The 144179-nt window shown below is 44.9% G+C and overlaps 1 protein-coding gene, 1 non-coding gene and 1 pseudogene across 5 annotated transcripts; 2 read left to right on the top strand and 1 right to left on the bottom strand.

Moving 5' to 3' along the window:
* Positions 1-20294: 20294 nt before the first annotated feature.
* On the top strand, positions 20295-20403 carry LOC121827803 (5S ribosomal RNA; annotated as a pseudogene).
* A 35684-nt stretch (positions 20404-56087) lies between these two features.
* LOC121827701 (U6 spliceosomal RNA) lies at positions 56088-56190 on the top strand. Its single transcript, XR_006070016.1, has one exon. It is a non-coding gene; the product is annotated as a U6 spliceosomal RNA (small nuclear RNA).
* A 16596-nt stretch (positions 56191-72786) lies between these two features.
* On the bottom strand, positions 72787-142517 carry Melk (maternal embryonic leucine zipper kinase). 4 transcript variants are annotated; one of them, XM_076564111.1, is made up of 19 exons: positions 142350-142517; positions 140728-140806; positions 138595-138690; positions 136463-136548; positions 134093-134209; positions 132000-132143; positions 130495-130563; positions 128142-128234; positions 123208-123306; positions 106310-106378; positions 104829-104927; positions 97244-97330; positions 91314-91433; positions 85890-86000; positions 84119-84350; positions 80457-80553; positions 79145-79313; positions 76505-76608; positions 72787-73373 (listed from the first exon to the last, which is right to left on the bottom strand). In XM_076564111.1, the coding sequence occupies exons 3-19, from the start codon at positions 138650-138652 to the stop codon at positions 73196-73198; spliced, it is 1932 nt and encodes a 643-aa protein (XP_076420226.1). In that variant the 5' UTR covers positions 138653-138690; positions 140728-140806; positions 142350-142517; the 3' UTR covers positions 72787-73195. The 4 variants fall into 4 exon arrangements, with proteins under 4 accessions (XP_076420226.1, XP_076420227.1, XP_076420228.1 ...); XM_076564112.1 differs by lacking the exon at positions 142350-142517 and adding an exon at positions 141655-141787; XM_076564113.1 differs by lacking the exon at positions 142350-142517 and adding an exon at positions 139438-139527 and having other exon boundaries at positions 140728-140793.
* Between the last annotated feature and the right edge of the window lie 1662 nt (positions 142518-144179).

The raw sequence follows: 144179 nt of genomic DNA, 5'->3' as shown, positions 1-144179 counted from the left end.
CCACCATCTTGATTTTCACCTGGCCAGGTAGCAGGAAGGTTCCACGGACTCAGAACTTTCGGTCCTAAAGCTGTGCAAGTCAAGCTGGAATGAACTGTCACTCTACTGTCCAAGGAAGATCACCTTGCACAGGACAGCTGCACTCTGGGGTCGAACACTGAATACTGCAGGTGTCAGTCCTGAGTACCTCCGTTTTCTGGCAGTGCCTGGAAGGAGGAAGGGGCAGTTTATGTTGTGTCTAGATTCAAGACAATGAGCTCAGCTCTCCACAGCAAGGAGGTGTGTATGTGTGTGTGTGTGTGTGTGTGTGTGTGTGTGTGTGTGTGTGTGTGTGTGTGTGTGTATGTGTGCAGTGTGCATAGCTGTGTGTATCTCCATCTCTGGGAATGTGCACAGGACAGATGTTGGAGTAGTGCAGGATACCCTCAAGCGTTCACGTGAAAACAGATACCCTTACTTACGAGCAGATGGAGTTTGGCCCAGGGAAACTCAACGCAGCGATTTTTCTAAGAATAATTTTAAGAAGACGGTGAGAGCATCTGAGTGCTCAACAATTTGCCAAGTTATAAAGCTTGTATACAATTAAATGTGGTGTAGCCATTAAAACCAACGATTGCGGTAAATACTCATGATGTACAGAAGTTAGCAGCAGAGTCGGGTGCCATTCTGTCTTCTCTTCCTCAGCCGATCAGGTTCACAGCAAGTTGAGAGGAAGGCAGAGCGGTTTCCTGAGTGTTTCGAGGAAAGATAAGCAGACATGGCCCGAAGAACCAGTTATTCCCCAAACCCTCTCCGCCTGGAGGCCAATAGGGGAATTGCAGGGGAGGCTGTGTTCTGTTATTAGGAGACTCCTAATTTCTTCCATCACCATCTTTGAGCCAAATCTCATAAGAAGGGAGAAGGTACTAAAGGCTTGTAGATAAGTCTGTGCTTCCTACCTATACCCATTGATTTCCTTGAGGGAGTGGCTCTGGGGCAGATGTAGGGCATGATATGAGAGGGCAGATCTGTTTCACCGTGAGAAATTCCCCTCAGTCCCAGAACCACTAGGGAAGACACTCAGAGAACTCTGGCTTCCAAACGGGACACTGGATCTTGGCTACAAGAGAAAGCCATGGTCCAGTGAGAAGATCGTGAACAGGCCAGCCTCCTGAGGGGTCAGAGACAGGCGTGGCTATGCTTGGTACATTTTCTCTTCCAGAACTGGGCTTTGAGGATGAGCCCAGTGTGTCTGAAGTATCCTTAAACTAGAGCCATATGGCCATGACCACATGGTCTCATGAAGTCACTGGCCAAGACCAAGACACACATCTCTGATGTGGGGGTAAAGATCACATGAACAGGGTCCCAGAGCCACAAAAGGAAAGGTACAGTCACTGTGCCTTCCCATCTCTTAGTCAGTCTAGAGAGTGGGACAGGGAAAAACTGTGACAGAGAAGTAATCCTGAGTGTGACAGAGCTTGGAATGGCTCTTCCCATCAGTGAAGAGTCCCTGAGTTGGGGCGGGGAAGAGAGTCCCCTGAATAATCATGAATTCATCAGGAAATTCTGGGCTGATTTCCTTCATTAGGCACAACAGGGCATGTTAGGAGGGAAGCCTGGTTCCTAGAGAAAGCAGACTCCAATGGGTGCACCTTGCCTGACTTCAGAGCACCTGCAGCCTCCCAGGAAGACCTACACAAGCATGGCTACAGAGAGCAGTGCCCAAGGAAGGCACTGTGGGATTTCCTGGAGTCTCTAGTGTCCGACGTCAGAGCAGAGGCCAGTCTACCACTCGGCTTTGGCCCTCAGAACTATCTCTCCAAGAGCAAACATCTCAGAAGGCCCAGATAACCATGCCACTCTGCCTAGTCCCATTTTGCCATCACTCACCATTACCTAACAGCCCACATCCCATAATAAGCAGTGCAAACTCTTTGCAAGAGTAGGAAGGAAGCCATTGCTAAGGGCCCTGTAGCTAAGGGCCCAAGAATGCATGTGAGACCCACTTCCAGACCCTCCACTGGAAAATGGCCCTGCTGATCCAAGGCAGTACCCACACCAGTGCCCTCACCTCCCTTCAAAGGCATCCCTGTCTCCAGAGCACCCGGTCTCTCCTCCTCCCCAGCAGAAGTAGGCCTGGAAACTTCCTGCTGGGCCCTTAACTCTAAAATGATGGTGGGACAGAGTAGGATCAAGGCCACTGCTGGAGAGGGTTCCAGAGAGTTCTGTGCTGGGGAGCCATCCGTTTGTGTCTGGAAGCAGCAGCTGAGGCAGGCAACGGACAGAGCACCGAGTCAGGAACCCAAAGGGCCAACTCTGGAACAGAAACTGTGAGACCCTGAGCCTCAGTTTCCCCCCCACATGAAATGGAGTATGAAAGCACACTCTGACTGCAACTGAGAACAGTGAAGACTCTACCATTAACAGACAGGGAAACTGGTGCCCACGGGAAAGGGCTGAGTGACGGGCCCGCTCACCAGCCTCGTGCTCTCTTCATCCCGCTCTTTTCACGCTCTCAGAGGAGAGTCTCTGTTGTTTGGCACCCAGGACACCGCCCCTGTCACACTGAGCATTTGATTAAAATTAATTCAGATGGGAAGGATTCGAGGCCACTTTGCCTTGTTTTTAGCTCTGCTATCCTCCCTACCCACAAGTCCTCACGGCTGCTCAGGCTCCAGTCCACCCCGCAGCACCCTCCTCACCCGGGCACCAGCTGACGTCAGACTCCCAAAGGCTCCAGGGTATTGGCTCCAAAGCAGCACCACGCTTTCTCCCTCTAAGTTGCCAAGAAAACAAGGGGACGCCTCCAAGGCCATGCCACTTACAGACGATCCTTAACAGTGACAACGGCAGAGCAATGACCTTCCTAGGAATCTCTCGTAGTAACATTTCAGCCCTGGCCTGCGACAGGCTCCACTGACTCCTGGACATAAATTACTTGTTCATTATCAGGGCCTCGACACGGGGGGAAGACGGCTGCAGCTTGATTGTGTCTGTGTCCTGTGGCAGGTATTTGCATGCCGGTGTGCTGCTGTCCGTGGTCCTGTTTCACATGGCCTGGCGCTGCAGCCTTCTTCATCATCACGCAGGCTCAAGTCTCAAGTCCCCCACCAACTTCAAACTTCACCCCAGATGCCCGGGAGCCTTGGGAGCTGGACGGCAGGGAAGACACACACATCCACACACAAGTGCTCACAACAAGAAGCCAGGGGCAAGGGGATATGGAAGGTCAGCTCCATCACCCATGGGCACAGAGTCTGGCTTGACTTAAGAGCCCTTGATATAAGCCAAGTGCTGTGCTAAGCAGACATGTTAGTTAGTAGTGCGGTCATGTCTGGAACCCCAGTGCTGGGGGTTGGAGGGGCAGATAGATCTCCAAGTTCGTTGACCAGTCTAGCCAACCGGTGAGCTCTGGGTTCCATGAGCGACCCTGTCCCAAGAAGCGAAGCAGATACTCAGTGTCAGCCTCTGGTCTCTTACACGTGCACAACTTATGTGCACAAACACACATACACACACACACACACACACACACACACAGAGGGAGAGAGAGAGAGAGAGAGAGAGAGAGAGAGAGAGAGAGAGATGTATTAGTTAGTTGGAATCTTTTGGTTGCACATAATAGAAACCTAACCCCAGTCAGTTTGACAGGAAAGGGAAATGTCACACGCATTCATTCAGACAGGACAAACAAGGTCCATTCTAGACTAAGATGATGGACCCTGCCCTGCATGACACACAACCAGTGTCACTCTCCCCACGTCTCCAATTTCTCCTACTGATTCAGCTGTCCCCACAGCCCAAGACCGGAACTCTGTGACAATGTAAACCTGTCCCCACAGCCCAAGACCGGAACTCTGTGACAATGTAAGGCCTGCAACAGAGAAGAGAGAACGCTTATTTCCCCAGCTGCAGTAGAAAGTCTCCAAGGACACGCTGATTGGCTCCATGTGGTCACATGATTTGGCCAGAGCAATTCAACCCTGTGGCTTCCAACCATGAGAGCAATAAGGAGTCCTTCTCTAGAGAGAGGGGGCCATTCAACAGGGCAGAAAAGCCACAGAGGTCACCCAGATGTTACGCCTCCCCATCCATGTGGCACCAGAGTTGATGTCCTTTGCAGGTGAGGAAACCAAGGCTTGGGAGCATGGAGTGATTGGTAGTGATTGCACAGCTACAAAGAGGCAGAGCAAGGGTCAAGTGCAGGCCAAGTGTGTTCCAAAGCCACGCACTTTATCCCCACTGGTGAGACACTAACTTGACAAGCACATCAGTCTGGGGCAGTCTGGCCTAGAGAGGAGAGTGGCATGGGCAGAATCTTCTCGACTCACAGGCCAGGTCTACGGCTTCTGATTGAGGCTTTGCTGTTTGCCCCCAGGGACTCTTTGGGTGGAGGATAGGGCAGAGGAGGTCAAGGCATCAGCACTGGCCTGAGTGACCTCAATCGAGAGGCTTCCCCCAAGGTCCACGGGTTCTAGTTTAGGTTAGGTCGAGCACGCTTCTCCTTTGTTAAACGTCTCTCATTGGCTGGTGGTCCACTGCATGCAAAGGAGGAGGCCTGCAGGGAGAGGACAGAAAGACAAACAACCAAAAACAACAAAAATGCTCGGACAACATCTAGCCATAAGTGCCAGGAAGGGAATCATCTTGCAACCTATGCACACTCCACAATGTCCCAAATCGTCACACCTGCCTCGGGTCAGCAGGTGGCTGAAAAGCAGGGTGTTCTTTCTGTATTTTTGCCAGTGGTTTCTGGGTAACTACCTCCCCACCCAGTTCTTCTCCATCAGTTCTCCGTGGAGTCAGCATGTCATACAATCCGAGGGTGGGGACCAGAGAGAATGAATACCCTGTTCTGTAGAGGAGAAAATTAATGCCCAGGAAGGGATTGGCTTTCCCAAAGACACACAGCTAGTGGGTGATTTTAATATTTTTGGTATCGGTATCCAAATCTCTTCCCCAGCCAAAATGCCAATGGGGATTAGTCAGCTTTCTGCTGCTATGACAAAATCCCTGACATAATCAACTCAGAAGGAGGAGAGGTTTGTTTGGTGCCTTCTGACCCTCTCCTCCAGTGACCTAACTTCCTTTTACTAGGTCCTACCTCTTAAAGGGTCTATCACTTCCCAAGAAAGACATGGGTTATTCAACAAATGGATCTGTGGGGGACATTCAAAATCCAAACTACAACAAAAGCTTACTAAAATACATCTGTATGCATCCAGCATCTGCACAGGAAACACTAGGTGAGCAAAGACAAAGCCAGGCGGTGGTGGCGCACACCTTTAATCCCAGCACTTGGGAGCTGAGACAGTTGGATCTCTGTGAGTTCAAGGCCAACCTGGTCTACAGAGTGAGTTCCAGGACAGCCAGGGCTACACAGAGAAACCCTGTTTCGAAACAAAACAAAATAACAACGACAAGAGCTGTGTCCTACCCTGCTGTGAGTACACAGCAGCCTTCCTGGAGATTAGCTTTCATTAGCTTTCTAATACAAAGAGAAATTTTGGTTGAGAACCAGTTACTGGGGAGACTTACAGGTTAGCTCCCCTGGACACTGACTCGGGGTACAGAGGGACACTGAACTGCCAATGTCTGGTCCAGAAGAGCATGGTGTATGAGGATCCTGAGATGGGAGCAGTTTGCCCAGGCTCTTCCATGGGGATGTGAATACAATGCTTCCTCAGCTCTTGTCAACATCCCTGAGTCTCCAAAGCCTTCTCTTGTCCCCTGCTGGAAGGGACAGCACCCTCCCAAGACCTCACCTACCAGCACCCCTGTGAATCAGTGCTTGCCAACTCATCCTCCCTCAGCTAGTCCCAGAATCCTTAGAGACAGGGCCTGCTGAGTCTCCCTGCCTCTCCCGGCCCATCCTAACCCCAGTGTGGACAGCAGCTGATTAATACGAATCTGAAGAATGGGTGCTGAAGAGATGGTTGGGTCAGAAAAGCGCTTGTTTTTATAAGCACGAGGACCTTAGTTTGAACCCCAGAACCTACATAAAAAGCAGGGCAGGGAGGTGTGCATGCTTGTGATTTGAGTACTGGACAGAGGGGGTAAACAGACCCCTGGAGAGCTAGCAGGGTCTATTTGGTGAAGTTCAAAAACCAATGCAACTGACTTTCTCAAACGAGGAGCGGAAAGCATATGAGAACCAACACTGGGGGTGTCCTCTGACCTCCACACACACATGCACACGTGCACACAGAAAGCACATGAGAACCAAGACTGGAGGGTGTCCTCTGACCTCCACACATACTCACATACTCCCCCCCCTTCTCTCTCTCTCTCTCTCTCTCTCTCTCACACACACACACACACACACACACACACACACACACACAGAGAGAGAGAGAGAGAGAAGGCCCTAGGTCACCAGGGTCTCCGTTTCTAATCCAGGAGGACTGTAGTAAAGGCTGTTCCTGGCATCCTGCAAGACAGACATCTCTGCCTAGAAACCACCAAGGGGCAGCGAGGGCCAGCGCTCTGTCGGATCCACCAAATCCTCAATCCCCAAGCAGAGGAGGCTGTCAGCATCTCATCTGCCATCACACAGTTCCCAAGAGCCACGCCCAGGGCGTAGCACACAGGAAGTGCTTGACCAAGCCTGCCGAGTGAATGAAGAAATTCACCGATGGAAACTGACCAAGTGAGGGAGAAATAGCAGTGTTTGCTGAATGACACTCTGTGATGAGCCGTGTGTGTGTGTGGTGTGTGTGTGTGTGTGTGTGTGTGCACCTGTGCACGCACGTGCTCTGGCGGAGGTTACCTCAGTTTCATACCCAGACACCATCCCCAGGAAGTGGCAGATGATCCAACCTAAGCTCAGAGAGGGGAGGTGACAAGTCCGTCGTCATATCCACCCCCCAGATAGCTGTCTGGTCTCCTCAGAGTCTGCACAGAGTGTGTCATGAGGGCAGACCTGACACTCCTGCTTAGCGCTGCCCTGCCAGGGTCCAACACTGTGCCTGGCTTAAAGGAGATGCCCCTGGGTGAGGACTTGAGACTGTTCCCAGTGGCAGTGAAGGAAGACAGAGCAGGAAAGTCCCAGACTTGGTGGCCAGGGCCAGGAGGCACACAAGCTCCCCAGCGATGACCCTGGCCTCCCCCACACTGGTCCTACTGGACAGGCTGCCCACAGTGGCCATGCCACCCTGCGTGGCTGGCGAAGGGTTTCAGCAGCCAGAGTCCCCGGGCCAAGCAAACCCCAAGGTCCCCAAACTTTCTACTTCCATAAAGTGCTCTGATCTTGTCAAATTGCTACCAGAGGAGTCATAGCTGAGTGAGCACTTGCCAGGTTCCCGCGGCTCTCCCGAGAGCTGTCAGCATCTTCATCCATCATCATTGAAGCCGTCCACCTGCTCCGAGCCCATCCTTCAAGCGCAGTGAGGGCTGAGATGCAAAAGATGGGTCTTGTCACCACCTTGACTTTTTTTCCCCGGAGAACGCAAAGGTCAGAAGGGATCTTGCGCAGGTAAAGGTGACACAATGCCAGCCCCGACCTCCCCACCGTGGCCATCTGCCAGCTTCTAGCTGCTCTTCTCCACCAGGACCAGAGCGAGCTGGAGGCTCCCTTCACGCCCAAACAGGCGCCCACACCTGCCTGCCATCTTCAGTTCCGCAGAAAGGTGGACCCAGTGGGGGTCGTGGATTTGGAGTTGATTTCCACTGATACCTGGACTCGGAACCACCCTGTGGCACGCTTGTACTGTCCCTCCTCCCAGTCCATACCGTGGTCCCGATTATCTGAAAGAGAATTGCTGATCACTGGTTTCCTGGCCTTGGGTTCCTAGACTAAGGCAGAGGAAGATGGACCGGCCTCAGGCTGCCCTTCTTCCAGGACTCTGGCCCCGCCCAGGCAGCAGCAGCATCTTCCCGAACCTGGCGCTGCCTGGTCACAGGGCTCCGGCTCTGAAACTGCCAACAGCCCCATCCATGTGCCGAACAAACACCCAGAAGCTTGTGCCGGCGCTGGAAGCAGCAGCAGTCCAAGGAGCAGCAGGGACGCCTAGGAGAGTCGAGTTTAAGAAAAAATGTGTTTCTTAGCCATCTGAGATGCCCCAGAACACTAAAGGATGTCAAAGGGAGAAGAAGCTGCCAGCCTGTGCTTCTGCCCCTCCCTCTGCAGGCTCCTCCCCGTTCAGCCATCTCTAGGCCTTAGCTGGCACTGTTTCTTCTCCTCCTGTTCCCTGCAGGACTCTCACTCGGCTGTCCTCTGGTTTGACAACCATTTCCTGAGCACCTACTCTGTGCCTGGGTTAGGGATATCTCAAAACCCTAGCTCCCAAACCATCACCCAGCCTCTCCCTCCTTCCCATTGGGCGCAGCCAGCCAGTGTCACATGACTGCACAGCCTTGTCCACCCCTCCCCCGAGGAATCACCTGCCCCTCTTCTGACATCTCTTAGAGACTCACGCGGGGCCACTTCTGCAGCGCAGGAGAGTCAGGCGCTGGCCCCTGATCACTGTGCCTCAGTCACAACTCGGTCATAGCAGGAAAATCCTAGTGTCCTCCCGTCGGGTCTGGGTCCCAGTTCCTTGCTTTATCTCCACAGCTCAAACCCTAGCCTGCAGCTTAAAGTCGTGGAACTGGAAACCAGAGGAGCCTCCTCTGTAGTGGAATTCTCATCTGAGAAAACTCATTATTCTCACTGGGGCCACGTCCTGGTCCACCTCTGCCCACCCAAAGGGGTGCCCATAGGCTGGAAGATTAGAGTCCTCTTCCCTCTTCCCGTCCCCAGTGAGAGTCACTTCTAACCCAGCCCAGGAAGGAGCCCCTGCCTCTAGGAGACCCAGAGACTGGAGGGTGTATCTTGGGGAGGGATGGAGAGTCAGGGCTGCAGTGGCATGGGGGCAGCATGGCCCGAAAGCCCTTCCATCCGGTCCTGGGAGGGGCATGGCGAGCCTAACATCAACGCCTAGAGCAAGACTGGAAACAAAGGAGACAGTGGAGGTGAGGGGTGGCGAGGGACACCTGTTACCCAGCACTCGGGAAGCTGCCGCAGGAGAGCCACAAGGTCAAGGCCAGTCTGAGACACACAGTGAGGCCCCGGCTCACACCCCAAATGAGAGGGGTAAGTGGGTGGGAGGGTGGGATGGGTTCTGTGTGGAGACTTCCAAGTGCCGGCTCCATACCTTCCTTGCGGTTGGTATGACTGACAGACAGGGCTCAGCACGTCTGCCAGACAGAAAATTCAGGGCAATCTGCAGTTTTTCTGAAATCCACTTACCCTACTCTTGCTAAGAACCCCGCTGGGAAGGAAAACCTGGGTGCTTGCTCCCAGCTCATCTACCAAAACCGGACAGCTGCTGTGACTTCCAGCCTTGACCCCTCCACTAGGGCATCCCATGCGGTGGTCGAGAGAGTGGGGGGTCAGCAGTCAAGGGGGCCAAGGTCCAGCTCGGCCCTTCCTGACTGGCTGCCCTGTGAGTCTGCTCAGCTTGTTTAGAAAACCACACTACTAGCAGGGCGGTGGTGGCGCACGCCTTTAATCCCAGCACCCGAGAGGCAGAGGCAGGTGGATGTCTGTGAATTCAAGGCCAGCCTGGTCTACAGAGCAAGATCCAAGACAGGTACCAAAACTACACAGAGAAATTCTGCCTCAGTTTCCCCTATGCTGAAGAACAGGGTAGTGTCTATCTCCTCTCCTTATTCAGTTGAATCGTGAGGATGAAGTGAGATTACCGAGGGCAGTGCTTGGCCATGCAAATCTTACCACCATGACCACGGTCTCCATTTGACATTGCATCATCCCTCATCTGGGTTGTGCGGCTGGTAAGGAGAGGAGCCGCATTCCAAGCCAGTTCTCACTCAAGGACAGCATCTGACTCCATGGCAGCTCTCAAGGCAAAGTCCACCCAAGCAGTCAGTCCCTCCACTGGCACCGAGATGGAAGAGACTGAGACGCTGGGGTTTGGAAAAGTCCTCTTTGCGGGTTCACAGGCACTTGTGACCCCTCATCTTAGAACCTGCTACCTTCCCACCATTTCCAGAATGTATCTCAGACTCGGACCCTGCTCTGCTGAGAGCCCCAGTGGGTCTGCAGTTCAGAACTGTACTTAGGGGGTTTACAAGGATCTACCCACTGGGCTCCCAAGGACCCTCCCCCATCCTTCCCACCAGCACCACAGCATCCACCTTCCCATTGCCAGGCATCCTGCTCACGGTCCTGTGCCTGTGACTCTTCAACTATTCTAACCCAAGTCTCTTCAAGATGCCACGCTCTGCTCCCCCCTCCACGAAGACTGCTCTTCCAGCACTTTACCGATGCCTGCTCAGGTCCCAGTTTCCTTCTGCCTGGGGTCCTGGCAGCCAATGTGCTCACTGAAGACAGGTAAGTCACCTCAGCTTCCCAGGACCCAAGAGAGTAATCCCTATTTTTGGCATAATTTCATGATAACAATTTTGTGTGGTTCTGTATCGTTCTACGCTTTGAAAGGCACATTTCTATCAATTACCTTAGCTTTAATCTTAAATTGCTCCTCCCATGATGGTAGGCTAAATATCATCCCCATTTGGTGGATGAAGAAACCAAGGTTGAATTTCCACCTCCTTGCTATGCTCACACACACACACACACACACACACACACACACACACACACACACACACACACTACCCAGGCATCACAAAAAAACGTCTGGGGAACAAGGCAGGGGAAAGCAGTGGCCTGACTAATATTATTCTGTTAGTGTTTGTTTTTGTTTTTGTTTTTTGTTTTTTGTTTTTTAAGAGAAATAAAGATGGCCTGAACTAGTAGAGACCAGTGACCTTGACATTCACCCAGGCAAGGCTGATGAGTGTGGGCAGGAAAATGTGGAATCAGTGGGAGAGAGCAGGGCCCAGGGTGAGAGAGCTCAGAACCCACATTTCGCAAGTCAACCACAAAAGCCTGTGGCCAGGAAGTCAAGGCAAATTTAACATGTGTTCTGTTGTGTTTGGTTTCTGCAAGTCCTCTGGATTCTTCCCCTCTTAGTCACCTAGGTGTTCTGTGCTAGCTCGCTCGCTCTCTCTCTCTCTCTCTCTCTCTCTCTCTCTCTCTCTCTCTCTCTCTCTTTCTCTCCCTCTGCATATGTGTGTGTATGTTTATCTCTTTCTCTGTCTCTGTGTCTGTCATCTGTCTCTCTCCCTCCCTCTCTCTCCGTGTGTGTGTGTGTGTGTGTGTGTGTGTGTGTGTGTGTGTGTGTGTACACGTATAAAATCCTCTATTACCTAGTGCCAGCCACCCCATCCTGGGGCTCAGGTCTTGTTTCTTAATGATGATTGATGGCTTTGAAGATGCAGCGAATCAATAGGGTCTGAATTCCTAAACTCTTGACAAGAGCTGAGAACACACCTCTCAATGTCTGCCACTGGAAAGCAGATGAGGGCCTGCCCCTCACTCTCAGGCTTCCTCAGTGCTCACATCAGCCGGAGACAGGGCCTTGCAAGTCACTCAAAGAGATGATTTGCCAGTTGGTGCACAGCATGGCCCATTCATTTAACCGACTCTCAGCCATGTTATCTGCACAGGTACTTGTCCTTGGTACTAGGGTAGGTGCGTGGAAAGAAAAGATGAAAAATTGGCTCCTGTTCTGGTGAACTTAGTCTCCTGAAAAGAACACCACCATGCTAAGTGGCCCTGCAGAGAGAAGGCCCAGAGTCTGTACAGGCATCCTGTAGCTCTCCAGCCCTTCTCTGTCCTCTGGACAGTCCTTTAAGGAACATGTCGTCACGGAGGCTGGAGTCCCAGATGAGGTCACCGGGCCAAGGGTACAGAGCATGGCAGGAATAGAGGGAGGATGGGGCACCTTCCTTATCTGAACTCAAGACCGTGGAGGGAGGGAAGATGCTGCCAAGGAGCCTGGGGCTTGTGAGCCAGCTCTCCAACCAGAAACATGACTTTAAAAAAAGAGCTTGTGTGCAGGTCTTGGGCTCAACACAAACCAGATTCCGCAGTCTTTTTTGTTGTGGAAGGTAGACACACACTCCTTTTGCTTGTTTTATTTAGTTTTTGTTTTTTAAGAACGAGAAAGAACAGGAAGTTGGATGGAGGGGGGATCGGGAAAAGAATGTGATCAAAAATATTGTAAAATTAAAAATGTTTTAAAGAAAGAGGAGCAGCCATTCTAGATTGAGCCTGCAACAGAAGTTCAGGAGAAAGGAAGGCATTGGTTTGCACGGAGCAGATGCCTTAAGCAGTGGTTCTCCACCTTCCTAGTGCTGCGACCCTTTAATACAGTCCCCCATACTGTGGTGACCCCCAACCATAACATTATTTTTGTTGCTGCTTCATAGCTGTAATTTGGCTACTGCTATGAATCGTAGTGTAAATAATATACGACTATAAAGGGGTCACAGGTTGAGAACAGCTGCCTTAAAGCCAGGCACCAACGCAGGACAGAGCTGGGTCAAATGAAACCAGACCACAAGGGGCGTCTGGCTGAGTGGGAAACAGGGAGCCACCAAGGGTGAGTTTCTGCTCACCAAGGGGAGGGTCCTAGGACAGAATAACGTGGAGGCTGCAGGCACAGCAAGAGAGCCCAGCACGGGACCTTGGGGGACTTGGCCTGGGTCCCCCGGTCCCAGGCAGCAGCCGGGCGGCTGCAGGCGGGTGCCCCGATCCCGCTGCGCGCTGCGGAGGGCAGGAGGAGGCTGCGGGGCGGGCGGCCACGCGCCCCGACAGGTAAGTGATTGGATTAAGAGACCCGGCTGACAGGATGTCCGTTCAGCCGCTGAGGCTAATCAACTTCCCCATCCTGTCTGCTAATAAATCCTGCTCCGGGGACCACTCGCCTGATGATGGCTCCTCGGGGACCGCCGCCGACTTCTCCCGGAGCACTCGCTCGCAGTCTATTAAGGAGGCAGCGCGCGCCTGTCAGGTCCTCAGTCCCGCGGCGGCTCCGAGGTGCCCATCACCCAGGTGCGGCGGCCGCCAGCCATTGTTCCCGCCGCGGGGGTGACAGCCCGGCTGGGGGTCCCTCGCCTCGGGGGGTCCCGGGCCCCTCCGGGGCGGCGGCCTAGCGGACCCCGCGCTCCGCCCTCGGAGCTGCCACCCGCTCAAGCCCGGGCTCCGCACATCAATTAGCAAGTGGCAGTTGCTGGATCTATAATATCTGCAGAGAAGATGTATAAATAAATTAAAGCTTTAATTATTTTCTTGCATTCGCAGCAGCTCTGGAGAGGTAACCGGCGCTGAGCTGTTGAGGAAGCTGCACTTGGCTTGACTTCCACCTTCCCCACCCCCCAAAAGGCGCTGGGCAGGGGGGTAGGGAGGAGAAACAATTTCCTTTGTTGCTCAATATAAAAAGTACAAGCCTTTTGACCTGAAGTCCCAGCTGCTTCTAAAATAATATGCTCCCACTTCAGTAACACACACACACACACACACACACACACACACACACACACACACACATTCCTGTGAGTAGTGTCTATAAGCAGAGTTCAATCCCATATTTTCATCATGTCTGAAAGAACCTCCAAGGGCATTATTAAATATGTGAAATACGCCAGAAATATCCAAGCAATCCCCATCTGGCCCTGGGAAGGAGGAGGAAAGGACTGGGAAGTAATAAAGAGTGTTTATTTTTTAATTTTGATGACATGTTTTACATCATTAAAAAGGACAATTATTTTTAAAATTCAGCCAGCACGCTTCAGTGATTCAAAAGGTCTGCTGCCTCAGAATCCATCAGAACCTCCTTCCAAAAGCCCAGCTTGGTCCACCTTCAAGGCCAAGTTACATTTTTAAATATCCTAAACATAGTCATGACTGTGAGTCCAAAAAAGAAAGGAGGGAGGGAGGGAGGGAGGGAGGGAGGGAGGGAGGGAGGGAGGGAGGGAGGAAGGAAGGAAGGAAGGAAGGAAGGAAGGAAGGAAGGAAGGAAGGAAGGAAGGAAGGAAGGAAGGGAGAGAGAGCCCTCATCTCAGGAAGCAGAAAGGGCAATAATGTTACAGATTTGCCTGTCCTTAAAAGGGCGGTGGTGGCGCACGCCTTTAATCCCAGCACTCAGGAGGCAGAACCAAGCAGATCTCTGTGAGTTCGAGGCCAGCCTGGTCTACAGAGCAAGATCCAGGACAGGCTCCAAACCTACACAGAGAAACCCTGTCTTGAAAACAACAACAACAAAAACAAACAAACAAACAAAAAGGTTTGGATCTCCAAGCCCAGGGGTTCTTAAACTCCATCAGAAATTCAAAAGCCTGGTGGAAATTGAAGTTAGTTCAAAATGGCCCATCCTTTGCCAATTGACCAATATGTCCAAAGCAAAATACCATTGTTCCTCTATGAAATACCTGCTGACTGTGCTCCAGAATATGGGTGACTCCTCGCCTGTACCACTCACTCTTAGTGAGAAAAGCATCCAGAATGTCACCAAACCCAGCACATAACAGCCAGCCCTAAAGACAGGTTTATCCTTCTCTCTGGATCCATTTTCAATACACATCAAAAGGTCAGTGCATGGCAGTGTGGGTCTCCTTAAGAGCAGGTGCCTCCTGTTCCCTTCCTGGTCTGTTCATGGGACTACAATCCTAGAAACACACAAACATTATGTGAAGAGTAGTCTCAAGAACAATCTCCGATGTGTTGTTAGCCATCTCTCAGGTCAAGAGTTGAAAGTCAGAACTTGCATATTGTTCAGCAGAACAAAATTAACATGTCAGGAATACCTGAATGTCCAACAAGGGGAGGTGATTAGCTACATTTCTGCACCTCCTGGACAACCATGTGGCTGTCACAAATGATACTGCAGACCTATACTTAATAGAACAGAAAGGTTTTAGGATTAGAAAGATTTTAGAATTATAATAACTTAAAAAGAATTCCTACAGCCCTGTAAAAATGAAAAATACATGTACAGGAAGTGATAGACTTCACGACATAAGAAGGCCTTTCCCTGACATTGGGACGGGGCAGGGGTTTTATTATCTCCTTTTGCTTATCTGTAAGCACACACTGCTCTCACTTCTGCTAATGACACAGAAGGCAAGTCATAAAGACAAGAAGGTAAGTTATAAAGACAAGAGGGCTGCTTTGCCTCACAGTTCTGATCCGAAGCTGGGGGACAGAATCTGGTGATCACCTTTTTGTCCTCAGAGTCCTGGGGAGCTTGAACATACATGTGTGAGTGTGTCCCGTGGTCTCTTCTCATGAAGCCAACCTCTGGCTGGCCTGTGTATTATTACTTTCTCATCGCTGTAACCAAACATCTGGCGGAATAACCCAGATGGAATATTTATCCTTATTCCTGGTTTCACTGCAGGGAGGCATGGCAGAACACAGCAGGCCTCTTCCCAACAAACTCAAAGCAGAGAGCCGGAAGAATCCAAGAATAATCTGCCTCCAAGCACCCCTCCACAGCAACCCACTTCTTCCGGTTAGGCCCCACCTCCCAAAGTTCCCAGAACCTCCCAAATTAAGGCCACCAGCAAAGACCCAAGCACTCAAATCATGGGTGGGGAGGGGGGCTTTTAGATTCAAACCACAATACCCTGTCCACAACTAACCACACCCCAGTGGCATCACCTGTAACCACTGTGGCTCGGGTTTTTCCATACCTTTCCTACCTCACAATGAGGACTAAACTGTACTGAGTTTCTGGGTGGGTGGTGGTGGGGTAACATGGTCAAACCGTAGCACAGTATTTCTAGCCTTAAAAACAAAAATAAAATCTTAGCATCCAGGAGGCAGAGGCAGGTGGATCTCTGGGAGTTCCAGGCTAGCACGGATTTCACAGTGAGATCCTGTCTCAAATAAAGAAGTAGATAGATAGATAAATAGATAGATAGATAGATAGATAGATAGATAGATAGATAGATAAATGTGCTTTTAGTACACGAATAAGCAGAAGCAGCAAAGGAATGTCTGAAAACCATTAAGTGTGGGTCCAGGGTGGACTCTGGCGCTGGCACGGGCTGACGAGCCACACTTCCTTACTCCCCGTCTTCAGTGGGGGTGTTTATCGGCATAACTGGAGTAAGGGCAGGGTCATGCCCATGGTATGACCTTAGGGAAAGCAAAAGGACCGGGAAGCATAGGCAGGAAGATGGCGTCTCCTGAAGACAAGCTGGCATCAGGGTGTGGCTCCAGAGAAAAGCCAAAAGCTAGTTGGAGTCAGTCCAGAGCTGCCCTGTGCCACCCAGCCTCCCGGTCCTCTGGCTCGATGTGGTGGGCCAGTGTTCTGGGATGAGGTGATGGTCTTACTCTCATGTTTCCTTACAGCTTTTGCTGTCTTTAAAAATGTATTTGTCCTTATTATTTTTAGTTATGTGTATATGCATCTCTATGTAGGTATGTGCACAGGAATGTAGTTTCCCCAGCGTCCAGAAGAGGGTGTCAGATCCCCTGAAGCTGGAGTTACAGGCAGTTGTGGCCTACCTGCTGAGGATGCTGCAACCTGAACTCTGGTCCTCTGGAAGAGCAGTGCATGCTCCTAACCACTGAGCCATCTTTCCAGCCCACAGCCTCTGCTCTTGCTTCGAAATAGATATTTCAATATAGGTTGCTATGATATAGATAATGAGGTAATTTCAGCAGAATCAGAATAAGGGGCCAGAGAGAGGAAGGAAAAAATAGAGAAAGGGACAGAGGGATTGAAAGCAGTCTTTGGTTTTGGTTTTGGTTTTTGTTTTTTAGGGGTTTTTTGTTGTTGTTGTTGTTGTTGTTGTTGTTTTGTGCCAACTTCATGTCCACCCCAAAGGACATTAAAAAAACAAAACAAAACAAAAAACCCTAGGCTGAAGCAGAGAAAATGGATGAAGGTGGGATACTGAGGGGTCCCCAAAAAGGGCCCTGGACTCTGCTCTTGTCAGGCTGAACGGAGCTTACAGGGATAGCAAAAGCCTTTGTTGGATTTGGAGAGCTCTGAAAATGGGAGAGACCTGAGGCTTCCCCAGGGAGTCTGAGGAGACAAGAGCCTGGGAGAGCACCTGTGGACAAAGCTGTTGTGGGGGAACGGGGGCCCTGCGGGGCTTCAGGAGAGGAGAGTACTAGATTCCTTTAATCCCTTAAAAACCAGGGCAGCTGAGTTTTTCCTCACTGCTACAGTGAGTTCTGCTAGGAAGCAGGGGAGCCACAGCCTATAAGTACTGGTCCTGTAGGTACTGAGGTCCTGTAGGTACTGAGGTCCTGTAGGTACTGGTCCTGTAGGTACTGAGGTCCTGTAGGTACTGAGGTCCTGTAGGTACTGAGGTCCTGTAGGTACTGAGGTCCTGTAGGTACTGAGGTCCTGTAGGTACTGGTCCTGTAGGTACTGAGGTTCTGTAGGTACTGGTCCTGTAGGTACTGAGGTCCTGTAGGTACTGAGGTCCTGTAGGTACTGGTCCTGTAGGTACTGAGATCCTGTAGGTACTGAGGCCCTGTAGGTACTGAGGTTCTGTAGGTACTGGTCCAGTAGGTACTGAGGTCCTGTAGGTACTGAGGTCTTGTAGGTACTGAGGTCCTGTAGGTACTGGTCCTGTAGGTACTGAGGTCCTGTAGGTACTGAGGTCCTGTAGGTACTGAGGTCCTGTAGGTACTGGTCCTGTAGGTACTGAGGTCCTGTAGGTACTTAGGTTCTGTAGGTACTGAGGTCCTGTAGGTACTGAGGTTCTGTAGGTACTGGCCCTATAGGTACTGAGGTCCTGTAGGTACTGAGGTCTTGTAGGTACTGAGGTCTTGTAGGTACTGAGGTTCTGTAGGTACTGGTCCTATAGGTACTGAGGTTCTGTAGGTACTGAGGTCTTGTAGGTACTGAGGTCTTGTAGGTACTGAGGTTCTGTAGGTACTGGTCCTATAGGTACTGAGGTTCTGTAGGTACTGGTCCTATAGGTACTGAGGTTCTGTAGGTACTGGTCCTGTAGGTACTGAGGTCCTGTAGGTACTTACTGGTCCTGTAGGTACTGAGGATCTGTAAGTACTGGTCCTGTAAGTACTGAGGATCTGTAAGTACTGGTCCTGTAGGTACTGAGGATCTGTAAGTACTGGTCCTGAGAGCCTACAGGACAGTGGCTGAAGAGCAGCCATGGGACGGGTATCTCCTAAGATAGGGCTTCTCACAGTTTTTCCATCCATGACCCCTTTCAACCAAGAAATGTGTGCAAACTCAAGAACCTAGGTATATAAATAGGTATACAAATCAAGCATTTACTGACAACAAATCGTAAAGAAATGTAGTTTAAAGCAATTCTTTGGCACATACAACTTTACAATTTGTTAAAGACAAAAGCAAATTTACATACTAATGAGATGAATATGCTTATTTTTACAGAAAGAATTAAATCCTGGCTGAATATTTGATATTGTAGGACATAACGCATCGTTAACATTTTTCAGAGTTGATTAGTATTTTGATTTCATAATTGTAAGTATTGAGAGTGCTGCTTTGCATAAATACATAGTACAAAACGGTAGAAATATGTTTAGGGCAATTTCAGAAATGGTTGGAAATTCTGCCCTAATCCCAAGCCAAACTTTATGTCATGATCTTTATGAGACTCAAGTCAGGAAGTCGAAAGGCAACTTTTTAGAATCAAGCATCCTAAGACAACACAATGAAAATATATACTAATTTGATATTTAAATGCTGAGAAATGGCAGAAGGGGAATACCGAGTCTTTGTTTTCCATAATTAAACCATTATACTTCTCTAAGAATGTAAAACACTGCAATTACTAACATACAGTCTCTGATCTGGTGGGGGGCATTACACAGTACGAAGTCATGTGCAGAACGAGGTGTACACGTTATGTTCAGGACCAAGGCCGCAGCGACATCCCACAGAGCAACATGGTAAGCACCACCGGAAACTCCCTGGATTCAGTCACCTTCAGTCTTTGAGTAAAATTTTGGTCATTGAGTACTCAGAAACCTTTTTCTGCTGCCCCCTCCCCCCCACACACACACACATACACTCATTTGATCACAGTTTAAGAAGCTGGATCTTAGGCAACCCTAGAACGCAGACAACCCAGCTCTCTACTTGTGACACTGAGAGTCTCCCCCCTACCCAAAATTGAGGTACAATCTGTCAGATGAAGAGAGAGAAGAGAACCCCCCAAGTAGCTGAGGTCACCTGCAGTTCCCTGAGATGACCTTCCTACTTCGTCTTTGGCCGGACATGCGGGACAGGACAGAAGCTGGGGGTTGATTAGGGTCGCACAGGAAGCCACACAAAACCAGACTCTAGTCCCTGTTCTTCGGATACCCTGTCCCCTTCTCCCATCCCCGCACTGTGAGTGGCCACAAGGGCAACAGGACAGAATCAGATGGAGGGCTGGGACATCCCTGGGGTATGTGGCTGTGCAGGGAGGTGACGCCCCAGCCACTGTTGGGGGTCCAGGTGCTCCTGTGCCCCCTGAGCCAGCTTGTCCGCAGCCATGGCAGTCCTGTGCGCGCTCCCTGCCCGCACAGCCTTCCAGCCCCTGATTTATCAGGATGGAGGGCGTGCTCTTAAAGGGTCACAGCCCACGGTGGATCTCTGGCTCCTTTAGCAGTAAGTGGCAGAACATATTTTCTCTGCTAACTCCACTGTATGTTCCAGGATAGATTATTTTAAGAATCAAGACTAAATTGAAACAAGGCAGGCTTGAATTCTCCTCCCACAGAATCACAGGAGAGGGTCATCTATCAGCATGACACAGCAAGAGGAGTTCCAGAGGACGGACTCCAAAGCCCAAGACTGTGGACTCAGCTCCAGCATTTACTCACCTGTGTGACCTTGGGCAAGTCACTTGCCCTCATGGCCTCTCAGGCTCCTCACCGACTAAGTCCCATCCCGGCACACAGGATGGTTTTTGTCAAGTCTGTCAAGGAAGTCCAAACCTGCCAATGGACATGACAGAATTTCCCCGGGGAAGGTGCAGAGTCACGTGGCCTGCTGCTGACAGAGAAGAAAGTCTCAAATCCCTCATGATGTTAGAGATCAAATCAGTTGAGGAGAATCAAAGTGTCGAAGGTTCCAAGGTGGTCAAAGCCAGTGTTGGTGAAGGTGGGAGTCACAAGGGCTCCCTAACACTGTTGGGGGGGGCAGCCTGACAACCCCCCCACAGAGGGTGGATTTCTGTCAAACATGAGCTTGCCCTTGGCCACAGCAGCGCCACAGCCTGGAGCTGTCTGGAGAAAGTAAGTCACTGTCTGAACAAAGATGTAAAATGTTAGGATTTTTTGATTCTGCTGGTAGCATTTTTTAAAAAGAGAAGAAAAGGGGTTTGGGGGGATGTCTGGCCCATAGGGGTTGGCTAAAGTGTGGAGTTTGGTAGAACATTGTACATCTGGTTTAACAGTTAGTTTCAAAAAACCATTAGTGATGCACAAATATCCATTATTTGGTGTCCTTAAGAGGCAGAATACAGTCTACGGCCATACCACCCTGAACGCGCCTGATCTCGGAAGCTAAGCAGGGTCGGGCCTGGTTAGTACTTGGATGGGAGACCGCCTGGGAATACCGGGTGCTGTAGGCTTTAAAAAAAAAAAAAAAAAAAGAGGCAGAATACAACAAAACAGTACGAAGAAAGAAATAAACTAAAATAAGGACAGCAGGCAATGAGATGCACAGCTGAGTGACTTTAGTTTTGTGTATATGTACCACCCACGTGTCCTATGATGGCCAATACATCCTTCCTTCTAAAACAGTGAAGGGGCCGGGCGGTGGCGGTGGTGGTGCCGGGCGGTGGTGGCACACGCCTTTGATCCCAGCACTCAGGAGGCAGAGGCAAACGGATCTCTATGAGTTCGAGGCCAGCCTGGTCTACAGAGTGAGTCCCAGGAAAGGCTCCAAAACAACACAGAGAAACCCTGTCTCTAAACAAACCAACAAAACAATGAAGGGTGCTTATAGTAATAATAATTATTCTTTCTCTGTTTCCCCAGGATGTGTATGAGGATCTCAGCAAGAAACATACGCCACACAGAAGACTACAATTACACTGTCCTCCCCAAGGACCTAACTCATCTCTGCGACCTCACTAATAGTTTGTGTCTCTCTGCCAGCCCTAACCGGGTGCTGCCTTGTCTTTGAGTTATTTGTATCTCTACCTCTCCCCATGCTCCAAGAAGTCATTGAGCAGGGTGGGGTGTCCTATGTCTTGCCCTCAAGATTGTAAAGGGGGATAACCAGATCCGATCTCTGCCAAGACTCAGTGTACACACACACTCTCTTCACTGTGGGCTGAAAAAGCCCTTAAAATATCAGGCTCTCATCTCTGTAAGTCTTGCCTTAGCAAAATAGCCTTTGTGGGAACTGTCAGAATAGATTAAGGATTCCGAACTGGAGAGCCCTCCTTTCTCTGGAGTGGATGGGCCTAATGACAGTCACAGTGTTCCCACAAGAGAGGTGGGGGACGTTTATCACAGAAAAATCATAGTAATACGACCAAGGAGCAGAGGTTAAAGGGAAGGGAACACAAGCGTAGGTGTTCCGGCAGTCACCAACGCTGGAAGTGGCAGGGAGAGACTCTCCGGAGCCTTCGGGGTGCTGGGGGAGTAGTCCCAGGTGTACTTTTATTTCTAACCAATAGAACCAATTCTGTGTTTCTGGCCTCGAGGACCGTGAGAGAATCCACTGCTGCTGTCTGAAGCCAGCAGGTTTCTGATGGTTTGTTACAGCAGCCCTGGGAGATGGGCACACATGCCCTGCTGAAGACCATGTGAAAGTTCCATAAACAAACACTACTGGCCAAGCCTCCAGTTAAATGATGCTGAAGATGTCTCATTCCCTGATCATTGACCTGCTTCAGGGCCTAAGGGCCAGCACAGGGGTCAGCACAAGTTCAGTGTCCTTGGAACAAGGCTCCACCACTCCCCAGACCCTCTGCCTGGCACAGCTTAGCTGTAGTCCTTATATATTGGACCCTGTGTTTAGTTTTGGAAAAAAAAAAAAACATGATTCTTTTAAAAAATGGTTTGGCACAACCCAATTTTAAGAAGTTAGCAGAGCCGGGTGGTGGTGGTGCACACCTTTGATCCCAGCACTCGGAAGGCAGAGACAGGCAGATCTCTGTGAGTTCGAGGCCAGCCTGGGCTACAGAGCAAGTTGCAGGACAGGCTCCAAAGCTATGATGAACCCTGTCTTGGGAGCGGGGTGGGGGTGGGGGAGAGAAGAAAAGGAAAAAGAAGTTATCAGAATGAATTGCGAAAACCACTGGGCTAGTCCAACGCCTTCCTATCCAGACAAGAAACCAGTGCCCAGGGAGGGCAAGGGACTCATCCACGGTCATACTGCCAGCTGGCAGCTGGGAGCAGGCAACAGTACAGACCTTTCAGCTCCGCTCACTCAGCTGCACTGCTGTGCTGTAAGATTCCTGGCATCTTCACGCTTGCAGAGTGGCCGTTCTGTGGTTTGCTATGGCTACTGTAACAAATTGCCACACTCTGCACGGCTCCAAACAACCAAAACTTACTGCCCCACAGATCCGGACTACCAAAACCGGGACATCTGCTAGCCATGTTACTTTAACCCCAGGGGAAGGGTCCGCTTGCCTCTGCAGCCTCCCCAGCCTCCCCAGCCTCCCCAGCCTCTGCAGCCTCCAGCGGCTCCTGCCGGATCTGTCACTCCACTCCAGTCTCCGCCTCCGTCTTCCCAAGGCTTGCCCCTAGGCCTCCTGGGCCTCTTTCTCAGGACAGCCCCCTCTAGTATGGCATCACCTTAACTTCTTATATCTGCCAACACCCCCATGTCACAGTCACATATTCTAGGTGTATAATTTAGACATGGGGGTGACACTATTCAACCAAGCACACGTGGATTTGGGGTCTTTCTTCAAACCTGTGGGTTGAAAGGCCACTTAAGAGTCAAATAACTAAACATCCAGGTCTCTCTGAGTCTCTCTGCACTCTATGGTTGAACAGGTGGCCTGTTCTTCTGCCCCTTATAACCCGTTATCCTGGTCAGTTTATTGCCAACTGGACACAAATTTGCTACTTGAGAAGAGGAACCTCACTTGAGAAACCACCAGATTGACCTGGAGACAGGAGAGGGCGGCACATTTTCTGACTAGTTACTGGTGTGGGGGCACCGGCCCACTGTAGGTGGTGATACCCCTAGGCAGATGGTCCTGAGTCACGTAATACATGGATCCAAGCCCGTAAGCACCATATTTCTGGGGCTTCTGCTTCAGTTCCTGCCTCCAGGTTCCTGCCTTGAGTTTCTACACTGGTTTCCCTCAGCAATGGACAGTGATCCCGCCGTGGAGAACAAACCTTCTCATGTCCAAGGTGCTTTGGGTCATGGTGTCTTTCGTTATCATAGCAACAGAAAGCAAGCAAAGACACCTGTGCATTCCTTAGGGACAAAACCGCCAGCCCCCAACAGCAGTGGCACAAGAAGGGACTTGGGAACATAGCCTGAACAGATGGACTCGATGCGGCATTTGGGAGCATAGCCCCCCGCAAAATGAAACAGAAACCCAGGGGATTGTCCCCACAGAGTCTTGGACGGTTCTGCGGACTCAGGTCTGGCATGCGGCCGCCGGCCAGCAGGGGGCAGAGCGGTCTCAAGGACAGAGCGAAAAGTGAGGGAAGCTGGCTTTTCCCCTCGCCTGGAATCTGAGAAAACTGCTAATCAAACTCCTATTTGTATGGATGGAGAAACTGAGGCCCAGACAGAGGGAATAGCTGTTCAAGCCCACGCCAAGAAGTGGGACCCAGCCCTCCAGCCACGGCCCCGGGGCAATTCGAGCTCTGCCAGCAAGTGTCGCTCTCCCGGGCTCATCAGGAAGGTTCAAATAGCTTGACTCTGAAAAGTGGCTTCCTTAAGACTCCTGCTAACCACTCTGTCCAGCTTCGACCTAGTGACGTCAGTTCCAGAAAGTGCCCCAGGGGTACGTGAGGATGTCCATGCTGGTGTTGTTTATAGGAAAGAATTCGAAACATGAAACTTGGAAACCCATACAGGGCTGGATTAATAAGTGATTAGGCACCCGTTTATGGACTATTTGTACAATTGCTAAAATCTTAGTATTTATAAGGAAAATGTTCGTGCTAGAAAACGATAAATAATACATCGAATACATTCCCAATATTTTCAAATTCCACATACATATTTCTTATGGTTCCAAAGATACATACTAATTAGCATTAATTAAAAATTAGACCTTGAGCCACGCGGTGGTGGCGCACGCCTTTAAACCCAGCACTCGGGAGGCAGAGCCAGGCGGATCTCTGTGAGTTCGAGGCCAGCCTGGGCTAAAGAATGAGTTCCAGGAAAGGCACAAAGCTACACAGAGAAACCCTGTCTTAAAAACCAAAAAAAAAAATTAGAGCTTAAGACTGAGGAGCTTGCTCAGTGGGTAAGAGCACCCCCAGAACCAAGTTAGAAACATGAAGTGGAAGTGCTAGCATACTGTAACCCCAGCACTTAGGGGACAGAGACAAGAGGATGGCTGGCGCTAATGAATGTGTAGCTTAAATTGTACATGTATGTATACACCATTAGACCTAAGGTCGGAGTGCAGCCCCTGCCTTGACTGCCCCAGTTGAGGACGCAGCTCATAAACACAGTCCTTCAGAAGGTTGGGTCTTCTGCTCCTGGGGTTGGGGTGCTCATGCTGCATCATAGAACCCCCAAAGTCAGCCCCGGGGAACAGCTCCCGCCCTCTGTCTTTGAGAGAAAGGAGAACCGAATCCCATTGTCACTGTCCTGTGTGGCTTTCGCTACCACAGACATGAAAGGTGGAGGGGGCCTTGTGTCCGCTGGGGGTTTGAGCAGTGGACAGACTTACCACATGGGAGAAAAGACAGCTTAACTTGTCAAGTAGCCCCCATCAGACAGCATGAGAGCTTGTGCTTCCTACACCCCAAAGTTGGGGTGTCCATTTCCTTACTTTGCTTCAGGTTATAATTCAGATGCCAAAGTGACTTGCTAACGAGCAGACACTTGCAACAGCCTCACGGGAGGGCTACGAGTTGTTCTATAACAGCCAACAATTCATTTCACTCTTGTCTACACATAGTCTAGACGTGCACAAGACACAATACTGAACACTACATGGGCCTCGGCAATCAAACTGCATGGCTTGATCGTTTTTAATATTTAATTGGATTTGTTCACATCTTTTTAACAATCTTCAATTCTAGTTTTATTGAAATAATTTAATAAAAAAATTTAATAGATACTAATTATAACTTGAATTTTCATCTTTTCGTCTTCATAGGTAAGTTTAGTGTGTGTGTGTGTGTGTGTGTGTGTGTGTGTGTGTGTGTGTGTGCATACTGGGGAGAGGTTCACTCTTCCACGCAGGTGCATGTGTAGGTCAGAAGTTGATACTGGAAAGTCTTCCCTTCATGGAGTCTCTGCCTTTTTTTTTTTTTTTTTTTTTTTTGAGGTCTCTAACTGAAGCTCATTATTTTGGCTTGATGGGCTGGTCAGCAAGCACCCTGGATCCGCCTTGTCCCCCAAAGCCGGTGCTCAGGGCATAAGCCCACATTCCCGACTTTACAAAGGTTCTAAGACTCAAACTCGGTTCTCATAATTGCACAGAAATCACTTACTTACTAAGCCACATCCCCAGTGTGCTCTCTCTCTCTCTCTCTCTCTCTCTCTCTCACACACACACACACACACACACACACACACACACACACACTCACTCTTGCTCTCTCCCCTCCTCTCCCCCCACCCTGGGCAGGGTCCTGCTCTATAGCCCAGGCTGGCCTCTGCCTCCCAGATTCTGGGATTACAGGTGTGCACCACCATGCCCAGTTACCATTAATAATTTAGAAGGAAAATAACCCCAATAAAAATGATTTTACTATTAAACAGTGAGACATAGGGTATGTGAGACCCCAACTTTACTCTTGCCCTGTGCTGTGATTAGGGGGCAAGGTGGGATTGTGGGTTGTCATTGTATTTCGTTCTTTCATTTTTCTTTGTATTTTTCTAGGTTTTTTGTTCAGTGAAAAATAGTATGTTAGAAAAGGGGAGAATTCACTCATAATGTATCTTTTTAAGCGTCATGTTAGCTCTCCCGCCTACCCTACACCAACCTGAAGGGACTTCCTGCCTTTCTTCCAGGGACAGGTTTCTAACTCTGTCCCCAGTCCTCATATCCACGCAGACTTCCAGCTGGAGGGACCCTGAGGTACAGCCCACACTGAGCTGATACCCCCAGGCACTGGGGTGAATGAACGGCCTGGTACGCCGCCCCTAAATGCCCTGGTGTCTGGTCTCCCGATGAATGGTGCTCTTGTACTTAGCTCCATGCTATTTCAGCACCCTGGGGAGTGACTACCACCGTGCCTGAAGCTGATGTCAGCCATGGCCCACACAAGTGGAAGCTGCCCACAGCCTCACATTCTAGAGTCTTCTCTGGAGCATGAAGGTATCGCCTCCCCTGAACTGGAGTTACAGGTTTGGGTTCTGGGAAGCAGAGCAGGGTCCTCTGAGAGAGCAGCGGGTGCTCTTAACAGCCGAGCCATGGCTCCAGCCCCTTCGGTTTGCACAGAGGACTGATAAAGTCCCCTTAAGGACTGGCCTGCGATCACACAGCAATCATGAAGTAAATTTTCTTCTCAGGTCCACCACACAGCCCAACTGCTCCCTCACACTGTGGCATTTAAAACTGAACACAGAGGCAGGTCTCATGGTACATGGTTGTAACCCCAGCGGCTCCAAGAACCTGAAGCAGGAGAATTGAATTAAATGTTCAAGACCTGCTTGGGCTATAAAGCAAGACTGGGCTTCAAAATAAATAACAGTAACAGGAAGATCGCAGATGTTGTTCAGTAGTGGAGGACTTGCTGTTGTGTGACGCTTTCCTTGTGGAGATGCAACACACATGTCTACATGCCCCCCAGATAGGGATCTCATGACAGACCAAAACACAGTTCCACCAAAGTCCAACTTGGGGAACCCTGAGTTTTACTGGGGTTACTTACAGGAATATGAGTGATGGGTTACTTACAGTAGCAGAAATGACTTAAAGACCGATGCTTCACCACCACCACCACCACCCCAGCCTGGGTGACAGCTCACACAGCTGGGAACCTGGAGCACACTGCACAGCCTGCAGGCAGCTCAGCAGGTTAGAGTGTCCTTTCCAAGTGACTCTGGTCTAAACCTCTGCCAGGCAGCTTGCCTGGTCTCAGGAGTCTTCTTTGCAGCTTGGCTTGTCTGAGAGGGACTGGAAGCAGTTATATTGCTTACTCTGGGAGAGAGGGACCTAGTGAATCCTGTCAGTTTCAGGGACTTCCTGGGGCTATTTTTATTTGTTTACCTTCCTGGTTAAGGAGTTTCCCTGGAAGATGTAAGGCTTCAATCTCAGAGGAACCTGTTACACAACACTTACCTAGTTGGACTTCGGGAGTTTTTAGAAGACTCTACCTGGAGGTTTGTCTGGATCTGCTAAGAGTCAAGTTAGAGGCTACAGTGTCCCAGAGATTCCTAGCATGAACCTGGTTTATTGATTCTAAGGTAATGTTTTTGTTACATGCTAACATCTCTGAAATTGGTGTATAACTGAGCGTAATTGACAGCATGGTTTTCCTAAGTAAATCAATACTTGTGCAGTGTACAATTCATTGATGGCATCATCAATTCAGTGAGGTCGGCTGACCTGTGGATATAGTGGCCAAATCGTATTTGTCAATGAAATAGATATGCCAACGCCATGCTAAGTTTCTACATGTACCATCCTGTGGCCTTGCCCCAAATGCCTCCTCAGCCCCAAAGCCCAAACCAAGAGCAGTGGAGACACGTGCTGAGGCCACCCAGCAATGGTGCAGCCGGAATCAACAACCAGCTCTGTGGATGAAGTTTCGGCTGCACCACAGAGAAACCCACCTTCCCAAGAGACTAAGGATAACCTTCTTAGTTACTAAGGAGCTCGACCAACCATCTGGTTTGTCCTGGTCTCAGGGGACTATCTGTGCTAAAACCAAGGCAGTCCCTGACAAAACAAGATGCCCAGTCACGCAAGAGTTCTCAGCTTCTCCTGACTGGTCTGTCTGCTCTTCAAGCCCAGCCCGGCCTCGCCCTGTGCCAAAGGAACCTGGAGCTCAGCTGGGATTCCCCAGGGAAGAAGCTGCCAACACCCGCTTCTTCCCTGAATGTCTGCCCCTGATGCAGGTTAGATCTGGTCACTCATTCAACCTGCTGTCCCCACTGTGGCCCTCACTGAGCCTGCTGCTCCCTCTGTGGGACCCTGGACCACCACCTCTGCCTTCTGGACATGCAGGGCAAGCACAGCTACTGTAGGGAGCCTTGCTTTCACTTCCCAGGAGACACCTCAGACATCCCTCCCCATCCTGTCAGCTTCCCTGTCAGCGAGGCTCCCCACCCGCTTTGTTCCAGCCCCCTGCCCCTTCCTGACTCACTCGCCCCGACTCGTCAACTGAGAGCCTCACACAGATGCCAGAGTTCAGGGCACAGCTGCCTCCCTGCAGTCCTTGTCCGTTTACATGGCTAATAAATGGACATAAGTCACCCTAACCTGACAGAGGTGGGGTATGGGCTTTGCCCTCTGCTCAGTCTCCAGCACGTGGCACAGGGCTCTGCAAACCTTAGAAACAATGGACCAAATGAACACAGAAGTCAATCTCCACGCGATCCCGCAGCACAGAAGCTACAATTACCCCGTTTTCCCTGCCAAGAAACTGAGGCCCAGAAGATTAAGAAATGTGTTCCTAGACCCAGTTACTAACTGGTGGGACAGAACAGGAGCCTGCCCAGAGCTGCAGTCCCTGAAAACCCCAGGGTTCCTGCCACTTCCAGGAGTCCAGAATCCTGCAGGGTCAGGTCCGCCCGGCCTCTGGTTCACATTATGTCCTGAAACTACACACTGTAAATTCTCTCCCTGCATTTTCCCACTAGAGTTCTGTTTCTGCCTTGCCTTTTTTTTTTTTTTCTACTCTCCCAATTCTGCCTTCTCATGTCTGCCCATGCTCTCCACAGCCTGAGAGACATCGGAGACCTGGCAAGACTTTAATGAAGAATGAGGGGGTGTGGAGGTATGTGGGGCACACACACAATCATACCCAGGGGAAGCCAGAGGCAAAGAGGAAATAAGAAGTATGCTTTTCTCTTTTTACGTCTGTCTCTAACAGAGAAGACAACAAAAACTGATGAAAAACGAAATCAACTGTTGATGAGGAAGAAAACAAACATCTGGAAGACTTAGGGAAATAGATATAATAAGCGTCATTTGCAAGTGGCTTCCCCCTTCACAGCAAATCCCGTCGGGCAGCTCGAAGTGTAAACAGATTTGAACAATAAACTTACCGGACCATACACAATTATTTCTGGGGAGAAATGGATGAGCGCTTGGTTAGACAAATGGAAGAGGTGTGAATGAGTCTTAACACTCTGATCTAGCAAAATGGTCCTTTGAAATTAATGGAACAAAAAATTATACTGGGGAAGAGCAGCAGCCGGGGGGAGCAGGCACTAAAATAGGAACCATGAAATGAAAACGCATTCTTATGAGTACGAGCGTAATGAAATGAATTTAAGAAAAGGTCAAGTTCGGGAGATGATCAGATGGGCTGTGGCTCCACAAAACCCCTAATTTACTGTGACATTTGAAGCCCAGGACTTTGGCATATACGGAATCCATAAGAAATCACCCATTCTGTGAGCCTTTTCTATGGCTGAAGGCTCTCAGGTCCAGAGAGGGTGAGTGACTCACCCAAGACCACACAGCTTGGTAGGTATCCGACCTTACACTGTATTTAGAGCACATGTGGATGAAGGAAGTCATGGGGCTTCCCCGTTCTGGTCTGGTTGACTGACAGACGCTAGGGTTCATGGCTCAGAGAGGCAGGAAACTTGAAGCTTTTTCTCATTGTGTAGACAGAACACACTTTCTGGAGTCCGGAAGAGCTGGGTTCAAATTTAGATCTTACCAAGGACTGTCTGAGACCTGTTGATGACTCCCGGATTTCTAAGCCTCAGTCTCCTCCTGAGTAAAACGCAACACACACGGAGCAGAATGTGATGAGACCCCCAGGACACGCACCTAGTGCATAAGCTCAAAATAAGTTCCAAGATTTAACTAATTCCTCAAAATTCTGAGTTTGCCCCAGAATAAAGAAAAATAATGACAATAAATGAACTTTAGAGGCTTAGGGTGGTGGTTCAAGACCAGCCTGAGCTGCAGGCAGTTTCCAGGAGAGGCCCGACAGAAAGGGACCAGGAGCAAAGGGTGGCCTCTGAGCTCCTTGTCTCCCCTCCGCGAAGACGTGTGGGAATGCAGACTTAGACGGCGGCTCCAGCGTGGGACGTGCTGGGAGCCGCTTCCCCGTGTGGTCCCAGCCTCCTCTTGAGGGTGAAGAATGCCCTTCCCCAGGTCACATCTCTCGAGGGCTTGAACTAAAACCCTCCTCACAGAATATTCCCCTCTTAAAAACTGGGGTGTGCAGGGGCCGGAGTGTGGTTCCCTGGGTCATCTGACACCTTGCCTGTGCTTCCCCAAAGGGGCAGAAGGGCCCTGGAAGGTGACTCCATTTCCCACCACAGAGGGCACCAGAGAGGCACTGAGCTCCCAGCCGTCTCCACAGCCGTCCTCTGGAGCAGGGAATTTCGAATTTTATTTTATTTCAGTGTGTCTGGTAATAGTCACAACTATTCAGACCTGAAAGGTCCTGAGGGGACCCCAGTCATCAGTCCTGCCTCCCCGCAGAACTTCCAGTTACAAGGGAATTAAAGAGAGTGACATGGTTGAATACTAATAACTTTCTCTGATCCCATGAGAAGCCAAAGCATATTTGGCTGGAATTGTCTTCACAAAATAAGCTAATATCATGAACAGCACGCTAGTTTATGGCCAGGTAAGTGAGTATTAGTTTCAGAGATCTGCACAGACAGAACCTGGGTGTCCCTCAGTCAACAGCCCAATCCATGCCCTGTGCTGAGACCCTTTGGTGACCATTTTCTAGAAGCCGAACATTTTGGCTGAATTAACTGGACAGCAACAACATGAGGGTTCAGATTCTGCCATCTTCATGATGTCTTCCAGATTGCCCCATCCAAACCACCTCAAACTCCCACGGCTCTGTACCGACCATTGTCTGTTTGAATTTAGGGTGTGGCTGTAAGCCACATGGCATGGGCTGGGAGTCGGGGGCCACCATCTCTCTGTTGTCTAGCTTTAGCAGTACTGTGCTGGGGATCTGACACATGGCCAGGGCTCAAAAGCATTTTTTGGAATTAAATTAAAACCATAGGAAATGTGTCAAAATTTCCCCCTATTCTTCCTAGGGAAATCCCAGGTGTTTATGTCAAGAGACCCGGAGAGTTTTGGACTCTGTGTTCAATCATGGGCTTGGTTGTGGTGGAGGGATGTCAGGGGAAGGGAAGTGGGCTTTTCTCTGTCAATGGGTAGATCCAAGGCCAAACTCTACCTTACTGCTAACTCCCTTGGGCTTTTGGTTGACTTATCTGCAACAAGATAATTTAATTCACATGGAAGGCTATAGTTGGGATTTAAATGGACAATGTGAAAAGTGCCTGCATCAGAGTAGACCCTAACCATGGGCCTTCCGTTCTCCCTTCATGTTGGGAAAGGACACGGTGAATAGAAAGAGGCTCAGGCTCTCACGCCAGGCTGAGCTGGGCTGGTTCTGAAGGCTCCCTTCTTCACACACCTGTGTGGGACCTTGAGAAAATAGCTGAATTTCTGCTTCCTGTTTTCTCATCTGTGGAATGGGAACAACAGAATCAACTGTTTGGGGGCAAGTTACTTGAGATTAGTCCAACAGTGAGGCTATTGCTCAGCTTGTTGAGTTCTGAACACACGGGTGCTGTTATGTGCTTCCTTAATCTGGGATGATGCATCAGCCAGACTCACAGTCCAGGTTTTGGCTTTGTAGTGGGCTCTGTGTTTGGGGTCCTGGCTCAGAGGACCCAGACCAATGGTAAAAAGGACCCCACTCCATCCGCCGGTCTGCTCAGCACCACGGACAGCTCAGCCGGCACCAATACTCCAGCGTACTGCTAAGGCAGAGGTTCACCACTGCTGAAACACTAAGGGATCGTCAGCACAGGTAACTTGACAGGTATCGGCTTCATGGGTCTCAGTTTTCACAAATCTGCTCTGGAGAAGCATCATGCCAGCTTCCCATTCCCACCTTTCCTTGTGGAACCCTCTCCTGTGCAGCGAGACCCACGTATTTTGTCACCTGGATCTTATCATTGTGTGTCACTGAGTCAGAGCCTCTAGTATCATATAAAAAGGCAACTTGACGAATGGTGTTCTCAATGTCATCTTCAGTCAAGGAACTATAACCACTACCCCGCCCACTCACATGAAGGGCCACCACATACGGTTATGTAGAGTGTCCACTCCACAACTCCAGAGTTGCCCTGTACATAACAGTCTGTACAAACAGCTCTCCCTAGAGTTGTGTGGCCACAGCCTGCAAGGCTGCATGAGACAATTCTGCCTCCATCCATCGTACCAGGAGAAACATTTCTGATGACATTTAGCTGTTTAACCCAAGGGCAGTGGTGTGCAAGCCTGTTACCCCAGCACTTGGAAGAGAGAGACAGGAGGATCACCACGAGTTCCAGGTCAGCCAAGGCTAGATAGTGAGACCATGTCTCCCAGAAAAACAGAGGGGCACTGGAGAGACGGCATAATGGGTTAGAACACTTGCTGTGCTCCCATAAGGATCCGAATTCAGATCCCTGGCGCCCACATCCAAACAAAGCTGGACATGGCCACATACGTCATAACCAAGTCCTGGGAGGTGGGGTGGAACCAGGAGGTTTGCTGGGGTTTGCTCGCTGCCAGCCTACCCGAGTTTCAGGGTCAGTGAGGTACCCCATCTCAAGGGAATAAGGCGGGAGCAATAGAAGGGGGCGCCCTTTTGGCATCCTCATGTGTGCCCATGTGCACACCACACGCACGCACAACTCAGAACAAAACACCAAAAGGCTTTACACTGTTTAGCAATTACCTGGACAATGTTCGGTACATTTATGTTGCTTTTAAAAATCAAGTTTGTATCATTTGTATTTAATAAGATCATTCAATCCAGAAGAATTCTCTTAAATGTAGAGGCTCATGGTTGGGGAAAAGTGTTTTTTTTTAATCCAATTTATATACATCTCTTTGTTGTAGAGGAGTATGATGGGAAAATCAATAAAAAGATTTTCAAGCATAAAAATACATTACATTGGGATAAAAATCTGTGGGGGAAGTGGATCGGAAATGCAATTTCCCACTGTTAAATAAAAGCTCATTTGCATGTTTTTTTTTAAAGGATAGGGGCATCCAATTGCTCTGATGTTTGTATTTTATGGGGTACATTTAAAACAGCGATGTTGGAGTTTTATAAATTCTATTTTCATAACGTACTAGACATTACAGCCTTTGCAATTATCTTAATTGTTACAAAACACCCTAAATACTAGTGTTAAGATGTTCAAGAAGGGGCAGATATTTTTCAAAATTATTTTCGGCACCACTGAGCAAAATGGTTCACCTCACTGATGCAGCTCACCCCACTGGACACACCAGCCTGCCCCAACAAGTAGATGCCAGGTCTTCAGAGAAGACATGTCCCCCATGGGAAATGCTTGTTCTTTGCTTCTCTTTGGACCAAGTTCAGGCTCAGGAGTAGGGACTTCAGTGCATGGGAAGGTGGTCTCTGGCTACCATATCAGGTTGTCCTGGGTATCTGTTGACCTCCCTGCCCTGCCAGAAGTTTCTTTCTGTGTGGCCTGGGGTGTTGTGAAATATCATTTTAACTGTGTAAAGGTGTGTTATATTTGTTTCTGCTGCTTTTGCTAATGATGCAAAGACATGTTACATTTGTTTGATTACATAAAATTAATCTGGGGTCAGTAGACTGAGTCAGCAACTAGTTGACAGGAAGTGATAGGGAAGAACTAAGTGTAGCAAGCGTTCTTTAGTGGGGGCTGAGCAGAAGGATGGCCCCCTTTTTTCGGGAGATGAGCAAGGAGAGGAGGTTAGCTATTTGTTATTAGTCCCTCTGAGCAAGCAGGATTTCACCTCAACCTTGGAATCCTGACTTCTATAGAAGGATAGAGATTTAGGCAAAGTTCCCTTTCATGGCCGAGATAGAGCCGGTGCCTGAGGGAACAGAATTCCCGCCAGGCTGTGGCCAAACCACTGCTGGTAGCTGCAGAGTTACAATTGCCCATCGCCAGCAGTTACTTAAGATGCAGCCACTGTATTGAATGTAAGATAGCTCGGGGATGCATGCCAAGCTCCTCTGCCAGGCAAATGAAGGCGTTTTATCAGGCTTTCTCTACACCCACCCCCGATGGTGTGGGGCGGTTCATTCTTCTTCACCTAGGATCCTTCACTGTGTATTTGATAACATACCTGACACATAGTAGGTCCACAGAAAACAGACCTAACCATGTGACATCCCCAAGTGTAGACAGCTCTGCCTTTTCCCAACAGAAAGATGCCCCCAATTAAAAAAAAAACTTAAAAACTTCTGCATTACAATTATTTATAATAATAATTATAAATTATTATAAATTATAAATATATTATATATTATACATATAAATTATAAATACATTACAATTATAATATAATTATACAGTGTATAATGATGCAGAGGTTAGAGGACAAATTTCATGAGTTTATTCTCTCCTTACACCATATAGGTCCTGGAGTTCTAACCCAGGTCATCAGGACTGGCTGCAAACACCTTTACCCAATGAGTCATCTTGCCAGCACCTCCCTACCCCCCACAAAAAAAGATTTTGTCTTTTAACTTACAGTGTAAGTTTTTCCAGATTATTGATGAGATCATCAAAAGCCTACTTAACAATCTTTAACTAATTTAACATTTTTAGTTTTACCCACATTCAAGGTCTTTTACAAAAAATATGTTAATGGTGGCTATAAATTAATATACTTGAATTATAAAATCTCATTAATGTTAGCATAAAGTCCTATACAAAGGAGAAGCACATTCTGAAGAATTCCCTTTTTCCTATTCCACGCTCATGCCTGCAGCAATTGTATTTGCTCTTCACAGACATCTTTGGCATTGGTATCTTTGTCACCGGCAAAGCCACTGTGCTCTCATCTGACACAGCTTTCCAGAGCTCATCCTCTAGGCTTCCATCTAAGTCGTCTAAGATACAGGGCACTTTGTATCCACCGATGATCCTGTCACTGGAAATTATACTCCCAGCCCCAAGTACCCATTCTCTATTCATGAGCTCTGCAAAGCGACCATTTAGCGGATTGTTTTTTAAGGGATCTTTAAAAGCCTTGTTTACAGCATCCAACAATTGCAATTATAAGGAAAAATCACTAAATCTGAGCTTAGAGATTTTTTTTTTCTCTTCACATTTGCTCCAGCGAGTGACCTTTATAAGCATTTGAAACACGGCACTAACTGAGATTATTTGGACGAAGATGTTGTTTCCAAAGAGTGCTTTGTGGGTCAAAATTAAGTGATTTCAGGAAAGTCCTGACACACAGTGGTTCTAGCAAAGGCTCAAGCAGAAGAAGCATGCCTCTTCCCCCCATCCCCACCCCCTGGTTTTTTGAGACAGGGTCTCTCTGTGTAACAGTCCTGGCTGTCCTGGAACTCACTTTGCAGACCAGGATGGCCTTGAACTCACTGAGATCCACCTACCTCTGCCTCCCAAATGCTGGGATTAAAGGTGTGCGCCACCACCACCTGGCCAGCATGCCTCTTTTTTGAGAGATACTAGTTGGGGTCACGGGTGCCCCAGGATGGGGCTGCCCTTCACTGAGCTCAGTTTGCGCAGAAGCCACCCAGAAGACTGTAACCTACCCAGGCCCAAGCCAGGGAAAAAGCCATGCTCACCAGGATGTCACACCTGGGTGTGACCACTGCAGGGGCCTGTGTGCCTGCCACCCTGCTGAGCCTCCCCACCAGGGTAGGGCTGTTCCTCCGGATCCTGCTGGAGCACAGTGAAACCAGGCAGCTGAATTTCAAGGACATTCTTAGAGACAGGGAAGGGTGAGGGCCAGAGAGATGGCTCACAGGTAAAAATCACCTCACTTGACACCAAGCCTGATGGTGTGAGTTCAGTCTTGGGGACCCACATGATGACGGGAGAGAGCTGACTCCCACAATTGGCCTCAGACTTCCACATGGATAGTGTAGCACATATGTGCCCACAGGCAAATGAGCTCGAGAACACACTCACACACCACACAGACACACAAACGTAAAAAGCGTTTAATTTATAATTTATAAATTGGGCTGATAGAACTGGGGACATACATGGTGGCTCATGCCTGCTCCACTCAAGAAGGGAGCAGAAGGATTGGGAGTTCAAAGCCAGCCTCAACTGTACAACAAGTTGAGACCCTGTCTCAAAAAAAAAAAATAATAATGATAAAAAAAATACAAACAAACTTGGCCAATAAATAATCACCCATTGGTAACTCTTTTCTGCTTGGAAACTCAGAGCTAGCTTGAGTGTGACAATCCACATTTAAAGCCTTGTTCTTCCAGTTCAGACATAGTAGCCTGAGACAGGAGAACCAAGTTCCAGTCCAGCCTGGGCTATGTAGCAGGACCTGTCTCAAAAAGAGGTAGGAGACAGTCAAAGAGAGGGAATACATGGCCAGTAACAGGAAACAATGCCTACCCACAGGGTGGTCAGGAGAGTTCATGGAAGCTGACCTCCCCCATGAGGGTCAGTGGAAAAGCGAGTGCTTAGCATGCATGAGGGCCTGGGCTTGAGTCCCAGCAAGCACCACACACGAAATGGTTATGGAAATCACGGCCCTAACCTACAACTTACATCATCAGTGCTGCCTGTAAGAGCCTGGGCTTCTCCGAGGCCAGAGAACACTACATAAGAAGAGAACTCACTGTTCCCTGGAAGAACACGGCTTTCCTGGGCAGTGAGTGACCACAGTGTTCACCTCTGTGCAAGCGAAATTGCAAGAAAGGAGAAGGACCGCCCACTCAGGGCTCTCAGCAAGGAAACGTCTTAAATATCATGTCTGCGGTTTGTTTTTCTTACTACAAAATGATACAATCGATTATACAGGGGAGCAGAAAGAAAATTACCGTCAACTCTAATTCCCGGGAATCCCTTTGGTTATGATTCTGGGATAGGTCTTTCCTCATCTTTTGGTTGGTGTGTTGATGTTTGCTTCCTTGCTCTCTCCTTTTAATAACAAACAGAAGGCCATCCTCTCTGGACCTGTGTGTGCGTGTGCACGTTCGTGTGTGGGTGCATGTGTGCACGTGAAAGTCTGGGGATACCTCGTTCCTCAGGAGCTACCCACCTCGTTGAGTTTGTTGTTGTTGTATTCTGTCTTGAGACCGCCTCATTGTGTAGCCTTGACTGACTTTGAACTTGCTATGTAGACCAGGCTGACCTTGAACTCACAAAGATCTACCTGTCTCTGTCTCCTAAGTGCCAGGATTAAAGGCATGCACCACTTTGTGGTTTTTGAGACAAGGTCTCTCAGTGGCTTGGAGCTTCTCCAAGTGGGCCAGGCCGGTGAGCCAGTGAGTGAGTTCCAGGGTCCTCTCCAGCATCGCAGCAACGCATGGTAAGTCTGCTTTTCCTCTTCCCTCGTCCCCCTCTTCTCCCTCCTTTTCCTTTGAAATGTGGGGACCAAACCCAAGACCTCATTTCAAGTGTACTGCCACTGAGCTCCATCCCCTGAAAACCAAGGCAATCTTACTTTGATCATTATAATTATTGTTATTTATTTTCTTCTCTTCGTTGTTGTTGCTTTGAGAGAGCATCTTACTACGTAGCTCAGGCTGGCTTTGAACTTGCAGTCCTCCTCCTGCCTCTGTGCCACCACACCCTCATTAACTTGTCCTTCATGTAGTTCAGTAGCCGTCAGAGGGACAGATGTGTTCCCAAGAGGTACACTTTGCTAGAGTTAATTCAGTATTAGTGCGTATGTGCTGTGTGTGTGTGTTCACACGCACAAGCACCTGGATGCCACTGCATAAGTTACTATTCAGAAGCCTGTTTTCCCTTCCACCGAGGGTTCTGACTATCCTCCTGCCTCTGCCTCTTCGTCATATCCTATCCATGTGCACCCCCACAACCTGCTCTCTGTGAGTTCTGGGATTTACCTTGGGTCGGCAGACTTGAGGAGCAGGTACCTTCACCCAGTGAGTCATCTTGACAGCCTCCAGGAAGGGATTTTGATCACCAGTGATTGGGGGGTGGAGAAAGGTGGAATGCCAGACGCTCCCCTCCTCACAGCCCCATGACATTTGACTTTTGACATCGGGCCGTCGAAGCCTAAACCCCTCCTAGTTATCTGAACACAGACCTCCACTTTGCCGGCCATGAGCACACGGGGTGTGGGTGGTTAAGTTCACAGTGACTTTTCCAGAAATGAAACCAACATGGAAGCTGGGGAGTTTTTTGAGAGAGGTGTTTTTTAGATTATTGTACTCATTATTTTATTTTCTTCACATCATTGCCAGTGACACTGTTCGTGGCATCCGCGTCCCTGATGCCACGGTCTGCTTTTGTGCTTTTGTGGCTGGTACCCTCAAAGTCATTCTGTCTTCCATGTACTTTTTTAAAGTCCCTATTCCAAAATGTCAAAGATAAAGGGAAAATATCATCAACATTCACATGGGTATGACTTCCTTTTTTTAAATTCAAATATTCAAGTAAGGAAGGTTAAATTCCTTAATGCTTCACTGTGCTTTCTTGAATACCGATAATGAAACATTTAAATATTGAAGTACATATTATTTTTTATGAAAGTTACTTTCTTTTTACTTTTACACTGTATGGCAGTTAAGATGCTATATTGATTTTTAAATTGTGTAAGTAAACGGAGTATTTATGAATTTAATTTCAAGATACTAAAGGGGAGATTCTTTTTAAAATTACATTTTCAGTGGTCTGGTTGTGCTGAGAACCACAGGCTTGGTCTCTGTTTCAGTTAAATCTAAAATATCCCCAACAAGGTGCCTGATTTGAATGCTTTTTCTCCAGATGATGATGCTATATTGAGAAGCCTATGGACTTTAGTAGATGTGAGGGGTGGGAGGAAGCAGGTGTTCTTGACTTCCTGGTCCACCATGATGTGAACAGCTTCTGCTTCCTGTGCCCGCTGCCACAGATGCAGCTGCTATGCCAAGCTGTCCCTGATGTGATGGGCTGAGACCCTCTGAAACTGAGAGTCCAATCCACCAGATAACAACTACACAATCGTCTCTATCTCTGCGTCTCTGCTGGAGGGTCAGTGCACGAAGGCAGGTCTCGGGCCATGGGGCCCTATGTTTGGAATTCTCGATTAAGTGCAATTGACTAGGAATGGTGGCTCATCCTGGACACTGTACGGTCCAAGGTTTTGTAGGTGAAGAGCCATTTGTTTCTTTCTTTCCTTTGTTTGTTTTTGAGAGCGTCTTTCTATGTAGTCCTGGAGTTTGATATGTAGACCAAGCTGACTGTGAACTCAAAGAGATCCTCCTGCCTCTGCCTCCTGAGTACTGGGATTAATGGCCTGCACCACTATGCCCAGCAAGAGACACCATTTCTAAAATTCCTTTTCTTTTTTTTTTGGGGGGGGGCGGTTCGAGACAGGGTTTCTCTGTGCAGCTTTGCGCCTTTCCTGGAACTCACTTTGTAGACCAGGCTGGCCTCGAACTCACAGAGATCCGCCTGGCTCTGCCTCCCGAGTACTGGGATTAAAGGCGTGCGCCACCACCCACGCCACCACTGCCCGGCCTAAAATTCCTTTTCAAAGGACAGATCCAGGTAGAACTTGCCGGGTCTGGTGACTGAGAGGACGAAAAATCTCAGATATGGAGGCTGCTGGCCCAGCTCCTGGCCGAGGAGAGGGCTGAGGAAATAAATGTGGGTGTTAGCCATAGATTCCTCAGACTGGAAACCCCAAGTCTCCACCACCATCTCTCTCTACCCAAAATCCAGGAGCTGTTGTTACTCAGACATCTTCAGAAACCCACTGTGTCCAGTTTATTTCCTCCCCTCCCGTCTCCCATGTCCCCAGCCCGGGCCACCTTCAATAATCTCACTCTAACTGGAAATTGGGGGTGTCAGCACGACTTTCCTTTTCCATCCCCGAGTCTCACCGTGGTCCCCAGCTCTGACAGATGCCAGTGTCCCCACAGCTCCAAGCAGCGATGGCAGCCGTGGAGGGGACTGTGAGGGGCTGACTCCTGCGGGTGCCGTGGACAGGACTGTGCCCCAGACTTCAGCTGCCACGCCGGGGAGTGGACCTGGCATGGCCAGTGATGAGCCGCGCCTCCGGCCCCGGGGGAGCTGTCTCCAGCCCTCCACAGTGGCGCGGCTGCAGGTTTATCTCGCTCGCTGAGAGAAGACATAATCAATTCCCCAGCTGGCACTTTGCGCTGAATACCTACTTTTTCAGCTTGATAGCAAGACTAAATTAGTTATTTAGCAACTAGGCCCTAATTTAGAGCGAGCGAGGGCCTTGACAAGGATCATTGTTCAAGGCCGTCCCCCCTTTCCCTTCAGATAGGAGGCCCGCAAATCCCCAGAAGGTGATAAATAGACAATTAGAAAATAGATATATTTGGTTAGATCTACAAGGCTCCCCAGTGCTGTCAGGCCCACAATGAAGGGGGCCAGGGTAAATTGGTGGCCAATGAACACCAGCTGCCCGGCCATCCGTCCTGCAGACACCCAGCCATATGTGGCCATTTATAGACCATCCTGAAGAATAGATCGGACCAATAAGACCAGAGGGAACTAAAAATACTTGACAAAGTTGGCTGCTCTTCATTTAACAAGAATAAAATATCTAATGGGGTGTAATGGAGGCCATCAATCACATACTGCCAGGCCCAAGCGCAACACCACACTGTTAACTATTAATGCAACTTTGTTTCTCTAATAAGTAGGACAGGCACAGCAGCCCGGTGCAGTGCGGTGCTGTGCGCAGGGTAGGTGTCTGGGCGGGGAGATGAGTGGGGGACGCTGGAGAGCTGTGGCAGAAGACGGATTCCAGCCTCAAAACAGAAGGGACAGAGGGATAGAAAATGGTGAAGCCACCATGCAAACCAGTATGGCGGCCCTTGAAAAGGTTACAGGTACAACGGCCAGAGGCCCCAGATGGTCCGCTCCCGGGTAGAATCTCGAAAAGCTGGAAGGCAAGGCCTCAAGCTGACTCTTGTATAGCCAGGTTCACAGAAGCTATATTTAAAAAGTAGAAGCGCCCCAAGCACCCCTTGACACATGAAAACATACAACATGGATTATTTTCCAGCCTCTGAAAAGAAGGATACACTGATAGATGCTACAGCATAGATGAACCTGATGGGCACCATGCTAAGTGAAATAAGCTAGCTGCAAAAACGCAATCATCACCAGAATGGAGACGGCTGTGACCTAGTGACACACGCGTCAGCTCAGCACTTTGGAGGCAAAGGCAAGAGGATTGCCTTAAGTTCCAGGCCAACCTGATCTACCTACTATGTACCATGCTAGCCTGGGCTATATAAGTGAAGCCCTGTCTCAAAACAAAAGACCAAGAGACAAGAACAAAGGAGAAACATGGTACCGCCGTATTTACATGAGCCACCCACGTTTACAGTCACACTTACAGACATGAAGAGCAGGGAGCGGTAGCTGGCTGCAGCATCTGGAGGCAGGTACAGGGAGTCACTGTGGGGAGATGTGGAAGTTCTGGAAACAGATGACGGTTGCAAACATTATGGGTGTATATAGTGCCTCTGAGTTACACTCAGAACAGTTCAAATGGCGAATCCTAAGTTACCACAGTAGAGAATAATCCTAACAGGAGAGAGGAGGCAAGGCGCTAGAACCGCCTGCTCCTGTTGTAATGGCTTCGTCCAGCCACTAGGCTGCTTGGATGCATCCCACAAGTGGGTTTTCCAGTCCTTCTGCACATGGTTGGGAAAGGGCAAGGTATCCTCAGCGTGCCCCTCCCCGGTGAGGGAGACAAGCTGACTGGGAGGTGCTGGTCTTGAGCTGGGAGGACCTGGCCTGAGAGAGCAGGAGAAGAATGCAGACAAACGCGGAGCTCCTGAACTGCACACCCCCATTGGGCCGTGGAGGGGCAGCCCAGGACAGAGAACAGGGGATGTCCTAAACCGTCGAGACGGCCTTCCTCTTTGCTCACTCACTCTGAGAATAACTATGGTTTAAAGGTTTGCAGGAAGAGGACTGGAGAGATGGCTCAGTGGTTAAGAGCACCTATTGCTCTTGCAGAGGACCCAGGTTCAATTCTCAGCACCCATATGGCATCTGCAACTCCAGTTCCAGGGGATCTGCCCTCTTCTGGCCTCCACAGGCATTAGGCACACATGTAGTGTTCAGACAGACATGCAGACAAGACACTCATACACATAAAACAAACGAATCTAAATTTTTAAAAAAGATTTCAAGAAGATAAAAAGATAGTTGTGAGATTTTTAATTGCACATGTAAGAGCTTGGTTTTACTACTGAGCTACATCTCTATACTTGGAAAACAAGGGGGTTTTTTTTGGTTGATGATTTCCGCCTTCTTGGCTTTGTAATATCAGATTTAAGATCATCTTACAGGATGTCACGTTGTCTCACTCTATTGAGAAAGAAAGTGCCGACTTCTACTTTCATGCCGAGTGAATGGCAGGCACCCTCTAGTCCTGCAGTGTGGTCACACGAGCCAGCATGGAAGGGGGACACTGGCCCAGGCATGGAGTGGGAAGTGTTCAGTGGTAAAGAACAGGGTGCTGATTCCAGCTGACCACACAGGGAAAAGGCTGGCTCACTACTGGTAGCCAGCATCAGACTGGTGGTGGATTCTGAGGGTCACCTTCAGCAACATACTATGACCACGGCAACTCTTACAAGGAAAGCATTTAACTGGAGCTGGCTTGCAGTTCAGAGGCTCAGTCCACTGTCATCATGGCGGGGAGCATGGAGACACACAGGCAGACATGGTGCTGGGAGGTAGCTGAGAGTTCTGCCTCCAGGTCCACTGGGTTGGCTTGAGCATTTGAAACCTCAAAGCCCACCCCCAGCAAGACTTCCTCCAACAAGGCCACACCTCTTAATAGTGCCACTCCCTAGCGATCAAGCATTCAAATCTATGAGCCTATTAAGGTCATTTCTATTCAAACTACCACAGTAACCAAGAATGACCTTGAATGCGTGCATGCGTGTATGCGTGCGTGCGTGCGTGCGTGCGTGCGTGCGTGCGTGTGTGTGTGTGTGTGTGTGTGTGTGTGTGTGTGTGGTGTGTGTACATATATAGGTACATGTGTGTAGAAATCAGAGGTCAATGTCAGATAGCTTCCTCAATCACTTTCACTCTATTTCTTGGAACAGTGTCTTTCACTGAACCTGAAGTTCACTGATGGGCTGGACTAGGCTGGCCATTAGGCTCCTGGGATCGACTCATCCCCTTTCAGTTACAGATGAAGGCTGCCGTTCCAGCTTTAACATGGGTGCTGGGAATCTGTTGAGGGCCGCAGGAATATATCATAAGAACTCAGCTGGTTATGGCAAAGTCACTACCTGGAGGGATCATGGAATTCCTCCAGAGGAAGCCAAATCCCAAGGAGTTTTTGGTGTTACTTGGCTTGTTATATATCAGCTGTATTCTGTTATGAAAATCATGTGTGCCTTCATAGCTTTCCCAATTGACTTTTCCCCAAGAAGGACTAACAGTGTAGACTGAGCACTCTCTGGACATACACATTCCAGGTAATTTGGAGAACAGCCCCAGGGAAAGGCTTTCTCTGGAATCAGATTATCTCCCTTAGCCACTTTCAAGGACTACAGGAAACACCACCCAGGTGGGCGCCCATTGTTAGTCCCAGGTAGACTAACAAGGATAACAGCCCACATGCAAGTCTCCTGACTTACGGTAAATTCCACAAGGAGACACCGCCTAGGAGAGGTGGACGTTAAGTAATAGCCTTACACAATTTAGCTCGGACCCTCCCTTTTATATACCGGGACTTCCAGGGCACTGGAGAAGAAGAGAAAAGAGAATGGAAGAACTAGATGGGTAAGAACTTGAGAGGAACAAACTGAGATGGGGAAGAACTAGATCGAAGGGCTAAAAGAGAGGACTAGAGGAACGAGATGGAAGATGAGGAAGAGCAAGATGGGGAAGAACAAGATGAGGAAGAGCCAGATGAGAGAGAAGGGGACGAGAGAGGAGCTGATAGGGGAAAGAACTGGATAGATGAGAACCTAAAAGGGACAGAACTAGATGAAGGAATTAAGATAGAACCTAGAGGGGACAGTAGATAAATATAGAGAGAAATCAGGCAAGAAAGGAGCTAGACATGAGAACAGAACTGAAGCTGTGTATAAAGGATGTTATGCCAGAGGAATTAAAGCAAGTGGACTATAGAACTCGGTGTGCTGAGATTATATTTCCTGATAATAGTCCTCGCCGTTAGTAGTTCTCTCTCCTGAGCCCCTGGGATGTATAATATTGAGGCTGGTTCCTCCAATATTATACAAGAGGAATCCAAACTCGAAGCCTCATGCTTGCTCAGGAAACATTTTATACCTCTAGCCATCTCCCCAGCTCTACCCCTGGCCTTCTGACCCTCTTGCCTCCATCTCCTAAGAGCTACAGACATGTGCCACAGTGCTACATATTGAGCCTAGGACTTCATGCATGCTAGGCAAGCACTCTTCCAACTCAGCTGCATCTCCAGCCTCAGTTTCCTCTTTTGCCAGAGCAGGTCACTAGAGCTTATTTCCCAGCCTCCCTTGCGTTTGAACATGCACATGTAATTAGAAGTGGATAGCTGATGGTGTGAACCACCCCCAATCTACTACAGAGAAACTTGCCTATGCATCTACCTTGTGCCTTCTCTTGTCTATGGGTAGATCACAGGGCTCTACCATCCAATGGCATAGCAGAGTGCCTGGAGGAGGGGGCTTGATGCCTCAAGAGCTAGTTTCCAGGGCCACAGAACAGGACCTGATGGCTCAGATAAGATAAATGTATTTCCCCATGTTCTGGAAACCAAAAGTTCAAGGTCAAAGGGGCATTAGGACTTAGAGGTGGCTGCCTGCCCAAGGTTTCCACATGGTGTTTTCCTCTGTAAATGTATACCCCAGCTATATTTTCCAATGCCACATCTTCCTCTTCTCATAAGGACACCAGTCACACAGGGTAGGTCCCACCCTAACTGAATCACCTCTTTGGAGATCTTATCATCCATCCTCACATTCTGATGTATGATTTCAACATACAAATTTAGGGAGCACATATACAATTCAGTCTATGACACCATCAAAGTTTTTTCCAGTGGATGTCCATATGACCAAGGAGGAAATGGTTCTTGTGTTAAAGGACTGTGATCTGGGAACTGGTTAAACAATTAAAGGCCATCACCTCGATCAGTGAATGTGCCACTTTCCAGCTCTGTAGTCAGTAGTGAGCTTTGTCCAAAAGCTTCTTCGTGAGATGTGAGCTCCCTGCTTCCACCCGAGTAGAATCACATCCAGGTGTGGTAGCTCATACCTATCACCCCAGAATGCAAGAAGCTGAAGCAGGAGGATTACTATGAGTTCCAGACCAGCCTAGTCTATAGATTGAGACCCTATCTCAAAAAAAAAAAAAAAAAAAAAAAAAAAAAAAAAAAAGACAAAAAGTCACTTCTGGAAGCTTTGTACCAACATGGAATACCATCCTTCCCCAGAAACCCCCAGTAAACCCTCCTCCTGCTACATCGGCCCCACATGGGTCACATGTTCACGACCAATCACATCCCTGCAGGGTGCAGTCAGGGTTCTCCAAGGTAGATGGCTACCTGTGTGGGAAAGGAAGGAACGGCCTAATAGAACGTTTGTTAGACACAGAGAAGGACAGAAAAGGGACAAGGCAGCTGCTGCTCTGACAGTTTTACTAGAATTCTCCTTATTCTGGGGCCGTAAGGGACCAGAGGTTTGTTGAGCTCGGTCCTGGGGGAGAGGGGAGGAGATTTAAAAGACATTGAGAAAGTGGGGCCCACGCTGAGTGTTGAGGTCACCTAGAATGTGAGGTCCAAAGGCAGCAATCAGCATGAAGCCCAGACTTCAGTTCAGGGGCCTGACTCACGCTCCGCCCTCCCTCATCCCTTCAGCACACCCCCCACCCACCCACACACACACACTGCACCGCTCACAAGGAATTCCTGGGGAAATGCCTAGCTATCCTGTCTAGCTATCCAGACTCCCGTACCTGGGGCCAAGCTGAATCAGCAACCCCAGGAGTGGAATTCAAGATTGTCTTTGAAATGTCTCTCTAGGGTATTCTGGTTAATAACAGATTTGGGAAACAGAATGCCGCATTGTTTTCCAGAGAAATCATCTTTATATCCTAAGGTATCTTGGGAGAAAAATTTGTGAATTCAGTCAACCTCGGAGCATTTAAAAAGAACATCCACCTGGAAGACTGGCTACCTCTTGAGCAACTTGTGCTTTCTTTAGACCCTTTTCCTTGTCAATAGATGCCAGGTCCCTGGTCGCTCTGCCACCCTGAGGGACCCTGTGGCCCATAAGAGACTTAAGAATCTCTGTGTGCTCTTAAGTGACATTGTCTCATCTGCCAGCCCATCCCCCTTCCAGTCAGGTAAGAACTATTCAAGGAAACTTGATAAAGATCCTTCACCCATGTGAACTGAACCATTAGTCTGAAAGACGTCACGATGGGATGGCCGAGTCTCCACAGATGGAGACGAGACCCCATTCTCAACCCACCACCCACTCAGAGAGGCTCCCACTTAGCCACCGCTGTTCTCATGCATTATTCAGTCACAAGCGTCACCCTACACTGGCCTGAGTGTGTCCTTCACAGTCTGAGAGTGTCTCCAAGTAGGGCAGACCAGGGACTAGGAGCCCGGTGACTTTGAACACACCTCCAGGATGCAGATGGACCAGGTGCTTTGGCAGCATGGGATAAAGCACTCTTCTGGGGAAGGCGCAGGAGGGCCGAGCATTTGGGGGCATGATGACAGCTACAGAAAACAGGCCATCAGGATTGGGATAATGTCTGTGCTTTGGGCTTCCTGTAGTTTTCCCCACACCCCAGAATAAATATTAGGCTTGTTATAAAATCCTCTTTGATTTCACACCTAAGCCCAATCACACCTCTTGGCTCATTTGACCCTCAAAACCGCATGTACGTAAATAGAGTGGGTTTTTCTTTGTCTTGAATCTGGCATGCTGTGCTTGTGTCCTGGCTCACTTTGTTTGATTCCAACTCAGTTCCTCTGCTCACTGTTCTTTGTTTTTTGTTTTTATTATTATGTCCATGAACCCAAATGCCTCAGGCCTCCATTCTTTGTCTTCCTGAATCATAATCGATAATTAACATATTTATTAGTTAAGACTCACAAGTGGTATAAACCAAACTCAAATAAGCTTAAGCAAAAACAAAAAGGAATGACGTCATCATGAAGATAAAAAGACTCGAAGGCTCAAGCTTTGCCCCGCCCTCCTTCCTCCCCCTTCTCTGATGGGGTAGCTGGGTAACAGCCGCAGTCTCCCTCTCCGTCTCTCCTCCCTGGGACCAGTCTTCTCCAGTTCTCTGACTCAAAGAGAAAGAACTACGACAGCCGAGAGTTCCTGAGCCTCACCTCTTAGTTTTCTACCTGCAGGGAGGAAAGAAATCTGGCCACCCTCCTCTCCGACTTTAAGAGTCCCCCAGGAGTGGGGCTCACTGACGTAGGTACCCACTCCTGCACTATAATGGTGTGAACCCCCATATGGACACATAGGAGACTGGAGGGCCGCCCTAAAAGCTGATGTATCTCCATCAGGGGAAACAAAACGAAATGTGTCTCTTAACACAAATACTTGAGTCTACCATGTGCAAGACAGATTCATTCACAAATGTGTAATGTGCACCTACTGGGTGCTAGCCACTGTCTTGGTCACCGGCGATGACCGTGACACCACCCTTGCTGTCACATGATACTCAGTCATCCCTGGTTGTTTTTGCGGTTGTGATACTATAAACACAAACAGGATGACCTGAAGTAGTCACTTTCCCCAGGGCTAAGACAGGAGAGCTGAGGGAAGAGGGAATTATTCGGACTCAGTGTTTCTGAGGGGCCAGTCCATCGTGGGCAGGGAGGCATGGTGGGTGGTTACTTCCTGGTGACTCATGAAGCAGAGACCAGGACTGGAAGTAGCCAGGCTAGGCTGACTCGGAGAGGTCTGCCCTCCAGTGACCCACCTCCACCAACCAGGCTCGGCCGCCTAAAGGTTCATAACTTCTTCAGGCAGTGTAGCCCACTGGGGCCAGGTGCCCCAAACACAGGGGCCGGTGGGGGGCAGACATTTCACAACAAACCACAAGAACAGGACACACACCAAACAAGGTGAGGAGAGGAAGAGAGAGATATGAACTGAAGTGGGGCGGGGGACCACGTCTGGATAGTAAGTAACATGTTCTTTGACATGAAGTCAGACTGAAGAGTGAATGGCAGATGGCAGATGATACTCCCAGTGGCTGAAGCATCGAAGTTAAAGATTCAGGAAATTTCAGTCTAACCAAGTGGTGTTAGCTGAAGCACCACAGTGAGCCTGGCTCCACAGCACAGTAACAAGTTTCTGACTGGTCTTTAAAAAAAAATAAATAAATAAAGAGGTTCTGTGGGGCAGAGGATGTCTCAGGTAATAAGGCACCTGTTTTACAAGTGGGAAGACCTGAATTCAAAACCCAGAACCCATGTAAAAAGCAGGCAATGGTGCCCCTCTCTTATAATCCCCGTCCTGGGGAGAGGCAATGGTCTCCCAGGGCTCCCAGGTCAACCTCCCAGGCTAATAGGTGAGTTCCCGGACAATCGGAGACAGCATCGCAAATTAAAGTAGACAGAATTCCCGAGGATGACATCCAAGGCTGTCTTCCAGCCTACAAGTAAGTACACATGCACACACATACAAGCACGTGAGTGTGCACACACACACAGAGAGAGAGAGAGAGAGAGAGAGAGAGAGAGAGAGAGAGAGAGAGAGAGAGAGAGAGAGAGTAATAAAAAAGATTCTGTAGCCAGACACATCTTGGGAGCGCTGGGCTGGCTTCAAAGCAAGCTTATTCTCTTTGCTGCAGAATTTGTCAGACTCCGGCAGCATGCCACTGTGCCCTGAGAATCACCAGGGAGACTCTCGCAGTCAAGCCTGCACGAGTATTTCACCTTGGCTCGCAAGTGAACGAGCTGTCAGAAGTCCTCATCAGCTTCTGGAGGGTATTCATTTCTCTTGGGCATTTGTTTTGCTTTGGTTTTAGACAGGATCTCACTACACAGCACACGCCTCAGCCTCCTGCGTGCTGGGATTTCGGACCTGTACCACCACAGCTGGCAATTTATAGGGACTGAGAGACCTTGATCCCAAGGACGTGATGGGCTTTGGACTCCACTGGCCTCCCAGAGGCCGTTCCTCTCTCCCATCTTTGCATTGCCGAAGCAAAAGAAGCAAGGGTCATCATCTCCCGATCCCCTTCACGGGTCTGAATGGCGTGCGAGCAGTTCCGCTAGTGAGATCACAGAATTCTGTTGCAGGTCTTGTGAGAAAGATTTCACTCCAAGAGAGAGAGACCGACAGTTCTCTCCTTCTTTTTCTGCTCCTGACCGCAGAGGTGGTGCTCTGAGCTGCTGCAGCCACCTTGTGACGATGAGGAGACCTACCACCAACACCATCAGAGAGGTAAAGCAGAAAGCAAGTGAGACTGAGGATAGCCTGTGCTAAACCAACTCTGAGTGTCCTCGCTGGACTGCCTCTAATGAGGACACCCTATTGCTTACAGCCAACAAGTTCTTACCAATTCAGTTCTCACCCTGACACCTCTCTTGGGCGCTCTCTCTGTCTCTCTCTCTCTCTCTCTCATGCTTCTTTAGAAGCATTCAGAATGTCAACCAAACAGCTGCAATTTTTTTTCTTTTTGCAATTACAGAGTGGTATTCAGTTAACAGAACAATTATCTTCGAATAAGCTGCATCAGAGACAACTGAAGATAAAAAAAAATAAAAATCAAAAAAAAGCTACTGTCCCCATATATAACTTATTTGTGTTGTGCACCAACAAGAACCTGCTTTAGATTTCCATGTCAATTTACAACCCCAGACTGTACCAGGCACAGTTAGTGGCTACCGAAAACACCACCAGGACAGGGCTATCTAGAGACACATTCAGCAGTGTGTTAACTATACAAAACAAAACAAACAAAAAACAAAACACCCACTGTGATACAGCTTCAAAACAAATCTTACAGTCTTACACTTCAATGTTTTGTTTTTTTCATTAAGAGGGGTGAATTGTGTACATGGGGTGTTAAGCACGTTACGGATGAGAAAAAAAAACAACTTAGCTAGAACCAACTTATTCAGCATCATTCATCTTCTTCTTCCTCCTCAGCTTCCCCTTCCTTCTTTTTCTTGACCACCTGCTTTCTGCCGCATCGGGGTTTCCTTTAGCTTCTGTAGGCAGCAATATCCTTTTCCTGTTTTCCCTTCAGCTCAGCAGCCTTCTTTCCTCCAGGCTGTTTGTCACCCGCAGGAGGGCTGTCCACATCGCTCCCAGTTTCTTTAAGACGGGTTCACCACAATGTTCTCCTTTGGTTTGGGAAGATACTCAACAGAACAAGGAGGCTGAAGAAGGTCTCTTGGGCGCACTGGGGTCTTTGAACTTCTTTTTGGTCTCCCTTTGGGGGATGTAGGTTTTCATTTCTCACTCTCTGTTTTTTTGTTTGTTTGTTTTGTTTTGTTTTGTTTTGTTTTGTTTTGTTTTTAGACAGAGTTTCTCTGTGTAGCTTTGTGCCTTTCCTGGAACTCACTCTGTAGACCAGGCTGGCCTCGAACTCACAGAGATCTGCCTGCCTCTCCTCCCAAGTGGTGGGATTAAAGGTGTGCGCCGCCGCCGCCGCCGCCGCCGCCACCACCACCACCACCCAGCTCATTTCTCTTAAGAGAGTCTTGTCGGCCTTTGCCATGTCTTCCTTTCCTCTTTCCTTCAGGAGACACATCCCATCCGGGTCTCCGGGCACTTCCAGAGAACACTGAGGAGCTGGCAGAGCGTCCCATGGGGCTTCTGTGCTCCTTCTGGCAAGCTTGCACGAAGAATGCATCCGAGGACTTTGCCTCTTGGCTTCCTAGCCTCTTCTCGGCCCACGTTTAGTGGATTTTCCTGCGAGGCCAAGAGTTGCCCAGTGTCCGGCCACTCTCGCTGTCTCTCCATCTTGGACTCATAATGCCTTCCTGTTTAACATCTTCCTGGTGGGATGCCTTAGTTTGAAGATTCAGATTTCAAAGAAAATGTTCATCTTCTAATATATCATTTCAGCCAATATCATGAAGGAAATTTTGTACATACATCAATTCAAAAACTCACTGTGACATTATGAACAAAGCATATGAAAAAAGTCTTCATTAAATCCCAACTCCAGCTGCTTGAATGTCTAAATCATATGCAAATTCTGAAGAGTACATGGGAACCCAGCGTGCTACTCCGATGGGGCCGGCACCAGAAGGATCCCAGGACTGTCCACGAGGACTGAAGGGATGGGGTCATTTCACATCTCCTTAATTGTTCATTTTTTTAAATATTTGATTTTTTATCATTTTTAATCGTCTCTGTGTGTGGTGTACACGTGCAGGAGAGTGCAGATGCCATCAGAGGCCAGAGGTGTTGGATTCCCTGAAACTGGAGTTACAGATGATTGTAAGCCACCCAACACGAGTGCTCGGAGCCAAACTCGGTCCTCTGGAAGAGCACTAAATAGCTGAGCCATCTCTCCAGCTCATGTTTTCTATTATTTTTTAAAAGATTTATGTTGTAGAATATTATTTTAAGATGTGTTACAGTTGTTTATCATTGTTGCATCATTTATTTAATGATGCAAAGATGTGTTGCATTCTTTGATGTTGTGTTTGTTTAACTCTGTGAAGCTGTGTTACTTTGCCTGTCTAAAACACCTGATGGTTTAATAAAGAGCTGAATGGCCAATAGCGAGGCAGGAGAAAGGACAGGCAGGGCTGGCAGGCAGAGAGAATAAATAGGAGGAGAAATCTGGGGAGAGACTGAGGAACAGGATAAGGAGGAGGACTGCAGGGGCCAGCCACCCAGCTGCACAGCAAGACACAGAGAAAGAAGTAAAGAAAGAAATACAGAAATAGAGAAAGATAAAAGCCCAGAGGCAAAAAGATAGGCTGGCTAATTTAAGTTAAGAAAAGCTTGCCAGGCGGTGGTGGCGCACGCCTTTAATCCCAGCACTCAGGAGGCAGAGGCAGGCGAATCTCTGTGAGTTCGAGGCCAGCCTGGGCTACCAAGTGAGCTCCAGGAAAGGCGCAAAGCTATGCAGAGAAACCCTGTCTCGAAAAACCAAAAAAAAAAAAAAAAAAAAAAAAAAGAAAAGCTAGCTAGAAATAAGCCAAGATAAGGCCAGGCATTCATAAGAAAGAATAGGACTCCTTGTGATTTATTTGGGAGCTGGGTGGTGGGCCCCCCCAAAGAGCAAAAGAGTGAAAAACAACCAACAGATTTATTTTATTTTTTATTGTCTGTGTACATGTTGGCATCTGCAGAGGCCTGAGGCCTCAGATCCCCCAGAGCTGGAGTTACAGGTAGTGTGAGCTGCCTGTGGTGGGTTATGGGAATTGAACTTGGGTCCTCTGCAAGCGCAGCAAGCACTCGACCTGCTGAGCCGTGTCTACAGATCTATTTTCTATTTACTTATTTATTTATATACGTTTGAGACAAGTTCTCAGTATGCAACCCTTGCTGGACTAAAAGTCACTATGTAGATCAGCCTGCCTCTTCTTCCTGAGTTCTGGGATTAAAGGTGTGCACCACCTTGTCTGGCCTATTTTCTATATTTCTAGATGGAATAAATATACAACTTATCATATGTCAACCCAAAACCTTACAACAAATTTCCCTAAAATATTAGCTGAAGGTGCTGGAGAGATGGTTCAGAGGTTAAGAGCACTGACTGCTCTTCCAGAGGTCCTGAGTTCAATTCCCAGCAACCACATGGTGGCTCACAACCATCTGTAATGAGATCTGGTGCCCTCTTCTGGCCTGCAGGCATACAGGCAGACAAAACACTGTATACATTAATAAATAAATAAATCTTTAAAAAAAATATTAGCTGCAATGTAAAGGAATGCCTTTACTTACCTACACACTAAGATATTAAGATGGGGGCTCTATTTCCAGAAGATTCAACACCCTCTTCTGGCCTGCTCTGGCACTGCACACACATGGTGCACAGAAAGACACACAGGCACCTATGCACATACATTTAAATTTTTTTTTCCACCAGGCAGTGTTGGCACAAGCCTTTAATCCCAGCACTCGGGAGGCAGAGCCAGGCAGATCTTGGTGAGTTCAAGGCCAGCCTGGTCTACAGAATGAGATCCAGGAGAGGCACCAAACCTTGTCTTGGAAAACAAAAAACAAAAAAAATTTTTTTCAAGACAGGGTTTCTCTGTGTAGTCCTGGCTGTCCTGGAACTTGCTCTGTAGCCCAGGCTGGCCTCAAACTCAGAGATCTGCCTGACTCTGTCTCCCGAGTGTGAGGATTAAAGGATTAAAGGATTAAAGGATTAGCTACTACCTGGCTAATTTTTTTTAAAGTTCAAAAGAAAACAGGCTCCTAGACAGTATTTCTGTGTGAACTGTGTGACTTTTCAAGGACAGATTACTGAAAATAGAGGTGTCTGTAGTCGAGTTGTTTTAGAAATGTCTCCCCTGAAATACTTCTCAGTTCCCCTCCTACATTAAGAATGGTTTCAGCTGGGTACTGCAGTGTGTGCCTGTTAGCAGAACTTGTAAGGCTGGGGCAGGAAGGCTTCAAGTTTGAGCCAACCTGGGCTCTATACTGAGACCTTGTCCCAAAAAGAAAAAAAAAATAATCAATATGATAACTGGCTCTGCTAAGAATGTCCTTATCTTGGAAATTGGTTAAAATCACTGGCTGCCCCTGCAGAGGGCTTGGCAGATTCCTAGAGCCCTCAGGGCAACTGCAAACATCTGAAACTCCAGCCCCAGGGCATCCAGCGCTTCTGGCCTCCTTGGCACCTGGATGCATGTGCACAACACACACACACACACACACACACACACACACACACACACACAAAAAAAAAAAAAAAAAAAATTAAAAATGATTTCTGGGTCTTCTACAGAACAGTGAACGTTAGTTTGTCTTTCATAAACCACTGACGGTAAGTGTGCCTGGACGCCAGCCCACATGAGAGATGTTTTAAGAACATGCACGTGCATGCCCTGACCTACTTGGCTGAGCTACAGAATGTCTGGGTGGGTCTCTTTTGTCAGTGTTATCCCACGGTTCACTGTAATATGTGCACTCATATTTGAGGATCATTGCTCCAGGAACTCACGAGCATGAAAACCTTCTGAAAATCATAATTACAAGATCCTCTAATCTCCATTTCATCTGGCTACCAGGAGGCTCAGCCAAATTTAGTTCCAGTAAATCTCTTATTCCTAGTTGTCACTTTACCTCCTTTCTCCAGGCTTCCAAATGTTCTTTGGTCTGAACTCACTCTTAATCCAATAAAGTCCCAGATCGCCTGTGCCCACTCAATGGGCCTCCTGCCAGCCTGACCACCCACTCCAAGGAGCGTGTGCATGCACATGCACACACACACACACACACACACACACACACACACGCACACGCACACGCACACGCACACGCACACGCGCACACGCACACCAAGGTCTGCTTGCTTTTTCAAGTCACGTGGCTGCTTTTGACGCCCTCCTCCACGCTCCTTTAGAAGCCAGATTGCCGGAAGCATGTTCTACAGCGGTTAAAACCTAGACGGATTCGTTTCTCTAATCAGAAATATCAAACATTACTCTCCATCCGCTTTCTGTGGTTAAAAACATACTTTACTTTGGGAACAAAATCCATGGCCTCACTTGGGCCTGTCTATCAACCCATTCAAATGTTTTCTGTTCCTTCCATCAGTTCTGACAAAGTGAGATGGAGTTGGACACCCTGTGAACTGCCTCTGTGCTCTCGTGTGTGAGCCGCGCTTCACTAGAGGGGATAAGATAATCCGCTGTCATTTCTGTTTTGATCATATTCATTTTGGGCAGAGAATTTATTCTCCCTGCACCATATCACTATTTATGTGCTGCAGTCTCCCGCTTCTGCATTCCCCAGAGAACGCACCATTAAAACTCTTAATGTGACACCTCATATTTTAGTAGACTAGAAAATAGTTACAATTTTAATTTAAATTGAAATGACTATGTAATGGCTGGACAAATCAGCTTGAGCTCCCCCGAGCTCTTAATTGTGATTCTCCATTGTTTTCTATGCATAAATGTCTTCTCTGAGCTCATTCTGAAATACTCTCTCATGTTTTTCAGCTGCTCTAGTTCATTCCAAACTCACTTATTTAATAATTTTCTATGGTGAGTAACTTCACGATTAAACTTTAATGTTAAATATAAATGGTTGGAATAATAAGCTTTATTAGAGAATTTAGGGGGGGGGAAGAAGATTCGGCATTTAAGGGATGGTAAGCTTAAGAATCGAGTGCATGAGGAGGAGACGGCATTCAGCCAAGAACAAAGCAGATTTTGATAGCTTAAATACATGCATATATCGGATATAAAGGGCTGACATAAATGTCTAGATTTCCTCAAGCAAGGGGTAGTGGCACCCAGTGACAGAGCAGCAGGGAGCGTATCTAGTGTGGACTCGTTTATGAATGAGAGACAAGACTCAGAAAGGAGACGTGATTTTCCCCCCAATCAAATGACATGTTAGCCAAGTTCAGGCTCAGAGAACAATCAGCAGCGAAGCAAAAGGAAGCAGAAAGGATTCTGTAGAGGCCATCACACAGGTGTTTCCCAGAGTCCCCTTGACCCGGTGCTCGGGGCAGACTGAGCAGCAAAGTGCCTCCCAGCCTCCCGGAAGCTGTGCTGTGCTGAGTGAGGCATTTCGTGTTATCTCGTGCTCGGCTTAAAAACAAAACCAGAGCTGGAGACGTAGCTCGGTTGGTAGTGCTTGCCTAGCCCACACAAAACCCTGGGTTCAGTCCCCGGCACCACGTCAACTGAGCGTGGCGGCACACATCTGTAACCAGAGCACTCGGGTGAAAGGAGAGAGACTCAGAAGTTCAAGGTCATCTCAGGCTACACAGTGAGTCACAGCTAGCACTGGATACACAAAACCCAGTTTAAAAATTATTAAACAAAACCTGAGATACTAAGAGATGAGATGTGATTTTTAATCTTGCCAGACAATGTTAAGAAGTAAGATGTGCTTAGTACATATATACTAAAGCTGGAGTGATACAGGGAGAATTAGCATGGGCTCTGCGCAAGGATGGCATGCTAATCCATGAAGCATTCCATGTTGAGGAGCAGGAGAAAGATGCCGCCTAGAGAAAAGTGGTGGAATGCCCATCAAATATCGACTCAGCTCCCTGGAAGCACGTTGGAAGTCTGAGGAGACGGCTTAGCGGAGAAAGCGCTTCCTGCTCAGGTCTGATTCAGGTCCCCATGGCACACATAAAAAGCTGGGCGGCCACATATCTCAGCACCCAGAAGGTAGAAAAGGAGACCCCACAGGTAAGCTGCCTAGCCAGGTTAGCTGGGATTGGTGAGCCATGGCTTCAACAAGAATAAGTAAGGTGGAAAGTGATCTAGGACACCCAGTGTCAACTGTGGTCAACTGTGGCTATCCACATGCAAATACACACACACACACACACACACACATACACACGAATCTGTGTACACAGACATGCCCCACACACATGTGAACACACACACATACACACACATAAACACATACACACGAATCTGTGTACATAGACATGCCCCACACACATGTGAACACACACACAATTTTTAATATCGTGTAAACTGAGCATGAGATACCACGGAACCCCACAGCACGGTGCACTTTCATGGAGGCTATGAGGAACTTGACTGCTAAATTCAAACCCAGATAGAAAGGGGGATCAAACTCAAAAAAATCAGTAGCCCTCCTATACACAAATGATAAAAGGGCTGAGAAAGAAGTCAGAGAAACATCACCCTTTACAATAGCCACAAATAATATAAAATACCTTGGGATAACACTAACTAAACAAGTGAAAGACCTTTTTGATAAGAACTTTAAATCTCTAAAGAAAGAAATTGAAGAAGATATCAGAAAATGGAAGGATCTCCCATGCTCATGGATAGGTAGGATTAACATAGTAAAAATGGCAATCTTACCAAAAGCAATCTACAGATTCAATGCAATCCCCATCAAAATCCCAACACAATTCTTCACAGACTTGGAAAGAAAAATACTCAACTTTATATGGAAAAACAAAAGACCCAGGATAGCTAAAAGAATCCTATACGATAAAGCAACCCTTGGAGGCATCACCATCCCGGACCTCAAACTCTACTATAGAGCTATAGTAATAAAAACAGCTTGGTACTGGTATAAAAACCGACATACGGACCAATGGAATCGAATTGAAGACCCTGACATTAATCCATGCACATATGAACACCTGGTTTTTGACAAAGGAGCCAAAACTATACAATGGAACAAAGAAAGTATCTTCAACAAATGGTGCTGGCATAACTGGATGTCAATATGTAAAAGATTACAAATAGATCCATATCTGTCACCATGCACAAAACTCAAGTCCAAGTGGATCAAAGACCTAAACATAAATCCAGTTACACTAAACTTAATAGAAAAGAAGATAGGAAGCACTCTTGAACGCATTGGCACTGGAGACCATTTCCTAAATAAAACACCGACAGCACAGACCCTGAGCACAACCATTAATAAATGGGACCTCTCAAAACTGAGAAGCTTTTGCAGGGCAAAAGACACAGTCAATAAGACAAAAAGACAGCCAACAGATTGGGAAAAGATCTTCACCAACCCCACATCTGACAGAGGATTGATCTCCACAATATATAAAGAACTCAAGAAACTAGACATCAAAGCACTGAACAGTCCAATTAAAAAATGGGCTAAAGAGCTAAACAGAGAATTCACAAAACAAGAACTACAAATGGCTGAAAGACATTTAAAGAAATGCTCAACATCCTTAATCATCAGAGAAATGCAAATCAAAACGACTCTGAGATACCACCTTACACCTGTTAGAATGGCTAAGATCAAAAACACCAATGACAACCAATGTTGGAGAGGATGTGGAGCAAAGGGAACACTCCTCCACTGTTGGTGGGAATGTAAACTTGTACAACCACTGTGGAAATCAGTATGGTGGTTTCTCAGAAAATTAGGAATCGAACTACCTCAAGACCCAGCCATCCCACTCTTGGGCATATACCCAAAGAATGCTGATACATACCATAAAGATACATGCTCAGCTATGTTCATAGCAGCACTATTTGTAATAGCCAGAACCTGGAAACAACCTAGATGCCCATCAACGGAAGAATGGATGAAAAAAATGTGGTACATATACACAATGGAGTACTACTCAGCAGAGAAAAACAATGAAAGCATGAAATTTGCAGGCAAATGGATGGAACTAGAAAAAATCATCCTGAGTGAGGTAACCCAAACCCAGAAAGACAGTTATGGTATGTACTCACTCATTGGTGGATTCTAGATATAAAATGAACAATCAGACCACAACCCATAGAACCATAGAGGCTATATATATAGCATGGAGGTCCCTAGGATGACTGTGGCATATAATCAATTTCAGTTTTACTCAATTATTGAAAAAAAAATAGCCAAATGAATGGAAACACATGAACTATGAACCAAAGGCTGAGGGGCTCCCAGCTGGATCAGGCCCTCTGAATAGGTGAGACAGTTGATTGGCTTGATCAGTTTGGGAGGCATCTAGGCAGTGGGACCAAGTCCTGTGCTCATTCCATGAGTTGGCTGTTTGAAACCAGGAACTTATGCAGGGACACTTGGCTTAGTCTGGGAGGAAGGGACTGGACCTCCCTGGACTGAGTCTACCAAGTTGATCACAGTCCTCGGGGGAGGACTTGTCCTGGAGGAGGTGGGAATGGAGGGTGGGCTGGGGATAAGGGAGGGTGTGGGAGTGGGGAGAATAGGGGAACCCATGGCTGATATGTAGAACTGAATGGTATTGTAAAATAAAAAATATATATCACAAAAAAAATAAAAATAAAAATAAAGAAATAAAAAAAAGGAAAAAAAAAAAAAAAAGAACAGTTAGCAAGAAGCCTGCCACAGCCATACAGTTTGTAAGCAAAAAAAAAAAAAGAAAGGGGGATCAGTGGTTAAGAGCACTGGCTGCTCCTCCAGGGGACCCAGGTTTGACTCCCAGCACCCAAATGGCAGCTCACAACTGTGTGTAACTCCAGTTCTAGGGGATCTGATGCCTTCTTTCTGGCCCTGTGGGTGCCATTGTGTGGTACACAAATGTACGTGGAGGCAAAGCACCCATATACATGATATGAAATAAAAATCTTTTTATTAAAGAACCACCGTTACTGTCAGGGTCCAAAGGAACCTTCAAGTGACTTAGTCATCGCTGGACCCTCAAGTCCCCTGTCAAGAGTCCCAGGAGACCCACTTCTGCCTGAGCAACCAAGGACAGGGAGTTTGTCATTTTTCAGGGTAAGCTTTTTTTTTTTTTTCCTCCAGAAGCTAAAGTCTTACTTCAGATGGTACCAAACCTGGCTTCTTACACCATGCACTAGCTACTCCTGGTACCCCATGGGTCCACCTATGAAAGGCCAAATCCCCTTCCACACGTCCTCAGATTTTTGCTGGGTCTCCTCTCTTCCTTCCACGGTGCCTCGCCCCACACAGACCAAGTCCCGGAACAGCCGCCCCGCCCCCTCTCCTGAGTGTAACCATTCCCAATCGTGAAGTGTGTGCTCAGCGCACAAAGGGAATCTCTTTTAGTTTTCTTTTAAGTAGTTCATTTTTGCAAACATCAGGGAACAATTTTCTGAGAGGCAGGATGACGTATGGTGACATGGCGACAAGGTTATCCGGAGCCCGGCACATCAGACCGTCTGGAAAAGCCTTAAGTGAAGAATGCTTGTCTCCATGAAACCTTTGTCATTTAAAGGGGACAATGACCAGCTGAGGCAGTCAAGGTCCCTGTTCAATCCGGCAAGGCTGGGTAACTGGAAGCAGGGGTGTCTCACACAAGGGGACCCTTTGGTCTTTAGCGACATCATTATCTGTGGGTTATTATCATTACTACAAATACTAATACAGTTTATTAAGCACTGGCAATGACCCAGGGCAAGTGAGTTTAAGTTCATATTAGATCCATTTTCATTATCTAAAGGAAAGAAGAGGATGAACAAAGGACTATAATGTGAAAATCTAAAGTAGGAAAAATGAAAAAAGGTTAATTAAAAAAAAACAGTGTAAAGAGAAGGCTCCAACTGTTCGTAATCAGAAGCCATGATGGATGGTGCATCTTGTCACCCTGGACTTGTCCCTTATGATTTCTTTCCACCTCTTTCTCTCTCTTAAAAAACACTCTCTCAGCTAAGGACATGGCAGGGTCAGGAGAGGGTGAGGAAGGAAATGGACCTTCATGCCAAGGGCCCCCTGTCCCCGAAAGCCCGAGAATCGTTGCTTCCCGGTTCTAACAGCTAGCCCCACGCAAAACCAAATTTATCATTAAGCAGATTTCAAATGTAAAATAAAATTAGGATAATTAACCCTGGTGGACAGCTCCTTCTCTGAGTACCTCCTCCTCTTCTTTTTCTATTTTTTTAAACCTCAGACCCATGCATATTCAGATACAGCTCATATATCTCAGAACAAATCCAAGAGCTGTGCTGTTCACAGTCACGCTTCTTGGAAAGTCTCCTGTGAAGTTCTGCCTTTCTGTTCTGCGACTGTGTCTAATCACTCAGATGGCTTTCTAGGCAAGTTATTTTTCTCCATAAAGGGGATGGCTGGGGTTTCCCAGAGTATAAACCCAAACCAGGAAGTCAGAACCAGGAAGTCAGCAGAACGGCACTAACCAGAGGGGCAGATGCCCAGGCTGAGGTCCTTGGAAGGAACCCTGCATCTGAGTCTGAACCATGGCACACAATGAAGAATTTCAAGATGTCCAGTTCAGCCTCTTGACTATCTTGGCTGAATCTGTTCTATCATTCCAAATTACAGAGGCATCCTGTCTGCTTGGAGGAACCCTAAAAAAGGAATGTGTGTGAGCCTTACATAAGCACACCCAGAAATAGGCGATGGCTCATCCAAGACCAAAAAGCAGAAACAGGTCTGGAGTCCCCAGATCTATTGGTCTTCCTGCCGATGTGCAGGGTCAAGTTCAGCACTTGTGAACACCACAGCTGGCCTTAGGAAATCCTTTACAGTGCCTCAAAGCAGGGGTCAGAGGCTGTCTCCAAGCCTTCCTCTTCCCGTTTGAGGTACAAACGTCTTTTAGAACACGGGCTTAGAGTAAGCACAACCGGAGGAACTGCAGTAAAAGGTTGCAGCATTAGGAAGGTTGAAAACCTTCGTTCTAGGGGAAGAACTAAGGAAGTGTGTCTATCCAGAGCCTAGAGAAAAGAGAACAGCTTTGTCAGGGCCTTAATTTGAACCTAGTGAGACCTGTGGTAGAACTCTGATCTACAGAGCTGTACATTAATAATAATCATGGGTGGGAGGAGGGTTGCATTGCAGAATATTATTTAAAGATGTGTTATATTCGTTTATGCTGTGGAACATTTGTTTAATGATGCAAAGATGTGTTGCATTCTTTGATGTTGCATTTGTTTAACTCTGTGAAGCGTGTTACTGTGCCTATCTAAAACACCCGATGGTTTAATAAAGAGCTGAACGGCCATTTGAGGAGGCAGGAGAAAGGATAGGCAGAGCTGGCAGGCACAGAGAATAAAGATGAGGAGAAAACAAAAGAGAAAGGAGCAAAAACAGGAGGAGAGGAGGACATCAGGGCCAGCCACCCATCTACACAGCAAGCCACAGAATAAGAAGGAAAGAACAGAGAGACAGAAATAGAGAAAGGTAAAACCCCAGAGGCAAAAGGTAGATGGGCTAATTTAAGTTAGAAAAGCTGGCTAGAAACAAGCCAAGCTAAGGCCAGGCATTTATAATAATTAAGTATAAGCCTCTGTGTGGGATTTATTTGGGAGCTGGGTGGCGGGCCCCCAAAAGAGCAAAGAACAAAGAGTAAAAAGCAAGAGACTAAAAACAACCAACTACAAGGTTAGTCACTAAATCTGTGACAGCAACATTAGAAAACTAATAAAATTAAAAATGTGCTCATTTTTTAACTCTGTTCTATGATCCCTATTTATATCCTTGTGCCATTACTGACTGCACCATCTTGTTTTCTGAAGAGTTGCCATACATTTTGAGAGCATGAGAATCCTCCAACTCTGCTCTTTTTCAAGGTTGTTTGGTTAGTCTCCACCCCATACACAGTCACATGAATCTTAGAATGAGCTCTTCAGTTTCTGAAAGGAAGAACCTTGGGATTATAAGGATGTACTGCCTCCAGACCAAGCTGTGGGCACGGCTGTCACAGGAACATCAAGTCCTCCTATCTATAAACATGGGGCATTACTTTATAGTTTTAAGAGTGCAAATCTTGCCGGGCGGCAGTGGTGCACGCCTTTAATCCCAGCACTCAGGAGGCAGAGGCAGGTGGATCTCTGTGAGTTTGAGGCCAGCCTGGTCTACAAAGTGAGATCCAGGACAGGCTCCAAAGCTACACAGAGAAACCCTGTTTCAAGGGGAAAAAAAAGTAGTTCCTGCCACCTTCTAGGGTTGAGAAGGGAAAATGTAGATTTCAGGGTCTGCTTTGAATGTGAGACCTACGGAGTACACTGGACCTGCAGTCAGGAGCACCGTCTCACTGAGAGCCTTACTCAGTTCAGGCTTGAGAGGGTGACGGTGACTGAGAGGGTGACGGTGATGAGGGGGTGACGGTGATGAGGGGGTGACGGTGACGGTGATGAGGGGGTGACGGTGACTGAGAGGGTGACGGTGATGAGGGGGTGACGGTGACTGAGAGGGTGACGGTGATGAGGGGGTGACGGTGATGAGGGGGTGACGGTGATGAGGGGGTGACGGTGACTGAGAGGGTGACAGTGACTGAGGGGGTGATGGTGACTGCCCTTGGCACTCTTCCTAAGAAGAGGATAAAGCCTTGCTGAGGAAGGTATCATCTACAACTCTGACAACCTTTAATATAAAATGTCTATCATTCAATAAATAATTACTAAGAAAAATCAAAATAAAGATGGGTGTGGTGTCATAAGCCTGTAATCCCAGTATTTGACAGGACAATCAGGGTTCAAGTTCATCCTTGGCTATACATGGAGTTCAAAGCCAGCCTGGCTACAGGAGACTTTGTCTTAAAGGAAAAAAACAACAACAAGAAAATAAAAAGAAGCCAGGTGGTGGTGGCGCACGCCTTTAATCCCAGCACTGGGGAGGCAGAGGCAGGCGGATCTCTGTGAGTTCGAGGCCAGCCTGGTCTACAAAGTGAGTTCCAGGAAAGGCGCAAAGCTACTCAGAGAAACCCTGTCTCGAAAAAAAAAAAAAAAAAAAAAAAAAAAAAAAAAAAAAAAAGAAAAGGAAGCACTAGACACATCAAGATACATGTTTTGGGTTTTTTGTTTTTTGTTTTTGGTGGGGGGTGCTGTGGGATGTTCTGTATGTCCTGTGGGACCCCTTCTTGGGTTCTTTGTGGCGTTACCCAGCAGGTCCGTATAGAGGATGATTAGGACCATGGGCCTGAGTGCAGGTGTCTGAGATGGTCTGCACTTGGCTGTGCTGGGGGATGGTCTGTATGTCAAGTTGTTCTGATTGATTAATAAATAAAACCTGATCGGCTGTGGCTAGGCAGGAAGGATAGGCGGTACTAACAGAGAGGAGAAATAAAAGGACAGGAAGGCAGAAGGACTGACTGCAGCCGCCGCCATGACCAGCAGCATGTGAAGATGCCGGTAAGCCACCAGCCACGTGGCAAGGTATAGATTTGTAGAAATGCGTTACTTTAAGATATAAGAACAGTTAACAAGAAGCCTGCCACGGCCATACAGTTTGTAAGCAATATAAGTCTCTGTGTTTACTTGGTTGGGTCTGAGCGGCTGTGGGACTGGCGGGTGACCAAGATTTGTCCCTGTGGGCAAGGCGGAAAACTCTAGCAACAGGGGGGGTGGGGTGTTGGTTTTGATTTTTCGAGACAGGGTTTCTTTGTATAGCCCTGGCTGTCCTGGAACTCACTTTATAGACCAGGCTGGCTTCAAATTCACAGAGATCCGCCTGCCTCTGACTCCCCAGGGCTGGGATTAAAGGTGTGTGCCACCACCACCACCACCACCACCACCACCACCACCACCACCACCACCACCACCACCATCACCTGGCTAAAATACATGTTTTTTAAAAGGGGAAAATAACCAGACCCAGTCCTGCAGCCTGTAATCCCAGCTACTCCGGAGGCTGAAACAAGAAGATCACAAATTCAAGGCCATCCTGGACTGTGAAGTAAGTTTCAGGCCAGCCTGGACAACTTGGTGAGGGCTTCTCTCAAAATGAAGGCGTGGGCGGGAACTCCACGACAGAATGCTTGCCTAGCGTACGTTAGGCCCTGGGCTCAGTTGCCAGCACTGAAGAGGTTAAAAAGACAAAAAGATAGAGCTTAGTGTGAGTGCCTGCCTGGCGTTGGGTCCTCACCACCAGAAACACAAAACCAAACTACCCTTCTAATAAAGACTTTAGGCTTAAATCATGTTTTTTAAATAAATAAGTTTAAAGGTTAAAGATACAATTTCTCCAGTTAAGAAGCAACAGATGGGTATGGCTGAAAATTAGACACGAGAAGACAAAATGAGTGAATAGGAAGACAGGCCGGCAAAGTGAGGCACACAGAGAAAAACAAGAAAAGCACAAAAGAATACGAGATGTAAGAGACACAAACGGTGTAACGAACACGTGCTGGAGTCCCAGGAGAGGGGGCTGCCGCTGCAGCTCAGAGAGAGCACTGGCCTAGCATGCACAAGGGCCTGGACATGATCCAGAACTAGGACAGGGACAGGGAGGGAGAGGGGAGAGAAGTAAACAGTATTTTAGAAGATAAACATCTAAAAAAAAGTAGAAATAATAAAAGATAACAGAAAAGTCTCAACAAAGCCCAGACAACATACATTTCAAGGGAAAACAAAACCAAATGACATCAACTTATGGAAAAAAATTTAAAAACTTCAGCAGGTGGAGAAATGCCGCAAGCAGCACCCTTCAAAGAAGCATTTGGCCAATGTCCCCTCCCCCAAAATTATGGGGTCCCAGTGGCAACAGAAGCACATCTTTAACACGCCGAAAACAGAAGGAAGCAACTCTGCCCATCTATAATTCTATACCAGTGGGGAAGGCTTTACAAACGCAAAGAAGGTAAAGATGTCTTCAGATGAACAAACAAACAAATAATGTATCCTGGAAGAGCTGCACTAAAATCAGTAAGAGTTCTTTCTGCAAAGGTCAGAAGCCACATGACCACAGCTGAAAACATGAAGTGCAGGAATAAAGAACGATGGAGAGGGGAAATGTGTAGATAAGCATGAAACTAGAAAACACAGTAACAGTTGGGCATTTTGAGCTTAAAATGTAGGCAACAAGAAGGCAAAAGGCAAGAGGGGGCAACATAATTAAATAATTAGGGTTTCACTATTTGCAAAGCCCATGGGAGACTGTAACACACTCATTTTTGGCGTGCTCACTACAAAGAGCATTAACAGGGCAGGAACGCTGGCTCAGCGGTTAAGAGCACCGGCTGCTCTTGCAGAAGACCCTGGGTTCAGTTCCCAGCACCCACAGAGGAGCTCACAAACATCTGTAACTCCAGTTTCAGGGGATCCAATGCCTCCTGTGGCCTCTCAGGACACAAGGTATACACATGGTGCACAGACATACATGCAGGCAAAACACCCCCACATCCAAAATAAAACAAATTTGAGAAAAGAGAATTAACAAGTGTGCAAGAATAGGTAGCAAAGAATACAGCCATGAAATGAAGGCAAAGGTGAATATACAAGGTGGAAAAATTAGCAGTAAAACAACAGCTACCGATCCAACTGTGTTAGCATTGCATTAAAAGCACGTTCTTGGTGGGTGTGTGGCGCAAGCCTCTGATCCCAGCACTCAGGAGGCAGAGGACAGCTAGGGCTGCATCACTGGAGACTCCGGAGGGAGCAGGGAGCGAGGGGGAGAAAACCCTCAAAGCTGGGGATCCGAAGGCTGGGTTTCAAGGAAGGCTGCAAGAAGTACTTTTACTACTGCCACTGTCCCTTACATTGTACGCAACATGCCCGTTTAAGTGACATCGTTTTAATTCACATGCTCACATCTAAGAGAAAATCCATACAACTCCCTCAGTTCCTGCAGAAGGCTGTCTTCTAAAGTCTCTTTTATCACAACGTTATCCTGATGTCTTAGTTTCTTTTCCAGGGGAGAAAGGGTTTATTCTGGCTGAGGTGACGGTCCATCACTGCAGGGACGTCACAGCGGTGAGCTTGGGGTATCTGATCACACAGGACCCACAGTCACGAAGCGGAGGGCAACAACTAAGCTCACCCCCATTTTCACTCAGTCCAGGACCCAGCCCAAGAAATGGTGCCACCCACATCTACTAACACAATGAAAACAAAACCCCATAAGCATGCCCAGAGGCCCATCTCTTGTCAATTCTAGATTATATCAAGTTGACATTTAATATCAACCATCACAAATGGAGGTCCTAGCTTTAATAATATGATAGGAAATGGAAAAGGGATGTACAGATTGAAAAGGCAGGAAACGGCTGTATTCACAAATGAACATAGTTACCTACACTGAAAACACCCAAGAATATACCAATAGCTGAGCTGTGGTGGTGCTCGCTTTTAAGCCCAGAACTCTGGAGGCAGAGGCAGGTGGGTTTCTGTGAATTTGAGGCCAGCCTAGTCTACAGAGTAAGTTCCAGGATAGCAGGATAGCCAGGGCTACACAGAGAAACCCTGTCTCAAAAAAAAAAAAAAAAAACTACCCAATAAAAGCTACTAGAAGAGTCATAAAATTATAGAGTCAATATATATATATTTGTCAGAGTTCTCTAGAGGAATAGAACCAAGGGGCTGGGGATACACACACACACACACACACACACACACACACACACACACACACACACGAATGCACCTATAATCCCAGCACAGGAGAGGTCGTGGCAGGAGGATCCTTAGGTCTTTTTGGCCAGCCCACATAGCCAAACCAGAATCTCCAGCTTCAGTGAGACCCTGTCTCAAAAATTAAGGTAGAGAGTGACTAAGGAAGCCACCTGATGTCAACCTCTGGCCTCCACACACATGCACACATGTGTGCAGATGTACATACTCAGTCATTTTGAAGTACTTTAGATTTTTTGATTAGGGATGTACTGACAGACATTATTCAACAATAAAAATGAGTTACTACTATAGATAATGACATAAACAAATCTCAGAATCATGTTAAGTGAAAGAAGTTACACTCCAGATAGATGATCCACATGATAAATAGTAGTGTAACAAAACTCTTGATAAACAAAACTTCCGAGATGGACATCAGCTGGGTGTGGTGGTGAAGGTCTGCATTCCTAGCACTCGGGAGACTAAAATCAGCACGTACCAGGCTAGCTAGGTCTACAATGCAAGACCCTGTCTCATATAAACAGAAACAGGGGTGGGGTGTAGCTCAGGTGGTGGTGTGCTTACCATGCACAAAGCTGCAGGTTCAATCACCAGTACTACATAAACTGGGGATGGTGGCACATGCCTATAATCCGAGCACTTGAGAGGTGGGGGCAGGAAAATCACAAGCTCAAGGTCATCCTTGGCTCTCCCAAGGTTGAAGTCAGCCTGGGATACATGTGACCCCATCTTTAAACAGGATGGAAATCAGAAAAGAGTGGGTCCAGGATGTGGGGGTGTAGGCAGAGACTGACAATAAAAGGGCATGATACAACCCCTTGAGGTGATGGAAATGTTTTAATTTTGGCTGTGGTGATAATTTCATGACTATATGTATTTCTCAAATATGTACCTAAGAAGGGTAATTCTACTCTATGTAAATTATCTCTCAATAAACCTGATGCCCAAAAAATGAATTATTAAAGTAAATGTAGTGAAAAGCCAAAGATTACAATTGTCAGACTAAATGTTTTACAGAGGTCTGGAGAGAAGGCCAACAGTTAGGAGTAAACTGCTCTTGTAAGGGACACAAGTTCGGTTCCTAGCACCCACATCAGGCTGACAACCACCTGTGCCTCAAGCTCAGGGGATCTGAAGCCCTCTTTGGCATCCTCAGGCACATACCCAAACACAAATATACATACACATGACTAAAAATAAAATATTTAATTGAGAAAATAAAATTAACTGGACATAGTATAGTTACAATCCCAACATTTGGGAGGCTGAGGCAAAAGGATCTTGAGTTCAAGGCCAGGCTAGGGTACATATCAAGATCCCACTTTGCCCATTCCCATTTCAGACCCAAGCATGTTTGTCTTGAAGTGTCCTCCAAGGCTTCTGGTCTGGGAGTGGGCTGGTCTCCCCAACTCTATGACAGGAATGAAAAACATTGTGTGTCCTTGAAAACTAGAAAACAAAACATTTCTAACAGAGATTCCTATTATTTATCCTATGATATAAAAAGTCCTGCAGTGAGAAGAGGAAGCTGGAAGTTGTCATGGAGTGGAAAGCTCAACAGGGAATTGCAGCCCACTGCCTCGGCTTCCCCAGTAGTGCATACTGGATGACTGTCTGGTCTGATGTTATCTTTCTGCTCCTATTTGTTCTTTTACTCGGAAGCTTCACCCGTGGAGACACTGCTGTGCTCAAGACTCTCAATGGATCGGGACCTCCAGCTGGATGCTCCTATGCGTCCCCAGCTGATGATTCCTGCTTTGTTTCTAAGTCCCTGATGTTGCCTTTAGTGTGCTCTCGAAGTTGGGTTATTCCAGTTGTCTCTGCAGGGTGTTTTGAACACTGGCTTTGGTCTGCTGTCTATCTGCTGCTCTTCTCTACATGCTATTCACTATTTATGCTTTTACTTTTGCTTGTCATACACTTAATAGTAAATTCGCTCATTCAAAAACTGAAAATGTCTGTCATAGCTCATTCTCCATACTGTCCAGAACAGATAACAAAGTGATTAGAGAAACATGATAAACATATATAAAAAATGGTATCTCACTGAGGTTTTGTTTAATAAGTCAATAAAGATCTAGGTCAGCCTGAGCTAGAGAGAGATGTGCCTCAAAACTCTCTCCTCAAAATCCCCAAGTGAAGCTGGGCAGTGGCGATGCACACCTTTTAATCCCAGCATTCAGGAGGCAGAAGCAGGTAGATCTCTGAGTTCAATGCCAGCTTGGTCTACAGAGCAAGTTCCAGGGCAGCTAGGGCTACATAGAGACCCGTCTCAAAAATACAAACAAACAAACAAAAAATCAAAAACCCCCAAGTGACACACTACTAATGTATAAGGGCTTACACTACATGAATTTACTGTGGGTTTTGGTAAACATACTGAGGTTCACTTTCTATGCCATTCTCCATAGAGGAAGAAGGGTAAATGCTGTCTTATGCCATCCAAGAACAGATAAACTGGGTTTCAGAAAACTAAAACTTTTTTTCCTTAAATTTTACCATCAAGTTAGGAAACCCAGAGACATAACAAAGCTGAACAAACAAACAGAACAGAATAAGGTGCTGGCAAGACAGCTCAGCCATTTATAGAGTACTTATTGTTCTTGTGGACAACCTGAGCTGGATTCCCAGCACCCACATAAGGCAGATCACAACCACCTGTAACTCCAGCTCCAGGGAGATCCAGCACCTCTGGCCTCCAAGGGCACCTGCAGTCACATGCACAAACCCACAAACACATACATTTAAAATAAAAATAAACTTTAAAACACCACAGAATGAGAAAAACATTGTACATCACATGCTATCAAACCATCACATGTCACCTTATGACAGTAGAGACCAAACTTACATCTATAATCTGTAAAGAGCTCCTATGACTCAAATAAAACCCCAACTGAAACTGGACAAAGGATCTGAATAGATGTTTCTTTTATATATAGATGAAAAAGTACACAAAGACATGTTCAACATCTTTCATCATTTGGGAAGTACGTAGTACATGGTAAGATATACCTATTGAGATGGCTAACATAATAAATAAGTGTTACAGAGTGTGGAAAATATAGAACCCTCTCATACATCATAGATGAGATGATAAAATGGTATAAAGTGTCTTTGAAAGGTTTGGTGGTACCTCAAAATGTTAGAGTAATCAGCATTTCACTCCTAGGTATACACACAAGAGAACTGAAAACTGTTCACACAAACTTGCACACAAATGTTCACACTGGCATTATCTAAGATGTAAAGGTATAAATATCCAAATGCCTTTTATCAGCTGATAAAATGGATATGTACTATATCTACACAATGGAGTGTTTTTCAGCTATAAATTAGAATGAAGTACTAATACAGGAATCATGATAAATCTTGAAAATGTTAGAGAAATTAGATCCCACAGGCAACATATGTGATCTATTTTGTCCTAGTTAGCTTTAAAAAAAGTTTATTTATGTGTGTGTGCGCGCCTGCTATGAGGTCCTTGGATGGAGTTACAGATGTCTGAGAATCTGAACCCCCTCCTGATCTGAGCAAGTGCTCTTAACTACTGAACCATCTCTCTAGCCCTATTTTTGTCCTAGATAGCTTTGCTAACCCGACATAGCCTAGAATCATCTGAAGTTTCAGTTGAGCAATTGTCCAGAAATGTCCTTTGGACATTTCTGTGAGGGATTGCCTTAATAATTAAGTAGGAGGGCCTAGCCCCCTGTGGGCAGCACTTTTCCTAGGGCAGGTGGTTGAGCCATACAAGAACGTGAGCTGGGGCTGAAGAATGGTTTAGTACAGCAGTTCTCGACCTTCCTATGCTGCAACCCTTCAGTAGTTCATGTTGTGGGGACCCCAACCACAAAATTATTTCATTGCTACTTCATCCAAATCATAATGTAAATATCCAACGTCTATGTCATCCCAAAGGGGGCGTGATCCACAGGTTGAGAACCACTGGTTTAGTGGTTAAGAGCACATGCTGTTCCTTCAGAGGACCCAAGATCAATTTCCAGCACCCACACCAGGTGACTCACAACTACCCTTAAGCCCACCTCCGAGGAATCCAATATCCCCTTCTGACCTCTAAGGGCACATGTACTAATATCTACAAGCTCACACACATAAATAATTTGTGTTTAATGTTTAAGATAGGTACACATGGGTCTGCAAGAGAGCCAGCAAAAAGTATTTCCCTATGGTTTCTGCCTTTGAGTCCTGCCCTGTTTCCCTCATTGATGGACTGTGACCCAGAAGCGTCATCCAAACCAACCCATGGTATTTGTCAGAGCAACAGCATGAACCTGGAGTGTATTTACATGGATTGTGCAGGATAGTTAATCTGTAAAGACAGAAAGCAAATGTACATCCATCAGGGCTACGGGGTGACGGGGTGGAGAGTGAGTCTTTCCAGTGGCAGTTTCTGTCAGGATGAAAATCTTACATGGTTACATAACTACAAACGAGCTTTATCTCCCCACTTTCCTACGTGAACATGTGTGTGCATACATGTGTGCACAGGTGTGTGTGCATTTATGCACATATACACAGAGCCTAAGGTTGGTGCCAGTAATCATCCTTCATCATTTTTCCACCATACTCATTGAACAAGGTATCTCAGTCGGACAGAGCTGGCAGCTTACTCTGGGGATTCCACCTTCTGAGGCTGGAATCCCAGGTGGGCATTTGCAAGGGTTCTAGGAATCATACCTCTGGTTCTCATACTTGGATGGCAGATGCTTTTACCACCGACCTATCCCCCAATCCTTGTTTAATAAAAATTTTACACGTATTTCATCATGGGAGAGAGGAGGGGGAGGAGAGCATGCACACAGGAGTAGTCAGTTTTCTCCACCATGTGGGTTCTGGGGAAGCCTGGCAGCAAGCATCTTTACCTGCTGAGTTATTTCACTGTCCCAGGAGTACGGTTTTAAAATCTCTGAATTATAACAGGTAGAACCTGTAAGATGTGACTACATGTCAATAAAGTTGTCACTACACAGTGTAAAACCCTGCGGCCGTTGGTTTTGCTTACCCAAGGCACTCTCTTCAGCGGGGCACTCAGGTTCCTTCAGGCCTTATCTTGGCTAAATTTCCAACTCTCATCTATTCTCTCTTAATACTTACTGTCAATCCTATTCAGCACCACCTGCAAATGCTTTGCCTTTGCATATATTCTGTTAAGAACATCATACTTCCCACTTCTGTCTGGTGTATCATCCCTGTGGATTTGTCAACAATAAATGCTATTTTCCCCAAGACATCCCTTCTACCTTCAGCTCTTGTGTGAATACTGAAAACATCTGGCCCTCATGACGGATTGTGAACTCCCTGGCTTGCTAGACAGTACCAGCTTCAGCTCCAGCAGCAAGTGCTTGTAAGCACTCAGTAAATGTTTATTGAGTAAATGAATGACAAACACACCCTCACTACTGACCAGAAACAGTGCTATTTTTTCTCCAACTAGTTTAATTGGTAAAATCCATACAAATGTAACTTGAGTTCTGGCCTTTAGAGACCAATAAAATGAAATAAAAATACAAATTTGGGGCCAACGTTGAGACTCAGGGAGATTAGCATAAAGTAACATTTCATGGGACCTGCAGTTCGGATACTTATCATTGTTGACTGGACATACTTACTGGAGTCAATACGCTTTTATACCACATATTAAATGTGTTGTTTAACTCTGGTAACCACAGCTGTGACTTAGTTAACGATCTCAATAAATCCTACTTAAATCAGAGACAGGAAAAAATTATGCAAATGAATTCTTATCTGTTTTTCTGCCCAAGGCATATTTGATAACAGATAAAACACACTCCAAATAGTCTCTACTTAACAGTCAGAAAGCCATTCGAGGTTTATTTGGATCAAAATCAGATACAAAAAGAAGCCTGGTATATTCACAAATGGTTTTAGTTCAGAAAGTAACTGTACATCAAAATGACTCACAGGAAGAGCTGCCATTCCCCCATGGAAGTGAACACAGAAAATCAACAGTTACTAACATGCCAAGCCACATGATTAAAAAAGAGTAAGAGAAAAATGACAGAAGGGTTGGTTGCCTTGGATTCAGCCACAAAATAAAATTTTTTTGTTGAAAAAGCGAATGGGTCTTGGTCTTGAAGATGGCTATTTAGAAATGAGCTTCCAAAGGGCTTGAAAATCCAACCAATCACACGGGTCTTCTTGTGCACAGCATGACATCCACATTCATCCAGGCAGGATGGAAACCATCCATCAGTTACATCTTGCAGCTAGACAGAATATCTTCCACCAATCTCTTGTAAACCCAGGCGTCACCCTTAAGCCGCTGTCTCCGGATGCCCACCACGTCAGGTCTCTGGAGCTGGCACACTTCTAGTTCAAACTGCATTGTCACTTTGCCAAAATCAGACTGTGTTTGACACTTCAGTGTGTAACTGAAAAACATTAAGATACCAGGTAGTTAGGGAGCCAGAAGTATTCTGGATAATGCGAGAGGTCTCTAGCTTCTAAGAGCTGGTGGGAAATGAGCCCTTAATTCCCTCTAAGCAATAAATTCTCCATGCAGTTTCCAGCTGGCCTAGCCATGCTGAGTGATGGAGTGACTGGTGCTTCCCCAGAAGCTGAGCGATGATCCGAAGAAAAGGTGAGAAAGCTTGACCAGAATGCTCCCTCAAACCACAGGAGAGCCCTTCTGAAGTAGCTGTACATGCCACGTGTACTTGGGAAACCTGACATTTTTTATGTGGCCTTTTCAACAGTGTAATACAAGAATGTGAGGTCATTTCCACAGTGTTCCCAACAAAGGAAAACAAGGGAGATTTAGAACATTCTTACCTCTGAAACTTATGACTTTCATTTAAATAAAGCTGAAGCAATTAACCTTCTAGAAAGAAATCTGCCTTGAGATTTTTCCTATACAAGTTTAGAAGTTATGATTGCTACACTTAAACAGTAAAAACAAGAGCAAAAGAAAGACCAGGGAGCTGGGCGGTGGTGGCGCACGCCTTTAATCCCAGCACTCGGGAGGCAGAGGCATGAGGATCTCTGTGAGTTCGAGGCCAGCCTGGGCTACCAAGTGAGTTCCAGGAAAAGGCGCAAAGCTACACAGAGAAACCCTGTCTTGAAAAACCAGAAAAAAAAAAAAAGAAAGAAAGAAAGAAAAGAAAAGAAAGAAAGACCAGGGAAGTGCATCCCCACACTGAAGGCATCTGGCATATGTAGTCAAAGCGGCAACACAAAATCGGGCTTAGACTATGAAAGTGGCATGGACTGAACTCATGTAAAGAAAATTAATTACTTTACATTTTAAATATTAGAGTTGTCTTACTGATCTTCAAAATAAAAACACAAAAATATTTGGGTTTCTTTTAAATTTAAGCTCTCTAGATATTTAAGCATAATTAGGCCCTGTTGTTCAGACAATTTTGGGGGGTTTTGAGACAGGGTCTTGCAACCATGAGCTCCTAGAACTTGGGAGATAGAGGCAGTAGGAGTTCAAGGTTATCCCCTGCTACACAGCGAGTTTGAGGTCAGCTGGCGCTGCATGAGAATGTCTCAAAAATAAACACGCACCAAACAACAAAGACAGCATCTTCCCATACAGCCCGGACTAGTCTGGAGCTTACTATAAAGTTTAGGCTGGCCTCCAACTCAGTCATGCACATGCCACCACGCACAACTGCAAATTCTCTATGATTTATTATGAAGTTTCACAGGACATCATTCTTTGTCTTGTTTAGTACAGTGAGTTTGAGGGAAAGTATAGAGTATCTTAGGAATAAGCAGCAATATCAGAAATGTCAAAAGGAACATCCTAGGGAGCAGCGTCTACACAGGAAGGTGAAGAACAGTTTAGTTCTGTAGAACTAGAAGAAAGAATATGACCCATCACACCACTGAAAAGCTGAATGCTGTCCCTTTTTTTCGTCACAAGGTAAAGCAAACAGAAAGTAACAAACAGAGAGGGTCACTCAAGACCACTCTGGTTGCTCAGGATGTCAGAAGGTCAAAGCACTAGCTAGATTTCAGCTAGTGATCTGCCGCTGAATCACATGCCAAAGGGAAGATCAGCACAGGCCTGTGAGATTCAGATAGAGCTTCTGGGGCCAGAGAAACACCAGCATGAATAAGAAGCACTAAGAATGGGCGAGACAAATGTTCTAATGAGGCTGAAAGAAAACAATGCAGGAGTTCACGTAGGTAACACACCTACAGAGTATGAGTGATGATACAATCACAAAAAATTGTCTTTAAAGTATTACTCTAGAATAGTCATGGTGGTACAAGCCTGTCATGGTGGTACAAGCCTGTAATCCCAGTGCTTCACAGGTGGTGGTAGGAAAATAACAAGTTCAAAGCCACCCTGGACTAGTCAATTACAATCCAGGTCAGCCAGAGATAATCTAGAGCTTGGGTGCAAAGGCAGGAGGATACAAAGTTGAGGCCAGTCTGGACTACACAGTATGAGGTCCTGTCTCAAAAGAGTAAATAAGGAAACAACAACAACAAAAAAAAATCAAACTCTATATAGATTATCCTGTCTGCATGCTTTTGGTAAATTTAATAAACAGTTGTACACAGCTGTTTAATAAAGGCATTTTAGAAGCTGATGTGATGGATGCATGTAATCCAGTGCTTGGGAGACCGAGGCAACCCAGATCAGGAGATCCATGCCAGCCTGGGATACATAGAAGGCTCTTTTTCAAATAAATGAACAGAGTTGAAGACATGGCTCAATGGTTAGGTGCACTGACTACTCTTTCAGAGGATCCAGGTTCAATCCCCAGGACCCACAAGGCAGTTTACAATAATCTATAACTCTAGTTCCAGGGGATCTGATGCCCTCTTCTAACCTCTGCAAGGACCAGGCATGCATGGGATTCACATAAATACACACAGGCAAAACATCAATACACATAAAAACTAAAATTAAAATAAATAAGTCATTTTAAAGATGTAGTTAGTAGCCAGGTAGTGGTGGCATACACCTTTAATCCTAGCACTCAGGAGGCAGAGCCAGGTGAATCTCTGTGAGTTCAAGGCCAGCCTGATTTACAGTGCAAGATCCAGGACAGCCAAGGCTACACAGAGAAATCCTGTCTCAGGGGGGAAAAAATTAGTTAGTGAAATTCTTAGAAATAGGAACAGTTTGCATGCTCAGAAGAGACCTGGCTACTCAGACCATGAGATCACACCATGGAGCCTCTGACAGCTCACTCAGCAGGGATACTCAGCTGAATTTCCTTCCTTAACCCACCGAAAACTAACTCTATAGGGTAGCTGGTAACAGAGACTCAATCTACAAGCTTCCACTTGTCCAAAGATTGTCACTGACTAAGATTACAACTGACAAATAGCACAAGAAAGCAGAAAATGAAAGGACCTAGAGGATTGTCCTAAAATAAACGGAAGTCCAGATTTCCCAATTCTGAGATGAAAATGTAAAGACAACCAACTCTGAACAATGGCACCATAGCATCTTTCTGGAGAGTGGGGGAGAACGCTTCAGTAGGGACCAGGAGGGATGGCAGCAGAGTGAAGAACGTGGCGGTCAGGGATGGCTTACCCTTTCTGCACAAAGTCCACGTGCTTCTCTGGAAGAACCCTCATTATCTCACTCAGGAGCTGGTCAGGATTCACCAGTCTAGTTGTAGTCACGTTATAGTGCAGCTGAGAAAGAAACAGGAGAGGAGTCAGACTTCACCTTGAGACAAAAGCTCAAAACTCCTTTTCACATGGGAACACTGCAAGAAAACACTGCAAGACCGGCCAGCTGAGCCAGCTGCTTTACCACAGCAGTCGGGTAGAGACTGTTGGGGAGACTGTCTCCATCAGAAACTACTGTATTATCCCCATTTAAAAAAAAAAAGTGCTGGGCATGGTGGCGCACGCCTTTAATCCAAGCACTCAGGGGCAGAGGCAGGCGGATCTCTGTGAGTTCGAGGCCAGCCTGGTCTACAGAGAGAATTCCAGGACAGCCAGGGCTATACAGAGAAACCCTGTCTGGGGGAGGGGGGATTGTGTGTGTATAGACATGACTATGTGTGTGAAGGTCAGAACACGACTGTATGGAGCTGTTTCTCTTCTCTCCCCTTCCTGTGATTCCAGGGTTTGAACTCAGATCATCAGGCTTCCGTTGGGACACCTTTACCCACTGAGCTATCTCAGGAGACTCATGTCAGTATTGTATGTTCATCTTCCTTCCTTTCTTATCAATTTTTAAACTTTTTAAATCACATTGCAGCGTGTGTGTGTGTGTGTGTGTGTGTGTGTGTGTGTGTGTGTGTGTGCATGTATGTGTACACACAGTTCTGGCTTTAAAGCCAACGATGCACTAAAGGGGTTGTGCAATCTCCCTCCTTGGCTAAGGAAAAGCTGCTGAGGACAGGAGGGTCAGGGGTGTCCCTGCATGGAGGCCCAGAGAGACCACTGTGTGAAGCGGTACAGGTAAGGCCTGGCTTGTGTTGGAGACCCCAGAGTGGTGGGCACCTGCTGAGGGGGATGTTAACAGGGTGTGGAACCAGACCAGGAGAGAAGTGTGCTGCAGTTAACAAAGCAAGGAACTGGAGTTCTGAAGAGCACTTTGACACCAGACGTGGAGATGCAGAATTTGGAGCCTGCCCTACTGGGTTTTGGTCTTTGGTCCAGAGTTTTTTCACTATGTTCCCTTTCCTCCCTTTTGGAATGGTAGTGTACATTCTGTGCCATTGTGTGTGGAAAGCACGAGATCTGCTTTTTAATTCTGATTTTACATGGGGTTAACATTAACAGTTAAGAGACTGCATGAGTCTCAGAAAAGACTTTGAACTTTGGAGTCGCCCCCCCCCCACCCCCTGGGTTTCTACGTGTGGTTTTGGTGCCTGTCCTGGATCTCGCTCTGTAGACCAGGGCTTTGAATTCACAGAGATCCACCTGGCTCTGCCTCCCAAGTGCTGGGATTAAAGGCGTGCGCCACCACCGCCCAGCTGAACTTTGGACTTTTAAACAGTGTTGAGACTGTGAAAGATTATGAAGACTTTTGAAGTTGAACTGAATACATTTTTTCATTGTGATATGGCTACAAGTCTTGGGGCTGGGGAGTAGAATGTGGTGGTGTGAAAAAGAATGGGCCGCCATAGGCTCTTATATTTGAATGTTTAGTCACCAGGGAGTGGAACTATTTGAAAAGAACGTAAGAATTAGGAGGTGTGGCCTTGTTGGAGAACGTGTGTCACTAAGGATAGGCTTGAGGTTTCAAGTCCATGCCAGGCCCAGTAGTTCTCTTTTTTCCTGTGGCCTGCAGATCAGGATGTAGCTCACAAACTACTTCTCCAGCATCTGCCTGCTATGCCTGCTGCCATGTTTCCCACCATGATGACAATAGACTAACCCTTGTAAGCCAGCCTCCACTGAAATGCTTCCTTTTTTTTTTTTTTTTTTTTTTTTAAGATTTATTTATTTATTAATGTATAGTGTTCTGCCTGCCTGTAAGTCTGCAGGCCAGAAGAGGGCACCAGATCTCATTACAGATGGTTGTGAGCCATCATGTGGTTGCTGGGAATTGAACTCAGGACCTCTGGAAGAGCAGTCAGTGCTCTTAACCTCTGAGCCATCTCTCCAGCCTGAAATGCTTCCTTTTATATGAGTTGCCTTGGTCATAGTGTCTCTTTATAGCAATAAAACTGCTAATAGCCTATTTTTCCTTCCCTATCAAGTATATTGTCTACACCAATAGATTAACTCTTGAAAAGGTTAACAGCATTATTAAATAAGATGCAAACCTCTTAGCCAGGCCCTTAATGCCCTTCCAGCCTGTCTGCCCAACCTGTCACTCACTATTTTCCTTACACATACTACAACTCAGCGTTCAAATTAGGGCTGCCATGATGGTTCAGTGAGTGAAAGTACTTATTCCCAAGCTGGATGGCCTGAGTTCAATCCTCAGGACCCACACCATGGAAGGAGAGACCAGACTCCTGCAAGTTGTCCTCTGACTTCCACATGTGTGCATGTGCACACACACAGAGAGGGAGGGATGGAGGGGGAAGGTGAGACTATGAATCAGTGCAACCAGGTGAGGGGGCGGTAGCACATGCCTGTAATCCCAGTATTTGGGAGGCTGGGGGAAGAAGATTGTCCTGGTTAGAGACCCTACAAAGAGGCTGGGGTTAGAGACATCCAGTTAAGAGTAGCTTCTGAAATCTTTAGTAGATTCTGGTCCACTTACCTTTCGCCTTCTTGGCCCGTCTTTGGCAGAGCTCTTCTTCCTGCTCCTTGTAAGTGCTGTGAGAACCTTGTCCAATCCTCTCTCGAGGCTTCCAAACACATTGGCTCCTCTCCTCTTAGGGGTGTCCTCCATATGTGCCTGGTTGAGATCCACCTCCATTGAGCGGCACCTTCAAGACCAACAGAGTACTAGCGGTACTGTCCTGCGGCCCTCACGGCTGCTGTGCCTGCCCCTCTACAGGCACCAAGGGCTGCAGGTAGGTGTGCCAGAGCCAGATCACCTCAATCCTCCTTTGGGGAGGGGCACTAAAGCCATCTCCTATTAGAAAGATGTTCACTGCCTCACCAAACTACTTGTCCTTTCATTTTATTTATTTAGGAGATAACAGGGATTAAACCGAGCTCCTCATTTATACTAGGAAGGCATTCTACCAATGAGCTACACCCCTACCCTTCTTTTTACCTTTTATTTTTGTGACAGGATCTTCACTAAGTTCCCTGGGCTGGCCTTGAACTTGCAAACCTTCTATCTCAGTTCTCCCAAGTAGCTGGGATTCCAGGCCTATGCCAAGGCTCAGATCTTTCACTTTTTTATTTAAATCAAACATAGGAACATGAACAGATCAGTACAACGGATATCCACATGCCCTCCGAGGGTCAACAACTACTAAGATTTGGTCAGTGGCTTCTCTATGTAAACAGACAATACACAGATTAAGTATACATGCATGCTTGCTCAGAATACGGGACTCTGAAACACTTCTGTGTACACCCCCAGTAAACAAGACTATCTTCTTACCAACCATAATACTAAGGACATTTTAAAAAGATAACAACTGCAGCAGCATTCAATAGTTTATATTTTATTTCCCCCAAATAAATCATGCTTCTAAAAAAATTGAAATGCAGTGAAGGTTCACTTATGCCTTGGGATTTTTCATCTTAGAGAAATGAGTTGGTTTTCTTTGTAACCTAGATTAGTGTTTTTACCATTTGGGCAATGCGGACTGTTAGTGTACACGGAGACTCTGCTGGCAGAGCGGCAGAAGGAAGTGCACGGCCACAGGCAGGGACCCTGTCTTCCAGCTTGCTGTGCTTTAGTTAAGGCCCCACTGCTGATCAGGTTCATGACTTCGGCCCGAAAAGGCAGAGCACCAGCTCCAGTCCCACACTTGGCCACAAACCGTCCTCACGCACAAGTCACCCCAGTGCCAGCAGCTTCGTCTCCACTCCCTCCACCAGGCTTCTCATGGGTAAAGAGTAACCCCATGACCTACACTAAGAATGGATGGAGTCTGAAAAGCAATACTTACCGCCTCTCAGGGCTGATGACACCTGTCGTTAATGTGTCTGCTCCTGTGGATTTCCCTGGCGTTCTGACTGGGGCTTCTCTCAGGCACTGGTTTCTAGCTATTAGAAAAACAGCAAATACACACCATGTGTATCTGACAATACCAATCAATAATACATATGTCACTTCCTTCATTGACTCCAAAATATTGGTACCACTTGGCCAGTAAAATTGCTGGCTCTAATAATTGGTTTTTTTTTTTTTTTTTTGGTTTGGTTTGGTTTATTTTTGTTTTTCAAGACAGGGTGTTGCTGTGTAGCTTTGGAGCCTGTCCTGGAACTCACTATGTAGACTAGGCTGGCCTCAAACTCACAGGGATCCGCCTGCCTCTGCCTCCCGAGTACTGGATTAAAGGCATGCACCACCACCGCCCCGCTCTGGCTCTAATAATTAAAAAAAAATGTTTCCTGGTACAATGCCTTACTCAATCTTGATGCAGGAGGAAGGGGCTAGGTCTGGCCCCAACATGGTATAACAGCCTGTGTTGACTACCCAAAGGAAGCCTTACTCTCTATGAGGAGGGGATGGGGGTAGCTGGGAGTAGCGGGAGAGGAGGAGGGAGAGGGATCAGGGGTTGGTATGTAAAAGGAAAGAAAATATTTTTTTAAATAATATATATATATGAAAGTGTTTCCAGATGATCTATATTAAAAACAAAATCACCTGGTGCCATGAAGCACACCTGTAACCCCAGTGCTCAGGGGGCAGAGGCAGGCTGATCCAGAGTTCAAGGCCAACCTCTGCTATATAGCAAGTTCAAGGCCAGTCTAAGGTATATAACACCTGTCTCCAAACAAAACCCCCTTTAAAAAAAAATCATTTTGCTTTACATGTAATGATTTAAAACAAAACAAAATATAAACCTCACTACAAACTGAAGCATACTTGAAAAGTGTTAATTCAGAACCCCATTTAATTCCTGTTAGGTAAAGAAACTGATCTCCTTCTAAAGTTTGAGAAAAGTTCCGAGTGAGTTTTCTTAATTGACTGTTTCTTTATTCCAGAACTTTGTGCTTTACCCTACATAGGGTAGGGTCTACCACAGATGGGTATCAACAGATCTGGTTACCACTAACTGAGTAGCCTTTGTTTAATGATCTGCTGGGGGTGTATCGCAGTGGCAGAGCACTTGCCTAGCATGCCCAAAGCCCTGTGTTCAATCCCAGGAAAACACACACGCACAGATTGATGTACTTTAGTGGTACTATTGACAATGCACTTTGGGGACTTTGCTTTGTTTTTAACTAATAAATTCTATTCTCTCGAGGTTCACAAGGACAACAAAATAGTAATTAAAAGTAGCTGTTTTTAAAAAGTTTGTCTCTGTGTCCTAAGAGAATGTGTACATATACAGCTGCCCTTTGACAACCACCACTGCCTGGACTACACAGGTGTCACACACAGGAATTGCCGTCAATGTCAAAAAAGACACACTAGTGGAGGCTACCAATTACATCTTCAGCACCTGCTCTCTGGAAGTGCTTCTCTTTAAAGAAAATAGCCAATATTAAGTTTTTCACTAACACAGTCTCGCAGGGACAAGATGTGTAAACTACATTTCAAACCATCCACATTTCAAACCCTTTAGAGTCCCATTAACAGCATCAACAAAAAAAGTATAGTAATAAAGACTATGCTGTCAAAGGGTTCTTGTGCTGTTTCTGTTTCTTCCTTCCTTCCTTCCTTCCTTCCTTCCTTCCTTCCTTCCTTCCTTCCTTCCTTCCTTATTTATTTATTTATTTATTTATTTATTTATTTATTTATTTATTTATTTATTTATTTATTTATTTTATTTCATTTCAGGGCTGAGGACTGAACCCAGGGCCTTGCACTTGCTAGGCAAGTGCTCTACCACTGAGCTAAATCCCCAACCCCATTTGTTTCTTTGAAGTTCCTCAATGAGGTTAGGGAAATGGCTGGAGCATGAAGACTTGAGTTCAAGGCCAGCCTGGTCTACAGAGGGAGTTCCAGGACTGCCAGGGCTACACAGAGAAACCTCGGGGCGGGGGTGGGGGGTGGATTTCAAGATCATTTTCACCTATATATTCACAGTGAGTCTAAGGTTGCCTGGGCTACATGAGACACAGTCTCAAAAAAGCAAAGATAAACAAATTAAAAGACAGTGCGATTATAGTAAAAGGAATAACAAAAGAGAGAAACCTTTGTTGGGGAAAGATGAAATGGCACCACTTTTGAAATCCTACTATGTTCTTAATAAACCTGCAGTTTACTGAGACAAGTGCAGAAAACCACACACAAACACACCTCATTATATCAAACTGGCCTCACATTTGGAGGAGACTATGAGTTGATGAAATGAAAAATTCCATTAACACAATAATGGAACTCTAGCAAATATTTCAGCAAAATCTTCCACTACGCCTTCGTGTATAATATGATGACCTCTTGAAGTGGTGGTCGACCCTACTAGCAAACTAGAAGCACAATGGGAGAAGGGGCTTGGCAGGAGTTCACATGGCAACCCTTAGAGTTGGGGTTCATTAGGATCTCAATACAGCACAAGAGAAGGACACAACTGCTGGGGAAAAGACGATCAATTAGCTGCTGTGGTTAAAAACGACACAACCGATAGATCCAGCCCTGGTTTATTTCCTCACTCAGCAAATATGACCCTGCTACAAAGCATGAAAAGTCTGCAGTAAATACGACAGAGCTCTGCTGCATATATCGACCGCTTGTCTCCGGGAGGCCTGATCCTAGCAAAGTGGCCTTACACTGACACAGCAGAATGTGTCCAGATGAGACAGCAGCCAAACACCACGTGTCCTGGGGGGACAGCTTAAATAACTGCTGGAGATTACAGTGAAGAGGAAACCAGGGGGAAGGGGAGGAGTCACAGACCCACTGCCTTCTGGACTCCAGCAGTACTGCTGCAGGGCAGGGCAGGACCAGGTTACCACAACAGAGAACCAGATGGTAAGAAGAGCTCAGCAGACTCCAGCCTCAGTCATCCTCAGTGGGGATGAAGAGGCTAAGGCTGGACATAGGACCTTGGCATAGCATTCGCTCCTGAGTCTCAGGTTCCTACACTGTGGAGACATGACAAGCTCTAAGTTGCTCTCCTATGGTGCGATGCTTCAATCCCACAGATGGGAGAGAGGGGCTGGAGATGGCTGAGCAGCTCAGTGTGCTTGCTGTGCTTCCAGAGAGGACCAGAGTTTGATTTCCAGCACCTACATCAGGTGACTGGCAAATACCTGTAATCCCAGCTCCAGGGGGCCCACCATCCTCTTTAAGCCTCCTTGGATACCCCCTATACACACACACACACACACACACACACACACACGCACACGCACACGCACACGCACACGCACACGCACACGCACACGCACACACAGCATATACACACAGAGACATAAAGGTAAATTAAATATTTTTTAAAATCTTTAAGTGTGGAAAATAAAGTAACACCACCATCTGAGAATTACAAGGTAAGCACTGTCTCCACTTCCACCAAAGCCCGTACATATATAAAGGCAGCCAACCCGCCCTAGCAGCCAGAGAACAAGGCTAGTTACTTCCAGAAGTCCATGTGTTCGTTCACAACAGTAAAAATGGCATTTGACCTTTACGTCTCCGCTTAGTTCCCTTAGCAAATACCTTTTGCAGGCGTCGTGTAACGGTTTGGCGAGGTGAGTATTTCTCTCTTATACTGGTTCTTACTAACTGGAGTCTTTGGCTCTGGGAACACAAAGTTCTCTTCATTCTTCACAGCAGACTTGGGAGTGCCCACATTCTCTTTGTCCTTTAATTTATTTGCCAATGCTCTGCATACTACTGGAGCTGGTGATTTAGACGCCACATGATTTGATTCTGCCCAGTGCTTGGTAACCTGGAGGAAGAAAGGTACTGAATAAAGCACACTGAAGAAGATAAGTCATTTCTTTACACCCCACCTTAACACTCAGCAAGTCACCTTGTACTGTTCTGGTGAAAATCAAATGCTACCCAGAGGCCACTGCTGGTGATAGCAGGACCCTTGGCAGTGTCCTTCAGTTCCCCTAGCACAGGCAGATCAACATTTCAAAATTCTCAAATAGCAAGAGAAGTTTAAGGAAATGATGACCTAGGATGGAGTTTAACTCCTGGCAAATCTCAAATCTGAGCCAAGGCATCTCAAGCAACCCTCAGGGCCCACTGTGGAGCATGTGTGGTATCTTGGTGCACAGTGCACATTCTGAGTGCTCAGGATGGAGGCTACAGTGAAATCACGTGATGCAATACAGGCGAACATAACCAGGAACACCTCAGGCTCATCACATGCTGATGTTAAATTAATCTTTGATCCTTTTATACTCATAAACATTTTGCTGTTGCCAATTTTTCTCAACTTCAACATTCACATCAACACAACCTAATGAGGTTGGGACTCATAGTTAAGAAGCTAGGCCTTAAAGAACTAAAGTATAGGGGCAACAGCACAATTAATAGACAATCAATGGAGACAAAATTATTTACAAGAACTATCCAGAAATTCTAGGATTGAAAAGTACAGTAATTTTAAAAATTAGTTGGACATAGTGGTGTGTCCTTATAATTCAAAACGCAGGAGGCAGAGGCATGAAGGAACTGCCACTGTCTGGGAGCTAGCTGCACTGTGAGCTCTAGGGGAGCCAGCACTAGATAGTGAGGTCCAGTCAAGAAAGAGACAGACAGACAGACACAGAGAGAAAGACGGAGGTGGGGGGTGGGTGACAGGACAGGCACAGACAGACAGGAGGGGAGAGATGACTCAGCATTAGAATAATTCGCAGCATTTCAGGAGGCATTAGAAAGGGAAGCAGCAAACTGGAAACGAGTGGATCAAATTACTCTGAGGAACAGAAAGAAAAAGGAATAAAAACAGATTAATAATGGAGGAAAAAATAGTATTTGGAAAAAACGATCCTAAAGTCCCATATTTGGTGGGAAATTTTGAACTACACACCTAAGAAGTCCAAAAAACTTAAAGTAGTATTAAAACAAAAATCCTCAGAAGAGGAGAAACACATATCTGTTGCTGCCCTGAGTTAAGAGGAGAGAGTTCAAAGGGGCCTGAGGGACCTGGAGAGGGGCGATGGAATTACTGTGTCATTTCTGGTGCCTCTATGTTGTCAAACATATAGAGCTAGACACTAAAAAGGGTGAATTTCAACTATTTAACTACATGCAAATTATACTTCATTTAATGAGGGGAGGAGCAATGAAGAGCTCCAAAATAGAACTTGGTTTTCTTAACTTCTCTTTCATTAATATTCCGATAATCTCATTAATGTCTTCAGTGGCATAGAGATTCAACAAATTTACAAGCACAGACTTGATTTCCTCTTAGACTAGATGTGTTTATAATTAAGACATGCATTCTGTGTTAAGTAGTAATAAAACTACCTACCTGTGGTGTCTGGGGAGCTGATAAATTATCCTCACACAGTTCATAGTCTATTAATCCATCCACGCAGCTATCGTCACTTGTGGTCATATCTTCCAGGCTCAGATTCTTTGACTATTAATTTAAAAGGTAAAAGAAGTTAGCAAAACAACACCACGATTCAGATTTTACAACAGCACACAGCAGGCCTGGGGAGACACCCTGGAGCAGGAACAAGAGACCAGCTAGATGTTAGATGGAATATCATTTACTTACCTTATCAGTACTCCACGTGACAGGAGACAACTCACTTGCAAGTTTACAAATAAAGCCCCAACCAAGCACAAGCTGGGAAGGACGTAACTCCTGACAGACCGTGTAACAGGAGGTAGCACGGTGGCTCAGCAGGTAAAGCACCTGCCCTGCAGTCCTGGCCATCTGAGTTTGAGCCCTAGAACTCTCCACACAGCTGTCCTCTGACCTCTAAACTCATGCCAGGACATGTATACCCACCCCTACATATATATTATACAATCTCAATCAAAATCTTATTTTTTATTTTTATTTTATGTGTATGCATCTTTTGTCTGCATGTATGTTCATTCACCACATACATGCATCATACCTACAGAGGCCAAGAGGGTGTCAGATCCCCTTAAACCTCAGTTACAGACAGTTGTGAGGCACCATGAGGTGCTGGGACTCAAACCTGGTTCCTCTGGAAGAGCAGCCAGTGCTTTTAACCACTGAACCATCTCTCCAGCCCCACAAATAAGTAAATTTTAAAAGCACACAGTATAGCTCATTTTTTCTGCCAGGAGTAAATTAGCTTTACAAAAGATCGTTCACAAACAGGACACTTGGGGCCTATGCCAACATTACCACCAGATTCCTTATTTTCCTTCATCCTTGCCCTATACAAACTAAGTGTATGCTAGACATAGCCTAAAGGTTGAGACTATGGAGCACTACTCACCATCTTGTTAACCTGACCAGGCACGTTTACTTGAATTTCTAATACCTACATCCCTATGCCCAAACTTACAGCTAGTGCAGTTCAAGTTCAAATCTTCTCATATCTACGTTACTCAAACAGGCAACCTTGCCCTCTCTGCCTACTGTGAGAGTTCTCCAGGGTTGCCAATTACTATCAATGAGAACTAACTGCATAGAGTGCCAGCCTGAGCAAAATACTGATGTTAAGTTAGGCCTAGTGGGGTAAAGTTCCGTGTTGTATATAGATGGCTGTGATGACGCTACCTACAGTAGGCAATAACCATACACACAGCATCTTTGACTGAACAATTCTATATACATTTTTTTCTAATTTTACATTTATGTATTTCTGTGTGTGTGTGTGTGTGTGTGTGTGTGTGTGTGTGTGTGTGTGTGTGTATGCTCAAACATGCAGGTCAGAGGACAGCTTATGGGAACCAGTTCTCTCCTGCTGTGTGGGACCTGGCTATCAAACTCAGGTGTCAAGTTTGCCAAATGCCTTTACCCACTGAGACATCTCCAGCCTACCACTGGATACATTTTTCAAAATCACTGTTTTGCTTCTCTCTTGTTCTGAAGGCAATGGTTCCCCATGACCTACTACACAGTCAACCACTGTGACCCAGCATTTCAAAGTTCTCCAGAGTTTAGCTCTTCCCTATCAAAGAAGTCTGCCCACTGTTATCAGGATAAACGGAGCACAATTTGGTACCTGAGCTCTGCTAATTACATCTATTTTGCCCCAATCACTATCTTTTCCATGTTTCTAAACTCAAACGCAACTGCTGGTACAGTCTGGATCTCCCAATGGTGGCCACTCCTGTTTTCTGGAGTCCCCACAGCAGCACCTTAACCTAGAACCCACTGGCTGAGGTGTCGAGTCCCTGTGGCTCTGTGCATGTATACTTTGTCTCAGCAGGACTACTCCAAGAGCAAGTACCACACTCAATAGATCTGTTCCCCAGACCCATGGCTCCTGAACACTGTTGGTGACTGTGTGGGCTCTGGTGAGTCCTCAGTCAGACTTCATTATTTTCTCACTGGGAGCACCATCAATTGATTGCTAAGTCAGAATTACTTATTTTCTTAAAAACAAAACCCCAGAAAAAGAGGCCGTCCTATCAGGGGAAAATGGGCTCAAAGAAACTATATGGCCTATTCAAGGTTCACTGATTTGCATAAACACCAGAAAAGAATCCAAAATTTGATTCTACTTATTTTCTGGTCATTAAAAAATGTCATCGCTGGGCGGTGGTGGCGCACGCCTTTAATCCCAGCACTAGGGAGGCAGAGGCAGGCGGATCTCTGTGAGTCTGAGGCCAGCTTGGTCTATAGAGCGAGATCCAGGAAAGGCGCAAAGCTATACAGAGAAACCCTGTCTCAAAAAACCAAAAAAAAAAAAAAAAGTCACCTGCTATAAAAATTGGTTCACTAGTATGACTATCCAAATAATTCAAATAATGAAATGATTAGGTAAATATTCACTATGCAGTAGAATAAATATCTTCTCAGATCTTCCCACCTGGATACTTTATAGATCAAGGAAGCCATCCACTGAGACCATACCAACTCAGATACAAGAAAAGCCAATGGCTCAGGAGAATGTCCCAGGTATCTTAACTGAGGTGAGTAAATTGAATTATTTAGCTAAAGTAACTACTCTAACTTTAGAGGTAAATAATACCTTTCTGCAATTACCCTGATCAAAAACAAAGCCCATATTGTAATGCCTTCTTGGACTCAAATGAACCCGGTGGTTAAAAGGGTTTGACGAAATTAACAAGAAAAGTAACAGGTTGATTCACTAAGCATACAGACAAAAGACATGTTAACTAGCCTAACAAAACCCTCCAAACCTAGACAGAATACCAGCCTGGGAATGAGAATACCTCACTTCACAGGCTTCACATGGTGGTCAACTGCACCGATACTCTAGTACTGAGTCTGGTCAAAAGATCAAGAAGGGAGAAAAGATGGGAGATATTCATAAGGTCTAGCAAGACCCTAACATCCATTTAGACCTACAGCTCATGACAGACAGGAGTTAAAGGAAGCTGGAGACGGATGATTCAGCTAGAGATCAAGAAAGCAGTGGTCTTAACTTATTTAAAAACAGTTTGAGATCTAAAAGAAAAAAGAATAGCCTAATTCAGGTCCATTGGGTTATATTAAATCTATAAAGAGGATCAACTATGGCTCTCTGAGGATAACAAAGCAACATTTTCTTTCTGATTTTTTTCATTCGATGATCAAACCTAGGACCTCAGGCACGCATACTAAATGAGCACTCTACCACTGAGCAACAGCTGCAACCCTAAGGGATGTCTTCCTAATATTGGAGTCATTAAACTGCAATCTGAATTAAGGTGAGGGAAGATTATATTACAAAATCCTACACCCATCTAACAAAGTATTCAGACACTTGTGTTTGCTTGTTTTACAGGGTCTCACTTTACAGCCACAAGATGGGCTGAATTAAAATATGTAACCCTTGCTGGCTACGGACAGTAATTCTTCTGCTTCAGTCTACCAAGAAGAGACAGTTAAATTTTAAGCAATGGGGGCAGGAGTGGGAACAAATGCAGAGATAGTGGGTAAAGCTTAGTGGGTAAAGGTGCTTACCATCAAGCCTGAAGACCTAAATTCAATCCCCAGAGAGTCAGTTGGCATACACTCTCACACACATACACACACACACACACACACACACACACACACACACACACACACACACACAAATATAAAATAAGCTTCAACTATGGAACACAGAATCAAATGAAAATAAATGTGAGCATCTAGGAGGAATGAGATGTTGTTTGCATCTCTATAAATGTTCACAACAGGAGAAACAGAAAAAGAATCACAACTCTCATGGAATGAATTTACATGGCACAAGCTATAGTAACTGCAGAAACCTAAATCAAAACAGTAACATAAACATGAAAGTATTTATATTAAAATACATCATATGAGATGTATCATATATTCACAGGCCTGACCCCCTTTATAGACCCTGTATGTACAAGGGCAAGCAGAGACAGGAAAGACACATTACACATGAACTAAATCTAGAGCTTGAGAGGTGGCTCAGTGGATAACACACTAGCTGCTGTTGTAGAGGACCTGGGTTCAATTCCCAGCACCCACATGGTGGCTCATAACTGTCTGCATCTCCAGTTCTAGTGGATCTGACACCCTCTCTGGCTTCCTCCAGCACTATGTGCGTGTGCACATATGTGCACACACACCACTCATACACATAAAAAATAGTAAATCTTCTTTTACAAGATTAACTATATCATCTAAAGCTAGTAGGTTTATAAGTAAATCCTGTATTTCCTTTTAATCTGTCTATTTCTATAATAATCAGGATGTGCTTTTATGGAGAAAAAAGAAGGGCAGAGGAAGTGCTTTTTGTTTGCAAATTTTTTGTTGTTGTTCTTCAAGACAGGATTTTTTCTGTGTAGCTCTGGCTGTCCTGGAACTCACTCTGTAGTCCAGGCTGGCCTTGAACTCTCAGAGATCCACCTGCCTCTGCCTCCCAAATGCTGGGATTAAAGGCATGCGCCACTGCCAGGCTAGAGGAAGTGTTTTCAAAATGCTATACTAGGGCTGGAGAGATGGCTCAGAGGTTAAGAGCACTGCTTGTTCTTTCAAAGGTCCTGAGTTCAATTCCCAGCAACCACATGGTGGCTTACAACCATCTATAATGAGATCTGGTGCCCTCTTCTGGCCTGCAGGGATATGTGCAGGCAGAACACTGTATACATAATAAATAAATCTTTTTTTTTTTTTTTTTGTTTTTTTGTTTTTTTCGAGACAGGGTTTCTCTGTGTAGCTTTGCGCCTTTCCTGGAGCTCACTTGGTAGCCCAGGCTGGCCTCGAACTCACAGAGATCCGCCTGGCTCTGCCTCCCGAGTGCTGGGATTAAAGGCGTGCGCCACCAACGCCCGGCTTTTTAAAGATTTATTTATTTATTATGTATACAGCATGTATGGCTGCAGGTCAGAAGAGGGCGCCAGATCTCATTACAGATGGTTGTGAGCCACCATGTGGTTGCTGGGAATTGAACTCAGGACCTCTGGAAGAGCAGTCAGTGCTCTTAACCTCTGAGCCATCTCTCCAGCAATAAATCTTAAAAAAAAAAAAAAAAAAAAAAAAAAAAAAAAAAAAGTCATTTAAAAAATAAATAAATAAAAATAAAATGCTATATTAACTTCAAACTTTGAGTCAAGTTCAGAACTCCCATTTTTCTCTTCAAGAATGTTTAAATCAATTGGAAAAAGCTCAGTGGCAGAGTGCTTGCCTCAAATGTACAAGGCCCTGGGTTCAATCCTGAGGCTGCAGAAGAAACAGAAGTTTTCTTGCATACGGCTGATAGCCATGCCAGTTGCTCATGAACAAGGCAGCCAGCAAGAGGAGTGGGTATTCACAAGAGGTTCTAGAACTTACCTTTGGAGTGGGGCTGGAGGTTCCACAGGAGAAAGAGGGAAGCTGTAAGCGAGCTGGCTTTCCTCGAGACTTCTTGGCCAGAAGCAGAAGGTAGGTGGCTGTGAGGTGATCATACTGCCACTGAAGGAAAAGGAGATCAGCAGTTAAGACATTGCAGTGTATGAGGAAATGCTATTCTAGTTAAATTGCTCTTTCAATCCAATAGGCATTCAGAATTCTAAGTCAATAGCTTTGCAGAGACAAGGTATTTAACAAACCCCCATACCTAAAACTGCCCTGTGCAAAAAGAACTTCTAAACACCTTGAAGCTATTTTGTTATCAATTTCTTATTTCTAAGTTAATTTCCTTTGTAGTTCTAAATGTTTTATCTTCAGGTACTCTCCATAGAATTCTTAGTTATGGAAAAAAAGAATTTTGATCTATAATAACATCTTTCCTACACACATCTTCCATTTCCTCCTCTGGTAATTTTTAAACAAATCATTCCAAATTTACATCATAATGCGTTTATAAGTAATATTCACAACTAAATAGGGGTATTATTCTGAATATTTAATTATTATCATGATACAACTAGTCAGAACAGAGACCAAGAGGTGGCCAAGAAGACACTGGGGACCCTGCCACATCAACTGTTAACTAACTGTGAGATGAAGAGCTGAGGAAGTAGTTCAATTAGTCTAGCATGTGCAACCCTCAAACCCCAGCACCACAAAATAAAAGTAGACAAGATGTAGGGGAAGTGGTACCCAGGGTATCTGGGACAGGTAACAGCTAAGCAGTCAGAACAGTGGTTATTTACTAAGCTTTATATACATATTTTAACATCTTAATAATAGCCATACTGATCGGTTATAAGCCCAGGAGCCAAACCACACAGAGCTAAAGAAAGAAAGACACAAAAACAGAAGAGTAAGAAAGATTCCACATTCTCGTATTTCCTTTTTGTTGTTTTAGAACTATATCATTCTTAAAATCAGTTTATTTAAGTTCATCATTCTTCTGCTTCTCCCACAAATTCTAATATTCTTACCTCTCAACATTCACGGTACATCAGCTAACCTATCCTCCCTTCTCCTAGAGACACTCCCAGATATTGGCATTCCGTGTGCCACCTGCCTGTCTAGCAACTTCTTCTCCTCCATGCTACAATGTACCCTCACTTTCCTAGATCCAAGCATTCTTCTTTCTTGATTGACACTCTGGTGGTAGAAATCATCCTCCAGTAACTTTCTGAGGCTTGACAGGAGGTAAATGTTTTAAAGCCCCACATGTCTGATATATGACAGCATTCTAGCCTTGTGCTTGACTCTGGTTTGGTCAAGTAGAGAGTTACAGACCAGCAATAATTTTCATAGTTTGGAAGACACTATTCCTCTTAATTCTGGTACAGCTATATTTAAAAGAGCTCCCCAACTCCCAGGCTGTTAGTTTTTGTCTCTGAAAACTTTCATGGTCCTTCCCCAGTTTTCTGAAATTCCGCTAGAAGAGGCATTAACTGGTACGTATGTTTTCATCCTCTGTGTTAATCCCGGTTAATGTGAAGTTATCTTTACTGGTTTCTCCCCCTTCACTATTTAACCTTCCTCAGCCTTCTATTACTATTAATAGTAATATGCACAGTACATTTTCTTAACCCTTCTTTTTGTCTCTCAGTCCTACTTTTGAAAATGTCACCTTGACTTTATTTTCAAACATTTCTACCAAACTTTTCGTTTCTAGACAGTTTAGAGTTACAAGGGCTAGAGCTTAGAAAATTCTTTATGAGCCAGGCAGTGGTGGGACACACCTTTAATCCCAGCACTCAGGAGGCAGAGACAAGCGGATATCTGAGTTTGAGGCCAGCCTGGTCTACAGAGTGAGTTCCAGGGCAGCTAGGGCTACACAGAGAAACCCTGTCTTGAAAAATTGGGGTGGGGGGAGAAAGAAAAAATAGAGAGAAAGACAAAGAAAAAGAAAAACTCTCCAGACATTGGCAAATGTCCTCTGAAGGGAAAAAAACACTTCTAATTAAGAGCTGACCTAGACTAATACTTCTCTCAAGCTCCAAGTACAATGAATTACTTGGGGAATTTCAGATTCTGATTGAGTAGATCTGTGGTAGACCTAAACTTCGGAATTTCTAACAAGCACCTAAGGAAGGGCGAAGTTTGCCCTGGACTTTGGATTACAAGAACCTAAAACAGTACATCTCAACTCCTAGCAGTACAATGCAACCATTCAGGAAGCTTCAAAAAGGTTTTATGCCAAGCTGGAGAGATGGCTCAGTGGTTAAGAGCACTGACTACTCTTCCAAAGGTCCCGAGTTCAGTTCCCAGCAACTACATGGTGGCTCACAACCATCTATAATGAGATGGGGTGCCCTCTTCTGACCTGCAGGGATACATGCAGACAGAACACTGTATACATAATAAATAAACAAATCTTTTCTTTAAAAAAAAAAGGGGGGGGGCATTTATGCCTAGGTAATACCACAGACCAAATAAATCTCTGGAGGAGGGGCTTAGACATTAGGATTACTTAGAAAGTTCATGGGTAATTCCAAGATAAAACTACAGCTGAAAAATCCCTCATTTAAAGTGAGGTTTCTTATTTATTCATCTTTAGGACTGAATATAAATACAATAAGCTTTTAAGAATGAGAAAACAGCCAGGTGGTGGCGCACACCTTTAATCCGAGGCAGAAGCAGGAAGATCTCTGAGTTTGAGGCCAGCCTGGTCTACAGAGTAAGTCCCAGTACAGCCAGGACTGTTTCGCAGAGAAGCCGTGTCTCAAAAAGAAAGAAAAAGCTGATAGAGTGGCTCAGTAGATAAAGCCATCTGTTGTCAATCAAGTCTGATGACCGTGGTCCGATCCCTGGAATCCACATAGTAAAAAGAATGGATTCCACCAAGTTGTCCACTGACCTCCTATGCTCACTCGCCCCCCCCCCAAACACACACACACACACACACACACACACACACACACACACACACACACACACACACATGAAGAGCAGTACTAAAGAAGAAACACTGAGATTGGCGTGGTACTTGGGAGGCGGTGGCAGGAGGAGCAGTTCAAGGTCATCCTCAGTCAAGCTACAGGAGACCCTGCCTCACACTCACACTCATCTTTCAGAATAACCGACAGAACCTTTAAAGAAAGTAAGTTCTAAAATGCCTTAATATCTCTATTTTCTGCATCAGAAGGAAAGAAATTAGTTCAATTTTCACTTTTAAGTTTGAAAACTACACAGAGAATCTTCAGGATACCATTTGAAAGACTTTTTCCAGTGATGTTGAAACTGATTGTTCTAAGAGGCAGATTTTAAACAACTGTCAAATTCATTCAAACAACTTTTTTTCCTAGCTAAGATGACGTATCCACGATTCTCTGAAATATCCCAGCTGGCAAAAATAAATTATAGTGCTGAGATATAGTTAAAACTGGCTTATTCCCCCCCCCCTTTCCTGTGGGACTGGAGACTGAACCCAGTGCTTCACACACGGGAGGCAAGCACTCTGCATTAAGCTACATTCCCAGCCCTAAAGTTGGCACATTTTAATGACTGTTGAAGCTGGACGATGAATGCCTCATTGCTACCATCCTGGCTCTTCTTATGTAGGTGTCTGTAACTTTGTACTATAACTTTTCTGAGAGGAAAAAAAAATATATATGTGTGTGTGTGTGTGTGTGTGTGTGTGTGTGTGTGTGTGTGTGTGTGTACTAATATATATATATATATATATATATATCATATATGTACTAATAAATTTTAGCTGTTTTCATTCCCAACCCCCTCTTTCATCAGCCCTCCCTCTCCTAATGAACCCCTCTTCCCAAAAAATCTCATCCAAGTCTCCTCCTCTTTCATGCTCCTTTGGTGTGACCCACTGAGGTTAATGAGAGCTGCTTGCAAAAGCATGGAGAGAGATTCTTACTGGAGAGTGGACAACTTATCAGTGGCTACACCACTAAAGAAAATGGCCCCTTCCCCCGGAAACCTAGCTGCCAACAGTCCATCCACGATGAATGCTGACAGGCCCAATCTTGTTCCTGTCTGCTGCTGCCATGTCGTGTCCGGAAGACATCTTTCTGCTGCACATCTCTCCACCCTCTGGCTCACACATTCTTTCTGCCCATTCTTCCAAGATGTTCCCAGAACTTTGGAGAGGGTGATGGCTCATTTGGGGTCAAGCATTCCACCATCACTTACACTTAGCATTTTGGCCAGTTATAGGTTTCTGCATTAATTGCCTCCTAGGTAATAAAAAGCTTTTCTGAAGCCAAGTGCAGCACTAATCTTAGATGGTGACCAGGAGCTGGCTTTTGTTCATTTTTGAAACAGCGTCTCAGAATGCAGCACAGGCTTGTCTCACCTTCCCAAGTACTGGAATTACAGGTGTGAGCTACCATGCCTGGTTGGTTTCTGAGATGGTCTCACACTGTAGTAGCAATCTTCCTGCCTCAGCCCTCAGAGGACTGGGATCATAGGTGTGAACCACCAGGCCTGGCATTAAATTTCAAATTTGTCCTGTTCAAGGCTAAGGAGCTGTCACTTTCTGCAAACATACTCCAGAGCCACTTCATGCAGCGCCCTTTACATCTCACTGCAAAGCAGAAAAGCTCTGTTTTAAAACTAAGTGTTTAAGGTTTCTACCCTGGACGATGGAAAACGGAAAATAAATACAAAGCACAGGTGACTAAAGACGTAGTGTTGAACCAGGAGCAAGAGGGGGTATGGGACTCACTTGCCATACCAGACAGGACTCAAGAGCTGTGAATGCCTGTCTCTAGAAAAAGATCACATGTTTAGCCTAGATATCAAGGACCTAAAAGAGCAAAAATGATCCAATATCAGAAATCCTGCCAATGATTTCATAGCATCCATTTCACATGCTGATGAACAGCATGATGCTACAGAACTGTTTTTAGGGAAGAAAACTGTGGTATGACCTGGGCAGTAGTAGATGCCTGCAATCCCAGCACTGGGAAGGCAGAAGTTGGAAAACTGAGAAGGCTAACCTGGATTACATACAGCACTCCAGGCTAAGGCCAGTCTGAGGCATACAGCATACAGAAAAACTGTGAGTGTCAGTCAGACAGTCAGACAGTCAGACAGACAGACAGACAGACAGACAAACTGAGACAGTGTGGGGCATGTTATCTGAGTCTTGCTACCTGGGCTACTACATCTAAGCCCCTGCCTGAAAACAAAACTTTTATTCTTGTTTAGTTCTAGTGCTAGAAATAGAACCCGGAGCTTCAAACACACTTGGCAAGTGCTCTACCACTGGCTAGACACCCAGCTCTTGAAAAAAGATGTGTAAGTATGTTGTCTTCTTGTTTACAGCAGAACTAGAACTCTGTTTGAGAACTTTAAAACTGAAAGTCAGAACTATTAATTCTCTATGGATTCATTTGCTCTGATTCTCAACTGTTTATTCATTATATTTCTCCAATCAATGTCCAAAGTGTAGAGTTCATGTTTAAAGAGGACATCCAGGATTGGTAGAGAGCTCAGTGGGTAAAGGTACTTGTCATCAAGTCTGACAACCTGAGTTCAGTCCTTGGAACCCAATGGTATAAAGAGAAAACCAACTCCTTCAAGCTGTCCTCTGAGCTCTACACACTTACATGGTGAGTATGTGCTCAACACACACACACACACACACACACACACACACACACACACACACACACACACACACAAAGCAAATAAATAAATGTAGATACTGTTCTAAGAGACCCAGAAGATATAAGCAAATAAATGCATCATACATGAATATACAGTCAGTGCCTCACTTAAATTCATGATGGTCCCATAGGTCTTTATAAACATTCTATCACTGTCAACGTACTAACAAAATAAAAGGACAATGAACAAAAGCTACCACCCTTAAGTTCATGCTGTACCAAATCCTACCAATGAAAAGTTCTTACCGATGAAATTAAATCCTCCATTGTTTGCCTGTTGTTACGGTGATGTACGGAAAGCTCTGTTATGCAATCATCATCAAGGTGAATCAACTATAAAATACAATTTCATAAACTGTTACGTTTACAAATATATTCTTCTGAAACTTAAAAATCAACATAATCACTTCAAAAAAGTCCAACAGCAACATGTGGAAAGAACATGAATTTATCAAACTTTTGGGTATACATCAATATGCATGATTTTTTTTTTCTTTTTGCAGTGCTCAGACTGGAACCCACAGTCTCACATTAGACAGATGCTCTCCTGCTGAGCTACATTCTCAGCCCACTAGTCCTCATTTGTCCACAAGCAATCAGAGGCCAACAACATTTCAAGAAGATGAGTTCTTTCCTATCCCATCACCTGACTGACTGTTACAGTGTTTCCACGCTGTAAAGGGTCACATTCCTCCTGCATGTCTACTCCAAGCCTGTCAGGCATTTCCTTCAAAGAGCAGCCATGTTTAGAAATCAGCATTGACACAAATGGTCAATGGGTGGCTCTGACTTGTGTCATGTTTAGGTCTGCACCATCCCAGGAGGCCTTGTGACAGTGTGTGACAGATGCAACACAACCACCTTCACACAGAAGGTACAGCACACCATCGTGCTGAAACATTGAAACTCTCTCTGCTTCAATTCCAATTTGCTTAAGGACAGCAATGACAAGTCCTCAGACCCCTGCATCGTGGACCTCACTAAGAACAAAATGACAGGAATGGCCTTGTCTGAGCTGGAAAACACTCAGAAGACAGAATGTGAAGAGAATCACAAGGAACATGATTTCCAAAGGAAGACCTCTTTGCAACAGCTCCAAGAAATAATGTCTTTCTTTCTGCTTCAAGTGCCCCTCTGTAGGGAAGTTGGAACAGCCGGGGTGCTCAGCCTCACCCTGTCACCTATGTCTGTCCCCATGGGATCTCCAGCCACCGAGTCAGTGCAGCCTGACAGCTCACAGGCTTTGAGATTAGACACATCTTGGTTTTAATTGTGACATCACTTTATAACCCTGTGACCTTGAGTGTGCCACTACACCTTGTTTTACATCTGTAAGAGAGAGATGGTACCTGCCATGCCACATATGTAACACACGGGAACATTCAAGTATAGCATCTAAACAAGGCCCCCAAAAATGGTTAACTATTTTTATTAATATACACAATCCTATTTCCTCTTTAACTTGATAACCTTTCAGAAATTTAAATATACCTGTTACAGGCCATTTTCCCCTCTAAATGATACAGCAGTATCAGATACAACAGTATCATGACCCACCCTCATGCAGAACATCATATGAGTGTAACAGTGAGCTCAAGAGAAACTTATCCCACCATCATGGATGGAGAGAAACAGAAAAGATGACCTTTCTGTGATCCATTGCTTCTGTTCCTTAAAAACTAGATGCTGAATCCTAATGGCCAACGTGATAGGAGGTGGGGATTTTGCAAAGTGATAAGATATGAGTAGGATCTGTCCTCCTGAACAAAAATAAGCCTCAAAGGCATCCATCCTTCATTCCTTCCACTATGGAAGGATGATACAATGTGAAGGAAACAACCACCCAATTTATGGTATTCTGTTCTTGGAGGTCGAACACACTGAAGAAATCAAGACAAACTTGCACTATTGGCTGGACAAGCACAAACTCAAAGGTTATTTAGAGAAAAAAAAAAAGTACAGATTCCTCATTTAGGATGATCTCAACCTCAAAAGCCCAAACACTTCAACACCCAGTTGGACATCTTTTTATTAATATCATAGCTCAAATAAGAGATTTATGGAGTTCTTTCCAGATTCTAGCTATCCCCTAAACAGGAAACACTTCTCAGCCAGGTATGGTGCCACATGTAATTCTAACACACTAGAGGTTAAGACAGGAAGATCAGCGAGGTGATGGTGGTGCACACCTTTAGTCCCAGCACTCTGGAGGCAGAGGCCAGAGGATCTCTGCATTTGAGATCAGCCTGGTCTATGGAACAGCCAGGGCTACACAGAGAAACCCTGTCTCGAAAAAGCACAAAAAGCAAGCAAAAAAACAAAGAAAGGGGCCAGACTGGACTATGTAGCAAATTCAAAGCCAGCATAGGCTATATAGGAAGACCCTATTTTTATTTTATATTTTAAATATTTATTTTAACTTTATATGTATATGTGTGCCTGAGTGTATACATGTGTACCACCTGTGTCCTGGAGCCCAAAGAAGTCAGATCCTTTGGAACTGGAGTTAAAGATGGTTTTGAGTCACTATATGGGTGCTGGGAACTGAACCCAGGCCTCTACAGAAGCAGTAAGTGCTCTTAACTGCTAAGCTATCTCTCCAGCTTTGGGAGAGCCTATTTTTAAAAGAAAAATAAGGGGAAAAAACAACAAAAAACAACCAGGCCTGGCATGACGGCATAGTAAGTAAAGGCTCCTGCCACCAAGCTCAATGGCCTGGAATGATTGTAGGCCCCACATGGTAGAAGGAATGTGAACTTCTCTGGCCTTGTCTCTGTCTGTCTGTCTGTCTGTCTGTCTGTCTCTGTCTCTGTCTCTCTCTGTCTCTCTCTCTCTCTCTCTCTCTCTCTCACACACACACACACACACACACACACACACACACACACACACACACACACACACACAAATAAATGCAAAAAAAAAAAAAATTCATGCCGGGCGGTGGTGGCGCACGCCTTTAATCCCAGCACTCGGGAGGCAGAGCCAGGCGGATCTCTGTGAGTTCGAGGCCAGCCTGGGCTACCAAGTAAGCTCCAGGAAAGGCGCAAAGCTACAGAGAGAAACCCTGTCTCGAAAAACCAAAAAAAAAAAGAAGAAGAAAAAATTCACGCAAACCTTTTTTAAAGGCAAAGACAGGCAGCCTGCCTCTGCACACCTCCCAACCCTGCAAACCTACCATGTTATGCAGAAGAGAAGCGGACAGAAGGAGGTACTGTGCTTTCTCCTGGACTCCTAAACTGGAATAAAAAGGGGTGACAAGGGTCTGAGAAGGACTCTCATTTTAAACTGAGTCTTCCAAAGGGACTCGGATGGTGCTCTGAACTCTCAGCTTAAGGACAAAAATGCATGTCCAAAAGTAGCCAATTATTTCGGATTATCCGTGCCTGCTACATTTCCTGTTCACTAGGGCAGAAAATGGAACTGAATATAACTTCTATTTGATACAATACTTGGGTACTAGAGCTGTGCATGAAAATAGCATGAGGAGATCATGCGTAGAATTATTACAGCATCTATGTCTTAAATATCCAAGTAAATCAGAATTATTTTTATAGTTCATTCTTGATAACACACTACTGAAAGAAAAAAGCAAATATTTAAAAAAGCGACAACAATCCTTATATCTCTTCTATTTACAACTCATTTTTACTCTGCAACAGCTCTGTAAGGAGGCAGAGCAGATGAGTAAGCTGATGGGTAAAGGTCCTCTAGAACGACAGAACACTAAGTAAAATGTCCAGATTATGGGTGATGAAATGAAGATTGAGAAAAGTCAGCTATCTGCCCCCAAAACTGGCATTTTGATTCCTGGCCCAGACTTTTCTACCACGCCATGATGCTCCTTATCTATGATTCTATGAAAAAAAGGGAAGGCTTGCCACAAAGGTTGCAGACAGGCAGGATACAGACCCGGGTTTAATCCAGTTGACCTCCCAGGTCCTCTCCATGCTGCAGCCCTCCTGCTTGATTCAAATTCTGGTTTTCTACTCTACACATACTCGCCACTCGACTGTGGACAAGTTACTTCATGATAATGTACATCCTAGCTCCATCTGCAGAATAGGGAAATAATAGGCTCTACTTCAGAGCGCTAGTCAAAGCCTGAATGAGTTAGCAAAGCCTATGGAATAATGCTTGACCTAAAAGTACTATCCAAAGAGTTCTACCCATATCATTCCGCAGTAAAATATAAAACCTGAATCTTATAATAGCATGCTAGTGTAGTACTCAACAAATACTAGCAATTTTTACAGATTTATTTGTATTATTGTGTGTATGTGTCTAGGTACCTGAGGAGGTCAGGTGTTGGATCCCCTGGAGCTATAGTTACAGAATGTTGTGAGCCACCACCTGCTACAGGTGCTGGGATGCAAACTTGGGTCCTTTGCTAGACCAGTAAATATGTGCTCTTAACCTCTGAGCCATAGTTTTATTTGTTTTTTAAGACAGGGTCTCACACTGTAGCTATGGCTGGCCTAGAACTCATTAGGTGGCCCAGACTGGCCTCAAATTCATGTCAGTCTTCCTGCTTTGGTTTCCCAAGATCTAGCACCACATCCAGATCAGCAGTTATTTGTTTTCCTTTTTTTTTTCCCCCGACACAGAGTTTCTTTGTGTAGCTTTGTGCCTTTCCTGGAACTCGCTCTGTAGCCCAGGCTGGCCTCGAACTCACAGAGATCTGCCTGCCTCTGCTTCCCGAGTGCTGGGATTAAAGGCATGCGCCACCACCACCTGGCTTGTTTTCCTTTCTTTTTTCCAAGACACAGTCTCACTATGTTTCCAAGATCAACCTCAAATTTGTCATCCTCCTGCCCAGACACCAAAGGAGTTTGGGTTATAGATGTATGCTACCACAGCTGACTAGCAATTATATTAAGATGTAAGTAAAACTGTATGCCCTGGGAACACTCAAAACTAGGTTTTACTTTATAGTATGCCCCAAATTAAAAAAAAAAAAAAAAAAAAAAAAAAAAGAACAGAAAACAAACACACAAAACCTCTGATGTTTAAATCAGAGACTGTCCTCAGGAACACAGTTAGGAGGCTCTGAAGTTCCAAGCCAGCCTTGGCTACATAGTAAGCCTGAGCTGGGCTACATGAGACTATGTCTCAAAATCAAACAAGCTATGAGAGAGACTTACTTGATTTTGGTAACTTTTCTAACATGAGCAGTAGTGTATTCTATCATATTAGAATCATGGCTCAAAAGACATGCAAAGCCTTCTACACATGGAGAAATGATGACCCCCAATGGTTAAACACAGGCATTTGCATCCCCCAATCTCCACCTCACAAAGGACACATCAGTTTCCCTGTTTCTTCTGCTGAACTGCTCAGACACACTCATGGTCTCTCAGCATTGGTAATCTCTAAATAAGCTGCATTTACTCAATAGATAGCCACTATATCATGGAGGCCTGGAAGAATATGGATAAGAGATAGAGTAAGAGTTAACAATCAAAGCAGAATCAGGAAGAGTTTTAGTTAGGTCTGTATGGCCCGAACAGTGGGGAGAAGAGTAGATGCTTGAAGCAAAAGTCTACTTTTCTAAGGCTAGCTAGCTAGTGGGAAGAGTAATTATATTCACTGATGTGATTATTCAAAAAGCAAATGCCCCATTTGTCTACATGTGACATGTCTTAGACACACCCCCCCAAGCTATTCCAATCCATGTGCATACCATACACCACAGCAGAAGTGGAGAAAAGTCTCAATTATCTGCAAAGGTTACAAAAATGCTCCTCCATTTTCTAGCTACATATATGGTGAGTCTGTGTGTGTGTGTGTGTGTAAACTATGTATATATGAGATATGCACATGTATATACATTATATGTGCCCGTGAGGACTCAAGAGGTCATGAGGGCAGGTATATTAAACCAATTGTTAAAGTGTGATCTGAAGTCTGCTGAGGGCCTCCAGGCACAAAACTACTTCTACAATACTATTCTCACATTTCACAGTGCTGACATCTGAACTGAAAGCACAAAGCAAGGGGTGAAACCGGTGCTTCCATGGAAATCCAACTGTCCAGGACAGGGTGTTGTCAGGTACTCATAATCCCCCAAATAAGCCAGTTGCTCTTAAGTCCTTGAAGCACGGGAAAGAATTCTATTACATGTCAACACCGAACATGTGTGTTTTTAGTGTAAGATGGAGTGTCAGGTGCAAAGCCATTGCCATCTGGAGTAAGGAACCTATGTGACTAGAGTAAATCTTCAATTAGCCATTTCAGTCATAAAATACCACTTCCTACTGGTTATTCAAACTGGGATATTTTGGAAACACTTTGTCAAAGCCAAACAAAGTGAATTAACTAATGGTATTTGTTGTAAACAATGCAATTTTATCTCTCAAGCAAAAATTAAGAATTGTTTAAAAAAAAACTAGTGACTGTCACACAAGCTTGACAGCTTTCCAACAGTGAAAATGTCTTTTCCGATTAGGTCAGTAGTGACTTTAGGAAATGTGTTTTGTTTTGTTTTGTTTTGTTTTAATGCTGTGTTGGAAAATGTGTCAGCACTGGAAAATCTGCACCACTCAGCGCCACACAAGTATTTTCCACATGACCAGTACAGAATAGTACATGAAAAAAAAGAGCCCATGAACAGACTAATGACTTTTATGAGAGTCCTAAGTGCTCACTGACTTCATATTCCACCTGCAACTAATCTTTAAGAAATTACCAAACTGAGGGCTAGAGAAAGATAGTCCTCAGTACTCTTGCTCAGGATCAAGGTTCGGTTCCCAGCGGCCACATGGTGGCTCACAACCACCTGCAACTCCAATTCCAAGAGATCCCATGTTCCCTTCTGTCCTCCTTGGTCACATGGTGTACATACATATGTACACGTAAGCAAGCACCCATACACATAAACTAAAGTAAGTATTTTTTTTTTAAATGACCATACTTTAAGGAATTATCAGAAACTATCTGAAAGGGCTATTAAATATTCCCCATGTTCCCTCTCTGTCTGGGTGAGGTTACATTTTCTAAATGAAGGAACAGGAAGACTATACAGGTGTCTGCTATTATGCCAGACCTCACAGAAACTTGTAAAGACATCAACATGCCACTTTTTTATCAAATTTATTTTTCAATGTTTTTTTCTTCACAAAAATATTTATTGATTCCTTTTTTCCTTTTGAGACAGTCTCAGTATATAGGCCAGGCTGTCCTCAAACTTGCAATCCTCCTAAACTCAACTTCTCAAGTGCTAGGATTATAAGTATGTGTCACTACACTCAACTCCTACTGTTACTTTTTTATGAATGAATATATATATATATGTGGTACAAAAAAAACTCTCAAACTCAGATGTCTAGAAACTGATATGATTTTGTCACTACACTGGGAAGCAGAACGGGTTGAACTTATTTCTACAGATGAATAAATAGGTTTAAGCAAAGTTAAATAACTCCTTCAAGACTCCCAGAGCACTGTTCACAATCCTGACTGCACGTGGAAAACAGCCGGGAGCTTTTAAAAGCACGCATTAATATTGTGGGATGGAAAGCAGGGATTGCTGGTGACGGTGGGCACTGAACTCCTGAACTTCTGCTCACGTCTCCTACATACTGTAACTAGAGACATGTGGCACTCTCTCAGCCAGGCCCTGCTGTTTAAGGTTCTAGGTGATCCTCATGTGTAGTACAGGGTAAGCAACCACTCACTGGCTCAAAGACTGACAGGTAATATAGGACGGGGCTATTAAGTCTCCCAACAGTGATCCAGACAATAAACTTTCTTTCCTCTTTAGAGCATATTATCACAGGTTCTGAAGTCACACAAACTTCTGAAAACAAATACTGGGTTTCATTATACTTACAGGAGTCTTGCTTTGCCACTCAACTGGACAGTTGTAATCTTGCATGATCCAGGGATGGTTCAAGAGATTTTTCATAGAAATCCGTTTCTTTGGGTCCACCTAGTGGCCATTGAAGCACATTTCAAACAGAGACTACAACACCTTTCCTCCTGAGAACTCAAAATGCACCAGAACAGATGTAAACGTTATCATCACAAACAACACTGTCAAAGACCTTAAAATGGCCTTGGAATGAATTCTTTTAAAAAGGCAATTGAGGCAAGAAAACTATAGCAACCAACACAGGCCTACATGATAAATGTTTAACAAACACGAACTTCATTGGTATGGACATTATTCATGAAGTTCAGTCAATCTATTGTATGATGTAATAGTCTTTTTGCTGGAAAACCTATTCATGGGAAATAGTCACCAGTTTAGTATTCAAGCAAGCGCAATGCCAGGCATTCACACTGAATATGCAATCTCTACTTCCGATTCACTCGCAATCACATAGAACAAGCTGAAAAGCACACCTTTCGTTTCCATTTGTGATGTTCAAATGTGAGGAGAGAAAAATTAATCAACAAAGATTAAGTTTTGGGGTCTAGAAGAAAGGCTGAGGCATTTTTCAATCTCACTATGGAGATTTGGTGGTCTGGCTCTACTTAATCAAGGTGGGTGAGCCTGAGGTACATTTTAAATTAAAGGTAAAGACGACTTAATCGATGAAAAACTGGAAGATATTCAGGGACCGTAATAAATAATTCACTATTTTCCAAGTGTTTCCAATTCATTGTATCCAAAGCACAGGACAGAGCAGTGAAATGGGCTCAGACCCACCCTTTCCATTCTATAGACCACAGCTTAGAAGACAGGCTTACTGACTGGTTAAGCGGGTGAGCACCTAGACTCCAGCACCGTTCACCATCATTCCACCAGAGTCATTCTCAAAGTGGTCCCAAACCACCAGCATCAACACCATTCAGGAGCCTTTTAGAAATGCAAATGCTTAGTGCTGCCTGAGATCTGTTATGTCAGGTAACTGGGATAGGGCCTAGTAAGCTGTGTTTTAACAGGCCCACCTGGCAATTCTGACACATGATTTGAAGAGCACACTAGATCACAGGGCCCATAGACCACACATCAGTTCATCCAAGCATCTATTCAGTAGTTTATATGCCTAATGTGCAGGAGTAGAAACAAGAAAATGGAGAGGAGAGCCAGAGCTAGAGAAAACAGAATGATTATTAGACAAACCAATAAATAAATGAAGGTTTTAAAAAAGCACATCATCAAAGACAGACGAGGTCTAAAGCAACCGTGTTTACAACATGATTAGCAGAGATTCTCAGAAAGGGTATTTACAAGATACATAATGATTGGAATCTTTTTTAAGCTAATAGATAATGATAAATGCCGCAGCCCCACAGTTACATTAAAAGTTAAACCAAACAATTACAATGGGCTTCTATTATTTAAAAATAAACAACAAACTTTACCTGAAGCATCTGTTGGAGAAGCAGAATGCTACTGGGAGACAGCCACTTAGGAACATCGTATTTCCCTCTCTACAAAAAAGCAAAGAAAACACAGAAGACGACTTAGGTCAACCTGCTTTGCTGATATTCTATGGTAGTTAGATGCTAGAATTTGCTTCTGTAACTTTCAATACTTTACCAACTACAAGATTCAGTCAACATTGTCAATAAGAACAACTCCCAGTTCTTGCCAGAAAACAAACAAACAAACAAAAAAATCCAGTAAATTAAAGACTATCATCATCTCTAAATTATTCACCTGTCAGAAAAGGACTACAGTACTGAGAATATAATTACAATTAACAGTGAAATATATATATACCCACAGGCTTAGGAATCCATACTATTACAGGAAGAGCAAAGACAATACTACACTCATTTTGTACTGCCAAAGCAAACTGGAGTTGATCATCTTAGAGCAATTATCAGCTCACATAGTGAAGCAACAGCAAAACATATCTGATAGCAGGACATGTAGTTAAAAATAGGCCACAATGAACAGGGGATGAATTCAGGGGTAGAGTGTCTGCCTAGCAAGTGTAAGGCCTTGAATTTGGTACCCAGCTCCAAAACAAAACAAAACAAGTCATTAACATACATGGTACACAGGGCAGAACTTTTAATCACTGAGCAAACTGATAAATGTCAATTATTGTGTGAATATGTGCATGCGAATGCAGGCACATGTGTGACATGATGTGTGTGGAGATCAGAAAAGAACTCTGTGGAGACAGTGATCTCCTTCCACCTTTACAATGGTTCTGGGGATTGAGCTGAAGCCATCAGGTCTGTGAGGTCATCTGGTATATAAGGTCAATGGGTCTGTGAGGTCAACGGGTCTGTGAGGCCATCAGGTCTGTGAGGCCATCAGGTGTATGAGGTCATCAGGCATGAGGTCATCAGGTCTGCAAGGCCATCAGGTCTGGGAGGCCATCAGGTGTATGAGGTCATCAGGCATGAGGTCATCAGGTCTGCAAGGCCATCAGGTCTGGGAGGCCATCAGGTGTATGAGGTCATCGGGTGTGAGGTCATCAGGTGTGTGAGGCAAGTGCTTTTACCCATCTCACCAGCCCTCTAAAGGCATTTCCTAAGGCAAACATGTTTTGAGGGAACGGAAGAGACTAAGGAAAGAAATGCTTACAACCTTGGCTAGCTGACACATCATGGTCACTATATCATCAACCAAAGACAAAGCCAGGAGGTTGTTAAACCTTAATTCAGGTCAAAATACCATTGGATAGAACCTGCCACAAACATCCTCTTTTCCAATTCTGGGGAAATGATACAATAATTTCTTGTAGCAGACATCAAATTTCTTAATGATGTTAAAATAACAAGATAATTATTTGAGAAAACCTAAATTAAGTTAAATGTATAATTCATAGCATACATGAAAATTAACTTCACCCAAATTAAATGCAAATACAAAATCTTAACAGTACTTAGAGAAAGAAGGGGAAATTGTTTTTAGAATTTTTTCCAGACACAACAGCAAAACCAAAAACTTTAAGACTATCACAACAAAACAAACATTTAACATTTCTGAACCTCAGCCGGGCAGTGGTGGCGCACGCCTTTAATCCCAGCACTGGGGAGGCAGAGGCAGGCGGATCTCTCTGAGTTCGAGGCCAGCCTGGGCTACCAAGTGAGTCCCAGGAAAGGCGCAAAGCTACACAGAGAAACCCTGTCTCGAAAAACCAAAAAAAAAAAAAAAAAAAAAAAAAACATTTATGAACCTCAAAACACTAACAAGATTAACAGCCATCGGGGAAGACTTGCCTGCCTAGATGAAAGATTATGACATTTAATTACATTAAAAGGCCTGCAAGTCACTAAGCACCACATCGGCTCTCCCATGCCTCCCCGCCCAGTGAGTGGTGAAGCACTGACGACTGCCAGACTCGAACCTCTCTCTCTTCTGCCCACACCCACATTCAACCCATCAGCATCTGGGCTGTGCTCAAACACATCCGGGAACCTCATCTACACCATCACGAGCCTCTTGTGGCACATCCAGACTGCACCACTGTCCCCTGAAGTCTAGTCTTCACTCACTATCACTTATATTCCCTAAAAATAGTGGGGCAAGTCACGTCACCTCACGATTCTAAGCTCCCCAGTGCCCCCCATCTCACTCAGGGTGGTCCGTTTCCTCATGTCCATCCCACTTCTTGCTGCCTCCCAAACTCATCTAATGTCTCACTTTCCCTCACCAAACGAGTCGCTCATGAAAGCAGCCTGCCTCGGCCTCAGCACTCATGGTTCCCTGTCTGCCATGCCTGTGCTAGCTGCCAGCCGAGTGTGCGCTTCAGTGAGGACGCCCTGCCCTGCGACGTTCACCACAGCACTCCACCCGTCATTCCCACTCTACTGGCTTTACAGTCCTTATTACCACCATCAGTTTCTATTTTATTCCTCACTACATTCAAAAACAAGCTCCTTAATACAGAATTTGCCATTCTGTTGACCCAGAATAGTGCCTGGCCCTAGTATGCATAAAGTGCTCAATTAATATTTTTTGACTAAAGGAAGGAATTAGACAAAAGCATACATTCTAAAAGAAAACAGGCAAAGAATATTGACAGGACATTTAAATAGCCAACAAGCATCAAATTATGTTCAACTAATTTAACAAAAAATTAATTTAAGGGCTGAGGATGTGGCTCAGTTGGAAGAATGACTGCCTAACATGTACAAGACCCTGGGTTCAATCCTCAGCACTGTGTAAAACCAGGTGCAGTGGCACTCACAATCGGTGGAATTTTCTATCCCGACAGCCAGTTCCCAAATATCAACAAAGACGTATTATTAATCATAATGCTCAGTCAAAAGCTTAGGCTTGTTACTAACTAGCTCTTACAACTTAGATTAACCCACATTTCTAATCTACGTTTTACCACATGGCTAGGTACCTTTCCTCAATACTGAATGTTCATTTTGCTTCTCCCAGAGTCTCCTGGCAACTCTGCCCTCCTTCATCCCAGAACTCTCTCCCTGTCCTCAAGTCCCACCTCTTCCTGCCTAGCTACTGGCCGTTTAGCTCTTTATTAAACCAATGAAAGCAACACATCTTCACAGTGCACAAAAAGATTATCCAACAACAACTCACCAGTAATCCTAGCACTTAAGACATAAGAGCAGGAGTTCAAGGTCTTCCTAAACTACATGCAAACCCAAGGTCAGCTTGGACTGCAGGAGAATAGTCTCAAAAACCAAGCAGGAGTGGGAGAGATGGTTCAATGGATACAGGCACTAACCACACAAGCTGGGCAACCAGAATTCAATCCCAGAGACCTATGCTCTAAAAACCCTTATGTGCTGCACCTGTAATCCCAGAAGTCCTCCAAGGAGATAGGAAGCAGAGACAGAACCACCTAGAAGCCAATAGGATAGCTAGCCTGAATTATACTGCACAACAGCAGAACAATGTGAGAGACTGTCTCACCAAGGTGGAAGGCGTGAACCAAAAGCTGTCCTCTGACCTCCATAGATACATCTTCATGTACACATACATACATGCATAATACACACAAAACAGAGGCAAGGAGATGCCCTGTCTCAAGGACAAAGGGGCTGCAGAGATGGCCCAGCAATGAGGAGCACTGACTGTTCTTATAAAGGATCCCAATTCAGTTCCCAGCACCCCCAAGGTGGCTCACAACCATCTGTAACTTCAGTGCCAGGGGATCCAACACCCTCTTCTGACCTCTATGGGCACCAGGCACACACAAGGTACACATATATACATGAAGGCAAAACTATCCTAGACATAAAATAAAAATAAATCTTTAAAAAAAAAGTTTAAGATATTGCCTTCATAACACTGACAAACATATTACTTAGTTTTTCTAAGATAAGTGTCACTATAATTGCCCAGAAGAGCCAGGGCTCAAGTTATCTTCCTGCCTCAACCTGAGTAGCTGAGACTAGAAGCACATATAAACCAAAACACTTTTAGAAAGATAGATATTTAGATACACACATTATTACTAGAAAGAGCTCAGGACCAGGAGTATTTATATAATTTGAAGAATAACTTGTAAATATGTATTAGGACATTCAAAACTGCATATCCTTAATTCAGCAACTTCTTTAATTTAATCTAAGCAAATAATTTGGTGTACAAAAATGTAAGAATGGCCGGGCGGTGGTGGCGCATGCCTTTAATCCCAGCACTCAGGAGGCAGAGCCAGGCGGATCTCTGTGAGTTCGAGGCCAGCCTGGTCTACAGAGTGAGTTCCAGGAAAGGCACAAAGCTACACAGAGAAACCCTGTCTCGAAAAACCAAAAAACAAACAAACAAACAAAATGTAAGAATGGTAGTATTTATTACACAACTGCTTGTAATACCACGAAAGAACCTATGGCCGAGTTCAAAGGGCCTCCTAAACCACAGAAAGGCACAGTAAAATAAATCCCTTGAGTGAGGACTGTTAGAAATGTAGTCCAGGGAGATACAGGTAGGCATAGAAAGAAAGTCAAAGCCAGTTGTAATGAAGGAGACTCCAAGAATCCATCCACTCATACACTAGTAAGGGTATAACAGAAGTCAAACCAGCTTACAAGTCAGGGACAAGTTACGGGTCATTCAAAATCATAAGCTATATGGTAGATGTTTTGGCTCAAGCCTTTAATCCCAGCACTTGGAGAGCAGAGGCAGGTAGATCTCTGTGAGTCCAAGGCCAGCCTGGAGTATATAGTGAGCTCCTGGTCAGCAAGGGCTACATAGTGAGACCATCTCAAAAAAGAAAAGGAAAAAGAAATAAACAAATGAACTACATGGCAGGCTGGTTTTCCACTACGTTAAAGAGGTAACCAGAGTTCCAAAGTTGCCACTGTCTTTCTCTTCAGTCTTCAATGTGACACAGAGAGCTCACTCATTTATTATACCTTGCTAGGGGGTCTTAATGCTTGACTGAATCAGAAACGACCCAATCTGTTTCTAGACTATGGCCACAAAACCCCTAATTTATTTCTCCCTATTGGCCTTTACCAATAGCCAACTGAACCCCAATGCGAAGGCTCAGTGCTACCTGGCCCCAATTCTTATCCCAAGGATGGAGGGATTTAGACGCTGCAGCCAACTCTCCTGTAATATGGGGCTGGACCACTCGCTGGCCCCCTCCCATAGTTGCGTATTTCCTAACTCCTGACACGAAGGCTTCTCACGAGTCTCCCCCTGGGAACTGGATTTGTTCTCATTCTCAGCAAACTGCCCGTCTGCCTGTCTCTCTCATAAGCTTCAGCTTGCTCTTGTCAAGGTCCCACAGAAAGAAGAGCTGGACCTGCTACCAGAGTTCCTGATCAGAACTTGCTCCTGACTGTCACTCACTGGTCAGACTCCATGAGCTCCGGGTGGCCTTGCCTCATGCTAACCGCTGCAGACTTTTGCTGCTTACCCTCTGGCCCTCTCCATACTGGCTGGTGCCCAGCCCCAACTGTGTGAGTAAATCAGCTGGGTTAAGCCACAACCCTCAGGTTCTTGGCTACAGCAGCACTAAGCAACTCCTACGGCTTCAGTTAGGGTCTCACCTCCTCAGCTACCACTCTCCCATCAGCCTCCCAAGGAGAAGTCTGGTTCCAGGTTCCCAGCTTTTCTGATACTCCAAAACAGGCTCCTAACTACCAAACTATGCCCTTAAACTAACATCCAAAAGGGGGAAAAAAAAAAAAAACAAACAACAACAACAAAAAAAACCACTCTTAGCTAAAAGTAGGAATACTCCACATTACATAATACCACTACACCCAGCATGAGGAACTTTTTAGTAGATGCCCCCTGCTTTGCCAGAGTGTGCAGGGTCGGGGGATACTTCTGACCTCTAATAATGCTGCTGTACACCCCAGTGCTACAGCACTCCACCACCTACAGCAAAGAATGATCTGGTCCCAAATATCAACAACAGAGCCAAGGTTGAGAAACACTGTTACAGAGCACATTTTGTAAGTGGCTAGAAAAGGACCAGAGAAGGAGGCAGTGCTGCTTCCGCTGTGCTGTGCTGTGAGGTCCAGGGAAGCCTACTAGTACAGAGGGGTGATTTAAATGGTAAAATATACATCCCAAGACCAAACAGAAAAGACCTCAGGGAACAATGCCGCTGAGGAGGGGCATCTCCACAGAGGGCCCTGTGCCAGCCAGGGCTGTGCCCCTTAACCCTGCTTCTTTATTTAAAGGATGATTACCTTGCAAATGAGAACAAGCGCAACAGCGGGTAAAGCCAAGTGGGAGGAGGAGAAAGATCTACGGGCTAAGAATAATCCTGGGAATTCTAGCAGCCTTGAAATTGTTCATTCTGCACATGGTACTAAGAAAGGCAGGCGGTCTCTCCAACACACAATGACAGCACCATAGTCAACTCTATAAAAATTATAAAAATATAATCTCATAAAGAGACAAGTTATTCATTTTCTTTAAATTTGAAAGTAACAGCTGATAAGCAATTTTACCTTCGGGCTATCCAACTTTGACTTCTAAATTACATAGACTACTCTAATATTTGTGTACCAGAACTGAAGTATGGTCATGCTTGTCTTCAAATACTGTGATAGCAAATGAATAGGTGACTTTAATAAGATTAATACACAATCTCTAAGTAATCATGCTGAAAATTACAGCTCAGCGTTTGAGTTAAAATAGCCAACAAATGCAAAGATAAACGAAGCCTGCCTCTTAAGTAAGTTACACAGTGTGTCTGTCAAATATTGCTGGGCTTTTCAGCCAAGCCAAGAACTGAGGACTGTAATAGTCCCAAGTGAGAATTTTTAGAACACTCTAGGCAGATACATACTGTATGCAAGTGATACGACACCTTAATTAGATTCAACCAGCAGACTGTATTACACCGTGACTCGGAACAATAGTTCTGAGCCAAGATTACAATAAATTTCAAAATCTATAATGTGTGAAATTAAATTCTACAATAATGCATAAAAATCCTAATTTGAATCAATTTTCAACTTGCAAACACATGAAAAACTAAAAAATGAAATTCAGAGTAGGAGAAACAAAGAATACAGTATTAGTAAATAATATTAATTAGGAAGGCCAAATTCTACCAAACAAGAATTAGACATTTTCTAACACATTCATGTCACTGCAAAGGCACTCAATTTGCCAAAAATAAAACCTTGGATTTTACTATTAGGGTAGAACACTTTCATATTATTTTAAGGTAATTTCCAGCCCCCAAAAGATTTATTCAAGATCCACTAGTGTACTCAAATAAATATACTGATGAAACAATATTAATAGTTAATAGTATTAATGCCACATCTGCCGTATAAATGTGGCTTTGCAGAAACGGCAAAGGAAAGCAAACAGTACGGTAGTTTAAGGTCCAGACAGGCAAAAACACCTCACGGTCAAGTTGGTAAATTAAGAACATCATGGACCTAACGTAACTCGGTTTCCACAGACTATGAACAATCACTTCTTTTATAAAAATCTTGATAGTCTGGATAGGATTCAGCCTAAAACTGAATACACAAACCCTCAGGTAAACCTGTACTGCTCAGGGTATTTTTCCTGCTAGCTTGCTCTTTAATTAAATACAATAAGTGTGCACATGAGCTATTTGTCTGTTTCACTGTGCGGCCTGGCACCAGGACTGGTGATTTTGATGGTCCACTGAGCTCCTCTTTCTACAGTGGATTTGGGTTTTCTGGAGGAAAACTGGGTAATCTCAACACAGGTAAGATTCTAGTTCCCTCAAGCCACTGACCAGGAACATCTGGAAACCACTGGATAGCATGTGTTTTGTTTTTTGTCTCTCCAATAACCAGCACTAAGAGCATCAAGATGCCATCCTTGGACCCCACCCCCTACTGTTGCCAGTGATGCTTGCTTTCCACCACTGTAGTCTGACTGGTGCCAGATGGACATTTGGTCCTCTTTTTAACAATCTTGGGTTTCACAAGAGGTCTGAGGTCAGCCATGTTGCAGAGTAAGAGATGGATGGCACCTCCCTTTTCTTTCTGGAGCTGGGGGGTTCGGGGGGGGGGGGGGGCTGGGTCTCATGCAGCCTTAGATTCACTATATAACTCCATGGGGGCTCCTCAGCTATTGGTTCATAGTTCATGTGTTTCTACTAGTTTGGCTATTTGTCCCTGTGCTTTTTCCAATCATGGTCTCAACATCTCTTGCTCATACATCCCTCCTCTCTCTCGCTGATTGGACTCCCAGAGCTCCACCCAAGGCCTGGCCGTGGATCTCTGCATCTGCTTCCATCAGTCATTGGATGAGAGTTCTATCACGACACCTCCTAATGGCTAGAATTACATGTGCCACCACGTCCTGCCTATTCAGTTTTTAACAATTTAGAAATATTAGTGGCACAATGCCCACTGGCAGTAGCAGTTATTATTACATGACAGAAGAATCAGCATTCAAAATTTCAACATAACAGTAAGAAAAACATAAAACAATAGTCAAAGAATTCAGAGCTACAGAGAGTTGGAACGGACCCTAGAAATCACTGATTAATGGAATGCTGTAACAATACTGATGAACAAAACCAGAACTAGTCAGGATGCAATGCCATCCAGTCAGTGGAAAAGCTCATGAATAACAACTCCTACTGTGAACTAGGGAAGTGAACTTGTAACCATGGTAAACCTGAAAAGAAGGGATTTCTGAGAACATTCCAGACGATAGGTGAAAACATAAGCTTGTAGTGGAAGTCATGTCTCCTCTGGGCACCTGTGGTTTTTGTACACTAGCAACTACAGAACTGAGAAATCGTGACTAGTAGTTATGAGGAAGGGCTCTGGGCTTGGGTAGCCAGAAGAGCCTGAGGAAGTAAGTTATCAAAGTCTCTACCTTCGCTCCCTCCACTACGGAAGGAAACAGTAACAGCAAGTGTCCTCCTTAACAGAGCCTGGCAAATCAGCACAGCTCCCGAAACGCCGTGTGTTCTTCTTGTTACAAAGGAGTAAGATACACATGCAGCAAGCATTTTCTTTTTTCTTGGGCAACCATGTGCCAGCTAAACAAAGACATGCAGCCTACATGTCAGAAGGCTCCACGCCCTTGGAGGAACAGGGGCAGTAGGAAAACAAAACTTCAACAAAAAGCCTCAGGTGCATGCTGTAGGCACCGAGATTTCAGCACAGCTCAAAAGCAAAGAACTCTTTTTCTATACAGCTACAGAGAGACTCACGGCTGGTCAGTACCATCATCTCCCCACTTTACATAACCATGACCATACAGTCTCTCTTACAAGGTCTGAAGACTATTCAACATACCAAAATCTCATTAACAAAACACATTTTCATCTACAGTGATACAGAAAAGCATATGGCAAAATTTAACGCCACGCCAGAAAAGCACCTAACAAAGTAGGAATAGACAAGAACTACCCCAACATAATGAAAATCTAAGGGTAACATCATATGCCACAGGAAAACCCTGAAAGCTTTCCCTCTAAGATTAACAGAAAGAGCTGAGTGTGGTGACAGTCTATAATCTCAGCACCCAGAACTGAACGCAGCAGTAAGGCCAGCCTGGGCTACAGAGTGAACTCCAGGACAACCTGGAATATAGTAGGAGACACCACCTCAAAAATACAAACTGCAGCTGGATATGGTGGCATATGCCTTTAAGCCAAGCACATAGGAGGTAGAGGCAGACAGACAGAGCTCTGTAAATTTGAGGCAAGGTGGTCTACATAGCAAGCTAGCCAAGGCTACATATTGAAACCCTTTTCCAAAAACAACAAACATGAAGCGCGTGCGCGCGTGCACACACATACACATGCCTTGGGCCAGGGAGATGGCTAAGCATGTAGGGAAAGGTACCAAGCCTGACAACTCAAGTTCAATCCCCAGGATTGACATGTTAGAAAAAAAAAGCAATTCCCACAAGTTGTTTTCTGACTTACACACACACAATAGTACCACCCCCAAACAAGTAGATAAGTGAATTCTAAAAACAAAATTTTGAGGTCAGCCTGGGCCATAGGAGACCATATATTTATATATTAAAATGGGGTGGAGGAGGCCTGGAGAGATGGATTGGCAGCAGTTAAGAACACTGGCTGTTTTTCCAGAGGACCCAGGTTCAATTCCCAGCACCTACATGGTGGCTCACAATTGTCTATTCAAGAGAATCTGACACCCTGAACAGAGACCTACATGCAAGTGAAACACCATTAAAAAAACAAAACATTTATTTAAAAAAAAAAACAAGAGTTGCTCCCTTTCACCACTTGTATTCAACACGGTAAAGGAGTACTAGCCAGAGCAAGTAGGCAACGAAGAAGTAAAACTTTTACATGATTCTACTGCTGTAGGCCAGGCTGGCCTTGAACTCAGAGACCCATCTGCCTCTGCTTCCTGAGTGCTGAAATTAAAGATGTGCACCACCACCACCCAGCTCTTTTTTAAACCTACAGGTGTTCTACTATTAATATCTACTGTAATTTAACAAGAATGTTTTCCAAAAGAAAAAAAAAAAGCACTAAGACTCATGGGTCCAGAGAATTAATAAGATGGATATAAAGTGTATTAAGATTTGATCTGTACCTGGTAGTGCTACTTTGAGAGGTTTTGGAAACTACTGGAGGAAGTACATAAATATGATGGTTAGCTTTAACTGTCTACTTGACATAATCTAGAATCACTTAGAGACTCTCAGTGAAGGACTGTCTACATTAGGTGGGTCTGTGGGCATGTTTGTAGAAGATTTTAATTAAAATTGACTGATGGGGGAAAAATCTAGCTCACTGGGCAGCACCATTCCTTAGGCAAGGAGTCCTAAACTGTGGGAAACACAGGCTGAGCACAAGCAAGTGAGAAGAGAGAATGTGGCATGACTGTCTCAAGCTCCTACTACCGTGACATCACCACAGCAATGGACTAGTATCTGGAATTGTGAGGCGACCCTCTCCCCTCTAAGTTGCTTTTGTCAAGATATTTCTTCACAGCAACAGAAACCAAACTAGAAAAGTAGGGGTACCTTGCCCCTGGACCCTTCTGGTCACTCCACTCTGCTTCCTGCCCATATTGTGAACTACAAGACTATGCTCTCCTGACCATGACAGATAAAACATAAAATGGAGCAAACTACACTTCTATATAAATTGCTATGTCACACATTTTGTCACATTTTAAAAGAGATTGCAGAATCGGGGTCAAAAAAGCTTAAAATGCTGCAAGAAGAGTTTCATGAGGGACTGGAAGGAGCTCAGAAAAGAAAAAGTCAATGTTAATACAGACAAAGAAGGCCAGATTCATGAGGCTGAAGATGGAGAAAGGAGACTCTACAAGAAACTCTACTACTGGCTATTCATGTTAAATTCTAGCTAAGAATTTGCCTATATTTGACCTATATCCCAAGACTTTGATGAGAATGAATGTAAAAGGAATAGTCTAACTAAAAATATTTCAAAACAGAACAGCATCCAAGCTGTAGCATGGTCATTACTGGCTGGTATTCATTAGTTTAATAAGGGCAGAGGGATTCAGAAAAATGTATAGTTTAGTCAGAAAAGGACCATTTGAAGCTGTAGACAAGGAAGGCATGAATATTAAGAGACTGGTACACTATTAAAAACTCTCATTTTAGGGCCTTAAGAGCACTTGCTCTTGCAGAGGACTTGGTTTTGATTCCCAGAACCCACATGGGGGGCTCACAACCATCTGAGAATCGGAAGCCTTCTTCTTACCTCTACAGACACTAAGCATGCATGCCGTGCATGCTGGTAAAATATTCATACACATAAAATAAAACAAATCTAAAAAAAATGATGAATTACTGATAAATAGTATTGAAATAAGCAGCTAATCCAATGAGGAAAAGTAATGTTGAATCACTAGAAGCTATTCTAGATCAGAGAAGACTAAGGAGAGAAAATGAAGGCATCTAAACTACAAAAAGGACATTAGAGAAAGTGTGCTGAAATCCAAGTAAGAGTTTAGTCAATGAGAAAACAGCATTCGTTCCTTAGTGTGACAAGTGTGCCTGTAACAGACAACAACACAGGAAAGAAATGAGGGCTATGGACACTCTATATTACCTTCACAAGTTTTTAAGACAAAAGGGTATTTTAAATTTCTTAAAAAGGAAGAAGTTAGGTGTAGCTCAGTAATGGAGCACTGACCTGGCGTACACAAGTCCCTTGATCAGAGACCCTGGTACCTCAAGAAAAAGAAAAGGGAAAAGTTGGACCCCTACCACATCTGACACTAAAATTATTAATCAAAGAATTACTACTAAAAAGTATAAATAGAGTATAAAAACCCTACACTATGTGGCTTAGTAACACGTAGGACAGGTATTAGTCCTCAGGACTCGCTCTAGCAGGCTAGGAATATAGACTGACTCCGAACCAGCTGAGTTCCTATCAATCTGCCAGGAAGTGGGTAACCGCAAATTACTTTCCCTCTCTCTTCCCCACTTTCCCTCCTGTAAGTTACTATTTGTGCTGTGATAAGACAGTGACCAAAAGGAACTTCAGAGAGAAATGCTCTAGACAGATCATCCAGTACTTTTTGTTTTTCTTATGTGCATTAGTGTTTTGCCTGTATATCTGTGTGAGGCTGTCAGATCCCCTGGAACTGGAACTACAGACAGTTGTGAGCTGTCATGTGGTTGCTGGGAATTGAACCTGAGTCCTCCAGAAGAGCAGCCAGTGCTCTTAACTGCTGAGCCACCTCCCCGGCCCCCATCCAGCACTTTTTTAAGAGGATAAAACAGACATTTCCCCACCCTTTCCTCTCTTTCACTTGCCCACCTTCTCACCACTTATGCTGCCCAATCTCTTAGCTGAATCCCTACCACCCTGGTTCTCCTCTGTTCTCTTGGTAGTTAAGAGCACTTAGCTCTTCTGAAAGTTTAGTTCCCAACACCCATGTCAGGGGGCTCCCAATGCCTATTAACTCCAGCTCCCGGGAATCTGACACCTTCCTCTGGCCTCTGCAGGCACCTGCACTCACATGCATAGATACACACATATACACATAGTTTAATATAATAAATCTTTTTTTTTTTTTTGGGGGGGGGGGTTTCGAAACAGGGTTTCTCTGTGTAGCTTTGCGCCTTTCCTGGAACTCATTCTGTAGCCCAGGCTGGCCTCGAACTCACAGAGATCCGCCTGCCTTTGCCTCCCGAGTGCTGGGATTAAAGGCATGCGCCACCACCACCCGGCCAGTAAATCTTTAAAACTAAATTACATCACGTCCTCTGACCTCCACATGGATGCTATGGCACACCTACGTGCTCATACGCAGACATCATGTATGCATGCACACACACGGACATGCATACATACAAACACAGAAAAAAATCATTACAAATTGTTTTGTTTCCAGACAGGGTTTCTCTGTGTGACAGCCTTGGCTGTCCTAGAACTTGCTCTGTAGACCAGGCCGGCCTCAAATCCACAGGGTGCTGGGATTAAATGCCACCACTGCCCAACATCATTACAATTTTTTGTTTGTTTATTTGTTTTGAGAAGGGTCTTTCTATGTAGCTCTGGCTACACACTTGGAACTCACTCTATAGACTAGGCTGGCCTCGAACTCACAGAGATCCACCTGCCTCTGCTTCCCAAGTGCTGGGATTAAAGGCCTGTGCCACCACCTCCTGGCCATCATTATAAATTCTAGAAAGAAAAAAGACACATTAATCTCTGAACAATTTTAAGTCTTAGACAAAGCACTAGCCGGACTTAGAAATGTGCTAATAATAACAACTGATGTCTAGTGCACACTACTCAGTGCTTTTCATAGCTCACTTACTAAATCCTTAGAGCCCTATGCTGTAGGTATAGTCCACCCATTTTACAGAAGAAAATCAGATACAAAGAAGTTAATTCGCCAAAGCCCACAGCCAGAATAGTCTTTAGTTTCCAAAATGTCACCTGGCCCAGATGTCCTAAGGGCTGAAATCAGCATTTCCTTCAGTACCGAAGGTGACTCTGTCGTTCAGTCAGCATCGTGAACTGCTCCTCATAGTCTATTTCCAAAGGCTCCTCCCACCATGAGGAGACCACACCATATATCTAAGGAGTGAACAAGCATCAAAGGAAGAAAAAGTTTCCAAGATTCTTTGCACAAGTATAACTTCTATGATTATGCAGCCCCACACTGTCTTTCTGGAACTTTTGGGAGGTGAGAGCCAGGGAGGAACTCGGAAAGAGAACACTCACCTAGAATTCTGGGGGTGTAAGATTCTGCACTGTACCGGTAAGCAGATTTATTCAGCCCATCTTTGGAAAAATCAGTTTATTTCTTTGGCATCAGGTTCCCCAAGGAAGCATAGGATATAATAAAATAGCAGCTACAATACTAGACTTTCTTTTTCAGACCAAGAAACATAGCTCTACTTTGCAGAAAAGACCAGCAGAGGAAAGAATTCAAGACAAGCTACTGTTTATTCAAAACACAACTGGAAAATGTTCTTGAACTGCCCAAAGACCAAGGCTGCACTCTGTCAACTAACAACAAAGCTCCAGAGTGAGCCAACCCTACTCTAAATGCACTGCTACCTTGGGGTGACAGAGCTCTGTGACAGGAAGTGCTGCCATACTCAGCAAGCAGGAGCCAAAGCCACAGCTGACAGCCCACAACGCTTAGAGAAAGCTTAAGAAGGGGTAGGTGGAAATACAGACCGTGCTGGCCACACCAGCAGGCTCCAGGAGGCTGGCCTTCAGCTCCATGCCCATCTCTCTTCTTTCCCAAGAAGGAAAGATGCACACAGGCTGCCAAGGCAGTAGTAATGGCTACTGCCATCATTCCACTTATCAGCAAGCCTGCAGGATTAGACCTTTTCAGCCTCCAAGGAGCCAAATTCCCACAATTGAATCTCTTCCTAAAATTATTCTTAGTAGTGTAGACATCAATTCTAAAGAGTTTTTTTTTTTTTTAACAACTTAGGAGAGAAGAAACTATTGATTTTTTTTTTAAATGAAGATTAAAACCTGTGTCCTTAGATTTGGCATTCCACAGTGAGCCACAAGTCACCTAGGCCTGGCATTTCAATTCTATTGACTTAGCGTCTCTCCTTACATAAAGGTGCTAGAAGATTGCATGGTCCAATCAAAAACTTCTCAACATTCCTCCCCACATTTCTCCCATCACTATGTACTTGCTTGCTACTCTATCAAAAGCACTTTTTATAAACACCCTGCCCAATTCTTACCTGTAGGATTTCTACCAAATTCTTCCTCAGCTGCTGCTGCTTTTACTTATACATTGATATTATATGGCATTCTTTGCCCTTTCTTTTTTTAGACAGCCTGTGGTTGACTCCAACAAGACCCTAGCAGTCATTAAGTTTCATCCTCTGTCCATATCTTACCTCTATATGCAGACACATGCATAAGCACACACATAAACATACACATATGTATTGCTTTCTCCCAAGGTTGGTGGGAGAATCTAACAACCAGCTGGGAATCTAAAATCTGAGGGATATTCAATGAATCTAAGCACACTGAGTTCTTTAGTTCACTCACTTTATTCTTCTAATTCAATTCTATCTACACAGCTTCTTTTCTGTTCTTATACTTAGCTCCCGTCTCTTCTTCTGCTGTACTCTCATTGTTCTAAACTTAGTTCTTCCTCATCTTCGTCCTCCTCTTTGTTCTTCCCAAGCATATACATACATATATACATACATACATACATACATACATATCCATTCATTTACAACTTGTTAGTAAAAACTACAAAGTAAACTCTCTCAGGAACATAGGTGTTACTGATCTCTTGAAGGACTAAGGTATAATAAGGCCAGACACCTGCAATATCACTTCTAGTTCGCTAACAATTCTTCTAAAAGGTTTTGATCCAACAAGGCCAGGCACCTGCAATTCTGCTCTGTGAAAGTTCCATAAGGACACTGTGTCTGGCCAGTTTTACCTAGTTAGTAGCTAGGGATAAAGAACAAGACCTCTAAGTGTCTACAGTCCACATGGAACAATAGACCTAATATGAAGCATATTTTAGTATATTTCTATTCATAAAAATTGTACAGTTAAATAAGAAACCATCTTCTAGACTATCCACAATTATGTGTGCCCATAAGATTGAGATGCAGCCATGAGATTACACGTACATGTACACATTACATGGAAATGCACGGTAAATGGGGAGAATCATAGCTGTTATTGCTCAAGAAGTTTACAACAAGAAACAACCAATTCATTCAAAAGGCAGCAATTCCATAACGCCTTGCGTGATGGTTTCCTCTAACAGAACCCTTGGTTCTGACAGGGTGACCCTCTGAACACTATTTGTCATCTTCTGTATACTCCCAGTCTTTTGCTACCAGCCGCTCTCAATACATGTATTCACATACATATAGACACACAAAACTCTTAAACAGGAAAAGAATCTTACATATTTATTTCATTTTGCAGCAGCCTAAAATATGGAACACTTTCAGCTTGTGTTTTGTTAAAAATTTTATTGAGTATGGGAGATAAATATAGTATATTTTATTAAAATATATTATAAACATATATCTTGATAAGTTTTCAAAAAATGAATACAAAAAGTATGACTGGAATCCAGATCAAGAAAAAGCAGCCATGCCGGGCAGTGATGGTGCACACGCATATAATTGCAGCACTCAGGAAGCAGAGGCAGGAGCATCTCTGAGTTTGAGGCCAGCCTGGTCTACAGAGTGAGTTCCAGGAGAGCCAGGGATACACAGACAAATCCTACCTCAGGGGGAAAAAAAAGGCAAAGAAAAAGCAGCCTCCAACTCCATTCCTTTTAACCATGGCCAAACAATACCTGTAGTCTTAACTTCTAACAGGCCAGAATCTGTTTGCCTTTTGGTACTTTTATCCATGGGAGCATACAATAAGCAGCAGAGAGCTTTTATTCCGAAATTCTGTACCCGTAATACTCACCATAATCTTCTTGTACAAAGCCATGACATTATCATCATCAAACGGTAGAAATCCGCACATAAGCACATATAAGAGGATGCCCATGCTCCAAACATCTGCCTAAGAGGGAGAAAAAATAGCATTAAAACACATTTCAAAGGCAGGACACAAAGAGACTCACAGAATCTTCACAAAGCTGGAAGAGCACTAAGAAACCAGCCAATTCAACTTGCTCATTCTACAGACAGTGAACATGAAGCCCAGAAAGGAAGATTTGTTCAAAGTTACTGACTCAATGGAAGACCTCCTGACTTTCAATTTAGTAGACTCCACTAGCTACATGCTAATACGGAATAGAAAATAATTCCCAACAAGTGATCTGTGTTCCAAGCTGTAGGAGATTAGAAGTTAAGCATTTATACCTGAGAGGTGTCAGCCATTTCATTTATTAAGTTGAGGCAATACAGAAAGTAAACATAGCCTTGTCAAACACCATGAGCGGTCAAAACAGATTATGTCTGAGATTACACTAAAAGACGAAAAAAAAAAAGTATCGTAATGTTTCCATAAAAATCTACAACAGCCTACTGAAAAGAAACACTTTCCAGTTAACACAATCAGGCATCTCACATCACTGTTTCAAATTAGATAAGAGAACACACTTACTAACTAAAATTATAAGCCAAAGCAGATGTAAATAAGCTTATCAATTGGCAAGTACAATCAAAACAACTGGGGAAAGAAAAAACTCTGAAACATTTCCCATGAGAAATTTGTGAAAGCCTTAAGAGACCCTACCATGGAACATGTCCTAGGCAGGATAAACGCCAGAATTACCTCAACTGCTTACTTTAAAATGAAGCACTATTCTTAAACAATCAAACCAAAATCTCCAAGGGTATAGGCCTGAGTTTTGCATCATTCAAGCATCACAATGGACTCCTTGGCACAGCTCTTAAGACAGTATCTCTCAAGGACAAAAAGTCAAACTCACATGGACAAGGATACTACTTAAGACCACATAAGAGGGCTAAAGAGATGGCAAAATAGTTAAGTGTCTGCTGCACAATTACAAGGACCAGAGTTCAAATCCCATGACTCATGTAACAAGTTGGGCACCCTGCCAATGCCTATAAAGTCCAGCTCCAAGGAGAGCAGGCACAGAAAGATTGCAGTGGATTGCTGGCTTCCAACCTAGCCAAGGAGCCTCAAGTTCAGGGAAAGCCCTCACATACATAACACACACACACACTTTTTCTTTAAATGACAAATGCTATTACACAGATAAACCTTGAAGACATTATGTTAAGTGAAATAAGATATTCACAAAAACTTATTAAAATAATATGTGACGAGCGGTGGTGGCGCATGCCTTTAATCCCAGCACTCGGGAGGCAGAGCCAGGCGGATCTCTGTGAGTTCGAGGCCAGCCTGGTCTACAGAGTGAGTCCAGGATAGGCTCCAAAAGCTACAGAGAGAAACCCTGTCTTGAAAAACCTAAATAAATGAATGAATGAATAAGTAAATAAAAATTATATGTGACATGGAATAACCAAATTCAGCGACATGGAGAATAGGACAAAAGCCAGAGAGGTTAGTAGAAATGGGAGGTATTGTTCAGTGAACATCAGGCTTTAGCTCTACAAGGTAAAGAGAACTATAGAGCTTCATTGCACAACAGTGTGACTATACTTAACAAACTGAACTGCAAACCAGTTACCATGGTAGACTTTATTTTATGTGCATTTTTCCAAAGTTTAAAAAGAAAGGGCTGGGGGGATATAGTTTGGTTAGCAAAACACTTGCCTAGCAAGCATGAAGCCCTTGATTTGATCCCCAGCACCACATAAACTGAATGCTTGGGAGGTAAAGACAAAATCAGAAGTTCATAGCGGGAGCTATATGAGACCTGTTTCACAAACAAGCCAGGCATTGTGGTACATACCTTTAATCCCAGCACTCAGGAGGCAGAAGGAAGGGATCTCTGAGAGTCCAGCCTGATTTACATAGTGAGTTTCAGGCCAACCAGAACTATATTGTGATACAGGAGGAGGGGAATGTTTGTAAGGAAAATGAAGAAAGCCTAAGTTTTCCAGATTTAAAAAGAGCTCAAGAGTGCCAGCAAGATGGATCAGCAAATAAAGAAGCATGTTGAAAGGTTAACATAAATTCAATCCCCAAGACTCTCACAGTGGAAGGAGAAAGAAAACCAATTCCCATAAACTGTCCTCTGGTCTTCATCTGCATGCACAATACATACATACATACATACATACATACATACATACATGTAACTAGAGCTAAAGAAATACAGTAACCAATGCAATAAGGATATAAAGAGAATCATCGGTACAGGCACACACTTTACAGGGGTCTGCAGCCGAATGGCTTAACCCTAGCACTGGTGAAGGGAAGATGAGGTAAGAACACTCAACAACTCAAGGCTAACCTGAGCTACACAGTGGGTTCCAGACCAGCTTAGGATATATGCCATACAGGCATGAGGATGGGATTTAGATCCCCAAGTCCACATAAAAGCCAGGCAGTGTGACTTCCAAGCCTAGCACCTGGAAGTCAGAGACAAGTGACTCCCTTGTCATGCTGGCTACCAAAACTAGCTGGAATTGGTGAACTACAGAGTTCAGTAAGAGACTCTGCCTCAATAATGTAGAAGCTGTCAACCTGATGTCAACTTCAGATTTATGCACACAAATGCATGTACACCTATAAACACACATGTGAACACACACATACACACACCAAGAAGGAAAGGTCCTTCCTGACTTTCAGAAAATATACATACATAAAGCTACAAGCTTTATAACTCCAGTTACTGCCCAGCCTGGTGCTCTCTTGAAATATACGCAATAAACTATTCTTCCAAAATAAACAAATAAGCATTTCCCTGCCACCGCCAAGTCTCCCAGACAGAGGCAGCGACTCAAGTGCATTCAAGATTCAGTGTCACCATACCCCACCACCATGGCCAAAAAAAGGCACTGCTGCTGAAGCTGTAATGGGTGGCTTTACAAGAGGTGTTCAAGGCCACACTCATCCATGAAAGCCTAGCACGTGAATGCACAGAAGTGCCAAAGCCGCAGACCAGCTCCAAGCATGTCTTTGTGTGTCTGTTTCCAACTGTGATGTGCCTATGTATGTCAGGAGGATGAAGGCCCTTTATGCTGAGCACCAAATCAACCTAAAGTTCCCGAAAGCAAGAAACTAAATGATAGGTAGGCCTCAGAACTATCAAGGAGGAAAGCCCACAGAGTGGTGGTGGTGGTTGGAGCCACATAGTGGGTAAGGACTATGGCCAAGAATCTCAAGAGGTCATGGAAGAGCACTTCAAATGCAAGAAATGAACAATTTTAAAAAATGGCTCATTTAAATAAAAAAAACAAACAAAAACAGGGCTGGCAAGATGACTCAACAGATAAAAACACTTGCTACCAAGGCTGACAAGCTGAGTTCAATGTCTGGAACCTTAACAGTGGGAGGACAGAACTAACTCCTAAAAGTTATCCTCTGACCTCCATATGTACACTGTGGCATTCGCTGTCCCCAATATACACACAAAGATATAGTAAAGAATTTTTTTCTTCTTTTTTTTTTTTTTTTTTTTTGGTTTTTTTCAAGACAGGGTTTCTCCATGTAGTTTTGGTGCCTGTCCTGGATCTAGCTCTGTAGACCAGACTGGCCTCGAACTCACAGAGATCCGCCTGGCTCTGCCTCCCAAGTGCTGGGATTATTGCCACCACCACCCGGCAATAATTTTTTTAAAAAGACAATATATTAAAAAATAGGGCTGGAGAGATGGCTCAGAGGTTAAGAACACTGGTTGCTCTTCCAGAGGTCCTGAGTTCAATTCCCAGTAACCACATGGTGGCTTACAACCATCTATAATGAGATCTGGTGCCCTCTTCTGGTGTGCAGACATACATGCAGACAAAACACTGTGTACATAATAAATAAATAAATCTTTAAAAAAAAAAAAAAAAAAAAAAAAAAAAAAAGCCGGGCGGTGGTGGCGCACGCCTTTAATCCCAGCACTCGGGAGGCAGAGCCAGGTGGATCTCTGTGAGTTCGAGGCCAGCCTGGGCTACCAAGTGAGTCCCAGGAAAGGCGCAAAGCTACACAGAGAAACCCTGTCTCGAAAAACCAAAAAAAAAAAAAAAAAAAAAAATAATAAAGTGTACATATAGTTATAACAGGATACGATGTTCAGTTCACATTCACATGGTTAAAAAAGGATCTGCATAATATGTATGTTCCAAGAAAGAAGCAAATGAGGAAAATGTAAATAATTACAAATTTAAATAAAAATATGCCAAAGTTCTTAATTCTATTTTTGTAAAATACTTTAAATGTGAGATCAAAATGAAGTCACTAAAAATATACAAATTCCCATTTACTCCTGTTCCAAATTAAGTAAGCTGGTATTTCCAAAGTTCTCCCACATTGCAATTCTCCCCAGAAATGTTCCACAGAAAAGTGGATTCTGCAGGTAGAGAAAGCTGGGACCAGCTGCCACCTAGGCTGTTTCCCTTCCAAAGGTCCCACTGTACAAGCGTGCATGCAAGACAGGAGATGCTCAGCCCAGAAACGCCCAAGCTCTGACAAGTCATGTTTTATTTCTCTAAAACGCTAATGCAGCAACACCTGAACTCCAGAGAATAAGAGGGGCTGCCTAACTTGAGGGAGCAAGTGCAAAGGAGCAAAGCCAGGCCTTCTGAGCAGGGACCCGTGACAGGACCACTGGCTTTGGGGTGTCAGGTATACTTGAAGGGTAGTTTTTTTCCTGTGCTAATAAACATCTTTGAAAAGTAGGTGTGCCACTGTAGCACTGGGCCATACCTAGCTGACCTAACCAGCTTAAACTGCAGAACACTTGAGACAAAAAGCAACTACAACAAGGATGGCAGAAATATGTCCCCAAACTAATCAGTAACAATTACCTCTGATCCAAGATACGATTTGCCTTGTATTAGTTCAGGTGCTGCATAAGCAAGACTCCCACAGCATGTCTGTAGATGGTAGTCCTTGTGACCCTACCACAACATAAAAATGAAACATCTATTAGTTACAGACCCTAAAAATAGTAAACCTCAAGTTAGGCATGGTGTGTACATTTGTAATCCCAGCACTTGGGCAGTAGAAGCAAGAAGCTCAGGAGTTCAAGGCCAGACTCAACCACATAGAAAGCTTGAGATCAGTCTGGGCTATATGAGACCCTGGCTCAAAAAACAAAAATAAGCATTAAAAACATTCAACTTTGATAAACTCTCCCCTTTGAACTAAAAAAAAAAAGGCTAGATGAAGAACTATCCCATGCCAGGCATGGTGGTGCACACCTTCAAACTCAGCACTCTGGAGGCAGAGACAGGAAGATTTGACTTCAAGGCCAGCCTGGGTCTGGTCTATAGAGTAAGTTCCAGGACAGCCAAGGCTACACAGAGAAAATCTGTCTCAAAAAAACAAAACAAACAAACAAAAACCTATTCCAAATAATCAAGAGATTTCTGTAAATGCTCTTTGTATATATGTACATGCACATAAGCCAATTGTGATTCTCTGGATTTCCAATACCACTCAACCTCACATGAACAAGATCTTTTTCCCCTTAGTTAAGTCAAATCAAGTCCATACTTCCTTAGATATTCATTTGCACAGTAATTAACCTCATATCCATCCAAGCACCCATGATTTCCTACCCCCAGGTATTCAAGGAATAACCACACAATTTAAGTCCATATCTTTAACATCAAATCTTTACAAATACAGAAGAATTTCCTTTTTGTTCACAGGAAGAAGCAACTGATAAGTAGGAGATGCATTGCTAATCTGTTGTCCAGACTGTGTGGTAAGACAAATCACCACCTTAACTGGTGATCTACCAACCTCTCCTGCTCTCCCACAGAAACACAGGCCTTATGAAAATGAAGTTGCTCCTGCACTCCTATGCTGAGCCCTATAGGGTGCAAAAGACCTAGAAACCTTAAGATTTTGTTTACAAAGAAAACATGCCCAAAAAAGAGAACCCCACAGAGGCCGAGGCCATCTTTCCCAGACCACCCCCATTTTCTTAGATGATGTCTATGTGAGTTGAATCTGTGGCAGCCATTTTTTAAAAAGGCTAATAGTCTTCTACAAACATCCCCACCGACCTCCTGTGGAGAATGTAACTTATCTGTCAAAGGATGATCTTTATATGCTTTATGTCTGTAAAAAAAATTTAAACTGCCTTCTGAATCATCTGCTTCCCAGACACAAGCCTCCACTGATAATCTCAGAATAGACATCAGTGGGAGAAGAATCAGAAAGAACCAGACATTCAAAACTGAAGAGGCAAAATCTGCTTCCCTCTGCACCTTGCTAATTCTGAGGGGCAGGAAATAATCATGGGACTACAAAGGGCTGAGAGGAGTCTGCAATTTCAACATTCTTAATGAATGTAGACAGCTCATTTTAGCAATGGAGTGGCATCATTAGAGAACCAGGAAGGAAGCCTCCAACAAGCAGCCACACAGGAGACCTGCTGCAGGCAGCAGAGCTGAAAAGTTCAAAGTCACCTCAAAGAGAAGTTATGCTAGAGAACACTAGGACTTACATACGAGATGTAAACTAGGGGAATTCCAAGCAGTATAAATGTAGAACCCCGTGGCCATCAATTCTCCTTCTTCTTCACAAGGAAAGGGGAATCACCTCAGAGTATAACTAATTCTCAGTTATCAGTAAACCATCTGGGTAATAAAAACTAGATACGCACCAAATTCTCAGGTTCTACACAAATGAACAAAGGGATCATCTAGTGGCAACATACTCAAACTGCAAACACATGGTTAAGTATTCATAGTATAAGGGCCTCTTGTTACCTGGCATTACAGATTCTTATAGCTTACCTGTGGGGACAAAGCCTAGTCCTACAGTGGTGGCTCACAATCTTGGCTCCATCTCAGAATTATCTAGCAAACTTATAAAACTACCAATTTACATAGAAAAAAATTAACTTTTTTCAAAATGGATGTAACTTAGCTCAATAAAGATTAAATGAAGCCGGGCGGTGGTGGCGCACGCCTTTAATCCCAGCACTCGGGAGGCAGAGCCAGGTGGATCTCTGTGAGTTCGAGGCCAGCCTGGGCTACCAAGTAAGTTCCAGGAAAGGTGCAAAACCACACAGAGAAACCCTGTCTCAAAAAACCAAAAAAAAAAAAAAAAAAAAAAAAAAAAAGATTAAATGAAAGTCAGTGCAAAATAACACACCAACAGGTATGCTTATAGACATAAGTGTATTTTTATGTTCACACTTACCTTGGGTTTTGCACAGAGACCAAAGTCAATCAGTTTTAATTTGTGATATTCATCAAATAATAAATTTTCCTAGGAAAACAAAGATATTTTGATAACTGTATTCTGATTTCCTTATATCATATCCCACCTTTAACCATTTCTAAAACTGATTTAGTTGTTTCTATTTGAAGCTGAGATCCAATATAAGTTAAATCACTAAAATCTAATGAAAAGATAAGAAAAAAACAAAGCTGGGGATAAGCACACACCTTTAATCCCAGTATTCAGGAGGCAGAAGCAAGTAGATCTGTTTGAGGCCAGCATGGTATATGTAGTGAGTTCCAGGTCAGCCACAACTACATACAGAGATCCTGTCTCCCCCACCACCACCACCACCACCAAAAGGAAAAAAGACAGAGAGAGAAAAGAAGACTGGGAACTGGAAATGTGCTCAGAGGAAGAGCACTTTCCCACAAAAAGAAAGGAGGAAAGAGCGGTGTGGGGAGACAGCTCAGTGGATGAAGGGCTTGCTGAGCCAACACGGGAAAGCTAAGTTCAGACCCCAGCACCCATGTAAGAAGGCAGGCATGACAGACAACACACACCTCTAACCCCAGCACTGGGGAGGGAGAGATATGAGTATCCCTGAGGCTCACTGTCCAGACAGTCGAGGCAAAATAGCAAGCTCTGGGCTCAGTAAGAGCTCGACTCAAAGAATATGGTAAAGAAAAGGAGGAAAACCCATTCCTCCCTAGCACTGAGGGCTAACTACAGTGAAGACAACTTCTACCAAAGGCAGAGCTGAGACCAAAGAGTGAGGTATTAAAACATGAAACAGCCGGGAGGCAGAGGCAAGAGGATCTTTGTGAGTTCGAGGCCAGCCTGGTCTACAGAGCGAGCTCCAGGAAAGGTGCAAAGCTACACAGAGAAACCCTGTCTCGAAAAACAAAAAACAAAAAACAAACAAAAAAAAAAACATGAAACAGTGATAACACTGCCACAAACCCTCTCTATGTCCCCGATCCGTTTTACAAAGTTACTTACTTTTAAATGTATCACCCATCTTAGAGCCTAAAGACTGAAAGACAGCTCACATTTTTCATCAGTCCTTTAAAATTAATCAGTCAATTCTACTGAACAGCTCCCTTCTGGCGAGTATTGGATTGAAATTAAAGGAATATAATCTCAGCGTTCTGGGTGGCTAAAACAGAAATATCTAAAGCTGGGGCCAGCCTGGGCTACACAGGCAGACATTGTCCCAAATAAAAACAGAACACTGAATGGAAAAGACCCAAAGGCACATCTTTCCCAAGGATAAAACCTTCATTCCAAGGGCATCCAATGTCACACACAACTGACAGGTGATGGAAATGTTAAGAAAGAAAAATGGATGTGACAGATTCTGACTAAAACAGAAAAACTAAGGAACAAAACTAGTGGTTTTTAAACAGAACACATGGACACCTGAAAATAGGAAGCAGACCCCACACAACTCTCAGGTGAGCACCTGTGACAGGGTCACTTACTGGCTTGAGGTCCCTGTGGGCATAGCCCTGGCTGTGCACATAAGCAACGGCAGACAGTATCTGACGGAAGACAACTCGGGTCTCCTCTTCCGACAGGCGATCCTGGGAGATTATGTAGTCGAACAGCTCTCCTCCTGGACAGTACTTCAACAGCAAGAGTCATACAGTTAGAGCTGACAGAAATCACTTCCCGGGAATGGAAAGTAAAAACCACACTGAATTCAGTATTGGTTTGACTTTAAAGGCAAGGGAACTGAGTGAGCATATCTAAAACTACACTCTGAGGATCCAACAATTCAGTAATTATTCCAGGAAGGAGAACAATAATTCTTCCCTTGAGCAGTTTTACTACCAATAAACAGAAGCCAAACCAACTACCACTGTGATTTTAAAAAGCTCACTCAGGGCTTTATATTTTTATAACAAAGTACTAAAACTCATTCTCAAGTTAACATACCCACATTTAGTACAGTCATCAAAAATGAAAAGCAGCAGTAATTACTGTTTCTTAAGCAATTATTGCTGGTCATTGTCCAAACGCAAGTGATTTTTCCATCTCCCTACAAAGAGCCCATTAGGGGCCAAGGAGATGGCTCTGTGGGTAATGCATGCTGAACAAGCATAAGGACCTGAGTTCAGATCCCCAAGCACCCATATAAAAGCCTACGTTGGCAACACACATCTGTAACCCCAGCACCAAGGAGGTAAAGACAAACAGATCCTGGGGCTCCCTGGCCAGCCAGCCTGACCTAAGCAGTGAGCTCCAGGTTCAGTAAGAGGCCCTGTCTTAACAAGTAAGGGAGAGAACAATACAGAAAGACACTCTGAATTTCTATATGCACGTATGCAAGCACAAATACCCACAAACACACATTTCTGACACACATGCATACACACCACACCACGAAACATACACACATAAATATAGGAGACACACAACAAGAGGAAGGGCTTACAAAGCCCCCTCTCTGGGATTTATACAGTTAATGGTTGATAAGGGAGGAGAAACATTTTCTTCAGTGATGTAGTCACTGATAAGGTACCCATGCTCTTCTAAGCAACCCTCAAAAAACTCACTGGGTTATCCAAAAATACGTGGAAGTAGAAGTGGGGTTAGTTGAGAAGAAGGAAGGGACCAGTGGTAATAGAGAGAAGGTAGCAGAGGATTAATATGGTCAAAAAGACATTATATAGGGTGCTGGAGAGATGGCTGAGAGGTTAAGAGCACTGGCTGCTCTTGTAGAGGACCTGAGTTCATTTCTCAGCAACCACATGGTAATGCACAGTCATCTATTACTCTAGCCCCAGAAGATCCAACACCCTCTTGTAGCCTCCACAGGCACCACACACACACAGAGTACACGTACACACACACGTACACACACACACACACACACACACACACACGTACACACACACACACACACAGTACACACACACAGAGTACAAAGACAGACATGCAGGTAAAATAATCAAACTTAAAAATAAATTGTATATACATAAATATATATGTATTAAATGTCACAGTGAAACACATTATGTATAATTAATATATACTAATAAAAGGCACAAAAAGGGCCAGCAATATGGCTTTGATCCCAGGAACCCACATAAAGGTGGAAGAAAAGAACCAGTAAGTTATTTTAAGGTTGGCTTTATTACCTAACGAAACCTAGAATCACCCGGGAGGAGTCCCAGTGAGGGACTGTCTATACTGGGTTGGCCTGTGGGCATGTCTGTGGCAGACTATCTTTTTTAAGTTCATCGATGTGGAAAGCCCACTCTGGGTAGCACTATTCCTTATTCAGGGGTCTTGAGCTGTGTAAGACTGGGGAAGTTAAGCTTAGCACAAACAGACAAGCAAGCATTTCCTTATTTCTCTCTGCTCTGCTGTATCTGTGCTGCCTTGACTTCCTGGGACCCTGGACTGTGGCTAACCCATCTCCTCTAAGTTACTTTTTATAAGGATTACTTTATCATGGTGACAGAAATGAACAAATTGATTCTAATTTTTCAGGTAAGAAGATAGAATTCTCTCTCAACTACTAAAAAAGCTAACAAACACTTTTAGCTGTCTAGGAACCACCACTAACCTCAAGAACCATGAATATTTTGTTTTTTGTCTCTAGCACATGGTAGAGCTGACATATATGCTGATGTCTCAGATTCTTCAGGGCATCAATCTCAGTTTTGACTCGGGGTAAATCACTCTGTTTGACAAAACATCAGTTCAGATAAGCAACAAATTTCCTGGTAAGTGTTCCAAGCATCAATAATATCAATAGTGTTAATACTAGGTAGGAAAACCTATCAATAGTTCTAAAACAAGCTGCTCAAAAATACAGAAAAACATTTCAAAATTAGTGTTCTGAGGATTTTATGAAGGCAAGCTCAATGTAAGTATGACAGTTAATCTGCCCATTTGAGTGAGTGGAGATCAGCAAAGCCCATACTAGGAGTGTCTGAGGACTCAGAGAGGACCCACACCGAACACGGTGGCATCACTCAATAAACTGGGGCATGGGTGGGATAGAGGGGGTTGCCCACTAGCAGAGGCATGCTCTCTGTTTCCTAGCTGCTACAGAGGCACAAACCATTGTGATATTCAACCTCACCTCAGGCCCAAAGCAGTGGATCCTGGACCCAAACAGGAGACAAAACTCAATCTTTCCCCTTTTAATTTGTTTCCCTTAAATATCTGTCACAATGGCAAGAAGCTAGCTGACAGAGGAGGTCAAGAGTACAATGCCCACAATCCTGAAAGAATCTCAGACTACTGCAGAAGGTGGCTGTTCCACACAAACAAAGTACAGACACCCATTAGCGGCCTGGATAGAATCCAGCAGCCAGGAGGCTTGGAGAGAACTGAAAATCTGAGGCCAACCTGGGTTACAAAGTGAGTTATATATCAGTCTGGATTAAAGAACAAGGAGTCTCAAAAAAAGAAAAGGAATTAATCCATTGTAAAAGTACTTTTCGTTATGTCTGTTATTGAGGTACTCACTAGCCTTGAACGTGCTATGTGGACCAAGCTGACCTTGTACTTGGAGCAATCCTCCTGCTTCTGCCTCATGAGTGCTGGGATTATAAGTATGTGCCTCCATGCCTGGAGCCAGATTACTTTAAAAATACAGGTCTTTACTTTGTGAATGTGGTATATATGTGTGTGGCATATGTATAAGTCCATGTGTGTGCACATGTGTGCACATACATGTAGAGACCAGAGGTCAACATTAGATGTCTTCTTCAATCATTACCCATCTATTTTTTGTGACAGGGTCTTTCTTTAAACCTGGTGCCCACCAATTAGGCTAAATGGTGTACACTTTGCCAGCACTGGGATTATAGGTGTATAAAGCCACCACGCTCACACTCAGCTTTTTATGTGGGTGCTTTGGATTCAAACTCATGCTCTCATTCGTTTTTGTTTTTTCAAAAAAGGGTTTCTCTGTGTAGCCCTGGCCATCCTGGAACTTGCTCTGTAGACCAAGCTGGCCTCAAACTCTCAGAGATCTGCCTGGCTCTGCCTCCCGAGTGCTGGGATTAAAGGCGTGCGCCATCACCACCAGGCAACATTCTCATTCTTACACAGTAAATATTTTACCAACAGAACCATCTCTTGCTTTTTTTAAAGTTTTTTTTAATTACTATTTTTAATTGTGTGTGTGTGTGTGTGTGTGTGTGTGCGCGCGCACGCGCGCGCACATAATTACAGGTGTTCCAGGAAGTCAGAGGAGTTGGATCCCCTGAAACTGGAGTTACAGATGGTTGTGAGTGCTGGACTCGTGTGATGGGAACTGAACTTGCGTCCTCTGAAAGTGAACAAGTGCTTTTAACTTCTGAGTCATCTCTTGAGTCTCCAGATCTTTACATTTTGCTATGCAAGCAAGGGGACTAGAATTTGGGATTATAGGTGTATAAATGTCAGATAGATAAGGCAGCTTGTTTAGAATTTCACCTTCAGAAGACAAAGACAGGAACCCCAAAGCAAGCTGTCTAGCAAGACTAGCCATATCAGCTCAGGGTTTGACTGAGAGACCTTGCCTCAAAAAAGAATCAAGTGGAAAGCAACCAAGGAAGATTTCCAGTATCAACCTCAGGTCTCTGTACATGCAGGGGCATACACATGCACGCATACCTACACGTGTGCCCACACACATGCCATGCATATATACATATGAAAAGCTATATATATTCCTTAGTAGGGCATGATGACACACACTGGCAATCCTAACACTCATAGGTTAAAGCAGAAAAATCACAAGTTAAAGGCCAATCTTGACATAAAGTAAGTTCAAGACCAGAGCTATATAATAGTGAAATCTTCACTCAAAATAACCTTCTTTTTTTTTTAAGGTCATGAAGGATAAATGGTCAATGTTCTATAACTCCCATATGTAAAAGTATCACAGTGGAGCTCATTATTTTGTACAATTAAGGGAAAAAAATAATTCCAAACTTACCCCTAGAGCATTTTTATCCATGATTTTTATAGCTACCATTTCTCCAGTGAGGATATGACAGGCAAGTTTGACCTTTGCAAAGCCACCTAAGTATAAAAGAATGAATAGGAGATAAACAAGGACCCAAGCACAGATCTTTTAAAAGGCTCTTTCAAGCCACATTTTCCTAGAAGTTTGTCCTTCCTCTGTCACTTCCAAGAGGTTAGCCATGACTCCAGGTTCTTTTCAGCCTTTCTAGGTCAGCAGTTCTCAACCTGTAGGTTACAACTCCTTTGTGAGTCAAGACCCTTTCACAGGGGCTGCCTGAGAACCATCTGAAAACACAGATATTTACATTACAATATATTACAGTAGCAACATTACAGTTATGAAGTAGCAACAAAATGGTTTTTATGGTTGGCGGTCACCACAACATGAGGAACTGTATTAAAGGGTCACAGCAATAGGAAGGTTGAGAACCACTATACTAGATGAAGCTTTTTTCTTTCCTACCATGAAGAGTAAATAAAGAATAAATAATAAAGAAGCAGGAAAAAAGAAAAAACCCTCACTCTTTAGAAATATGTTTTATGGGAGTTGGAGAGACAGCTAACAAGTCACAGCATGCTTGCCACTCTTACAGATGACCAGAGTTTAGTTACCAGCACTTACGTCAGGCAGCTCAAAACTGTCTGTTACTCCAGCTCCAGAGCATCCAACACCCTCTTCTGGGCTCCTCAGCCACAGACACACACACACACACACACACACACACACACACACACACACACACACACACGATACTCACACACAGACCACACATAAACATAAATAAAAATAATAAATCTTTTTTAAAAAGAATATATTCTATGGTTAACATTGCAATTAAATGTTCTTTACTAACATGCTAGAACACAACATAAAGTTACTGAGACTGATGACAAATTATATAAAACTTCACTGAGCTTAAAAACTATGAAGGTGGGGCTGGAAAGATGGCAGATTAAGAGCACTGGCTGCTCTTCGAGAGGACCCTGGTTCAATTCCCAGCACCCACATGACAGCTCACAACTGTCTGTAACTCCAGTTCCAAGAGATCCGACACCATCACACAGACATACATGCAGGCAAAATATCAATGCACATAAAATAAAAATAAATAATTTAAAAAAAAACTATGAAGGTAAGCAATTATGTTTTAAAACTGAGTCAAGGCTAACTAAATATCTCTATTTGTCTCAAAGATGTTAATACATCCAAAAAGAAGTTTCTGATAGCCACTTCTAAGGTCTTCCCCACTGTTTTCCCTGGAGGCTGGCTGGTCACAAAATCCTGGAACTTCATTTCTCTAGCACTCCAAGTATTCCATCAGCAAATCCCACCTGCTTACCTTGGGGAAAACATACCAACGACTTCCTTGGGGGAAGGAAACAGGTACTGACTAGAAATGGCCCACATCTCTCTGAGCAGGTAATGCATGACTATGCATTCATGTACTCATTAACATCTGCACACTCTGCATATTTCATGTTATAACTCAATCTCACGAGCTTCCCCTGTCACTCTAGCCACGCTGCCACCATCTCCAGTGCCACTGTCCTGACTGCAATTGCTTCCCAACAGCTTTCCACCTCCGCCGGTGCCCTCTCCCACCCACCCCATGTCTTCACCTGAGTGCAAGCAGCCAGGATGACACTCCTTAGCTCAAAACTCCCTCAGGGCTTTTGTTTCCGCTAAAAGTCAAAGTTCTTTCTCTAATATTCTACCCTTGTTCTGCTCTGCTTAGTAAAGTAGGTAAAGGACCAGGTGAAATGGCTCAGCAGGTAAAGGCACTGGGCACACAGGCCTGGCAACCTGAGTTCCAGCCCCAGAACCCACATAAAGGTGGAAGAGAACCTACTCCACAAAGCTGTCCTCTTACCTCCACATGCACGCTGTGGCATGAGTGTCCCACATATATCATACATACACACACACACACACACACACACACACACACACACACAACAATAATAAAATAAATTTGAATTTTTTAATTGTAGGTAGAAAAATTTTAGCTATTTCAATTATACTAAAAAGCTCATAACTACCCAAATAGACCATACCTCTGTTATTTTATCTGTACTCTGCCTCCAAAAAAAAATAATAATTACCTGTCCCAATAGTTTCATATAATTCATAGTATTTGAGAAGTTCATCATAATCTTTCATAGTCCACCTGGAAGTTTATTCGAAATGACAAAAATAATCTGTAAAACAGAAAAAAAAAATGTACATGACCAATAAAAGAAATATCACTCCTTTTTTTTTTTTTTTTTTTTTTTTAAGTTTTTTGAGACAGGGTTTCCGTGTAGCCTGGCTGTCCTGGAACTCACTCTGTGGACCAGGGCTAGACAAGGCAAAGATCCGCCTGCCTCTGCCTCCAGAGCACTGAGATTAAAATAGTGCTCCACCACCACCTAGCTTCACCTCCTAGCTTCACCTCCTCCATTTGTAAATAGAGATAAAAATAAATCTTACGCATACAGTGAAGCAGTATTAGTCATATTAAAAAACAAAAACCCCTGAATTCCTGCCTCATACCATTCATAAAAATCAAGTCCAGATAAAGACTTGAACATATCCAGGTGATAGTACTTCCCTGCAATCCCAGTAATTGAAAGGGAGAGGCAGGAGCTGAAGGTCATCCTAGTAGCAAGTTCAAGACTACCTGGGCTACAGGAGATGATGCCTCAAACAACAACAAACCCACTTAAAATCAAAGACAAACTAGTTCAGTGGGTAAAGTCTCTTGCCTGACAACCTGAGTTTGATCCCTGGGACCTCCATGACAGAGACCAACTCCCATAATTGTCCTCTGATCTCCACACATCTGCATACACACCGAGTAAGTAAATAAATAAAGCTTAGAAAACAAAAAATAAAAAATAAACTACCTTTCAAAAAAAACAAAAACAAAAACCAGAAAACACAAGACTGAGCTCAGTGGCACACACCTGTAATCCCAGCACTTGGGAGACAGAGTCTTGAGGATTATTACTCCAAGTCTGAGACCAGGCTGGTCTCCACAGAGAGTTCCAGATCAACTGGAGAAAAAAAAAAAAAAAGTAAAGAGTGTATGTGTGTTCGTTCAGAATTCCTGTACAATCAAAGACAGAATCAAAAAGTAAACAGACCCAGGTATGCTGGTACCTGCCCACAATCACAGCACTGCGGACATCAGAAAGGAGGATTTGAAGTTCCAGATGAGCCTAGGTCCCACATAATGTCCTATATTAAAATGGAGGGTTGGCAGGAAGGACTGAAGAGAGGTCTGCTTGGCAGTTCAGGGTGCTTGATGCTCTCCCAAGTTCAGTTCCTAGCACCCATGGTAGACTGCTCACAACCACTTGTAACTCCAAGTTCAGAGGATCCAACACTCTCTTCTGGCCTCTGCAGGTACCAACATGCTACACAGTCACGAAGACACATACATGTAAATTTGATTTTTTAAATTTGTAATTATTGTGTGTGTATGATAAATGTGTATATGGGTGTGCACACGCCATAGCATGCATGTGGAGGTGAGAGGACAGAGAACAGTTTTGTTCTCTCCAATCCACAACATCTCACCTGGCCAGATTTTAAGGGAATATGCTTAATTGCCTCACTAACTCAGAAATCTCTTAATGGTCATTTGCCAGTAAGACGAATATAGGAATGAAGTAGAACCCCATCCCCCAAAAACTGGAAACATAGAACTAAAAAATTCCAGGACAAGAAATAATAGCAGTTTAGAGGTCAAGACACGGCTCAGAAGCTCCTGGAATCCCTGTTCAAAGAGAAGGGGGGGCGGGGGGAGCAAGAGAAAGGAAATGGGGGAGTTGGGGGACATAAATTCGATTGGAGAGCTGTCTGCTATAAAGTAGGCTAGCAAACCCAGCATGGAGACTCGAGTCTGCAATCCCAACAGTCATAAATTTTCTCCACAGCCTAGGCAGCTTTGACTTTCCACACTTCCTGCCTAATCCCACCACACACACACAAGATTACACAGTGTCCCACCAGGCTTGGCTCATGATTAACTTATTCACAGACTTCTCCCAAAGGACTCTTAAACTTCCAGTTCCTAAGAAGAGACTGGCCTGCACAAATACTAAAACCTTCTTTTCTGTCTACCCTCTTCCCTCAAATCACCATGGCTAAGTAACACCATTGTGGGGCTGGATTATATCTATTAAATCCAGGGAACATCATTTTTGCTACTATTAAGAAAACTAGTAATCTTGGGCAGTGGTGGCACATACCTTTAATCCCAGCACTCAAGAGGATCTCTGTGAGTTTGAGGCCAGCAGTTCCAGGACAGCCTGAGCTGTTTGAGAAACCCTGTCTCAAAAAAAAAAAAAGGAGGAAGAAAACTAGCGATTATATCTACTATATTTGATCTCTACATGTCTAATTTTAGACATTTTGTTTATCTTCTAGAAACTGGAATACGAAACAAGAAAAACCTGTGATTGGAGATGCCTGACTGTCCATTAGTGTAAAAGTAAACCAGACCCTGAGTCCGATATCTGAGTGCCCCTCCAGTTGTGGTGAAATAGAAGAAATGGGGCATATGTTATAAACTTCTGAGGAAACAAGGCACCAGCTAGATACCGGGAGATTTGGGATGAAACTCTAAGATACTGTGGCACCTGCCTTTCTACCAGCCCTTGGGAGGCAGAGGCATGTGCATCCCTGTGGGTTCCAGGTCAGCATGGACTACACAAACTGAGTTTGTTTTGCTACTAGTATTATGTTATTTGGGCCATGCTATCACTTGCTACAAAATACATTAACTTCCTCACATGAGACACTGATCTGGTCATTTCAAATGCGAGTGCAGAATGCCTTATAATTTGGCCTTAGAATATGTTGAGTAGCATCCTTCCTGCTCCCTTGCAGGTTTCTGAGAACAGCAACAGAGGCATTCACTCCAAAAGGCATTTGGGGACTAATCTGCCCTTTAGTTGGTTCACAATAGATAGGCAGGGAAGGTCCACTGTTTCCACGAAGGTGTAATAAGCTGTTTTGATTTCTCTCACACCTCATAAGAAACAGAAACCAAAACATGAACAAAAACTGGGACTCTAAGCCTCTAAGCAACATTTCAGGCCACTCTGAAACCTTCCTCCTCCTCCGCCAACCACAGAAATCTACCCAAGGTGAGAGAGACTAGGACACTCACTCACCTCACCGTGGTGCGAGTCTGCTGCCCTGGAACGCCCGCTCTGAGAGGTTCCCCTGTGTCTCTCCACGGCCTCCTTGGCAGGAGCCTCCCTGCTGCTGGGTTTACAGCTACAGCCTCGGAGCACCCTTACAACACGCGCGTCTCGGGCCACTTGCTTTGATGTAAGGGGAGCAAGGATGTGCACTCTGAAAACGGGGATCACACGTCTCCCTTTTAACTGGCGCACCCCCGGAAACTGAGTTGGTAAAGTGTCCCCACGCCCTTCTCGGACCGCTCTTGCGGACAGTCGGGAGCCCTGCAACGGAACTGTACATTCCCATCTACGGCAGCCTCCTGGGCGTCCAGCGCGGCGCCAGACTCCATCACTACCTCCCGGAGCGGGGATCGGGGTGGGGAGCGCTCATGCCCTTACTCCCCAGCCCTCGGGATGCTGAGACAGGATCCAGAACTCAGGGACCGCTCTAGCTACAGTGAGTTCAAGACCAGCCTGGACCACACAAGACTACGTCTCGGAACGGCAGGTAGAAAGAAAAAAAAGAAGAAGAAGCAGCAACCACCACCACGGGCGAAAATCCTGGGTGGAAAAGTCTAGAAGTTCTCAGAGAGAACCGCACGGGTGGGCGGAACCCCGGGGCAGCTCCCTCTCCCGGCCGCGCCCCACAGCTCAGAGCCCGGTCCGCGAGTGGGAGAACTGACCTGAGGGGCGGCAGGCCCGGCGGGACCGAACCGGACAGAAGGCCGAAGCAGCCGCCGCAGAACCCAGCAGAGCTGGGACAGGGAGCAGTCGGTGGGAATCTCCACAGGATTCAAGCTCCAGCAGCTTCCGCCCGCCAAAGGAATCAAACCTCGCGGGCCGGAAGAGGCGGGGCCCACGGGAGCCCAAGGCCCAGTCCCGGGGAGTTGGGGCGGGGCCGGGAGAGGAGTGGGCGGGGCTATAAGGGGCGGGGCGAGATAGGCTCCAACTTCTAAAGGACACTAGAGCGTATAGGGATGCTCAGGATCAGAGGCGGCTGGGTGCTCTCTTGAAATGCTGGCTGAAGACTTAAGGCCTTGCCTCTTGTTTTTTTTTTTATAGATATTTTTATTTATTCTTTGACAATTTCATACATGTAGACAATGTACATTGATCACATCCACCTAAATCTCCCTTCTTGCTCCCCAAATCACCCAAAACCCACTTATCTTCCTGTCCAATTTTTTTTTTTTTTTTGTAGTATCTTGCTTCTACTAACTGCAGCGTGTATATCTCATAGGGGTATGAAAATTTTTCCGGAAGACATCAACCTGTTAAATTTTCACATAATCAACTTTCTTATGGTCTCTTTGTTTTTTTTATTACACTCACTTATTTGTGTGTGTGTGTGTGTGTGTGTGTGTGCGCGCACGTATCACTTCACACATATGGAGGTTAGAGGACAACTTTCAAGAGTTGGTTCCCTCCTTCCACCATGTAGGTCCAAGTAATCAGCTCAGGTGGTCAGCTCGGCAGCAATATCCACCACCCACCGAACCATCCTTCAGACCTCTTTTTCTCCCTTCTGGTTCATAGGGACCCAAACCCTCACTGGCCTTGACCCTTCTAAGCAAGAACTCTACCCTTGAGCTACTTTTCCCCATCCCATCCATTTTCTGTTTCTTACTAAAATCTGTTGCTATGAGTTATAAACCTCAGGAGCTAAATTAACTCTCCATCAAAATGCTAGCAATATGGCTCAGCAGGTGAAGGTGCCACCAGTCCTGACTACCTGAATTCAATCCCCAGAACTTCTGACTTCCTCATTCACCCCTCCCAAAAAAATAAATAAATTTTTTTAAGAAAAAGAAAAGGGAGGCCGAGGCAGGCAGATTTCTGAGTTCGAGTCCGGCCTGGTCTACAGAGCTCCAGGACAGGCAGAAATACACAGAGAAACCCTGTCTTGAAAAACCAAAAAAGAAAAAGAAAAATTCAATGTACCATAAACATCCAGTATCCCAATAAAATTATTTCTCATTGTAGCACCCCATTATACCCAGTCATGTGCTCAGAAGTTTTCTCATATATTTACTGTTTGCTCATTATAAAACTTTGATAGGTAGTATAAATTAAATTATAGCAACAGCCCAAACCAGAAAAATATTAAGAATTACAGCCATAGGAAAGAAAAAATAAAGTATATGTATTTGCAGTTTTATAATTATTTGACAATCAGCAGTTAATTCACATCTTCATGGATTGTCTGGTTTTGAAGGTGGCTCCCAGAGGGACAGGGGCTACCAACTTACAGAGCTTTTTGGTGAGTCCGTCTCATGGATAGCCACACAGAGGAATACGAGACAGGCATTCCCTAGTGCAAGTTTGCTGACTCTAGTATCAGTGTCCATATTTGGAGTCCCCATCTCTTTCATGATGCATTTTCCAGTCTCAGAGTATCCACGGGCTCGCTCCTGGAAGCCTACTTAGCTGTACTTGTGGTTGTTGATGGAGTATGCTTCAGCCACCACTAACTGATGGCAGGCTGGCCCTTCTCGTCACACTTTCGTTCAGGA

Source organism: Peromyscus maniculatus, chromosome 2 (genome assembly GCF_049852395.1).
Source record: "Peromyscus maniculatus bairdii isolate BWxNUB_F1_BW_parent chromosome 2, HU_Pman_BW_mat_3.1, whole genome shotgun sequence".
Lineage (NCBI taxonomy): Eukaryota > Metazoa > Chordata > Mammalia > Rodentia > Cricetidae > Peromyscus > Peromyscus maniculatus.
This window is presented reverse-complemented; position numbering and strand designations above follow the sequence as displayed.

What these genes read in the sequence shown, in the direction of transcription:
- Melk (XM_076564111.1), bottom strand. Translation starts at nt 138,652, where the DNA reads ATGAAAGATTATGATGAACTTCTCAAATACTATGAATTATATGAAACT. An exon ending in AGTGGCAAAGCAAGACTCCT is followed by an intron (nt 97,331 to 104,828) that starts GTAAGTATAATG and finishes TGTATTTTATAG; the next exon opens with TTGATTCACCTTGATGATGA. An exon ending in CAGCTCCCCAGACACCACAG is followed by an intron (nt 84,351 to 85,889) that starts GTAGGTAGTTTT and finishes TTCTTCCTCCAG; the next exon opens with GTTACCAAGCACTGGGCAGA.